The following is a 112,093-nucleotide window of genomic DNA, read 5'->3' as shown; positions in this document are numbered from 1 at the left end:
GGCCCTTTTGGTTTACTTTTTTTTGTTTTCGTTTGTTCACCTTTCGGCCACGTTGCTTTCATTTTCCTTTAACCCCCATTCCCCACGCAGCGCATGCAGGTTGGAAATGCTCCTGTTCTTCGACCCTTTTTTTGTTGTCAGTTAGTGCTCCCTTGACCGGAGTCAGCAAACCCAGACAAGCAGGTTTCGCGGTTTGCCGGAGATTGTCTGTCTGGAGTACGTTCATGCGTTCATTCGGTTGCTGTGAGGAAATCTCGATTGACTCACGTACGGGGGCGCACTGCTTTTTTATTGGGACATTCGCTTCTCCATTTTTTTTTTTTTTGCTCCATCGTGCTGCGTTAATTCTGTGGTCCCATTTCGACCCCCAGACCACCAAACGGCAAGGCTGCAAAAGAACTCCCCGGCCGGGGAAGCCTTGTGGGTTTTTCACATCATCATCATCATCATCAGCCTCACCATCATCGCACGCTATCTTTCGGAGGCCTTCGTGTGTCCTCCTCTGCAGTCTGCAGTCCAAAGGCAGGGATAGGAGCGTCTATTTGATTGGCGCCCTTCACAGCCCTTCGCAATGCCCACGGTAAGGCCCTTGTTTTACCCCTTTGCATCCCACCTGTTAGTCTACCCGTGTGAGGGTAGACCCCCGCCGGCCAAAATGAGAGCAAACACATGCATGCAATCCTTCGCTCATGCAATCTTCGCCCAAGGGAAAAAGGGCGGTCCGGGTGTGTGCGACAGGGTTGAAATAAAAACGGTGCAGAATGTTATGCTCGCAAAACAAAAACCAGTAACCCACGAAACGTGCATTAGTGGGTCACAGGATGACAAAGAACGAAGGGTTAAAAACAAAACAAAAATGAAATGAGCCTACAAAAGGGCCAGTGTGTGTGTGTATTGGTGCGCATAAAGAAGTGCACAATGCTAGGCTACAAAAAGTGCAATAACAACGCAAAAAAACGGAAACTCCCCAAATATCCTCCTGCTGGTCCTACCTCAACCTCGGCCTGTGATCTATCTCCGGTGGCAAAAAAACCCCGCCGATAGCAGCAAGAAGCCACACTAACTTTACCAACAACTCGAAACACCTGCAGTGCCATTGCGCTCGAATGAACTTTTTCGTCTATCGTCTTCCCTCGGTTTTACTATTGGCTTGGTGGGGCCTGGCTTTGGAAGTTAATAGTTTTGGGGCATGTTAAAGCTAAACGACTGTAGACCACACACTGGAGGCTGTTGTTATGCGGAGCCGTTTTTTATGCTAACAGCAACATGAACACAGCAAGCCATGATCATCAACAAGAGCTCACGAAGTTTGGTGCAAATTGTGCATGTCGTTTAAGGGAGATTGCCTAACTTCAGGCGTTTGTGAAGACGTTCGGAGTTTTTGTTATGATTTTATCTCTTAATCAGTGAAAGTTTTAATTCCGTTTTGCGATATTAAGCATGAAAATTATTCCTGTTATATTGAAATATGTGAATTTTAAACAAAAAATTACGTCTCTCAACAACGGAGGCCTTTTGGCTCTCTTATTTTATAACAACAAAAAAACAATCGCCGAAAAACAATTATCATCTAACCTTGTTGGCCCTTCTACATGGTATGCTGTCCAAAAGAAGAAAAAAAAAACAGCTACACAACCACCTCCCGAGAAAGCTATCTAATAAAACATTCATTTGTCATTTCCAAAACAAGCCACGCAAAACCTTTGCATGTTTAAGGCCATCCACAAACTCATTACGAAGTGCCCGCGACATGATAACACGCACACACACACACACGGGCGCTTAGAGTCCCTTCCGTGCGGTCTCTACGTGCTACGGTTGAACAGCATTTTCTAAGGAAAAATGTACACTTTGCCCTGTGCTCTCGTACTCTAAGTCTCTCTAAGACAAACGCATGGATGCAGCGGGCATGTTATACCATTTAAAGAGCATCCAGACGAAACACAGGTCGACTATCAAAACTAGTTTGCGTTTATTGGCCTTCCCTTCTTCTTCTTGAGTTGGGTTTCATTAAAGGTTTTGTTTCTGTGCAAACAAAGTCCTCCTGCTATATTATGCACACAGCCACACACTTGTGCAAAAGGTGATGCAAAAATGGACTCCAACTCCAATCAAATCCTGTTTTTGGAGGGTTTATGTGCCCTGTTGCTGCTCACAGCATCTCGGTCTGTCTCGGCCGTTTGCGTAGGGATTTTCGCCTCCAAACTGGGTTGGAATGTTTATTGTTTGAATGTTGAAGGGTTGCCGTTCGTTCCGTTTTCGCCAACCAACGCTTCAGAAGTGTCATTCCGGCTTCATTTGTCAGCGGTTCTTGGCAGCGGATCTACGGGAAAGGGAAAAAGGGAAGCCTTCAGTGACCTGTTACAGGACTTCATGACGGTACAGAACGCAGGGACAAGGTGAAAGAGTACAGTCATACACACACACACACACACACACACACACACACACATAAATTCAGGTGCTTAAAGTGCGTTCTGAAGGAGAGGCATTGTTCCCGTTTCCTTCGATATCGCTTCTTGCGGGGGTTTTTTTTGTGTCTCTTTAACAGGTTTTTTTTGGAGGGTAAAGGTAAAGGAACAATTTTACCAACCATTGATTGATCGTTTTGCTGAGCGTGAGTGCATGAAAATGAAATAACACCCCGGCTATGGTTGTTGTGAACTTTTCTCACACGTCACCGTCTATGAAAGGGGAAGTAACTACAGAACCAGACGAACTCTCAAACTGAAAAAGCAAAAAAAACCGACGATATTCACCTCGTTGGGAGCAGGTTTATTTGTTAAACGGTTCACCTTGCGGCAGACTCCAGATCCGGCCCCGAGCCCGGGGTGTGACAATCTCGTTGAGAAATGTTTCGCTTTAGATTAGACGAGAACAGAAGCGCCGTGTAGCTGCGAACGGAGCACCGTCCGTCGTTAAATTTAAAGCAGGCATCCATACTTCATTCTTATGCTAAAACGGAACATCATAAGCAGGTAATGCACACGGTGCTCGAGAACGAATCTTTAAATGTCGAACCCATTTCGGAACTCCCTTTTCATGTTTGGTCGCTCCAGTTGGGTCTTTCGTTTTTTGAGGATGGAAAAGTATCAGCTGATGGCCACCGACCGTATCGTCCACTCCACCCATTTATCAGCAGCCATAAATCTATGCTCGGGAAAGCGTCCACATACACACACACACAGGGACACATCATTTCCGCGCGAAGCTTTCGACCGGTCGCTGTACGGTCGCGCCAAACATTCAACGCTACCAGAATGACTAATCAGATATGGTCGGGTCGCGATGAACGGGGGAGTGTGGGGGGGAAAGGAGGTAAGTGACCGGGGAAGTTTTGATGATGGTCGGGAAGATGTCGATATATCAAGCGAGTTGAACGAACTTATGATATACTGGAAGCTTCTTCTATGTTTTGTTGCTGATTTGCATCATGATGTTAACAAATTGAGGACAATTAAATTACATAATTATACGAGACGAAAGAGAAAGATGATAGAAAACTAGGAAAAAGTATATTAAGAAGTATAACGAGGAGAGAGATAAGCAAGAAGACAATACAAAAATAAATTTAAAAAATTAAATAATGAAAAGCAAATAAAAGAATAAATCATTTCTAATTAATGCGCCGATCACCTCAAGCTCTCACAAGACAAATGCAGTATATTTTAATGTCTATATTGCCTTTATTTGGTAATAAATATTTGAAAATCAATAAACAGAAAATTAAATTCACCGAAGAAAACTTAAAAATACAGCTATCATTGTTTATGGCTTCATGTACGGCACAGAGTTTCTTCTATTTACTTTCGTTTATCGTAATATTTGCAACTTATTGCTTTCAACGCAACACGTGCCCTTAATTACTCACCCTTAAGCTCCACATTCGAAAGCTTTCAGCTTCGATTTCCTTTCATTTCCATACACAAACGTTCCGTCCCAAAACCATGCGGTAGGTCCAACGCAAACCGAAATCAAAGAGGCATATGGAATGCTGGAAATGGATCACTTTGCACGCATCATTTATAATTACCATTCCATTTCGATTTCGGGTTTTGTTGAGTTTCTCGCCACATGAAGAATACGCCGGTGTAAGAACCCGAGACACAAAAATAGCCAGAAGGCTTCTAAAGAGAACTAAGTTCTCTGTTGCTTATACGATGGAATCGTGGAGCAAAGCTTTCATAATTCTTTTGCTATGGCACGTAACCTCCAGCATGGACCTGTCTGCATAAACTTTGCTGGAAGTTATGTTCCTCGTTCCCTACCCGTTCACCAATTAGACCCCACCCCACGATCATTCTCATCGATTACTCCCGTGCCCGATTCATTTCCATTTAGAATTCGGGCTGGAATGTTTCAATCTTCCGTTCCGAATTATTCGATGCGCGTCCCACAAAAATAAACCAGAGTGCACTCGCGTCTTGATTCCTTTTGACGATTGCAACCCGCACCAATGCATTCCGGGGTGTTGAAATATTAATATCCCCTAGCATTCACCGTGCCTCGCCTTAAAGGCTGGCTGGTGGTGGACCCGAAAACGGAATCGGAAGGAACGGAAATTCAAAACGCCAGTCAGCCCATTTTTGGTGCTCTCGTTCGGTTGGTGGCGTTGTCCACCGGACTGCTACAAGGCAGGTGACGTAAGGAGAACGCGAACGCGTGAATAGCAATCGTTCTTAACTTCCTTCCTCGACGCCAACTCTTTTAGCCTATTCCAAAAAACAACTTAAACGTCACAGCACATCATTTCTTAAAAAAAACATACCTTCAAAACAGACGCCAATAAAGGAACTGGCCGAAGAGAAACGTGCACGAATTGCACAATTTGTTTGCTGCGCGGATTGCCTAATTCGAGGCGCTTCAAGCTTGTTCCTTCTCATTGCTATTGATGGTCTTCCTTCTTCTTTTATTGTATTTTTATATTTCAATCAATCCATGCCCACCCGGGTGAGTAATTTACGAACGCTGAGGTATTAGGTATTTATTTTTAATCAAAGTCATCAAAACCCGCACCACGGTAGGATTATCTGTCCCCTGGGCAGAAGGGCTTAAGGTTGGTGGGGGTTCGCTTGTGCTATCGGCCCGAAGCTACCTGTAATGCACCAAAACTCACCTGCACACAGACACACAAACACACTCCCCCCCCTCAAGAGACCTTGAGACTGGTCAGGGCGGTTGCAATGGTACAATTCTTAAATGCAATTAGCGCATGAAAATTCCACCACCTCGGTTGTCCGGTTTGGGAAATGGAAATGCGTGGCGAACCTTGAACGATTTGTTTCCACGTCCGAAAGAAGGTCCGTACCGGCGAAGGTTGGTCCGCTTGGTAGTGTGAAAATCTGGACCGGAAAACCCGAACCTGCTGAGGAGGAGCTAATGGGAAGGAAGTTTTTGAGTCTTTCATAATCGAATTCTGCGTATCGGATTTCCGAAAACTAGGTACACGTACGAACCTGAGAAGGGAGCAAACACCCCACCCCCCCCCCCGGACCAAACACGCGTGGAAAACCTCACACCCACCGTAGGACTGCGCCCCTGGAATTGCATAAGCCGACCGTGTACAAAATGCATCGAATGATGCAGGAAAAGCAGTAAGAGAGAGCGAAAGAGAGAGCAACGAAGCAACAAACAAACTTCCACCAAAGGGGGAAATAGTTGTATTGATTTTGCAGTTCTTTGCAGAGTTCCACCGATTGGTGATGCAACCCGTGGTAACCTAGGTGGAGGTGGGGTGGAAAATTGGAAAATTGAGTCGAGAAGCAGGTTAAAACATAAAGCAGCGTACATCGCCAAATACAATCTAAACGTTGTTGGGTGGTTCTCGTTTTTTCCGGGGGCGAGGACTCCCCGGTTTCTCCCACCTTTCGTCCATTTCCAATAACTTTGGTGAGATATCGGTGAGTGTAATCCTAACCATTCCGGTGCGCTATCCACTGACACATAATGAAGGTAGGAATGCGCTGTATATTGGCCCAGTTAGGCGACTAGACTTGTGGTGCATGATGGTGAGGGAAATATGCGAATAATCAAATTGATTTGTTTGAAATGGCTGGAATCACTCCAATGGGGCTTGTGATGGATTCAAGTTAAACCAAATGGGTTAAGGAATGTGCAGAAAATTATGATATGATATGTTGAGGATAAGGCCAGAGAATTTTACAGTAGGGTGAAACTGGTTCAAAGTATATGAAACTTGAGCCAGAATAACTTCATTAATTCCAAACCTACTTCATTAGGTCTACCAAAAATAATTATTCTAACAATATTGATGCGTTTGTGCAAATGTGCAACAATCGCCCCACCGTCCCTGGTGACCCTGGTTTCTTGCCCATTTCTCTTCGTGCCAATGATTGTATAATTCGTCCAGGTAATCAGACTAGCCCGGCCCAACAAAATCCGATCGCGCTTGTTGCAGAAAAAAAACAAAAACTCCCAGTCTAGTGCAATCCACGTGATGCGTTGACCAATGCGTCCGGGAATCATCAGCAAATCAAATCCGATTTGCATACGGGCAGCCCTTCTGACGCAGGCCGCCCATATGTTGCGTTTCGGTATGTTGTAATAGAACCACCTACACTTGCATCATCATTTGATTATTTGGGATCCGGGACAAAAACACACGCACATTCTATGCAGCTAATTCGCAGATGCTAGCAACATGCATCTTCGCTAGAATGATTTCTTTCGATCGAAACTTTCGATTTTCAGACTCAGAACACGCCCGAATGGTATCGAACGAGAACTGTCAAGAGAGCATTCTGGTTGCACATTGTTCTACCATAAATGGGCAACTGGCCGGTTGTTCGCATTGTCGTGGCCACCTCGAAGCTCGATTCTGCAGCTGTCCATGTAGGTGATGCATGACGATTCGGAACGATCAAGCAAGGCGGAGGTTGTCGGAGGTGTGCAAGTCCCAATATGGCAATGCGCAAAACCAAGAGGATTTTAACGCGCTCGAAGTAAAAGAAAGCAATTCTTGCAAACAGGAATTGTGTGTGCGTGCTTTTTTTTGTTCAACTGAATAATGATGACAAGTTGTTACCATTTAGGTTCTTCGTCCAGGTTCGTCTTTATGCGATTTTGACACTTATCGCATCAGCAAGGCGGGCAATAACAAAAAAAAGAGCGACCAATGAGATGAGGTGAAAAATAAATTAATTTCACTCTTTCTTTTCCACATTTTCTTATAGTTCATTTTTCTGTTCTTAAAACCGCTAAAACAGTTTTTAAAATCGATGTGAAATATTTCACATGAGCGTGAAATGTTTCACGAAGCTTCAGGCCGCAACATAAAAGCTCTCTGCCTTTGAAATTACAACGTTCACCGATTGTCAGGGATCGTCACGGGGCATCATAGAGTCTTAAGTTTAATAAATTTGAGTAAAAAGTATTTTTTACAAATTTAGCTTACTAAAGCAGCTGTTTTTCGTGAATAAAATTATGTTTCTTCTTCTTCTGTGGCACTACAACCTCGAGAGGTCTCGGCCTGCCATTTCTGGCTTTCTGTGACTTAATTTTACCCGTAGAAAAGTAGTCAGCCTTTCGTACGGGGAGGCGGTCTGGATGGGATTTGAACCCCGGCCCTGCCGTGTGAAGACCGGCGCCGCTGTCGCCTCGGCCACCGGACCGCCCCATTAAATTATGTTTAGGTCAAGTTATTTTTTTTTTTATCCATTAGAATGTAAGTCCTAGACAACATTTAGTCCGAAAAGGCTTAACAGACTGTGATATAAACACTCAAAAGGCAGCAGAGACTGTGAGTCGAAGCACATCTGAATAATACTGCGTCTATTCAAATAATAAATGAATAATACTGCGTAATAGATCTTCAAATAGCAGAACGTTGTTATAAGAAAAAAACCGACAGCCTTTATCCCTTAAGAAAATGTTTGAGTAATGAACTTGTTACTTCGCATGCCAAATGTTGATCAGTATAAAATAACAATAATACCTGAGATTTAAATATTTACTTGTCCTTTTTTTCGTGATTATTTATTCGACGCAATGTCTGATAACCAAAATTTAAACTAGCAAGGCTTGTCAAATTAATACTATAAAAATGCATAGAATATTATATATTCATAAATAATTTCTTCTCAACCAACACATTATTTTAGAATTATTTTTATTTTAATGCATTAAGAAATTCCTTAAGCTTCTTGCGCACCCTTCTGTCATGCACTGTTCGCTTAAAATTGACGCCTGCAGTCTCTCTCTCTCCCTCTCTCGCTCTCTCGAACAGACTCTCCCAACCACAATGCGGGAAACGCAAAATGATCGCATGCAATGCGGCATACTCAGCTCGTATGCGTAGAGCAACAATCAGTTCTCTTAAACCTTTCAAAGCGAACGCACACGCGTTCCGTCACCGAATAAACACAGTTTCTTCTCACCGATAGCAAAAAAAAGTTAGTATTTATACATATGCACAAAAGCTTTCTTTCCTTTTCCGTCCCCTCGAGTATCTACTACTGCGGATTAAATTTAAGAGATCCCCGAGAGCATTGTGATCGTGAATTTTCAAGTGCAAGATTGATCTGGAAAGTGAATGCTTGTGTGCATGTGCGAGTGCGTATGCTGGACGTGTGTGTGTGTGCGTGTGTGAAACTGTTTCCGATTGTTTGATTTTCAATTTTCATTCATAGCTGGTTTTCTTTTTCGACCGTTTTGCCTCTCAATCTAATCCACCACGAACCCCCTTTTTCTAACACCCTTCCCTACTGCTGCTGTCTAGCTTCCGCTGAGGTTCGGTAACGAAAAAAGCAAGAGCGTACAGTGTCAAGCAAAACATCATCAAACAGATATAGAGGTCGACCAAAAGTTACCCCCTTGCCATCGAGAGATAAGGATAAGTCGGTGAGTGATCGACGACTAGCAATTTCCGGAGTACCGCCCGGGTTTTGGCGGCTGTGTGTGTGTGTGTGCTTGTGCAAGCCAGTTAGTGTGACAAAGGCAACACGTGTAAGTGTCTGCGGTGTCCTGCGTGTGTGGTGTGGAAAGTTGCGCCGTATCGAAAGCCCGAAACCGTCGTCCCTTCTTCTCCAATTTTTGTCCCCTCCTGCGTCTACGGGCACTAAGCTGGAGGAGTTGAGCTCCCCAGAAAGGTGAGTAAACAGTGACCCAATATGTCATCACTCACTCATATCTGCCCCCGTACACACACGGAACCCGTGGCACGCATGCAACAAGTCGGCCCGCGAACCATGATTGCGCTGCGCAAGCAACTTATTTGGCCAGGTAAGGCGTGCAGGTGTGCGTGTGCGCACGTGTGCTGTCGGTGGTGATGATGATGGTGGTGCTATTGCGCTGGAGCCCACAATCGAACGCACACACACAAACCCGTCGCCGTACACGGTCGTGTAATGATCAGGGCGGTACGGACGTACTGTTGGAGGGGGTTTGGCTGGAGACGGTTGAAGCGATCGAACATTACATCCGATCATGTACGGTTCAACAACAATGGGACAGTGTCACGAGACACGTCTCTGTGTCTGTTTGAATTTGACAAATAAAACCAAAAACATTTCGTCTCGATGTTTCTCCAAAGCACAGCGGCTAAGCTTAATCTACACCAGGCTGGCTGCCCAATGCTGATGATAAATAACAGACTCACTTTCTATTATATCTACACCAGGCGGGATCGGGCAGATTTTATGATGGGTGTTATTAGAGAGAATAAAAACTCCATATACACACACACACACGCAGAGAGGCATTCGACAGAAAAACCTCAAACTTAAGGGAAAAAGTAGCTAATATCTAGTCACCCAGTGCCAGGCAGGGTGCCATAAAAACGTATCACAACTAGCGACAAATTAAAACCCCGTAAGCTTCTGCGTTGCTGATAGAGCAAAAGTACATTTCCATCTTCAGCAGAGGCGTAATCAACAGCAACTAGGGACATGTCTAGCGTAGTATGGAGTACGGAGTTGCAACACGGTAAATCGCTTATCGGAACGAACCCGTTGTTGGTGAGCGGCGTGACCGTGGTGAGAATCCATTGTAAACACCGTAGTTGCCCCATGGCGGGAAACGGGATGAATATGCATTCTAAGTCAACATTCTAACCGGGTTCTGGGGTTAGAATAGTTGTTCAACTTGCAGTTTCTTATTTGAAGGCTAGAAGCACCTCAGATGTTCAGTGAACTTCTTCGGGTTTATTCTCTGACATTTGAGGCACAGATACTCGCTCTAAAAGAGCCACAATTTAAATAATTGAATTCGATAATGTGAAAATGCCTCTTGTAAAAAAAGTCTAACAGCTTCTGACCTTTATGTTAATCTAATACGAAGAAAAGTCCTTCATAGTTCAGAAACACTCATAAGCCTCATAATGGAACCTCATAGCTTTTTAGCAGCTCATTAATAGGTGCATGGCTATTGGTCTGTAAAGTGTGCTCTACTCTAACTAACTTCTGCAAAGATGCATCAGTTTAGCTCGGCGATCAGCACTAGTGACTCGGGAAAATCACGCTTAGAAAAATATGATTTTGCGATTTGACTCAATGAAGCTGTTTAAAGGTTCTTGCGGCCGAGATGCAGCTTACAAGGCTCCCATTAGACGATCTTTAGCTTGTGCGGGGTTTAAAAGACACTTCGGGCGTTCTTAAGCGTTCTTCATATTTCAAATATATCAAACAACATTCTCAACTGCCCAATGCATCAAAATTCTTCGGCAATAAATTAACAGACACATGCAAACGCTTATTGTGACTGGCCGCAAAAGCGTTTACGGCGTTTAACAACACATATAAATATTTCTTCAGTTTGTACTTCCGCGAATTGTCAGCAAAATAAGGCAAACCCGAAACCGATTCCGTGGGTGCAGCACCGCGACACCGCAGCGATGCATCTGCCACTGATGCACCTCTTCGGCGCAGCAACGGTTGATGCGCGCCGTTGTCGCTGCGGCCATGTTGCGTGTTGTTTTGTGGTTCGTTCGTCCGTCCGACACACCAGCCAGCCACATCCCACCCACCCGGCCAGACATGCACACACACACACACAACCGGAGGAATGAAAAAGGTTTCCGTTTTCGCCAAAGGCGGCCCTTTTTATTGTTGTTTTCTTCAAGCCGCACAGCGCCGAACATGCAAGAAGGCGGCGCGCAGCAGCGAAACAGAAAAAGGTGTAGGCCGGTCGACCCCTGAGGAACGATCGTCTTCGATGCGATGATCGCACCAATACCAAGAGATCTGCCCAATGCTCTCACGACGGGTTTTGTTGGTAGTGGTGTAAAGCCACCGCCGTCCGAAGCATAAGCATAAAGCATAAGCCGATCCCATCCCGTTGCATGACGCTGTGCGCAGCATAGTTTTCTGTCCGCTTCGCAGAAGTAAATGCTGTGTGTTGCTGCTGCTTCGTTCGCTCTTCCCGCCACATCCTCCCATCCAAGCTGCCCAAAACGCTTTTCCGTTTTCTTGAGCAGCAAAGCGAAGGGATCGGCTTTTAGCGGTCTGTTATTTCGTCTTCAACCGTTCGCCTGCCATCCCTCGTTCTGGTGCATGTACAGACAGAGGACGAAGAAGCAATGAAGAATAGCTTCTAGGTAGCAAATTTTATGCTGTCTTACGAGCAACTGCTGTCTTGAGAGAAGACTGCTCTGCGTTGGGACAGTCTTGAAGGAGTATCTTCTTCTTTTCCTGCCAATTCGGAACAGGTAGAATGTCCCTTTCGCTTTGTGACTGCAACCTGCAACATCCTTAAGGGCCAGGGTGACATTATGCTGCAGTGAGTGTGGAAACTGTCAAAAGGGAATCACATTTGGCTGACGATTCGGACGCTGACCTCATTTTGTGATGTACAATGGCTGTTGTTTTTTTCTTCTCGGAGGCTGTCTTTGTTCAACTTATGCTGAAACGAATCTGAGTCACAGCACAGCCGATATCGCAAACAAAGGAGGCAACAAGGTGAGGAGATCCCTGAGGATGGATTGCTCAGGCCTGGTTATTAGGGCTTAAGGCAAGAAGTAGGACCTCAAATTACACGTTTGTCAGCGTGAAGCTGCCAATTTCACGGAGTACCGGCAACGAGAAGGATGTTTAGAAAAGGATCAGGATGTAGGTTTTTTTTTCTCTCGGGGTTTTGTTTTATTGATTTTTCCCTTCAAACAGGTATCAGGCTCTGCTTGAATTCAGAACTCGTAAAGGAACGGAATTTTCCATGTTTCGTGAATGGAGCTCAGCAATACATGTTACAAGTCCTTCATTAACACCAGGACATGAAAGGAATCGTCAAGTTATTCAAGTCTTTCTTCCTCGTCCAAAACATTCACATCTTCCTGCTGCGCTCCCAGCAGCCCACAGTTCAAAAGATTCATAAATTTTCCACTCAAGTGAACCACGATTAAAATCGTCTGGCAGTGGTGATCTTCCACCACCATCTCAAGATGCCCGCTAAAAACCACAGTCACACCGTACGTTCAGCTTTAATGTGTTTCTACTGTTTACAGCATCATTGCATGAACTGCACTCGTTGAGCTATATTAAAATAAAATATGCCTTCGATAAGTGTGCAGACAGAACGCATGATCGCAGTCATCACCATAATCGTTACGATCGGCGTTATGGCACTTTCCGATTGTACATCGTGTACTGGCTGCAGCACTCCTTCGAGCGCTCCCAGCTCCAAATGCATCCGTGAGTGATGCATTTTTTCAATTGAAAAGTACTCGAGATCACGATGCCCCTTCCGGGGGGGCGTCGTGCTGGAACGTGTGAACGCTGCGCGGGAATCATTTCTTTGAATATGGGAGCTTGACTTTTGTACTAGTTCTCATGAATTCTACCAGTATACTGACCAGTGTTAACGGTACCTACCCAACCTGCCGAGGAAACCCTTTTCAGTATCGCAGCAAACCGATCGGTGAGTTGACTTCATTAACTGTCAACTTAAAGTGGGCTGAAGAGTGTCTGTAGTGTCCTCGGCGAATCTCCACCTGTGAAGATCGACTGGCATCGTCCAACCTTTGTTCAAGGTGTGCTGCTGGTTGAATTTGACAAGAAATGCAGACACACGCACGAACACTCATTGGAACGGATGTCTGGAAATACGATACGCGAGGAAGCGTGATGGCCTTCCAGCATTCCGAATGAAGATCCAATATTTGTCACCTGCTGACGATTTGTGTACGCGACGCACCCGGTGACTTCACCCATGGCGTGCGTGAAGCGATGCTGCTGCCTGCCCCCATTGGATGATGATGAGGTGATTCAAGGTGAACCAGGTATTATCGGCCGGTCGACATCACCGTGCGCCATTTTCAATGTTCCATCCATCGGTCCATCGATGGATAAGGAAGACTGCTGCGGCAACCAGCCACAGACACACACACACCATTACGCACGCGGGCACGTAAAGATGGCGCCGCTGATCATGTCGCTGAAGAAAAAGTTGCGCGTGCTTGACACACCGCACAGGAAGCTCGCTTCGCTGGCGTATGTTTGTGCGAAAAACCGGATGAAGAAATAAAGTGCGAAATGGGATGAAATACTCCACAGCGCCGGCACCCGGCTACCGATTCTTTGATGTGAATCAAACTTTCACCCATTCCATCCCACAACCTCGGCGATCGGTTTCCGTCGGCGGTGAGTAAGCAGGGCGGGAAAAATGGCTCGGCCTGATCTCGATCAAGAAAGATGACGACCGTTTGTCGGACGAATCGTCCTGTGTGCGCCTTCCTTTCACGATCTTTATCGTTCGTTTACCCCCATTGGATTGGAGCTCGGTGCGCGTCAAAGCGATATGAAATCCGGTAGGCATCATCTGACGGAGTGTACCGGCTTCAGCTCAAGAGTCCAAAGGAAAAACTCTGCAACGCAAGAAAAAAGTTAAAGTTAACCGTCCGCTCCAAAACCACGCCAGGGAAGACATTTCGCAATGCCAGCAAGTTTTGTGTTTTGTTTGTATCGTGGCGTCACTATTTCACAACATGCGGCATGTTCCGCCGTTTAGGACACGCTCGGTTGTCCCGAAACAGCTGGCAAACGTGTGGCATGGTTTAATGGAACCGATTGTCATCGGTCCAAAGCGAACGTTCCGGAGCTTGTACTTGAACGTTTTAATGAGTGTCTTCGGTGCGTTCTGTGGAGATAATATGACTTTCATATAATTTTCTATCAAACAGTGTCATTCCAGTCAGCCAAGCCATCCGTCTGATGATCTTGAAGATATTGGAGGTACTTTTCCACAAGTTTTCCTGACAACAGCATTAAGCTGCTTATCTCACGTAGCAAATTATCGCTTTATGGAATCGTTTAAGCGAGGATAATACGCTGATTGCCTGGTTGTTGTCTACAGTGTCTGACCTGCAACCATTAGTAGATATATGGTTTAAGACCTGAAAACCCCCTAACTCCGTCCCAGTAGCAACCATTTGGACGCCTTACCGCATCAAATGGTTTTTAAAAACCATTTCTAAATGGTTGTTCAAGATGGGCGATAGGGAACCGATGCGCAGCACTCCGCCGCATTATCAACGATAAGTGTAAATGGTGTTAGCAGGACCAACGGTAAAGCCAAACAGGCTTAATCACACGTAACTTGATAAAAGATTGCTCACCCACCGTGCTGTCGTTGTTTCTGCGAGACAAAGAAAATGGTCCACTGGAAAGGGGAAATGAGTGCAGCCCCAGCTTTGGTAGGGATCTTCGGTCATTTCCCTTCGGACGGATCCCGTGTCCCCTCCTCACTAGCACCACGCCCTCTCAAGTGTGGTGTTTGAAGACGTGAGAGGAATTTTGATTGTGATTGTTGATAATTGTTTACCTACCGCATGCAACAACCATCATCACCGCTCCCCGGTCGCAAGCAAAGGGTGGTCACATTGGGGAGGGTGTCATTTATCAGGGAACGTGCATCGTGTCGGATGCATCAAACTAGTGTAGCTCGTCTTCAGAAGCTCTCACCCCTGTCCGAAAATGTGATGACGCAGGGCGAGCAAACACAATCGCGATGATTGGTGGGGTTCCTAAATTAATTTCAACCGGTCTGGATCTTACTGATTGTGCGCCAATTGATAACCCACTAAAAGGGAACAATAAAACAGGTGAAGGGCTCTGTTGCTGCTCCGTTATTAACCTAAAGCTCCAATGAGCAGATGATTAAATCCTCACAATTAACATTATCTGCAGTAGAATAGAACGAGTGCAGCAGCGCTGGCTGATAAAAGCTTTCCCTACACACGAGTGCAACCCAACGCTGAAAACACGGTGGAAAGTGATGTTAATTAACGTATTTGTTCATACTCACACACACACACACACACACACACACACACACAATAATGGAATGGTAGCAAGACATCGTGGTTCCAACGATGTAGAATTTGTACCAGAGTAAACAATTGTAAGCAGTAGCTGTCACCCGGAGCAGCAAAAATGGACTAGCGCGTGTTTGTTGGTTTAGAAAGCGCGACATTCGCGTAGATAATAGCGTGACGACTTCCTGGTTAGAGACTTACCAGTGGCCTACCGCGTGTTGGATAGCAACTAGAAGCTTTAACTCCAACGAACATAAACACATGGCGCCGACAGCCTGACAGCTCAAGAACACAAGCGTGCGCAAGAGGACGGTAATCTTCTAGAGACATTATTCAGGTGTCATTTTGTACCTCCTCCTACATGGGCAAGAATTTTCGTGAAATTGTTTCTGTTTTCATAATTATTGCGTTGATTAAGTTGTACGATGGCGTGACGGTAACTCTGGCTATTGTACTCTGAACAACACATTAAGGATCTCTGATCCTCCCAAAAACACCTTCAGACGGCGTTGAAAATGAAGCCATATGGCACCGTACGAGACAAAAGCACTCATCTCAAAAAGCTCTTCCAAACGATCCGGATCAATCTCTGCTTATGCTTTGGTTCGAGGTTTTTTTCTTCGCCTACCAACATCACCACCAAACAACGGCTGACGTACCCCTATGACAATGTGGGAGCAAAGCGCCTGTAGCAAACCGGTTTTCTGCAACGGCATAACTTCCAACCCTACACCCCAAGTGAGCAACAGTGGGCCACTCGCCGTAAGCGAGACTGAAAAGGGCTTAGGTCATGTAGCTTTACTGTGGAACTCCGCGCGGAGTCTGCTAGCTTCATATGCTAAAAAGTTTGTGGAACTACCCCACCGGTAGAGGTGATAGTGAGCGCCCCCTGTGCAGAGGTACTACTGCTGCTGATGCTGCTGCTACTACTACCACCACCACTACAGTCAGCAAGATCTTGGAGGCGGACAAAAAGCGGCACGAAACAAGAAATGACACAAAAGCGATAGAAAAGACTGTGCTCCGAGAGTGGCAGATTCAGTTTTCGGATGCGTGGGTTGACCCGTGATCCAACAGTGTGATCCAACTGCCAGGCTTCAAGATCACGAAACCGAGCGGACGGTGGTGTGTGCATATGGATATATTGGTATTCCAGACATTTCCTCCTGGTAGCTGGCAGTAGGTTGAAGTTTTTCGCTCGCTCGTAAGACCTTCCACCGGTCGTCGTGTACCAGGGGTAATGATTTGCGAACTGCAATGGAATGTCTGCTGTTCCTGTTTGCTCAGGCGCACTATGAACTACGGGCAGTGATGCAGTGTGTACATGGATTTATTTGTGGCGTTGTCCATCGAAAACCCATATCCAATGGACACAGACAACGAATAGGGCTGTCTTCGGCTGGAGAAAGAACCCCAGACAAAGGCCTGGAAATGACCTGATTTTGCGCCGCTACTGCACTGCGTAAAGAACGTCTTTGTTTTGTTTCGGTTGTCTCGGTTTCATCATTAAACGGCTTCAAATCACGTACTCTAGCGCACTCTAGCGTACAAACAGGCTTAGATCGACGGTGGAGGTTATGGGTCCAGGTTTTTTTTTTTTTGCATAACAGCAGAAAGCCTTCATGATGGATTTTAGAAACAGAATTTAAACAACAACACAGACACATAGGGAAACCTTCACGAGAACATTCTCCATGAACATAGACGCTACCCAAGCGAAAGATCAGAACTTCTTGCCCGAGACAACAACACACACCTTTTAAACATTCGCCCTCTCGATTCACCACCGTCGTCGAGAGTCATTTCCAAACCATTTCTCATCAATATTCATGACGGACGGAGGTATTCATTTTGTTCTTTGTTTCAGTACGAGGTTTTTTTCGCGTCGCGTGTCAGTGTAGGGATGAATGGTCGACGGTGCCGGTCCAGTAGTGTGCTCCGTTCCATAATGCATGCCCCCAAACCCATCCTGCAAAAGGGAATATTTGAATGTGATTTGATATGCATTACTACGCTTCTAAACGCTAATGAAATTCCGACCATGATCACCACTCCCCAAAAAGGGTTTTGGTGATCCTTTTTGGAGTTTGGCGATTTCGGTTAGCGATTATCACGATCGCAGCGTAGGAAGTTCAAACAGATCTTGAAGATAATTCTAGCTACTTACACGTGATTTGGGTATAAGTGTACGCATATATAGGGGTTGTCGGTTCAGAAAAGGGAATTATCCATATTTGTCCTATTCCACCAATTGCATTCCGGTTGGTACGCTCTATGTACTGTTTTACTATTATTGAGCTGTCAAAACACACTCACACAGACAGAGCAGACAGAGCAGAGCAGAGCAACGAGAGAATTAATTTATATCCATCCAAGCCATAAATCCTCACCATTTGCAAACGGAACGAAAATCCTTTCCATACGATTTGCCTTCCCCGAAGGCCTTCCCTTAGCCCTACACGATCGCCCGGAAAATCGTCCATATTTCCCTGCTATGGTTTCAGAATGCAGATGGAGGGAGATTCCAACCAGCGATTGAAACAACCACACAAAAAGCAGAGGAGCGAGAGAGATCGAAAAGAAAAAAAAAACAATACATCATCTCAAATTTCCATCAACTCCCGGTTCGTTCAGGACGACTCGCGGTCCCACTTTCGCCACGGTGCAGTTTCGCCTCGTAAAATAGCTTGCACCGGCATAAATATGTCAAAGATCACATAAAACCCTCCAGCCCCGTTCTCCAAATGGAACCTCTCTCCACCCGTGTTAATAATGGTCGTCCGCTCCTTAATTTGTCCAGAGCACGAAAAAGACTCTCCCGTGCTTGCATGGGATGGTGGGCTTCATCCCCATGGTGGTGGAGCTGAAGTAAATAAAAATGCAAATACTCAAACCCCCATGCGCAACGATGAAATGTGGCTCCAAAACCACAACGCGGCGACTCTTTCAGAAAAAGGTGAAACTGCATCTCCGCAACACCATTCCCTGCGTAGTAGGAGGAATGTCGACCCGTCTCACTAGAGACGTCGAGTTTTCAGTTCGAGCCGTGTACTTAGCTGTATGCATTTGAAACACCTATGGATGCGAGATGGATTAAGGAGGGTGTCCGATGGTGGTACTGCGGTGACGACAGTGATCGAGAGACCACACGTGTGTCCCGTGGACCTACCGGTGGGAGATGCAATGAATTATTTGTGGCGCTCCATTTGCCTTCCGCCCCATTTCTGCGCATGTCTAATGCCGGGTGGGTCCAGCCTGGTGGAGAAATAATAATGCATCATTCATTTTGAATGTGAGCGCCTAGGGAGAGTAGATTCTAGTAGTCTCCTGTGTGACACCGGAAGTGTTTTCGGTCGAGGACACCGCGGGTCTTGTATCTAGAATGATGTAGATCGTCGATATACGATCACGCCTTCCATTTGCCTTGAACGGTTATAGCCGAACCTCGCAGTTCCGGTAGTTAAGCAACAGTAAAATGCACTCTTGATCGGTTCGGACGCAATCCATCGCTCACTTTATCACCCACAGTTTGTTGGAAGGTTGAAGCCACCGCTTAAACGGCCAATAAATTTCCAATCCACAACGGCACCGTGACGTTTTGCGTGATTCATTACAGAGCAGTGATAGCTTTCGAAAGCCGCATATCTTGCTGAGAAGATCACAACAGCGTATTGTTGAAAAGATCTGGTGATCGCTTCTCAGTATTGCATACACACCCTTTGGCAAATATTATGAGCCCATTATTTGTAGCTCTAATTAACATGCAGCTGAAATTGACGCAAAAGCTGGGCCGATTTTCCATCCGGCGTGAATGGTACTCGTGTCCAGCTGCACAGCTGTACAGCTGATGGGGATTTCTCCAACCGTTTTGAGATGTTCCAGGAATATGTTGAGGTTGTGCCTGCATATGGTTGCATCCGCTTTTTTGGGAGATTGTCTGACATTGGAAATCGGAGATGTTGTTACTCTCGTGACTTTTAGACACAAACCCGGAACAGTGATGCTAATGGGATTCTTTATCGTGAAATGTTCTACCAGATATTGTTATTCACTAATTGAAATGATTAGAAAGACACGCGATGTTTGTACCATTCCTGGTAACCTATTCAATTCTGTGCCATGAAAATTTGCTAAATAGTATACATATGTGTTAATTGCTTGCTAAACATTACTGTTCTTTGGGCCGCATATGTCTACAACAAAAAAACATTTTAATGATCGTAGTATTTGTGACTCTCAGAGTCTTCAATATGAGGAATAGAATTAATGGGAAATATTGGCCCAGTTTCTTTTCAAATTTTCATTCAATTTTAATCAATTATCAGGCATCATTGGGCCTTCACAAAGGCTCTAAAATATCCATGCATAATAATAGTTTGATATGAGGTATAATCAAACAACACAAATTGATCGAGTTCAGTGTGCATACTTGTTTCCAGTACTGCAAATGATCTTCGTCGAAGTTGAGAACCCTTGTCATTCAACTCCACGTATTGTTGCAGGACTATTAAAAAAGGCTCAACCATCAAATCCCTTCCCCTATCAACCGGCACTGATTCGTACCACTCCAGCAGCTTATTGCTGAGCTCATGCAAATAAGCTTCGGCACCCCCAAACGGCACTGTGCTGGTAAATAGAATTACCATAAAAATGCGACACTTGATTGCAAAGCCGTCACGATCGACAACGACCATGCTCCTGCTCCGCTCGTGAACTTTAATGACGAGCGATGAGTTCTTCAAGATCATCGTGAACGTGTACACCGTAACGACAGACGTCTGTGGCATGCAAGCATTCTTCTACCAAGCTGCGCCTTCTGTCCATGTCCACTTGAGATTAGTGGTTGATGTTTTGGTGTGTGCGTAGGACTTAAAGATTTTAGCAGTTTGCTTGCTTGTTTGGAATTATAATCCGTGTGGCCTTGCGAACACCACCACTAGGAACTGGTGGTCACATAGCTACCAAACTAATACTACTCGAAGAACTCAGATTGCGGAAACTATTTTCCGGTAATCTGGTTGAGCTACGAACAGACTGACAGACGACAGCAGCCTAGATGAATGCCGTAGAAGATGCACTGTTCTCTTCGCTGCGCTGCTCGATATGAGTGGAGATACATTGCCGCAAACGCTGGCCGTCGATCGCACGCTCGGTCCACGTTGTAAAGCTGTCAGTGTTAATTACTTGTTGTACACTTGTTACACCGACCGGTAGCAACATCAGCAGCGAAATTGAACGAGCTGGATTTTCCACCCCATATGCCTATTGCAGGGGAAACCATATTCTCTCACGACTAGCTTCGGCTAGATGCGAGATGATGGGGTTAAGAAACGGGAGCACACGCTATCTATGAACCTCGCCCTCGCCGATGTGTTGTACATTAAATGTCAGCTAATTGCTCATTTGCCAACGAGGGAAAATCTCGCACGCACGTGCTACGATCAATGCCCTTCCAATATGATCCTCAGTTCATCGTGGTGGGTGCGAAACGGATATTCCAGTACTCATCCCCGGCCAACAAAGCACCTGGTTTTCCATTTGAAGTAGACTATACTTTCCTAACTAAAGAAATCCAATTTCCCGCCAATTAAGCTTGTTGTTTCGATCGGGAGGTGTTTTTTCACCGTTGTTTAACATGCCTCAACCGATTTGTAGTAATCATTTTCCTTGTGAAGCCTTGTTCGGGGAGCAAAACAGAACCGAAGTCATAAACAACTGGAGGCAGTCTTAAAGGAGGATTTAAATCACGAAAAAGCACACGCCGGGACTTTGGAACTGGAACAGAATCCAGCTTTATGCGTTTATCGTGCTATCATTTTATTGATTTCTTTAGTCTCCAACTAAGTTCAAGATCAAACGACTGGGAACACAGAGAGCTTGCGACTCGAGCGGACAGTGGTGCTGAGTCCAAAGAACGTGCGACAGACGCTGATCAAATTTATTTCCCACTTCACGCTCATAAATTATGGATTCCAAATCGTTCGAGTTTGTATGTGTGTGTGTGCGTCTAAAATCAATCGAACTTGTTTGATAGTGTGCTGCGTGTGGAGCCTGGCCCCGAGCAAGAGCTTCGATCCCCAATTTCGGTACGGCTCGATCATCATCATTCCGCAAAGGAGATAAACGGTAAATCATCGTTTCCTACGACGGACGACTCCCAAGCAGCAATTCATCCCGCAGAGTGGGCTGCGGTGGCCTCACCACCGGCCGATTCCACTGTTTGGAAATAGTTTCACGATCTAATTTACGATCGTAAAATATTGTCCGTATTCCTGCTGCCAACTCACCACCGTAGCATAGCGGAGTACGGCTGGCGAGTGGCCGGCGACGATCGATTAGACGACCGTCGATCACCGATTCTTTCCATCGACACCACGACGGTTTCCGTCCGGTGAATATGCTGCCGTTGCCGTGAAGGGGTGGCACAATTTATTACCACCGGTGTCGCCAACGTCGGCTCAAAGCAATCTCTGCGTCACCGTGCCCGCATGCATCGCATTCTAATTAAACCGTCAGCATTGCGCCGCTACGCCACAAAGGCATGGTTGCGTTAAACTAGTATTACCCACACGGTACGGGCCCACTGATCACCGCGCCAGTACTGCACACCAGTAATGCATGGTTACAACGAATCCTCGACACGATCCCACCGCACTCACGCAAGTGTTTGTACAGCTCCGTAGAATCGAACAAACTATTACGGGGCTCCACAAATTAGAGTTCATTTGCTGTCCCATAGCAAGCAGTGTGCAACTCATCTCGTGCGGCGAGACTTGCTCTAATCAGGCTGCCTCTCAGGTTCCCTCTACGTACTGCTGGCGTCCATGTTGTCGATCGGCGACTTTGAGCTTCGATTCCGATGCCACGTACGAGCCTTATGAAAGTTGGAATTTTGTCATCTATATCTATACCTTTCGTGCACCGGTCCGCTGGCAGTGGGCGAGATTGTCGGTTGATTGATATATTCTTTTACCTCGATCGCAGCTGTCAACCACCGTTTTACCATCATGATGATGAGCCGAGCGAGAGTGAGGTACGGGCGCGTGATGTATCGGATTCCTTCACCTATCAAAGATCATTCTGTAGTCTGTCGCGCCGATCCGATCGGCGGGTGTTTTTGTCCGAAGTTACCGAGGCGCCTCTCGACTATGTGGAGAAGCTTGCCGTTTGCACCTAAGCAGCTAAGATATATTGCTCTTTCGTGACAGAACCGCAAATATGGATGCGATAGATCGCATTGGGGGCCTTTGGGTCGTCGCCTAGAATGGTAACTTATCGGTAGCCAACTGGGACATCATTTATTTCCTGGAGGCGCTTACGACACATTTAGCAAACTACGACACGGAACCTACACCGTCCGTTCTGGGTGAAAAACACCAGAACATCCATTCAGCAAAGTGTTGTTTAGATTTTTGTCGATGCATTCCACAAAGAAACGTGCCAGACCGTGGTGCCAGAAAGCGATGGCAGTTCTCCACCCGCAGATTTTAGACGTGTACGATTGTTTATCCAAGGACTGGAATTTATTACCCGGTCAGCGTTTGAAACTATCGAGCACAGGATCACGTTTGAACCCCGTCAGTACAGCAGCAAACCGTTGATGTGTTCGGGGGCTGTGGATTGATCGATGGCTGATGAGCGCATGACGGATGGGAACCGGTAGAATATGAGGTTTGCCGTTTGAGGTTTACAATTATTTTTCAGATTTGTTGTGTTTTGGTTGGAAATCATCATAATTTAGGCGATAGGTGTTGGCTGTGTTTTTGGTCAGGTAAGGTTTGGAGGCCATTAGCATAGGATGATTTGATGAATACCAAGTGCTAGGGAACCGGTGGCGCACACGTTAAGGTGTGGAAATATCTTTTGCCCGAGCAGAAGGGTATAATGAGGTTCTGTCAATTTACGGGAGTATTTTACTGCTATGTAGCATTAAACTTACTAGTTTAAAGTTATTCTAGGGAGGGATATTAATTATTGGTTTAAATATTAACACCTTAAGGTATGCAACGCTTACTTTTACGAACCATAAACTCTCTTAGATGATCAGTGTCTTCTGTTCCGTTCTGTGGATCTTCCTCCATAATTGATTTCTTGTACCCAAAAAACCTGATCTCCAAAACTGAAACGACAACTAAGTTCTCGTTTAACACACCGCGAAGAATCCGTATTTCACTGCATCAAATCGGCATCGGCAGCTGCTGCGGTTACCACCCTGTTTGGCAGGTTGCAACTTCTGCCCGTACTGAGTTCTGTACGGGTCACTAACCCCATTCCGGTTGCCAGCTTTCCATCATCATCATCATTATCATCTTTGGCCGCAGCTTCCAACTGGCTTCGGCAGTTAAGTGTTGTGGTTTTGTCCAATTCTGTCCCTTATGTTCTTTGAAGCGCCTCGTTTCCGGTTTACCACATGCGCTGTGGTAGCTTCCTTCACGTTCTTAACTAACGTCCGCCGTCCGCCAAAAGGGACTGGATAAAATTTATTAATGGACGGCCCATTTCATGAACAACTCCAAAACGGCGCGGAAACGGCAACGAGCGCAAAAAATCTTCCCGAACCCGAAATCTTCCCGCACGGTGTCAGCGAATGTGATCAGATGGGATCCATCCTGCAGCACAAACTTCAACAGTTCCGAGCAACCTTTTAAACTCGCCCGAATACAGAAGTCAGCTCATGTGACGAACGGGTTGGAGAGATCGATGCGATGAAGATGATATGATGTGAGGTTTGAAAGAGAGAAGCGATCGAAAGTCGGTCCGCCGAGGGAAGGTTTCGCGGTCAAAAGAAAAAACACGCCACTGCAATTAAACAGCATGATCTGGCTTCCAACGGGGGTAGCGAGTGGGGTCGGAGGGAGGGGTGGAGAACTACCCCTCCCCAGTGGGAAGGTGCGTACGTTTTTGAACGCCTCCCCATCTCGCTAGTGTGCACAAGTCTGTGTGCGTGTGTGTGTGTGTTTGTATGGTCATGCACCAGACACAAAAGTGCATCAGTGTCTGTACCCGCATCGAAGCAACACAACTACACACGACCGTTGAAGGCAATTTTCTACTTCCAGAACGCTCCGTTGCGCGAGTCGGAAATGGCCTCGGAACCGTACACCGTGCCGGATAGCGGTTGTATGGCAATGCACAGCCGCAAGAGGTTAACCAACCGTTCTGCGATCGGATAAACGAAACATAGTGAGCAAGGCGCACCCGCAGCTAAAGAAGCAACCAGCAGCAGTAATTGTGCGTGCTTGTTCGTACCGCCTCAAGCCGCTACCAGACGGCCTGTGAGTGTGTGTGTGTTTGTGTTCTTGCGTTCGGTAAACCATCTGCGCACCATGAGACCTCCGACTCGACCACAACATAAACCGACTGTGCGATAAGAATAATTATCTTAAAGCCATCCACCACAGGTGCTGACGGGTTCCGCTCCGATCCCGGTATCAGCAGCATCTTTCATCGGAAAGTTTATTTATGAAAGAGGTACGGGTTTCATGATGGAGCCCTGGGGAGAAGATCGAGCTCAGACCTCTAGGAGCTTGCCATCGTCTCTGTCTGTCGAAGAACGTTTCCCTTCCAGCGAAAGATCAGAACAGACACGTGGGGCGGCGGGTCCATTCAACTGGCCAGACCCATTAAAGAAGTCCATCAAATCCGAGTTAATAATTCAATCACTTGTGTTTAACACTAATGTGTCATAACTATCGAGCTCAGGGAACAAGAGCAACAACAACAAAAAAAAGGCCCCCACTCCACACACCAACTAGTTGCCACGATCGTGATGATGACTCCGGTATGAAATTGTACCATCATGACGCCCCATTTGCGACAACATTAATTAATGGGTCTAACACTTCTGGCGGCGCGCCACCGTTTGCTGAACAGATCGGGCCTTTCACAAAACGCTCGCCGTACGTACAATTGTCGATCATTATCGATCGTACAGTAACGAGAGGAAGGAGATCAGATAGAACGGAAGTAGCGGCGTAACCTGTTGGGGATGGGATATTAAAAAGACATAACGAATTATTAATTGCATCGCCCAGTTTTGTGTCTCTGCTGCTGCTACCGGTGGTACATATGTTGGTCGATCTGGTCTAATTGAAGCGTAAGTGGAATTAAATAAACCATTTTTTTTCTTTTGTTCTGGTTAGGGTAGGAGGAAGCCATTTACAAGCAGCTTCTTCTTTAACTGCGTTTATTACTGTTGCCGGTATAACATAGTGGCAGCGTTTGGAACCGGGTACGTTGAAGGTCGTGAGTTCAAATCCAGTTAAGATCGTAATTGGAAGCAGCTTTTATTATCCTGGATTTATTATTTATTCATGCAATTATTTATTATTGGAAGCAGGCTTTATCCAACAAGAGTTAGAGTTCAATTGATGAAACTATAAAATATTATCATTAACAAAGATATCTTTACTACCGGTTTGTTGTGTTCCTCCCCCTCCAAGCAGTCGAGGATGTAGCGTTCAATGCACATAAAACTACATTATGTTATTAAATTTATTAGTTTATCCTCAATCATTCCGATATAAATTCTCGTTATTACTGCCCGATGCGCGCTGTCTCTAATCTACCTGTGCGCACATTAAACCGCGCCACTTTAAGACCACCCCTAGCATACATCCCATCCCCCCTGGCAGCAATCGCGCAAAGCTCGCGCGCGCTTGGCCGTAATTGATTCCGCGTATTTGCATTGCTGCTGCCCCCATCCCTGCCGTCGGGCGGCAGACGAATATTAAAATGCAATTACTCTCAGCTCAATTAGTTAACCGTTCGAATGCAGCAGCGGAAGATTAACTTTTGCCGCCGCAACATCTCCCGGATGATGGTGTCTTTGAAGTTAAAAGCTAGTACGCGGCTTGGCGATCGCTTCTTACAACGCTCTTGCTCTTGCTGCATGGGTTGCGATCCGAATGCGAGCGCTTGCAGTAGTGGTGTGGTAATTTAATATTCAGGAAAAAACGCACACACACACACCCCTTCCACCCTTTGTGCTGCAACCCTCCTGCAACTACCCGACGATCGGTCGCCATCATCCTAGAATCGTGTTTGGCGCCATATTAGGAAACTCGAACTAACTCACACACCAACTTCAGCAAGGGCAGCGCAAAGGAAGTTAACGTCCGATTGTGTTCGGTTCGATGCAGTTTACTGGTGCAGAGCTTCACTTAGTGTGGCGGATTTGTTAGATTTTATGCAAATGGTAGTGCAAAACGGTATCGGGCATTGATCAATTAGTGGTATCGCTGTAATGATTCATTCACACCGTTTATGGTGTGCTTTATGGAGTGCGCTCAGTAGGTCCACGATAGTGTTCCTGCTAGCTTCCATATAACCTTCAGGGTTCCAGCAAGATGCTACAGAAGAGTTCAGGTCACACCTTTTTCGACGAAAAGCACCAACAGAAAGTGGAAAATATTTAACGAAAAAACACTCCCGTCCGCGTGTCCCAGTGGGTTAAAGTGGCCCGTACACTTTAGCAACGGACCGTTTAGCAACTTTCGCTTAACTGACGAACGGTTTACCGTACCGGAACCTTCACCTCCAAGCCAAATAAACAATATCTCCACTCCCTTCGGAAGAAATGGAGTTCGGCCGAAAGACTCTTACGATCGAGTATTATTTCCTCCTCATTTCAACTCTGTAGATCAAAGTCGGCACGGAGCAAAGATCTGTGCCCTTTTGCTGATGAACCGATTGCGTAGCGCGATCTCTTCTTGATCGCGCGTCTGATTGCAGTGTAAGAAGAAGAAAACACACACAAATTTAGTTTAGACAGTAATGGGGCCGGAAATTGATTTTCCATATAATTTTCCCATCCAACGACACAGATTGCACTGTCAGATGTCTCAAAATATCCATTTCCTTTGCCAGTGGACGCGTTGATGGATTGGGGTCCATTACACCCATACTGTAGATGTCATGTTAATTGATCGTATCGTCTGTTTGAGTGAATCATGAAGAAAACACAGCCCCAACAGCCGAAACGATCTTGCACTCGCGTGAGCTCAGTGTCGATTGCGTAACTACTCACGGATGCATCATCTTACCATCCACGCCTATAGGACACAGGGGGAGGATCTTACAACGATGACCAGCCGTAGATGCGAAACAATGAAGCACAATCCAGTTTGGTGACTGAAGTTTTGGAACCTAATAAGCTCCGATCATCCTTTCGATCGGCTAAAAGTGAATCACAATGGGCAAAAAAAGCACAAGTCCACAATTGTCCACAAGAGTGCAAATTAGCAAAGGTAAGAGTACCTCTCACTGTTGGCTGGAGAGTCCAACAGAAGAGGGAACGCCAAATAGTTGGTGTGCCGGAACACGTGCGTCATAATCTTGGTATGGAGAAACACAATGAAATTGTTACCCCGTTTTGTTTGCGACGATGCACTTATGGTGTGTTATTAGCTGAAAAAAAACCTCTCAATGGACACGCGAAAGGTATTCACCTCTCTCTCTCTGTCTGTGATCTTTGTGGCCATTTTGAAAGATATCTTGCAAGATAGATATCCACACACAAAAAAATCCCCCCATGAGATGTGAACTAGAACGCCCCTTCGGGTTTTGCACTTAAGCCATCTGTCCATGGTTCTTCTGCAAAATGTTTCACTCCCCGGCCATTTTCAGTGCGTGGCGTAATTTTACACCACCCTTCAGGGACAGGGAGGATGAGTCGAGTTGGTGTGTGTGTGTGTGTAGCATTCCAGCTTCGACGGAGATAGCGGCAGCCATGACTATCGCGCCGGTTGTTTGCCTGCCCTGTTATCGCCACCATTTTTCAGCGCGACAGTCTCTTATCTACGTCGTCGTCGTTTGTCGTCGGGATCGTTCCGAGCTGAAGAGCTGTTTGACCTGCACCAGACACGGCAATGCGTGATACCTGGATACTAGCAACGAAAGACGTATTTAACGTTTGCCTCTTTAGTCGACGCGAGCTGAAAGTATAGCAACGTTTTCCGTCTAACCACTTGTGGACGTGGTGCGTAAGAACCTTTAAAATAATCAAATTTGGTGTGTACAATAAGGAATCCAATCTTGGGTTTGGAGGATGAGTTGAGCAGCATACCAATAAGCAGTTTAAGAGCATTTAAATTACCCTGAGGTGAGCCGCCCAGTACCGGGCCGGACGTGGAATAGCGATGTAGGCGCCAGTACCGTATTAAAGTGCCCAAAATAAATGATCGGCTTTTTTCGGTGTTTTTGAATCTGAAGCTGAAATAACAGTACCACCACCATGTGCTCGTGTCTCTGGCAGCGTTCCGTTGCCGACCGCGGTCATGTAAACACTTCATGGTCGGACCGGCATGCTCGTCGTCGTCCCAGCCATCCGGAGTGCGTTCAGTTTTGATGTGTGAAAAATAATCAACATTTCGGGGGCGATCGTCGGTCTTATGTGTAAGAGTGTGGGGGTAGTGTAATCAAAAATTTTGTTGAGATCCACCCTTGACCAGGCGCGGTACGGTTGATTCGGTGTCGAACCATAAATTGCAGTTTAATGTGGTGTACGGTGGTGCCCCCCGACGTTATGAACATATTTTTGAGATTTATTATGTCTTCAAACTACTCGCTCTTTACACGGGCTACTAGCAGCTACTTAGCCGTTAATCGTCGGTAAAATACAAACAAAGGTGCTTCCTGTGAATGGATTGACGTAAATTATTCACACTAAAAAAGATTAAGTTACTAGCAACTGCGGTTTCCAGCAACGGAAAGATTACACAAACGCTTACGATAGTGTCGAAGAATGTCGAGTGCAATCGCGAAACGATGGCGGGTTTTTGCCCGCCCGGATGCAAACGCCACCGTGGTACAATATTTGTTCTAACCTAACCGTTGCCTCTAATCTTCTTTACCCAACAGGGTTCGATTCACACCATGAGCCGCCAGTATCTACTGGTGCTCGCGGTAGCGCTCTGTGCGCTTGCCGTGCACTCCAGTCCGGCCCTCAAGCCGGACCTACCGAAGGCACAGGATCCGCTGTACAATAAAATACTGGCCGAAACGACGCGCTCGGTCATGGATGCGCACGATCGGCACTACAACAAGATGTTGCCCCAGCCGGACGAAAATCTGATCAACTCAGACATCAGTGAAGACGAGGACGGGGATGAAGATGACGCGATGGCGAACGATGATATACTACCGAAGAAAGCCGCCGACCTGAATCCGATGTATGCGCAGCGAGGCAAACAACCGGCAAAGCCGGAAGTGTCCACCGTCGGTAAGTAGCGAAGCTGGAAACCCGAAAGTGCTAGTGATTATCACACTGCTTATCAACGATGGTGCTTTATCGGTAGGTTCGGTAGCCATCAACAAGGTAAAAATCAACGAAGATATCGATAGTTACGAGGAGGTGCTGCTGAAGGGTAACGGCAAGAGCGTGGTAAGTAAATGAACTGGGTGCGATAAAATAATAGCCAGCGAGTTAATGGCAAACGTTAACTATTCCATCACTGTGACGAAGGACATTGATGATTCATATCAAGTGGAGGATCTGAGCAGTTCTGAGGTTCTTACCTTCGAGGAGGATGTAAGTCACACGCTGTTGATGTTGTGTTCAGTTCGTACTGTGATTTAATGTGTAATGTAATGTGTGTCGTCAATGTCTCTCCGTTTTGAACGTCTGATGTTCAACCCCACATCCTTACCTTCATCATGGCGCCGCTTTGTTTCTAATATCCTTCTGTACTACTTTCTTCTATTGCTGCTACCTTCTGCTATCACTACTCTCCGTTGGCCTCTGTAGAAACCTTCCAAACCTACCACCTCCAAGCCCGCCGCTAAAACGGAAGGCGAAGACGATGAATACGATGATGAATCGGACGAAAAGATCGATTTCTCCGGTGTAGACAAAGTTCTGGCTCAACCACTTGTAAGTGAAAGCGATTGAACTGGAACAAGGGCTCGATGTCCGGTTGTCAAACAGCTCCGCAAAGAAGTGTCCCACCTGTGTTTATGCACGGAGATTGATAAAATATGTCTGTCTTTTATCTACTCAAGAAACCGGTACCAGCTGAGAAGTCGGTCAAGACGTCACCGCCGAGCACAACGCTGAAACCGAAGAGTACCACCACCGGCAAGCAGAATGTGGAAATTCTTGACCAGTACGATGAAGATGCCGATATGGACTACCAGTACACCTACGATGACGATGAGGACAATGATGACGATGAGGATGACGATGATGATGATGACGATGAGGATGCGGAAGAGCTGCCTCCTCAGAAGGCTGGTAAGAACGTGAACAGCGAGGCCAAGAAGCAGACCAAGCCGGTCAAGAAGACCAAGGAGCAGAACAAAACTGCCGCCAAGGGTGTAAGTATGCTGCGCTTAATTTAACTGCGTTGCTTCTTCACTACAATCCGCACTTTGGCTTTCAGACCGATGAATCTTACTACTACGACGACGAGGATGACGATGATGATGACTACAACGTTGACTCGTCCAACAGCACCTACTGTCCACGGGGATGTATCTGCGAGCGTAACATGCACTCGTACATGGTGGCCACCTGCAGCCGTCTCGATCTGGAAACGCAAAAGTTCACCTCCGCCATCACCGATCTGCAGGTGCTGGACGTTGGGCCCAAGTACCCGATCGAGCTGGGACCGGAGTTCTTCAAAAAGATTGGCCTCAGCCACGTCGTGTCGATCAAGATCACCAACTGCACGATCGTGTACATTAGCCCGCAGGCGTTTGCCGGTCTGGACGTCCTGTACTCGGTCAACCTGACCAACTCGGGCATTGACATGATCCATCCGGACACGTTCGCGAACAACACGAAGCTCCGCTTGCTCACCCTCTCGGGTAACGATTTGAGCGCGATGCAAAGCGTAAACCACAACACCCCGTACATGGACTACATGCTGAAGGCACCGACCGTGGAGGAGCTGGACATTTCACGCTGCAAGCTGCAGGAACTGCAGCCGAACGCGTTCAACGAGCTGAAGAACATCATCTACATCAACCTGTCCGAGAACAATCTGAGCAATCTGCCGGAGGGTATTTTCGACAATGTGGAAACCATCGAAGAGCTGGACCTTTCCGCCAACAACATTGCCGAGCTGCCGAAGAACATCTTCGCCAAGACGTCGCTGGCGATCCTGCACCTGAAGCACAACAAGATCAGCAACAACGTGGACTTTGTGACGGCCGATCTGCAGAAGCTTGATGTGAGCTTCTGCCAGATACGCACGATCAACAACCAGATGTTCAAGGGCATGGAAGGACTGACCAACCTCATCCTGAAGGGTAACCACATCGAGAAGATCAAACCGATGGCGTTCATCTCGCTGAGCAGCTTGCGCCAGATCGATCTGTCGTACAACAACCTGGAGCAAATCTCGGCCCAAACGTTCATCGGCAACAAGATGCTGGATATCATCCGCATGAACAACAACCCGCGGCTGAAGCGTCTACCGAACGAAGGCTTCGAAAGCTCGTACAACGGTACGTTCAACGTGTACTTGATGGACATCTCGAACTGCGACATCTCCGAGCTGGCGGACAACACGTTCAAGACGATGCCACAGCTGACGCGGCTGAACCTGGCCTGGAACAATCTGCAGACGATCCGACCGCCGGTCATGGCGCATCTGAGCAAGCTGATGGATTTGGATCTGAGCAACAACATGATCACGGAGCTGGATGAGAAGACGTTCCAGAACAATCGCAATCTGAACTCTGTGAGTATTTCCCGCGTGTGACGTGCCTTGGGGTGATGAATTACGAATGAAAACTAATTGCCGATCGTTTTTTTTTTTTTGCAGTTGAACCTGTCCGGTAACCAAATCTCTAGCCTGGCTAGCAAGATCTTCCACCCGCTGCAGTACCTGAGCGAGCTGGACATTAGCGACTGCGATCTGCGCACCATCTGGGACGATTCGGCCGTCAAGGCGAAGCGGGAGGAAGTTCTGCCGAACCTGAAGCGTCTGAACGCATCGTACAACGAGATCTCGGAGGTGTTTGTGTCGGATCTCGCCTCGATGGCTAAACTGCGCGTACTGGACATCCGCAACAACTCGCTGAGCTGCAACGGACGTTTCCCAACGCTGATCGATTGGCTGCAACAGAAGCAGGTAAGAGAGATCACGCATCCAGCAACAGTTACAGTTCAAACTGATGGCATTTTTCGGGTGTTTCAGATCTCGATGGCCGATAACTCGCACGATCACGTAACACACGCCGAAATGAATGTTCTGCGCACGGACAACTCGGTTTCGCTGAAGCAGTGGGGACAGTTTGCCTGGGAAATTTGCCAGGGCGGTAGCGGTGATCCGGATAACACACTGTCGTACAGTGAAACGGAGGAAGACTACGACGAAGATGAGGAGGATGATTCCGAGGACGCGGATGCCGAGGTGACGGCGGACACGAACGCCAAGTCTAACAAGATTGTGGACAGCAAGAACGAGCTGGACGAATACTCGGACGAAACGGCGGACAGTGACAGTGACGACAACGACAATGCCGATGCGGACAGCGAAGACGACGAGGATGACGAGGACGCGGATGATGATGATGATGAGGATGAGGAGGAGGAGGATGATGTGCAGGAGCGTGAGAACATCCTGGACGCCGCCAACGGTATCCAGCAGATTGAGCAGGACATCCTTACCGGCAAGCTCAACAACAATGCCGATGATGATGATGACGAGTACGAGGATGACAGCGAGGGCACGAACGTGGACGACGTCGTCATACTGGAGAACGCGTCCATGTTCGCGCTGTCCACCGTTGCGCTGATGGTTAGCTGTATCGTGATCGGTAGCTTGATCATGGTGCTGCTGGTTGCAAAGATCGTCGGGCTGATCTTCAAGCGGCGCGGCGAACGCTACCGCCAGGCACTGCTTGCATCGAAGAACTCGTTCGTCTATCAGAAGCTGACGGAAGATATTGTTGCACCGAAGGTCCCGAAGGTCCATCGGTACGAACCGATCAATCAGGTGTAAATGTCAGCAAAAAGGGCAACGCGTGAAATTAGAATGTGGTGTTTCGTTGCAAACACACACACACACAACGCACACCACGCACAAAGTCAGCACTGGAACAGGACGTGGTGTGTTCCTAGATTTCGTATACATGCAGCAGTTAATACAGCAGTCTGTTATAGAGCAGTAGCAAGCAAAACAAAATGCATACTTAAACAGAACGCAACATCAGCGAGCTTCCCCCGATCTGAATGGTCAGCAGAGTGTATGTGTGTGCGTGTGTGAACGCGCGCGTGTGGCGGGAAATAGATATGATGTACTTATCGAACAGCAAGCTCCTTAACACAGATCGGGCAGCTCTAGCGATGCAGATATTTTTTTTTTTAATTTTTTATTTATTAAGGCCTTACATTCTAACCATCGAAGCAGCAGCAGCATTGATTTCAGAAAACCCTTCCTTCCCCGTTGCGGTGATCCTCAAGATGTGCAGTTCTCCATCTTGCTTTTGCAGACTCGCCACAGGGTGTAGCTTTGAATGCGATTCCAAACTTCAAACGTACCATCCGGGTGATACGATGTGGCGTCGACTTCCCGCTCTAGTAATTAAGTGCATCGTCCCGGACAGGCGGTTTCCCCGTATCCATCCGCTTAAGGAGCCTTTACTTTGGTATGCTACCACGTGCGACTACACTTCGCCGCCGGTAGATGGTTTGTGCTACTGTGTTTTTTACTAGCTTTTTGGTTCACCCTCTGAACAACATTCCTAGTTCCGCTCGCAAAAACAAACAAACAAATTACTATTTTACATGTAGCGTTGTAATCATTAGTTGGTTTGCACACACACAACGAGAACCTTAAAGCGAAAAACCATATGAATCGGTTATACGTGCGCCACACAAAACAGGCTTCCGGTTAGTGCCATTTTGGTTTTCGAAACGTATCGGGAATATAACAGACGAAAAATTGCACCGATTGCAGTCGAGATCAACCGTCTTCGATCGCCGGAAGCATTCTACTTAAAGGCCGCAGGTGCTGCGCAGCATCAATCTACCATCCATTGCAGTTGAACAGAAAACAAAGCCCCCCCTTTCAAAACAATCCCCCAGGGAATCGCGCAATACATACTTAAGTACATACGCCGTGAAGCAGCTCTCGGTATCGCAGCATATTATTCCGGCTGCCCTATTTTTTCAGAAACAAAACCCCAAACATTGTCCACAAAATCCACAGGAAATGAGTATTTTTTTTTAAATTCTGCTCTTTTTTTTAAATTATTGAGGTGTCTACCAAAATAAACCAATAAAAGGATTTGATAAAACACATGCGTTTTATCGAACCGGAAGCGAGGGTTGGGCTGATGATTATTTGCCGTGATTATATCCGAATAATATATTGCGTGCTGATGTCGTCACGGGCGACCATGCCGCCGGCAGAATGCCTGGGTTCGAGCTCCACAACAGCTCCACAAAAATGCGACTGGCACACGTTGGAGTTATTGAGCGGGACAAACGAGGAACAATAAACACATAGTTTACTATATTTAGTTGGACAATCAATAGTGCGTACTACTACGGGATAGGAAGTGGGAAGGAATCAGAGGGTGATTCCCATCTTTTTGGCGAAGCCGAACAGGATCCGCGCGTATTCGTAGTCCTTCTGATCCAGGATGGCGTGTATTGGCACCCCGGGGGACCTTCCTGATGCCCGAACGGCTGATAGTAAGCCGGGTCTTGCCGCATCGAAATCCACGCAAGACCAGAGGATGTGGTCAATGTCGTGATATCCGTTGCTACAGCTACAAACCTTGCTGTCGGCACTGCCTACACGATGGAGATGCGCGTTCGAAGGCACTGCGTTTGGCCAAGGAATCTGCCTTTTCATTACCGGAAATACCGCAATAAGCAGGCAGCCATATAAGCGATATTCTGAATGCTTTGTCGAATAGAGAGCTAAGAATATCCAATATTTTTTGGATAAAGTAATCAGAGCTCTTTAATGCCTCTACGGATTTAAGTGCTTGGACAGCGCTGATAAAATAAAGCGCTGCTGCCAGAGTTTATAAAATACTGATCCGGGAAAATTTATTTTATTTGTTTCTTAAATTTGTTTTCTTAAATTAATTCTTTTAATTCGAAAAACATCCTACATCTCATTGGTTTTTATTTAAATTTTTAAACGAGTAATTTTACTTAAAATTAGTTTTTTTTTTTATATTTTAAATTTATTTATTTATTTATTTTCGTTATTAGGGTCATGCCGTATTGTAAAAAAAAAATAAATGATACAATTAATTTTAAACTATTTTTTAACTTTACAACGAATGTCTCCAGTTCAATTTCCACAATTTCTGAACAATTCAAAAATAATTCCTTATTTAATTCAAAAATACTACCAACATTTGCACGAATCGCCCTAGTGATCACCCCCTTAGCTCGAAGTTTCGCTGCCCGCCTGCCTGCCAGTGATCTCACATCTACATGCAAACGTTCGTGCAAACAGCTGTGTTGATGAACGGTGTTGTTATTATGGTGCGCGCGATAGGGTAGCGAGATACATTTAATCTTCCGTTGATAGCGCAACCAGAATGTGGAACCGTGGAAGAATCGTCAGCCTAATGCGAACCGTGGCTAATGGCAGGTAAGTAGAGGTAATTTTTTAAACACCCGAGCCTACACAATACCGTCTTCTGGTGTAGTTGTAGCTGTCCAGCACATTCGCGCCCTGTTGTCATCAACCAGCACGCCCCGCCATCCAAGAATGATACCGCGTTTGAAGTGAGTTGTAAGAAACAGATGAATTTTATTTTGATAACAATTCTCCACTTCTCCTGCTCCTCTGCTAGATGTCCTCCTCGACCATTCGCTACGGCCCAGGGGTAACTCGCGAGCTGGGACATGATTTGCAGAACCTTAACGCGAAACGCGTTTGCGTTGTGAGCGATCGGAATGTGCTACAGTTGGGCTCGGTGAAGGTGGGACTCGATTCGTTGACCCGGGCCGGCATCGAGACGGTGCTGTTCGACCAGGTACGGGTGGAACCGACCAACGAAAGCCTCCAGACAGCGATCGACTTTGCACGAGCGCACCAGTTCGATGCGTACGTAGCGATCGGCGGTGGTTCCGTCATCGATACCTGCAAGGTAGCTAACCTGTACAGTGCCGACCGGGATGCGGAATTCCTCGACTACGTGAACGCCCCGATCGGGCAGGCAAAGGAGGTAACCGTGCCGCTGAAACCGCTGATCGCGGTACCGACCACCGCCGGCACGGGTTCGGAAACGACCGGCGTTGCCATCTTCGACCATAAACCGCTGCACGCAAAGACGGGAATTTCCAGCAAAGCGTTACGACCCATCCTAGGGCTTGTCGATCCACTGCACACACTGTCCCAGCCGGAAAAGGTAGCCGCGTACTGTGGGTTCGACGTGTTCTGTCACGCGCTGGAAAGTTTCACCGCCATCCCGTACACCGAGCGAGGTCCGGCACCGGCCAATCCAAAGCTAAGACCCCCGTACCAGGGTAGCAATCCCATCTCGGACGTTTGGGCACGGTTTGCGCTGCAGACGATCGCCAAACACTTCCGGCGCGCTGTGTTCCGCGCGGATGATCTTGAGGCACGGTCCCAGATGCACCTGGCCTCGACGATGGCGGGCGTTGGATTTGGAAATGCCGGTGTCCATCTGTGCCATGGGCTGTCGTACCCGATAGCTGGGCTGGTGAAGCAATTTATCCCACAAGGTTACACCGGCAGCCATCCGATCATCCCGCACGGACTGTCGGTGGTGATGACAGCGCCGGCTGTGTTTCGGTTTACCGGAGCAAGCTGTCCAGATCGGCATTTGGAGGCGGCCGGTATTTTGGGAGCAGATGTATCCAAGGTTTGTGCATGCTAACGATCATCCTTTAAGGGACGGAACTAAAAATCCTGCTTTACTCTCCCATAGAGCCACCGTAAGGATGCGGGAGCCATCCTTTCCGACATCGTACGCCAGTACATGCACGATCTTCACATCGAAAATGGCCTATCCGCGCTCGGGTTCAATTACTCCGACATCCCAGCGCTCGTCAAGGGAACACTGCCCCAGGAGCGTATCACCAAGCTAGCACCCCGCGGTCAATCGAAGGAAGATCTCGCCGGGCTGTTTGAACAGTCGCTTACCGTGTACTAGCGGCAGGAAGTTGCAGGTCGTCCTAACGGGAGGAACGGTGTCACGAGTTCATATTTCTTATCCCACGGTGCTGGACCCACGGTTGGTAGTCACGGCAGGCAATCGCCGTTTGAAGCTGGGTACTGTTTCACACACGACACCATGAATGATTTCTGCGCGCGATGGCACTTGCCCAGTACGTTCCCAACGGCACTGTTTACGTGAAACGTGCTCGCGTCATACCCATCGGCAACGAGCCATCACTTCACGGGTAATGATGATACATACATCAGCTAATGATCGCACATTTCTTCACCCTGCTTTTTCGGACGGCTTGGCTGTGCTGTTGTTTACTTAAGGATGCTCTTAGCGGTTTGAAAGATTTACACTTGCCCCCGCTCGGGAAAGCGCTGCTGGAAGAACTTCGGTTCGGTTTTCTTACTCTCTTGCACACGTGCGCGAGTCGCCACACTACAGGTACCTCATCATAACAACAAGTTTCTGCAACACTCAACCCAACGTGTAGGAGGAACCAGACAGATCGTTACATTAGGACAAACGAAACAAAACTAAACATCAATGCGAGGGGCTCTGTGCTTTCTGCAGTAAACTACCCGCAAACGTATTGGATTTTACGACAAAGCAACAATTCCTGGCGTAATGTTGAAGCATTTTCTCTCAAAATAGCATAGCAGCGGGAAGACTTCTTTCGATAAAGTTACATATCCAGTGGTCGCTTCATGGCACACAATTCTCCTCATGACTTAAAAATGAAAGAAACCGAATGCAAGCAATTAGAACTTCCCATACTCTAACGAACGGAACAGGTAAGACGATTGGAAAGAATGTCTGTAGCCGTATTACTTCTACCTGCTGCCCCGGGAGTAGCAGGTATCCGACCCTACGGCCCACCGAACGGGTAGTTTTGACACCTCTGACAAACTTGAAACACGCTGCCAAAGACAAACCAGTAGCGAAACAAATCTTGTCACGTTCGTTTCTGTACACTGTGTTCCTTCCTCACTAAAGTCACAGATAATCCTGAGCATCAGCCTCCTCCTTGGCAGCTGATAACTCTCCATGATGGGAGATGCATGCGTGCAAGACTCGCTCATCACTGGACCACACACTAACGTACGCCGCAGCACATCGGAGAGCACATGATGCGCACACTGCACGCACTGCGGCGGAGTATATAATCGTGCCAGGCGGAGCGGACCGATTTTGAACGATCCGTCCGTTACTGATTTAGTGTCAGTTGGAAGTGCGTCCGGTACGGTCACAAACATTCGGGACAGTTCCGAGGTACGGCTGGTGTTCGGTGGAATCGGTTCGGGGCGCTGGTGTCACGCCGCTAAATGGCTGTTTAATTAACATCAATTCGTGAACGATGGCCGTGATTGAAAAGTCCACACGTAATGTAAGTGTAGCGCACGGAAACGGAAACCCCTCTCATCGGCTCACAGTCTAGGGGAACCTGGTGAAGAGTGCGCTCTGTGTGCATGTGTGTCTCCTATCTAAAACCCCTTCTCCGGGGTATTACGGGACTCTATTTTCCCCAAAAAAAAAAAAACGGAATGATAAGACCGAACGCAAACCGAAGTGTTTCGGGTGATACAGTGTGTCGGACCATATCGGAAGCGTTTGTGTTTCATCGTAAAGATATGCTCCAGAGACAAAACCTGGACATGCTGGGCTTTTTACTCGGCAAGGTGCTTTATCGTGACTTCATAAGTTTGGGGAGCCAAAAAACGAAAGAACCGAAAACGAGTGTGAGTAATTACGAGTGCCAAATGATAGATAGCCGGTATCGTGCTCGGAATGCTACGATAAGATGCGTTTCGGGTTATATTTTCTTTCGGGGTGTAACAGGTGTGAAGGTGATCTTGCAGCAGTACAGCAGTGTCTAGTAAGCGTGTGTGGAGAGTTCTAGAAGGAACGCCATCTTCGTACATCTAATCCTGCGCCGTAAAAGCAAACCCTCAAGGAGAGACCATGTGAGCCGCCATTATGGCAGGACTTGAGAAAAGTTTGTTGCGCAGTTGTGAACTGTTCTTGTTGGGCAATATTGATTGTAAAAGTGTTTGTGTATAATCATCCGTTTCATCCTCACGAACATTGTGTTTCCGTGTGCGTCACGCCTCGCCTCAAGAGGTACGAGTGTTGGGTTTGTTGAGCGATAAGAAGAAGAGTCTTGGTGGAATTTTTATAGGGATCTTCATCCCTTTCTTTACAAGTGCGCCCATCATTCCAAAGTTCCAAAAGTCTGAGGTTAGTGTAACGATCGTCTGAGACACACGATTGAAGAGGCCCTCCCGTTCTTAAGCCGTTAAACCCACGTTATCAGGCGGTCGGTGATGGATCGATCTACGCCTCAAGCAATCTTCCTGATAGCAAGCGAATGTATTATTCCATCATCATCATCTATGCCGTTGCGGCTGGTTGTCCGTGGACAACAAAACATCATAAACCGACACGGTGGTCAGAACGCGCGTTTGTCACGTTCTCCACCCTTCTCCTCCCGTCTCCCGTCAGAATCAGTGACAACAATCTGTGAATCGTTAGACAACCACTCATACAAAACTGCATCATATTTCCACCAGACAAATGTGCTACATCCGATCGTTCGTAGACGTGCGGCTGATTGATGTACGACCATCTGTCGATCATAACTTTGCTACACTTTGCCGACGGAAGGTTAATTCGCTGACTGGCGCGGACAGGGTGTCCGGTCCCGGCCGGTCCGAAAAACAATAGAAATAGACTTCGCGTCGATGCGCAGTGCGGTAGTCGCCGTCACTAATCTCGTGAGGCGCACTGTTCCTGATGCGAACACGCGCCACCAACGCAAACAATCGACTCCCGTATTTGACTCAATTAAACGAAATTAAGTCAATTAACCGACTTGTTTTTTCTTCCGCTTGCCGCTGCTGCTCCATCGGAAAAGTCTCACACTGGCGAAGATGCTCCCCTTTTTGAGAGTGGGGTGGAGATCGAGCGAACAAACAAAAAAATACAACCATGTTGCAGTTTACGCACACCGCGAGCTGTGGTGAGAAGCAAATATTGATCTTCCTGACGTGTGACGTGACACGGGTGCGTCTGGTTTGGTGGTGAGAACCGTTCGGGAAACGCGTTCGTCTACAGTTTTTCCTGACCTTCGAACCGGCAAGTCGCGGCCAGCACTCGCGGGCCCTTCCAGCGGTTTTTGGGGGAAAGGCCTGGCTGCAAATGTGTCCAACGTTTCAAACTAAACAACGCGATCACTTCGCGCACTAATTGACCACGGCCGGACGCATTCGGGAGTTTATTATATTTATTGTTTGTGTGTGTGTTTTTTGGTACCGTCAGTGCCAGGCTGTGGTTCTGACCGACAGGCAATTGGCGTTTCCGGCGCATTTAACAGGATCGCGAATGTCAAATCACGAACGATTCTGGTCGGATAGTGTGCCGCTAGTGTGTGTGATTCGGTGCCGCGAGGTGTTACATTACTTTACGCTTGATTACACAAAAAGGGCACGCTTTTCTTTCGCGTTACAGAATAGAAATGCACGTGCTGTGAGAGAATTGTGAAAATAAAAGCATACGTTTGATGTCAGCGCTACAAAATTAGTTTTACGGCACGGCGTTTGGAGTGTGACTTAATTAGTTCAGTGCAATCAGAGCCGTAAAATGTGATCCACTCGCTTGTATGTAGTGCATCCGTAGAGTGGTTCTTGAGTGCATTCGTATGCGAGGTAAATTATCTGATAGTAACGCCCCGCGTCCCAAATCACAAAATCATATCGAAAGAGCAAATAGTTCCAGTTCCAGGTATTCTTGATAATGAAACAAATGAGTTATCTCTTTACCCTGAAGTGCAGTGCAACACCGGAATCGAGAGTGCAATATCACTTTACGGTACAAATAAGCTAATTTCCCCCGCGACAGGAAAACAAAAAATCCGTGCATCATTCAAATGTCGTTAACGACCTCCCGCAATGGAGTCCCCTGGTGCCTCACGCACAAAACTTCCGAACAATCAGCGGGACCATAAACACGCCATAAACGGCAATTGGAAACTTATCTCCCCAGTGTCACCTAATTGTGTGTGACCTCATAAATTAAATTAAAACGATGCGAATTCGTTCTACTACCTTTTTAAGGCATTCGTCACCAAGAACTCCCATTTTGTAGGGTTTAGTTTTTTTGGCTTCGCTTGATCGATCGATTGATCGAGCGGCGATTGTTTGGGCCGGGATGATTGACGGTACAATTCACCATTTGAAATCAACGCCGAGCCATTGACGGTACCGGTGATAACCACACCCAACTAGACGATCAGCGTGTCGAGCGCGCCCGGTGGCTGATCTAGAACCTGTAACTAGAAGGGGGAAAAACTCGTCTAATGCGCTAGATTTAGAGGATGAGCAGTGTGCATGAAGCTTTTGAATGATTCAGATTGCTGTTGGAAGTGTTTTTTGTAGTGTAATATTTGTTAGAGCTGGGTAAGCATAGCGATCGTTGTCAAGAAGCACTTCCGTTGCTTTCAGTACTGCTGTTATCATTTCTAACAGAAACAAATGAAATATGTTTGACTAACATTAGCAACCTAGTCAACATTGGCAAATCTAATCACAAGTCATCTAATTACGATCACAAAGGCATGATCTTGCAACCTTTTGAATAAATGACAAATCATCAGCTCAGTAATGGTCGACCAATGTCGGCCCTTACGATAAAGCTCGCTAATTAAAACTCTTTTTTGTTTTTCATCCCTTACATTTCCCTTTCCATACAGCTTTAAAACCACACCAAAACAATTGCAACACAAAAATGCATCCAACGGTAGGCAGAAACAGGGGCGTATCATCCGTCGCCACGCAAACCCTGACCCTGACGGCCATCTTTATGCTGACGCTTAGCTATGCTAACGGGTTTGCAACGTTACCGACGGAATTGGATCGACCGCAGCGCTGCCAGCTCGAGCGGACGTACAAAATGGTCGGCTACAATTGTGCGAATTTAAATCTGAAGGAGATACCACAAACGCTCAAGTCGAGTCTAGAGGTAAGATCTATGGGCCGGTGAGTGGAGGGGATAGTTCTGCACGCTGCTCCCCCAATGCGTGTCTATAATTCTGGTCAATTGGTAATCCTTCGGAAGGTCAATTGGTGTGATGGGGTGGTGTCGTAATTGTGTAAGAAATGCCAGTAGCATCCGCTGTGCTGTTTGTTTGATGTAAACCTTCAACAATCAACACAGCATTAACATTCCGATGTCTGAAGTTCGGGAAATCTCAAGGCCACGATCGGTATAGTATATCTCGGTGATCGAGTTCATCGTAAACATTCTACCGCCTACACCGGGAAACGTGATCGTCGGCCATCACCGGCAAACGCATCAAGTGTAAAATAAATCGATTTCCCTCGATTTTTCCTGCTCGTAAATTTTGACCAATATTGATGTTGATCTTCTAACACACACGAACTCTCACTGTATTCCTCACGATGTGTTTTGGTTCGTTGGGAACCTCTGATGCAGGCTGTCCAGCCGACGTTCTGTATCACATTTTGGTCCGGTTCTTCAACATCTCGACGATACAAGTCTTGCTACAAGCAAAACGGGAGCAGACTAACAAACCAATTTAAATCAATTAACCCAACCAGCGATGGTTCGCGAGCTCGCGATCAAGAAAAGTGAGAGTGAGATCGCTTTGCACCGTGGTGTGCAGCTCCGGCTCACTTGATGCATGGTTTGCTAGTTCCTGGAAGCAAACGATGCTGGTTACGCATGCTGTGTCATACACTGTTACTAATCGTGCTCCCCATTTCGTTCCAGATATTCGATCTAAGCTTCAATCGGATCCGTGATTTAAATGCTCAATCCTTTGCCCGCTACACCTCGGTCAAGTATCTGTATCTGTTCGAGAACATGCTCCACAACATCGATGAGGATACGTTCAGTTTGCTCACGAACCTAGAGGTAGGTCGGCAGAGGATCACCCTCCCCGCCCCCCGAGGACAGTTTTGAAGGTTTCGCCTTGCTCGTTCCCATTTTGCAGGCCATCGATCTTTCGTACAACGCGTTGAAGAGTATACCGCTGGAGCTGTTCCAGCTTCCCGTCCTGCGCAACCTATACGTCAGCCACAATGCACTGTACGAGCTGGAGACCTCGCTGGCGGCGCTCGAAAAACCTATCAAAGCGCCGCTGCAGGTACTCGGCCTTGCCGACTGTCGGCTGCAGCGATTGCCGGACTTCGGCGTCCTGCCTGACCTGTGGCAGCTAAACATCTCGTCCAACCCGATGAAGGAGCTCACCCTGGGACAGTTTTCGCCCATGTGCAAATTGAAAACGGTCGATCTCAACAACACACAGATTCCGATCTGCGCTTGCCAGGTGCTAACGGCGGAGCTAGTTCTCCGGCGTACCAAAATCATGTATCCGCCACTCTACTGCATCCCGCTTACATCTTCCGGTGAGTAATGAGGAAGGGCATGCTTTTTTTAAATAATCCAACGTCATATACCCCTATCGTTTCCCTTTCTCTCTCTCTATCTCTCGTCCAGAGCAAAACCTCTGCCAAGCGGAAGCGGGCCAGGAGATCCAGCCGGAACAGGTCGCTGATTTCCTCCAGTGTATGGAGATCCAAAAATCCCGCCAGCTCGACACGGAAGCCAAATCGACGTGGACCAAGATCGTCGTCGCGGTGGCCAGCTGCATAGTGCTGCTTGCCATCATACTCTTCTACCTGCATCGGCGCAACGAGAAGAAACTAAAGGCGAAGCTGAAACGTAACCTGCAGAAAGCACCGCTGAAGAACATCAGCGGTGTCATGGTGCCACAGACGCTCGGTGCGCCGGAAGAAGCACCTACGGAAAATGCCAAGTGTGATAAACTGTTGAGCGATTGTGATTAGAGTGATGCACCTGTTGTTTTTGGCGCCATTTCATAAGACTAGCAGCATGGAATGGCGTAAGAATTAGCTGGTAAGGCGAACTGTGTATATAGCCGCGCGTTTAAGCACTGTTAAAGAATACCGATTGTACACCGATTGAACGACAAACGTTGCCATGAAATAACTTAAGAGCTTAGATATCGTTAATTTAGTCGATCGTTAACTAAAAACTACATTCGTATAGTGCACATAGATAAGTGAAGTAGGTGAAAACTACGATATAAAATAAAACCGAAACGTGCCAAAACAAGCGAACCGAACCGGGAGGTTCCCGTTGCATTCGAACTGACAACTGACTGAGAAAGTTCCTGTTTTCTCAACCAGTAGCTAGAATCAATGAAATGCAAATGGAAAATTTCTTACCTTGGAAAAGCAATAGAATATAGAGATTTTATTGAAAACCTCGATTTTTAGAACCCAAAAATTATAAAAACCATGAGATGTATGACCGTCAGATAAATGAACACAACCTACTGTGCGAGTCGGGATCTCGAAATCATCAATCATCAGCCCATCGCACAGTGGTAAATCGAAGACTTAAAATAAGAGAACATTTATTTTCCTGCTTGGTAAATTCGATGAAAAATATAGATCCATATTCTGATTTTGTATACAAATATATTTTGAACATATTTGCATCTAAATAAAACAGTTTTAAGTGACTCTTTTGAATGAAAATAAATTATTTTCATGAAGAATAACAATTGCGCGTCTGATTCGATGTCCGACGAGTGTCCCTGTGTTCACCGACGATTGTCAACAAACAACTCATCACACACAAATTTTCTGATTTACGCCCAGAGATAGAAAACGTAGTGCGGCGAATAATTATCGCCGCCCCGCTTACAGCAGTGAAAATGGCCAACATATCCATGCAGGACATCGAGGCAGTGGACGACTACTGGGGGCCAACGTTTCGCACCATCCTGGAGGGAAATTCACAGGATCAAATCTCCGAACAGCTAGACTCACGCATCCGCTCCCACGATAAGGACATCGAGCGTATCTGCAATCTGTACTATCAAGGATTTATCGATTCGATCCGTGAGCTGTTGCTGGTAAAATCACAAGCCCAGGGACTGAACCAGGAAGTGCTCACGCTCAACGACGGGCTAGGGAAAGCGTCGGCCGGTGTGATCGCGAAAGGGAACGAGCTGGTAAAGGCACGCAAGGTAGAGGGTAACATTGCGGGTGCCATCGAGGGACTGTCCAGCTGTTTGCCGGTGCTGGAATGCTACAGCAAGCTGCTGAAGCAGGTGCGCGAAAAGCGTTACTATCCTGCGCTGAAAACGCTCGAGGTGCTGGAAAGCGAGTACCTCCCGAAGGTGGCCGGATACCGCTTTTCGCAGCAAATGCGCGACACCATACCGAAGCTGAAGGAGAACATAAAGAAATCGTCGGAGGAAGATTTTCGCGAGTTTTTGGAGAACATACGCAAATTTTCGCCCAAAATTGGGGAGATCGCAATGAAGCACACGAAGGAGCTGCAGAAGCGCGACCTGGAGACGATCATCGCGGAGTATAAGGCACTGACCGAGCAGGGTGGACCGGCCAGCTCGGACTTTGGCGATGACGATGAGGATGTGAATGCGCAAGATTTGATCGACTTTTCACCCATTTACCGGTGTCTGCACATCTACACGGTGCTGAATGATAAGGAGTACTTCGAGAAGGACTACCGCAAACAGCGTCGGGATCAGGCGAAGCTGGTCCTGCAAGCGCCACAAACCATGCACGATAATCTGGAAGCGTACAAAACGTACATTTACTCGATCGTAGGATTCTTCGTGGTGGAAGATCATGTCATGAACACGGGCGGGGACATTGTGACACAAACGTACCTGGACGATCTGTGGTCCTCGTCGTTATCGCGGGCAGTCAATGTGCTCAGCATGTCCTCGTCGTCCTGTACCGATCCGAACGTGCTGTTGCGCATCAAAAACTTGATTATGTTGAGCATTACGACGCTGAAAAACTACGGCTACACCGTGACGCAGCTGTGGGATCTGTTGCTCGAGATGCGTGATCACTACAACGAGGTGTTGCTGCAGCGCTGGGTGAATGAATTCCGCGACATTCTCGACAAGAGCGATTTCCTGCCGCTCGAGGCACACAATCAGGAAGAGTACGATGCGGTGCTGGAACGATTCCCGTTCCACTCGGAGCAGCTGGAAGCGCAACCCTTCCCGAAGAAGTTTCCCTTCTCGCGGATGGTTCCGGAGGTGTACCACCAGGCGATGGAGTTTATGTACGCGTGTATGAAATTTTCCGAAGAGCTTACCCTCTCACCGAACGAAATCGCGGCGATGGTACGGAAGGCGGCCAATCTGCTGCTAACGCGCAGCTTCAGCGGCTGCCTGTCGGCCGTCTTCCGCAGTCCCAGCCTAGCGCTTATGCAAGTGATTCAGATCATCATCGACACGCAGTACCTGGAGAAGGCGGGTCCGTTCCTGGATTCGTTCGTGTGCAAAATGACTGGCACCGTGCAGAGCGTCACACAGACACCGTCGGCCATGTTTCACGTGGCACGCTCGGAAGCGGAGCAGCAAGTGTCGACCAAGCTGTGCTGCAAGCTGGACGAGTTTTTCGAGGAGCTTGAAAACTACGACTGGGTGTTGCCGGAATCGTACGGGCATGCATCACCGTTCGTGACGGACATGGTTGCCTTCCTGCAGAGCACATTCCAGAGCTTCTCGTACATTCTGCCCGGGGTCGCGCAGGCCGCCTGTAAGAAGGCGTGCGAGCACATCGCTACCACCATATCGAAGCTAATCCTTTCGGAAGACATACGACAAATTTCGGGCGGGGCGCTCGATCAGATCAATCTGGATTTGATGCAGTTCGAGCTGTTTGCTTCATCCGATCCGGTGCCCGGATTGCGTGAGGGCGATCTTTCGAAATATTTTGCCGAAATTCGTCAGCTGCTGGATTTGCTGATTTCGGAGGATTGGAGTGCCTATTTGCACGATTTCGGCAAGGACGAGAATCGCTACTCGCTGGTACACCCGTCGACGATCATTGTGGTGTTGGAAAAGTTGCGCGAAGCGGACAAGAAATCGATGCTGTCGCTGATGAAGTCCAAGTCGGAGCGGGACAAGAAGAAGCTGATGGAGACGGTGCTGAGGCAGTTGAAGCAGTTGGCGGAACGGCAGAATTAATTCGGTGGACCCCCCGTAGGTGAAAAAAGAGGCCTTTTGTTCGCGGTGGAGCAAGCGTAAGAATATTGTTAGGGCTACAAGTTAAAAGAAATGGATTATCAACGTTTACTGCGATACTAATGAACTACTTATAATATGAACAAAGCGTACATACTCCCATCATCCGACTGTATTAATAAAAGCTTAAATTATTTAATCCTCAAAGCATAATTGAACAACTTTTTTAATCTTTTGCCGATGCTTTATTTCCTTTGAAATACGGTTCATTCGGTTGCAGTCTTCCCTTCGATCTTTGACAGGGTATTGAACAAGAGGCTGCCGCTATGGTGGCCATCTTCAACACGCAACTTTAGCTTGGCATTCTAGTTTATCCTGCAAAGCATGTTCAAAACGGAAAACCAGCAAGTAGGAACACACAGTATTTGAACGCGGAACACCCGGTGACGGGTTCCGTTTTTTTTTTCGTTTTATCGCTTCCATTGGCGGAACACACAGTCAGCAAAAAAGTGGATAAGGAGTTCTGCTAATAGTCGTACTATTGGCTATTCCTTTGCACAATTTACACGCTGCCGTGTGTGTGTGTGTGTGTGGATCGCATCGCAAGCGCAAGGAAAGCGTTCGCCTTACAGCAGGACCAAACTCCTCAACCCTGCTGCACACTGCCGCCAGCCACCGTTTCCTTGCCACCACTGTCCACCTCGATCGAGTTCTTTCTTCCATTCTTACGTTCACGCTGCGGCCGATCGGACGCTTTCTTCGTGAGCTTATGGCGCCGCTCTTTCGCGTCATTCTCCACCGCGGCTCCAGCCGAAGCCGAAGCGGACACGTTGTCGGACGGACGGTCGGAATCGCTCCGGCCACGATCGTCCTCACTTTTGCCCGTACCACCGCCAGACACGATCCGCTTGCGGGGCTGGTAGATCTCGATCGAGGGACGATCCTTGTTACGGATTTTGCGCGCTTCACGCAGTTCACGCTGCTTTTCGGACAGTTTTGTCTTCGGTCCCGGTGCCGCACCGTCCGGCGAAGGGGACTTTTTGCCATTGTCCGTCTGCGAGCCAGTCTGAGGCCGCTTTTCGATGGTAACCTTGGCCATCTTTTCAGTCAGAAGGTGCTCGACGGGAATGTTCGTTGCCGTCGACGCGTGCCCAGCCAGCAGGATGGTCGTCTTCTCTTTCGGTATGAACGGTGGTACATTGGCGGTGAGTATGCTTTTCTTCACCTCCACCGGCTTACTGGTGGCGGGCGGACCGGTGTCCTTGGCGTTCGAATCGGGCTCGTTCCGGGTGTCCTGCTCGGCGAGTCGTGTTTCCGCCCGGGCACGCGTTTCTTTGCGCCGCTCACTGTACTTCTTAACCTCCTTCTTGGTGGTCGTCCCATCGTTTGACGACGCGCCCGTCGATGGGTTGGCGGCTTTGGACGTGGATGGGTGCGGCTCACTGTTGCCACCGGACGGGTGACCTTCTGCCGGTGGTTTATCCTTCTTCAACTTCGATTCATTCCGCTCTCCTTTCTGTTGCTGCTGCTGCTGTTGGTTTTGCTCTCGGAAACGGGGCTCATCCTTACCCTGCTTCTCCTTCCCCTTTTTGCCACCCTTGTCGCGATCTTGCTTCCTGCTGCCGGCATTTTTATCGCCTCCGTCCGGTTTTCCGCTTTCCGGGGGCGCTTTCGTATCCTCTCCCTTCTTGTCGCGATTTCGCTCCTTCTCCTTCTTATTCTTCGACTTTTTATCCTTATCGTCCTTAAATTTTCCTCCATCTGCTCCACCTGCAGCACCACCACCACCACCTTTGCCGGAAAAGGTACCCATCGGTTTGGATGCATTTTGGGCCGGATTTAAGCGTGGCAGCACGGCTCGTTCCATAATTTCGCTCACCACCTCTTCGCAGATCGCGTCCGGTATTGACCTGGCTATCTGCGTCTTTCGCATGTGCCGTTCCTCGTCCCGCATACGACGTTTTTCCTCCTGCTTGCGACGCTTTTCGTCGCGTTTCTCTTGCTTCCGTTGTGCGATGAATTCCAGCAATGGTGTGGTCGTGGTTTTCTCCTCTGAAAATGCGAAAGTGGGGATGCGATTTATTTTAACGAAAATTCGTCCCCCACACTTGCACACACTTACCATGCTCTATCTTAAAGCTGAACTCCTGCGTTCCCCGCCCGTGCAGCGCTTCCTGCTCTTCCGCTTCCAGTGCTTCCTTAAACGCCAGGAAGTGGGTATCGGTTTCGATCGTATTACATTTGGGATCCTTCTTGCGAGATCGCGTTTTCGGTAGCTTCTGAAACGGCGCATACTCCACCACGGCCTGATGCTCCATGCCCTTGCTGTCGACGAACGTGTACCCATCGTAGCTATCGGTAAACCGGAAGATATCTTCCGGATTGGTAAAGTTTATGTACGCCCGGCAGGATGCATTGTGTCCCAGGGTCCAATCGGGCCCCACAAAGTAAAACTCGTCGTGGTTCGGCATCTTGCCGTCCGTCGAAATTTGCTCGCAAAACACCGCCTCCGTCATTGTCGGTGGCAGCCGGCGGATAACGACCCGGGTCATGGGCAGTGCAGCATCCTTCTTGTTCCTTTTGTTGCGCTTATTCGAACCGCCCGATTTGCCGCCGCCGCCGCCGCCCTTATCCTTCTTGTCCTTGCGTTTGTCCGGTTTGTCGCGACCTCCACCGCCGGATACGGTGGCGCGTGTGGCGGTGGACTTGGGCTTATCCATCTGTCCGGCCGCGACAGTACACTCGCGGCCGATGACCGCCAGGGCTGTTACGATATCCGTGAACCGTACCAGCCAAGAAATCGGTTTGTTGAGTTAAGTTTTTCTCGCACACGTATTCGCATCGAGGCTTCGGAGGCTGCAAAAAGGCAGATCGACAACGATGCGTTTTGTTATTGTTGCCTGACAGCGCGCAAATGTCATAACCTGTCAATCGGTCATCTGTCAAGTGGGGGCTGGGCGAGCAAAACATTGCGTGCTCGTGTAATTATTTTTCCACCTTTCCTGGGGAGGTTTTCTTACCATAGCCGGCATTTTAAGGTAAAAGTGCGTGAATTTCACGATGGCTCACTTACTTCGGTTCGCTAGTCAACGGTCGGTGTGTGGAGCTTTTATGCAACCAATTCGAATCGGTTCCTGCTGCAAATTCAGTACGGAAGGCACACCACCATCCTCCACAGCAGTATCTTCCGATGGTCAGACACCGGCTGAAGGTAACCAAAAAGTAGTTGGCGGATTTGCAAAAGCTTACCAAAAACACAGCGAATCACTCAGAACGGAACGGCCCAACGAACCACCAAAAACGTTCGCTGCCTTGTTGAGGAATTCAAAGTTTGTTGATGTGAGTAGAAGCGTGCTTTATTGTTCGACAAATGCTTATATCGTTTGTATCCTATTCGCTTCACAGCTTGGTGATCCAGAAGGAAAGATTGTAACTGGGAAAATATTCCATATAGTGGAAAACGACCTGTACATCGATTTTGGGTGGAAGTTTCACTGTGTTTGCACAAGGCCCACCAAGAATGGCGAGTAAGAAACAAGCAGTTAGGATTCTGGGTTTCCTCTTTTCTCACTAGCGGTTCTTTTCCGTTTTTTTCGTAGGGATTACGTGAGAGGTGCCCGGGTACGGCTACGGGTTAAGGATCTCGAACTGTCCACACGCTTTCTGGGATCGAGCAAAGATCTTACCCTGCTGGAAGCCGACTGTCAGCTGCTAGGTCTAATTTCTTCTCCCGCTACCCGTGCACAGCAATCACGAGGCACGTAAAACTCGCTCATGTAATCAGGAGTGACCAGTAACAGTACATAAGCCGTAGAAAATATTACGATCCACAACCAACAAAACAACCGCCCCCGACTGTATTTGCATTTCAAGATGACGTCCGTTACATTTTGCTTTTCCGCATCATAAACTCCATAACCGCATTCAGCGATTCCTCCGTTTGGTAGCGCTCCATTAGCGCTTCCGTTTCGTGATCGTTTGCTTCGTGCAGTTTCTCGCGCTGGAATCGATTGATCAGCATCTTGCCAGCCTTGATCGATCCGATCGGCAGCCGTCCGTACTCCAGTATCTGTGGCCATAGTTTGCTTTCGATTTCGTCCCGCTTCAACACGGTCCCGACGACGTTAAACTGTAGCGCCTCCTGTGCCGTCATCCGATGGTTTAGCAAAAGCATTTCCGACGCCTTACTACGACCCATCAGCAACGGGAACGTGTACGACGAGCATCCTTCCGCACAAAGACCTAGCTTGGTGAACGGGGTGTAGAAGTACGCCGTGTCGACCATGTACACCACATCGCACAGCAGAGCGGTGGTGGCCGCTATTCCAATGGCCGGTCCGTTGATAATGGCTATTAGCAGCTTATCGAACGAAATGAATGCGCGTACCATATCGCGCAAAATAGCATTCCCGCGGGCAAGCTTTTCTTCAATCGATCCTTCGTCCGCTACCGTCGATACCATATCGTTGCCGGAGCTGTAGTAGTCTCCGGTGCCGGTTATTACCACCACATTAATGCCATCGTCCTTGTTCGCGGCGTTTAGCGTATCGGCCAGGTCCTGGTATGCTTGCTTGTTGAGTGCATTCTTTTTGCGGGGATTGTTGATGGCCACACGCAGAACGGTGCCGAAACGTTCCAGCTTCAGATGTGCCGGCTGTGTTGCACTGGCCATGTTCACTTGTGATGCGTGTGTAGATCTTTTTGCAATCGTTCACGATCCGTGGTGTTGTCGTACTGAGTAAGGTAAAACCACGACTCACGCTGATAACGGCGAAGACACGATAACGACCTGTTGACTTTATATGCGGGAGCTGGGTTTGGACTGCGATGGGCAAGGGTCAACAGCGTTTGTTTTGCAGAAAGGGTGGAACTGGAAGCATATGCTGCTGGACCACTTTCGGTTAGATAAATGAGATGGAATACTCAAGAGGTGTGCAATATTTTGGATATTTATATTGGCAGAAGACTATACATGAAGGATCTAGAAAAAAAACAGAGCAAAATATTCAATTCAAACAAGGAAAAAAACAGAACAAATTATACAAATTAATCATTTCATATTAGGCCACAGATTATGGATTATGGAAGTTTGGACTTTCAAATGTATTTACTAAAACGAGACTTATTTTTTGTAAAAAGTACATAATTCAAACTTTGTGAGGAAATTTAAGAAAATGTGTTTCAAAATTAAAAACATACATTTTTGTGGCGCATTTTGTCCTATCGCCACAACCACGTTGATTTTCCTCGATCGCAGTCGATGAAACGAATCGATGAAGCGATGGTCGACCGTGTTCTCGACGAAAGTCAACCGAAATCGACATTAGGTCGCCATTTGACAGCGGGCGGTTAATCGATTTTACAAACTCTTTCACATCCGGTACGACGTCGGCTCGTCGAAGTGCGAGGAAAAGCAGATTTTTTCCACTACCCGTAGATTGAAACCCGTTCGCAACCAGCCAGCACCCGTGACGGCCCCACCGGGGTTGGAAACTGTTCCGGATAACTGTGTCCCATCTACCCGGCGGTTCCGGTCGGTTCCGCTAGCCCTAGGTCCGGTGGCAGTCGTGCAATCGTGCTAATGTGTGTACGGGGCGAGAGAAAAAAAGGAAGCCGACTACAGCTTTTCGTGCACAGCCAAGAAGTAGCAAGCAAGAGTGAGTGTGTGAAGTAGAAGAAGTAAGAAGAAAAGAAGTGCGCCACCCCATTTTTTCTCGGCTTCGACGGTGTTCGACGGTGATTGCTGGCCAGCACGGGGACCGTGCCGATGTGCCGGTGCGTGCGTCTGCGTGTGTGAGTGTGTGTGTGTGTGTGTGTGAAAAAGACCAAAAAAGGGGTAGCAAAAGAACATGGGAGCCTACTTTTCTGCGTTCGACCTTTACGCCGACGTTGCCTAATCGGAAAAGATCTTTCCTTGAAGGGGGTTGTGGAGGGGAGAGGGCGAGAGAGGTTTGTTGGGGGCCAGAGGTTATTTTTCGGGTGGGTGAAAAAGGGAACAAGCGAAGAGAGTTGAACCGTTTTTCTTCTTCTTTGCAGTATGTCTGCGTTCCGGTGACAACCGTGCTTCCCGTGCTCCCTGTAGGCCGCATTATTGCGAATTCGAGGGGGGTTTCATATTTCGGCTTCAGTGGGGACCCCACGGCAAGAAAGTAGAAGAGGTTCGCAGTAATGCATACATACACACACACACACACGCATTGCGAAAGTGACGGAACGGGAACATTTATTTGCTTCTAATTAGATAGCCATGCAAAGACAGCTGTCAAATAGCGATAGTGGCCCTCTTTTCCGAATGCCACAGATTACGAACGTTGCAGAAGTGTAGAGCACAGCAGAGCTTGCTTAAAATGTATCATAAAATTCATCCGGCTGTGGTTGGGCACGTCTAGGCTAGTATGCTGGAATAGGCAGAATCGGTTTCCCATTCCCTATCCAAAGCAACCCGTGAAATCATGCAATATGCTTACGTGTATGTGTGTGTGTGTTTTCAATAGCACGAAGAAGTAGTGGGGAGGAATATTTTCTAGCTGTTCTTTGCGAATTCTCCATTTTATCCCATTTTTCTTACTTCTGAAGAAATTGGCAAATGTTTTCTTATTCTTTACGCCTGTTTCTTGGGCTAGGAAAGGAAAACGCTTTCATGATGTGAGATAAACTGGAACATTTACGCATATCTAGTGTCCATGTGTGTACCGAACGTCTTCTCGAACCGAACCGGATTGTTCGCGCCGGAAGTACACCGGCAGGCAGTGTTCTTGTGGGGCAGTTGGTCCGACGTGATCTGCACAGTAAAGCAAGCAGCCAGGCCAACACTCACTCACGTTCGCAAATCTGTTTCTCTCCACAGGTTGGTGGTGTACGGTTTGGGCATAAGCAACCCCATCTCTAGTGGAAATATATTCCAATCGCAGTAATCCAATTGGTACGCGGTGCTGTACTGAAAGTTAGCATAGCAAGACACGAGAGAGAGAGCAAAGCACGGCGTCGAGATCTTCGGTTCGAAACAAATAGCAAGTGACGAAGCATTCTATTGACAAGCGGCGTGGAAGAGGAGCAAATCCATCCAACTAAACGGTGTGAAAAATTCGGCCAATTGCCACCATCGGCGCGCTGTACGCGCTGGGTGGAGACGAGTGACGTTATTTTAGTTGCTGTATTATCTGTTGTGTTTCCTTCCTTTTTCGGGAAAATTCCGGAAGGAGGTGCGGTGCATACGTGCGTGTGTGTGTCTGTCCCATAAAATCTTTCGCATATGGTGTAGGAAGAATCACCGTGTGTTCAGGATAGTGTGTGCATAAGTGTATGTGTGCGTTGCGTGCGTATAACGATAGTGTGAAGTGTGTTGTGTAGTGAAAAGAAGAAGAAGAAGTTGGCAGCACTTTTTTATTTTCCTCCAGAGCGCTCGTGCTCGACGTAACCAGATCGACCTACTCAACGGGCACAGGGCAGGGGAAAAAATTGGCCAGTAAAATTGGGTTTCCCTATTCAAAACACACACACTCCCGACACGGTAACCCTTGAGGTGTGGACGGTGGAATAATACGTATGTCCGTCGTCGTTATACTGCCCCATCAACACAGTAGTGCAACCGAGCTGATTGATACATTTTACACGCGATAGGCAGATAGTGGCAAAGACGGCTAACAGACGGGCCACAGTAATCAGGAGCCTTGAAGCACTTTTCTTCAGCAGTACAGCCGCGGTATAGTGTCAGTGTAATGTGTTGATTGAAGTGTCAAGTACGTACATAATATATGGTAGCTACTTCGATTTGCAAAACCCGCTCGCAAGTGAGAAAACCATCATCCCGGGCAACGATTGCGGTGGTGACGAATGTCTTCGTCATCGTTTTCAGCTCATCGTTCTAACCCTCGCCATCGACATCATCACCGCCAGCGCCAGCAGCAGTGCCCTGCATCGGCCGTACGGACGGCGGATGTGCTGTTTCCTACGTCTCCATGCGATGGAGCAGCAGCTTGAAACGGTAAGTCGTCATCCGGGCTGTGGAAGTGTGTGGTTATGTTTTCGTAGGTCCTAAGTAGCGAGACTAAGGAGAGAGAGCAGACGGTATCAAACGATCGAAGGTAGCGCTTAATGTGCTTTTGAAGTTCGTATTTGTTGGAACAGTTTTCGGTTCTCTCGAGGATGAATGTCCTTTGCTTTGCAACAAACATCAATGGTGATTCGATAGGCGGTTTACACAGTAGTAATAATTTATAATTTTGCGTAACTATTACCATGGTCACCTAACAAAAACTGTTCTTAGTTTTTCTATTTAACCATTTTTGTTTCCGCTCTGTAAAACCACATCCATTTGCGGTACTGGCGTGTGCGTGTGTGCGTGTGTGTGCGAAAACCGGCTTCTCGGAGCAAACCGTTCTTCTTTTGCCGGTTCTGTCAGTAGATGCCTACTATGTTTTCTTATCCGCCTCACAACATTAGCTGCCTTCGTCGTGGGGTGGCGAATCGCGGGGTGGCGCAGATGAATGGATGGATGCTGTCGTTGCGGCCCTTTGACTGATTTTTGGATCATTCTTTTTTTTTGCAATCCTCCATACCGCTACAAACACACAAACGTACACGCGGGCACTGTTCAACGAACCGGAAAGGAAAGTCATGAATTCCGGTATATTTGGATAGGAAAGTCGAATGGCAAGAAAAAAAAAACAACACACACACACCTTCACAATGGAATACTGAACGTCATCATGGCGACAGCGCATGGTGACAATCACAGATCGCCGGAAAATGACAGCAGCAAGCTGTACGGCCTGCCGCGGCTTTACTACTACCACTACTACTACTACCAAGAAACGTCGTAGGGTCTCAATGTGTCAACGGTTGTTCTTTGTGTAAGGCCTTGGGCGATTCCCTTTTTTGGGATCAGCTACCTTTTTCGGCTACCACATGACAAACAGGCCCGTCCCGGCCCTGGCAGTTCAAGCCGCGCGCACACACACACATTCGGCGGTGACGAAACTCTCACTGAATGCCGTGCCGACGACGGATGACCGACCAGACCGCCACTGTGGAACTGTTTTGTTTTCTTTCGTGATGGCGAAAACAGATGCCGCAGCATGATGAAAACCGCAGCATTCGATCGACGTCAACCGTCTTCTCTCGGGCTTTTCCGGGGTGTCTTGGCGTATTGCATGTGCGTTTGTCTGTACATTCCTCAATGCGTTTTGTCAACTACAGCAGGAAACTGCGTGTGTGTGTGGTGACATAAAAGTGGGTAGGGGAGGTTTAAAGAAGCAAAGAAGGAAAAGTTACAAAAAAAAAGATTCGCTTCGGAAACGACGGAAAGATGGATTTTATGACGTCTCTAATATACACGCTCATGGTTTGCATCAGAGGAGTTTGACTCGCGATGAGAGTGTTACAGGGAAACAGGCAAAAAATGTCACGGAAGAAAAAAAAGGCTTGTAACGATTTTCTCAAAGAATGCCTTATAAGTGCTTCCTCTTTTCTGTTGGTGAGTGGTCCCGCTTCGGGAGAAGGGCAAGATTTTTTTAAGGCAAAAATGAACGCGCAACAAACATGCTCGTGAAAAGAGTCATATTTTTAGAGCAAAATCAAAACGGGCAAATATTATCTCGTTAATCTTATTAATATCAATATTATTGAGCGTCTGGATAGGAGGAGGATATGATTGGTTTGTCTCTTCCGTTCGTCCTAAGTTCTTATCTCAGCTAAAACTTAAACACTACCCCATTCATGGGACGGCGAAAAGGACTGTCGTGTGCTGTCTTAGCTGCAAAGCAATTGAAAAGATCCAATTAAAAGGACCAAGATGTTAAACATCTCTATCAGTGAGGCATGTTTATTTTCAACAACTAAAATAACATACCCCACGTACGATTTTTGTATCCACCTTATCCATCTGTCCACCTCCTTAAACAGCAGTAATCATCTTAATTGCGTTGTTTTTTCTTTTGTATTGAAACATCATTAGCTGCAGTCTAAACATTCCGCCTCTGGATGTCCATTGTGTTCCTTGTGGAATGCTGTCGGATGTTTTGGAAACAGTGTACTGCTGTATTAACGACAATCAATTAGGCAAAATGTTCAGAGAAATCATTTGCGATCATTTATAATGAGACATACCTAGACACAAGGATTCGTAGTAAAATTGAGAAATCTCTCTTATAATCTTTGAAAGTGCAAAAAAAAGGAAATTGAAGAACGATTGAGAAGGTACGATTCAGCAAAAAATGTTTTATATCCTGTGCTCAAGCACATAGCTTTTTTTGCAGTAAATTGCACCAGCAAACCTTCAGATAATGTCCGTGTTCGTGTAAAGATATTGCCAGCAGGACATCCATCCAACTGGTGTGCAATTTGCCGGATACTTCGGAAATCTTTGTTCGCGAGATTGCTTACCCGATCTGCAATAAACCAAAATATGCTAATATAACATCGACACATCACCGTTGTGTGTGTGTGTGTGTGCGCGCGTTGGTGCATTGCATTACACCTTCGCTGCCATTTTTCTACCTCTTCTTTTATCGACATGCGCCTCCTACAAGGGGATGACCTCAATATACCCGTATGCCAAATATAGATAAGTGCATCAAAAGGGGAGGGGTAAGACAATTTGCTGCTGCCCTTTTCAATTCTCTTCCCTTTGGTGAGTGTGTAAAGTGTGAAGCTTAATGACTCTATACATCGCGCTTACCTTTCAACCACACCCCTCAAAGGGATTAAGTCTCTTAGTTTAGTAGCAGTATTTTAGTAGTTGCTTGTGGGCCTGCAAAGCTGCATAAGTGATAGCAGAGAGAAATCGTATTCATGTCCAGAAAGAGAGAGAGAGAGAAGCCGTTCCGTGTTGAATGGTAGGATAATTTCCTTCCAATTGCAAATCATTTTGCTATCTTCTTTCACATTGTACAGGTTCAATTAAAGGTCTAATACATTTGATTGTACTTCAAGAAAAATGTGAAATTTGATTTAAGGTCTAAAAGATGAATCACAGCTTGAACTAAATTTGTTATATTCATGCGTATTACGTTTCAAACCCCATCTGGACCGTTACTCCATAGTGAGGACTAACTATCCAACTACATTGGTATCATTTAGTCTATTAAGCCATGGTTGGTCGGCATGATCTCTCTAGAAGGTCAAGAAGAAGTACGACGTTTTAAATCGCATTTTATTGCTATACAATGCTTAAGAAAATGAATCTTGAGGTTTAGGCTCTTGTACAAAGAATGGAGTCTGAGAAGATATAGTACAAATCCATAGATTACCAACGTGAGGAGATTAATTTTTAAATAGCTGTTCTTGTCAGGATATTTGAAGTAGAGCGCCTTGGCACTATGTCGATTCATCTAGATTCTTACTTTGAAAAAACGCCGGCACCGAAAAACAAGCGAAAAAAAGTTTTGTAACTAAATAACTTTTTTAGGCACTTCTTGTTCTGTTTTTGTTAGCTAATAAATATCTCTATTACAATGTAATGGACATTTACTTTTAAGCGATATAATTATTTACATAGCAATATTTTCTTATTAGTGTCGCTTGTTTTTCGATGTCTGTGTGTGTGTGTGCGTGATGATCATTAATCGATGACTTTACAAAACTGTGTCCTCTTTAGTAGATGCTTATCTTGTCTAGTTTTTTTCTTCTTATCCACTAGTTCTTCATGTAAATTGTGTGTGTGTGTAATGTGTAATTTTGTATTATTTTTTTCCTTCCAACTATTCTGTTTCTCTCTCTCTCTCACTCTCTTTTCTCTTTATCTTTCTCTCTCTCTATCTCTCGTCGTGCGATTGCGAAAATAGTTGATGCAAGCAAATTAGAAACCCCCCCCTTCCTCATGTTTTACTTTATTTCCTAGCTACTACCATCAGCTTTGTGTCGCGTTAGAGATAAATAGTGCGGCGTGACCACTACTTCTACATCATTTCTACTGTTACTATTAGTACTACTACCTTCTACTACCACTACTATTCTGCTGCATGCCTTTACCCAAGTTGTCTGCATCCGCGCGCGAATCTTGTAATGTGATGATGGAATATTTCGATGGTTTTATTTGTTTTTTTGTTTACTCGACACAGCCGATGCGGTTGCTGATCGTTTTGTAATTGCGTAGCTTACACAGAAGAGAGAGCACACACACACACAGAGGGAGAGCGAGTAAGCAGTGATGTGTCGGCAGGAGTGTTTGAACGATAGATTGTGTTTTGGCTTTTGAATGTGTTTCAATGTATATGTGTGAATTGCCGACAGACGGACAGCATCGCGAATGAGTTGGAATGAAACGAATGTTCAAAGAGGACCATCATTACTAGTGCAGTGGCGTGCTGCAGCAAGCGCGAAAAGTTGATGATGCCCGCACCATCATCTAGCCCACCCAAATCCTTACGGTCCTTGCAGGGTTAGGGGTGGATCGTAAAGCACACGGCTATCACTCGAAGCGGCGATCGGGGAACCGGCTTTCGGGACCGGTGCCATCCACCGGGCCAGGGTATCGGGAAAATGAACATTCGCTGGAATCCGTCACCACCGGAACGTAACACCGCCAGCAACAGCAGCAGCCATCGTCGAGATCGTCGTGCCGTGCGTCGTTCTCACCGTGGTCGGGAAGGGTGCGAAATCACACAGCAGCGACCGAACCATCCTCCTCGGGACGGATGATGAAGCGTACCGAGGACGATACGCGCGACGGTAGCAGCTATCAGTTTCTAGACCTTACCGATGCCGGCCAGAATGAGGCGTCCGCACTGATGGGAATTCTGTACCCTGCGTCATCCGATGCTTCTTCCGTTGCCCAAGAGCCGTCATCATCCCGCGCACAACAGCGACGCGTAGCGTTCGGTGGTGGTCCTCCGATGCCTCGACCGAAGGAGGTGGTGGTTGAACAGCAGCAGCACCCGACACATGAGAAAGCTCACTTCCATGCCGTGCTTCCGCAGGAGTTGACGCAGCTGAATGGACTAAATCCAAATGCGCGCGCGTTCGACCCAGTTCCGGTAGTTTTTTTGCCCAGACCCCTGGCTGGAGCAGGCCCTAAACCACCTCGTTCGTTCGGCAAGGAGTATCCGACGGAATTGGAGAACGTGCCCGTACTAGCAACGGCACCGGGAGGACCAGGTGCAGGTGGCGCCAGCGGCGGAATGATGATTGTTCCTGTGCGCAAACATTCACTAGTTTCAGCGCCGAACCATCCGCTGCCGCTGCTAGCTCAGTCAACGCCACCGTTGTCGTTGGCCACCGCTTCGGCCGCCGGTACTGTGGGGATTGTTGCCCGATCTTCTGCGCTACTGTCGGCAGGAGGTGGTGGGAGCGGCGGCGGCAGCGTTGGTCTGCTCCGTACTGCATCGATCGTCACAACGTCAACATCAGCACCACCGCTGCCGAATTTCGGTAAGCGTTGTTGCTTAAACCCCAAAAAAACCAAATATTCGATCGAATAATATAACTTTACTGTTTTGGTTGTTGTTGTTGTTTGATTGATATGATTAATTTAGCAATTGCTTCTTTTATTTCGTTTTAAGATAACTTGTTCATTTTCTTTTCGTAACGAACGTTTACGCCTGGCTTTTTTTTTTATTTATAATTTAAGCTTATTCTATTATTTACACATTTACAGTGATTTTAATGAAACAAAAGTTTCCTACGCACAAATTAATATAGCAAACCACACATCCACTCACACACACACAGTTACAGCTCAATTATTGTTCGATTGCACCTGCTTGTTGCTAGTATTGATGTTTCTTCTCAAATTTTCTTTTGCACGACATGTTGTATTGGGTTTAAATGCTTGTACTTATAAGATTAATATGATAACTAAATTATGGCTGTCCGCTAGACTTAAATATGTCTCTTTTTACTATTTTTTTTGTTTTTTCCCCCTATATTCAACAACTAAACATTATACAATTGGCAATAGTTGTTATGAGGCTTAGGTAGAAAAATGTATCAAAAATATGTATGTTAATTTGTTATTGACACACTGTTTACTGCTTAGTAAATGGGCAAAACTATAGTAAAAATAATGAAATATTGTAACATCACTTACCTAGCAAAACCATTACTGGGTAAAGAAGAAGAAAAAAACACAAGATATACAAGAAAAAATAGAAAAGAAAAGCTGTCTTAGGATCACTGCCACCACCCGTATGTTTATTCATTTTCTTAAGGATTTATGAATTCATTTGTTTCACTTAATTTCTGTTTCTCTTCTCTCCATTGGATATACTATCCGTCCGTATTGTTAACTGGCACAACATATCAATCGTTTACGCGTGTGCGCTCATTTGTTGTACTCTACCTTCGATTAGCTTTGTACGCGAGTTGTTTTCTTTTACCTTTTAATCTTATTCTATTTTTGTTTGTGAATCTCTTCTCCTTCGGTGTGTGTGTGTCTGTTCCTTTTGGCTCCTTTGGCCCTCCACGCACCCTTTTTGAATTTTTCTTAATGTGCTTTTATTAATATTTTCCCTTTCTCTCGTTTCTATTGCAGTGAACGAAGGCAACAGTAGTTCGTTCGTCATCGATACGGAGAAGGTGCTGGGCAGTGGAGAACAGTGGATCGGCTTTTCGGTCCAGTCGACGGCCACGAGCGTCGCAGCAGGAGGAGGAGGAGGAGGAGGAGGAGGAGGTGGAGAAGTCATAGCACGGACTTCCATCGTAACGGCTGCGACTATGCCTCCGCACACCAACAATCCGCATCACCTTCAGCAGCAGCAGCAACAGCATCAGCAGCAGCTAGGTTCGGGAGCTAACAATCAACAGCAGCAAACAGGCGGACAGCAGCAGCCCGGTCAAGGTCCACCCCAACAGCAGCCCCACAATGTTGGCGGAAGAAGCGGAGGAGGAGGTAACGGAGCAGGCGGTGGTGTCACTGCTGGAGGGGATACTGCTGGTGGACGAAACGCCGATCGGGACAATGGCAATCAGCAGCAAATGCAGCAGCAGCAGCAGCAAGCCGTCTCCGTTTCGAACCCGCACCAGCAGCAGATGCTACCGCACATGTACACCCCAATACCGGCCTCGGCGTACATCCCACCGGCACCGCACGGGATGTATCCTGTGCAGATGCTGCCACCGACGGCAGCCCAGGTACCGAACAACGTGTTCGTGGGTAATTTAACGGCGAACGTGAGCGTTCACGGCTACCCGGCGATATCGCCGTACCTGGCGACGACTGCCACACCGCCGGGCGCATACATGCAGGCGGACGTTGGGGCCGGTCCTGAGATGCAGCTGATGCCACCGGCGCCGGTAACGATGTCGGGGCGCGGTACGATGCGCCGCGGTGGGCGTAACAATCGGGGAGGAAATAATTCACGATCGCGGGGAGGTTACGTGCCGCACTACATTCAGCAGCAGCAGCAGCACCAGCAACAGCAGCAACAATCGTATCACCACCAACAGCAACATGCCCAGAGCTATCATCAAAGCCTGGCGCAGCAGCAGCAACAACAGCAGGGCGTAATGCACCATCAGGGCGGGCAACCACAGATGCAGCAGCATCAGGTGCAGCAGCAACAATCGCAGCAGGGTGTTCAAGGTGGTGGAGGTCAGCAGCAAACTCCTCCCACGTCCGTCAGCGGTGGCGGCCAACAATCACAGCAACAGCCGCAACATCCGCCCCAGCAGCATACACCCGAGCTGATGCACATCGAAGGTCCACCGATGATGAGTGCCGCCGGTGCCCAATACGGTAATCTGCACGGCGGGTTCTATCTGCTGCCGCATATGCCTCAGCATGCTTCCGGCACACCGCTGTTCATGGCTGCGCCCCAGATGCAGATGTACTACAACGCGCCGCTGCACGGTTATCCGAATCTGGTGTATCCGTACATCCCGTCGGAGTATCAAATTTACGACGACGGCAAAGGTGATGACGGGAGCGGTGGTCCGCCGCACGGAGGCCAGGGCCAGGGCCACGATGATCCGGGTGTTCACCCGGGTGCGGCAATGTGGCCCCAGCCTCCACCGCACATGACGCTGGACTATCATCCCGAAACGGGTGAATATTTGCCGGTGCACGAGGACGACGGTGCAACGGCGGGAATGTTACCGCAGGGTCCACCACCACCGACGATGGGCCACCACGTGCTGGATCCAAATGTGCCCGGGTTTACGATGCAGATGGCACCGGCTCCGATTGTTTCGATGCAGCAACAACCGCCGGACGAATATGGCATGCAGCCGCAACAGCAATCACAGCAGCAACAGCCACAGGTTGAAGATTATAATGGCAATGGAAATATTCCGGTAAGCTCGAATGCTCCAGCCACCACCATGCACTCTCCGCTAGTGGTTACCTCCGTTGCACAGCACAACATCGTGGGAGGAATTCCGCAGCCGGAAGAAATGATGGTGAGCGGTGGGTATCTAGTGGGCCCGGCTGCTCCACCCCAACCGATGACGACGATGGAAGGATCGACGGAGGTGTTGATGGTGGCAGCGGAACATCAACAGCATCCAGGGCAGCCGCAGAGCGGTGTTATCGATGGTGCGCAACCGATGAACAACAATTTCATTGTCGATCCACAATACATTCAAGCCCATCCTCCACCACCACCACCACACCACGTTCCAATACAGCCAACGCCTCATCAACAGCAGTCAGCTCTGCAGCAACAGCAACAGCCGCAGCAGCAACAATATCAGCCCGTTCCAACACTGCCACAAGCAGCTGCTGTAAGCAGTAAGTATACGCCGCCTGGAATGATTCGTTGTAAAGCATTTTGGGTTTAAAAATAATGTTTTCTTCTTTTGCAATATCCTCCGCCTCCAGTGACGGACTCCTCTCCACCATCAACCACCAATCAATCCTTCCAAGTGACGCAACACACGGTAGCAGCAGCCGGAGTTGTGGCAGGCAGTCTGGTAGACGCGAATGGAAACGATACGAACAACAACAGTAGCGTGAATCGTAAAGCCGACATCGTTACCTCACCGAAGCTCGTCGATGCCGTTGTGATGACAAACCACTCATCGCCGTTGCCGTCCAGTGTGAATGCTAGCAGCACCACCACACCATCTCCCCAGCAAAATGAGCGAACGTCGCCAGCGATGACGATGCACCAGCGAGGGTCAGAGGGCAGTAGTGCTGCCAGTAAACAGGCGTCCAATGTGCCAAACCAAGGATTCCAGCAGCAGCAGCAGCAGCAGCAGCAACAACCACCAATTCTAGGTTATGCAGCAGCCGTTGCATCGCAAGCTCCGCCACGAACGCGCTCGGAACAGCAGGAATCTTCCATCAAGGGTACGCACGAAAGGATGGAGAAACTTTCGCTAAAGGATCAGGAACAAAGGCGTACCGGGGCGACGGCAGTTGCTTCCGCCGTGGTTGGTGGTGGAGTGAACCCGCAGCGGAGCAGTGCACCGCAGCCGACCGGGCGGCAAACGAACGCCGACAGTGGGTGGGTAAATAATAGCGGCGTTGGACCGAAGAAGGGAACCGCGTCGGTTTCAGTTTCAGCGATACCGAACAAGGAGTTTCCTCCCGGTGCGTCGGGTGGTCAGCATAACAAGAACAATACTTCGCCGGTACCGTTCACGACGTTAGTTGGAACCGTAGCAACGGCACCTTCATCGTCGATCACCTCGACATCGTTATCTTCCAGCAAGCAGCAGCAGCAGCAGCAGCAGCAGAAACCTTTCTCGGAGCATAACCAGCGCCCGTCGAGCGCAGTTAACGCCAGCAGTTCCTCGGCAGCCAGTGGGACAGTCAGCAGCGGAGCAGCGGTAGGTGGTGGCAGTATCGGTCCGGCTGCAGTCGTGCCTCCGCAGATGGAATCGAAGAAAGTGGAAGCGATTCCGCAGCGCACGGTTGCGGCGACAGCGGCAGCAGCATCCGCGCCCGTGACAGCGAGCTCGGTCGGTGCAGCGGACGCTACGAAACAGCAGCAGCACCACCAAGATGTGGTAATTGTGCCTAGGTCCACTACCACCACCACTACTTCAACTTCCATATCTACTAACACTAACACGGTAAAGTCTGCGACCAAAGCACCGGTTGTCATTAACCACCCACTAAACATACCGCCACCCGATCACCCATTAAACATTCCACCACCCATCATTGTGCCCCCGCCACAGATACCACCCGGTGGAGCGCCGCCGCAACCCAACAAAACCTGGGCGAGCCTGTTCCAAACGTCCTCATCGTCGTCGTCCTCGTCACCGTCGTCGTCAGCGTCATCCATGTTGTCGTCCGCTGCGTCATCGGTTTCAGCAACCCCAGCAGCAGCAGCAGCACCGCCGCCATCGACTGTCACCGTCTCTGCAGTGTCTTCAGCGTCATCGGGAACGATCGGACCGGCAGCAGCACCGAGTACCACAACACCCGCAACAGGCGCAATGGCTTCCGCAGCCTCGCAGCACCACGCATCGACTGCAGCAGCTGCATCGTCGGGAGTGAACTTTGCTGCCTCCTCGAACCGAGCTACAGCGCCGGCAGCGACCACCACCGTGTCGTCCTCGCCGACGGTTGGAAGTACTCCGTCCAGTAACGATGCTGCTGCTTCCACGGCGGGTGCGAAAAAACCGGTAGCTAAGGTGCAACCGTATGAAAGAAATTATCCACAGCCGTCAGCGACAGCCGCTCCCATGTCGTATTCATCTGCAGCGGCTTCGACGCCAACCAGCGGCACAGGAAGCTCATCGAGTCAGATGTCCGCTTCCGCCAAAGGCAAGGGTACCCAAACTGCTGCATCGAAGAAGACATCGGCTGGCGATGCGAACGCATCAGCAACAGGTTCTGGTCCGGCCATCGGAGATGTGAAGGATGATTTTTCGTTGAAATTTGGAGGTAAGTAGTGGAACGTGGACGGTAGCATAATGCGCTAATGCGTGAAGCAATTTTCCACCGCCACCATCAGGAAGGTTGAGAGTTCGAATCTCGATCGGATTGGGTGGTTGGTTCGGAAAAATTATCCTTAATCTATATAGCAAGTTAAATCTGATTGCTATCAGAGACAAAACTATACTCCATTTGGAAGTCAGCGAACTACTCTGTCATTCGTGGAGTAATATACGCGTTACACAAATGGGAGAGAATATTTACAGGTTACGTTTTCTTGAGTGGGTCACGCCGACCAATCGTTCTGATTGGTTTGTGGCTTTACTTGCTAACGGTCGACCTACCCCGTTTCTCAGAGAGTTTGCCCTCTCTATCTACTATAAATGGAAAGTGGCATTAGTGTTGAAACAAACATTTTATTATCCTTCCTTTGTGCTCTTTTGTAAAGATGGAAAAGGAAGGCACACAATAGTGATGTTTAATTTTGATTTGCTTGTTGCAGATTTTCTCAGCGGATACAGCATCGATAACGGCAGCATCAGCATAACGCCACGCGGTTTGATCAATCGGTCCAACTATTGCTACATTAACACGATCCTGCAGGCGCTGGTGGCCTGTCCACCGTTTTACCATCTGATGCGCACGATACGCAACCTTCCGGCGGCGAAAAATTCGAAACACCCGAAACCGTTCATCGATGCCATGTAAGGATGAGTAGTGTTTTTTGTTTGCTTGCTTTCCGATACGCATTTCGATGAGAAACTCTGATGTTGTTCCTGCTCTCCTCCAGGTGTTCGCTGGTGAGCGAATTCTCGCAGCTTCCGATACGATCGAAACCGGCGCGCGGCGATAAGGGCAAGAAGGACGACATACCAGAAATACAGGTCGACACACCGTTCGAGCCGACCGTCATCTACAAGATGCTGAATGGCATCCGGTCGGACATGTTCCAGATTGAGGGCCGGCAGGAAGACGCCGAAGAATTTCTCGGTTGTGTGTTGAACCGGCTTAACGATGAAATGATAGAGGCAAGTCATTCACTTTACTTCTTAATCGAAACGAAGAAAACAACTCCGTACTTTCCTATCGATGTGTTTTACAATGTAAGTGTGATAATTTTTTTATTTTTGTTTGTTATGTGCATTAACAGTTCATGAAATTCAACAAAACTGAACAAGGAAATGTGAATGGCGAGGAGTCTGCGAACGGGGAGGTGCACGGCGAAGAAGATGCTGACGATTGGATGGTAAGTTGGTTTAAAATGGTCGGTAACGTTGAAGGAACGCGATTGCAGATCGGTAGCCGTACGGCAATGTGCGTCGCTCCGGTTAGTCGATATTCTTGAAGGTGAAGGGTTCGAGTTCGGATCTCGAAGGGAGGAGTTCTTCTCGAAAAAAGAAAATAATAGATGAGCGATTTCTTTTCTTTCACTACTTCACTCCACTGTACCACATTATTAGAGTGTCAAATCCGTTTCGCTGATCTCTAAAAAGAAAATACAGTGGGGAAATTGAACCAACACTTGTGTGTAGAAATATTCCCTTTCCAAATTGGGGAAATATTTCAAGACTGTTGTTGGACATTTTTGCTTTTCATTTGTTTCATTTATAAACCATTGCTATTTCGAAAATTTCTATTCTAACTTCTTTTATACACTCTTTTATGCATTCCTATAGGTTATTTGCGGCAATCGCAATAAGGGTACGGTAACGCGTACCACCGATTTCGGACGTTCCCCGATTAGCGACATTTTCCGTGGTAAATTACGTTCCCGGGTGCAACGCGATGGCGTGCCGCCGACCTACAACATTCAGCCTTTTTTCACGCTTCCCTTGGATATTGAGGTACGTATAAAGGGGATGAACTCCGTCCGAACCAGTGCGTGACCGGCGGTATTCATGAACCCCATGTGATGAAGGTTCATCCGAGAGCGTGCGTTTTAAAAATAGAATCATTCGCATTCATTTTACCGATAGAAAATGAACATAATGGTCAAATGGGAATTTTTACGTTTATGTTTGAAAAGAATTGTGATAGCATTTTCCCAATATTTTCTTACAATTTTATTAGGTTTTCTTTTGTTTTTTCTTTAATTTCGAAGGGATTTCGAGGGATTATTATTTACAAGTGTGTCACGGTCAGTCCTTTCTTTAAATATATTTATCAGGTATATAGTCAGAGAGGAGTGAACTCTTTCGGGATTAAAAAAAGAGATTCTTGGCTTTTTTATATAACTGTAACCGTTTTTAGTTTTTTTTTTCGTGTGTGCTACGACCACTAAAGCTATATGATTACGCCCTGAAGCAGCGGGGACAATTTTATTTACGCAACCTAAAGCAATTTTTTGATAAAAAAATCATATGCCTCTCCTTCCGCAGAAAGCTGCATCCGTGAAAGAAGCCCTGGAGCAACTGGTTGGTCGCGATGAACTAGAGGGTGTAACCTGCTCGAAAACGAAGCAGGAGGTAGCCGCCTGGCAGCAAGTCACACTGGAGGAGCTGCCCGTGGTACTTATTCTCCATTTGAAGTGTTTCGACTACAAAATGGACGGCTGCACCAAGATACTGAAAACGCTGGACTTTCCGATTGAATTGAAGATCGATTCAAGTAAGAGCAAGACAAGTTACGTGTTTTGTGTCATATATTGCTAATTCGTATGCTTTTTTGGTTTTGTTTCACAGAACTAATGTCCTCGAAGGGTAAAAGCTATTCGGCCAAGCAGAAGCAGTATAAACTGTTTGCGGTGGTTTATCACGATGGCAAGGAAGCGTCCAAGGGCCACTACATTACCGATGTGTATCACTCCGGTTACGGTAGCTGGATTCGGTACGATGACAGCATTGTTAAGCCGATCCCGGAGTACAGCGTGCTGCGCCCGCGTGCTCCCCGTGTACCGTACCTTCTATACTACCGTCGAATGGATACCCAGAGCCATAGCTCCAACAGTGACCACCGTGGTGGTGGTGGCGGCGGCGGCGATGGTATTGGCGGTGGCGGAGCAAGTGGTGGAGGTGGTGGCGGACGTGGAGGATCTTCCCATTCGAACACGTCCTCCGAACGAAACGAGCGCCAAAATGTGCATCATCATCATCACCATCACCATCACGGCAACGATCATCATCATGGTCGTGGTTCGAGTGGTGGCGGTTACGGTGGCAACGGTGGATACGGAAGTGGTGGTGGTGGCCACGGTAACAGTGGCGGCAGTCATTACGGTAGTGGTGGTGGGGGACAGGGAAACAGTGGCCATTACAACAGCTCGAAGTAAAAATCGAGGAGCGAGAAACAGTAACAATATTCACTACGAAGAGACGTTCCGCCCGGTGAATGAAAATCGTGCGAAAACAACGATTCTAGAGAGCGTTTGCCGTTGTTAAACCGCGCGCGTGCGTGTGTGTGTGCTAGAAACGTTTTAAACATTTGACACCGTGTGTATGTGTGGTTGCTGCCCACACCCCATTCGCCCACATAGTGCCGTGTGTGTGTGTGTATGTGCGTGTTTGGTGTAACGACGGATCTCTAGTGCGGTGGCCAGTGCAAATCGTATGGGCCGAATCCGAATCAGTAAGAAGCAACTGTTGAGCTGGATCTTTTACCATCTGTCCCGCAGGTTCGCGATAGGGATATGTTGTTCTCCGAGTGTGTTCCAAAAGACATCTAAATGCGATCACGATAGATACTGCCACGCTCTCTACAGCCCAACCAGATGCGAAGAAGATGAGTGGTTTCAGAGAGGAAAATGACCAGCGAAATGGGCGCGTATAATCGCTCTCCTGTAGAAATGAAAAACGAAAATGCATAAATGCTATCGGCCGCCAAGGTAAGGCGTAAAATCGAATTAAAACACACCCACAAGCTGTTGTAAAAAACATTGTAGTGTAGGAAGATTGAGTAAGGTAAAGGGGGTTTTGTTTTGTTTTGGTTTGATCCGTTTTTGTTAGAAGAGGTAGTAGCTGTAAGTAATGTTCTCCTCGTTATAATTATGGGGGTACGACATGGTTGAAGGTGCAGAAAGCACACGTGTTAGGGAATAGAAAAGAATAACTCCAACAGAGCCGACGGAGTAGGCTTATCGGCGGCAAATGCGGTAAAATTCGCCGCGCCAAAAACAAAAACTGCATATAATTTACGATCAGATAAAAAAAAACGCCGCAAACAACCCAGAATTGTAATATGTTTGATGAGATGCTAGAAGAACCGGTTGCGGTCTGCTGTATGAGGTGTAGGGAAGCTCCTCTGGCGACAGTACAGGATGTAATTGCAAACGAGTCGTGCCGAGTCACTGCTGCTGTAGATAGGTTAGGGTGTAATTGTTACAAGCGGCGTAGTTTTGTTACTAGCCGACGCTCAACTAGCAGCATGAGCAGCTGTTCGATTGGGAGGAAGTAGCCTGATTTGAACTGAACTGCTGCAACACATTCATCTCGAGCTGCTTCCTCCCAAACGGTCAGAAACGTATGAATACAAGTATAAAAACACACACACATACAAACAATGGTAAATGTAGATGTAACGAGCAAAGGCACATAGCAAAACCCGACGCAACGGATATGCATCTAACGTTGTTAATAAGTGTGTTGATATTGAGTTTAAAAACAAAACACACACACACACACACACTCATTCACACAAATAAAAACAAACACAAAGAAAGCGAATACGAAAGTGCGACCAGAATTTAAATATGTTTCAATTTTCAAAAAGAATCCCTCGGTGTGGAATAAACGAACGCTGATGTGTGTGTGTGTGTGAGTGGAAGTAATGTTAGTAATGTTATATACAATATAGGGTGCTTTCATATAATGTATCTGCCTCGGGGCGGCATAGTCGGTATTTAGAAAAGCTGACTGATGTTGTAGCGTTCCTGTAAATAGCTGCAGCCTAGGTATAAACCAGTGCAGCGTAAAAACATCCTTATACTTCATCGTCGAAAAAAAACAGTCCTATCAAATCCAGTGTAAATAGATGTGTTGTAGGTGGTTGAACTAATACTAAGCTGATGTTCGTTGGGCGAGTATGGATTCATAGCAAGGAGCAACATACAAAAAGGAAAGATAATAATTAACCGTAAGCTCTGGTTTTTCACCTTCACGTATGGTTTGAGTGCTGTAAAAAACAATTCAATCAAATTCTGTTTATTATAGTATTTGGTTGTGTTTGCGAAACAGAGTACAGGCAAAATTTCAGTTCGTTTTCCAGTTATATGTTTAAGCCGAAATCAACAACTACTACAATGAGATTGTTTCTCATTCCTCCCGCACACTACCGAAGTTTTGCGACTGTGTGCCAATCGCAATGTAACTAGTATTGAAGCAGTAATACGACACAACACACTTGAATGATATGTGTAGGGTTACAAAAAAAAATCATACAGAAGCAGAAACTATGGTGTGGCCATGTCATCCTACACCAAATACACCTCTGTAGCTGCATACGAACCAGGCGATATATGTATATGTTGCAGCGAAGGCAGAGCGAAAGTAAGCAAACGCTTATAAATAGAAAGAGGGCTGTGTATAAAGTTAATCACTAACAGTAACACGATTTGTATTTTGTGAAGCCAGAAGAGCAGACGAGAACACACACACATAAAAACAACCCGCTAAAACAGATTCACAACACAGACAGTTCCAATATCCAGCCGTTAGTAAGCGAGGACGACACATAGGCAATATGGTAAGGGTTTTGCGTTTGGCTTTGGCGCATTATTCGCAGTTGGTGGCATGTATGGTTTACTTTTTAAGGGCTAGTCACATACTGCTGCCACGTCTGTCCACTGTGTGTGTGTGTACGGTTCCGGGCTGTAATTATAGTCATTTGCAAAATGAATCATCTTAACCCGACATTATGTTTCGATATTTGGCGCTTCAGCCATCATATTCAACTGTGTAATGCTGCGGATAAGGACTTTTTCATACATGTATCCCCTGGATCTAGTGACAAATCAACTTCCGGCGGAGAGCATGCGATGGCATCACTCGTGTGTTCTCCTCCTGCAACACGAATCCCATCCCAAAATGCCCAAAGCTTTTAGAATGCAATGGAAAGCAGTAGAAAATTTTTTGATGATTGCTTTAAAGGACAACAAAAATTGCCCCGATGTCATATGGTTTTGTGTGTTGAAAACTCAAAAAAAAAAAACAAAATGCAACCTTTACTAACGCACGTGTTGGTAAAGCTGATTGTTAACGACATTAAAAAAAAAAAACATCATAAACACGTGGACAGTCAAACCAGAGTCAACTGTCAACTGGCGATCGATTAATGATCGAGGTACCGGACTTGGAACAGTATGTAATAGACACAATTAGGAAGTAAGATGAGCGATGAGCGATGAATGAGAATGTGATGCCAGGGTATAGCTAAACTCCAAGTGTATACTAGCCAAATATGGGAGGAGAAATATCATCATCGTGCAGGAACCAATGGGCGGGAAAATCGTAGCTAACATGTGCCAGAGACTGCTGCTACCTCACCAGTACAGTTGATGGGATGTGTGTGTGTGTGTGATGAATATAGCAGAACGTAAACAATCACAGCACTAAAGTGTTTAAAAAGGGCAAAGTGAACAGGTCCTCTAGTAGTAGTATATTATACTTGACCTGCTTCCATAGGCGTGTACTGTTGTTAGCAGATCGAAAAGAAAGAAAAAAGAAACCCAATAAGATTACACTAGGTATAGCCTTGCCGTCGGTGTACAGCGAGAAGAGAAAGAGAGAGAGAGAGAAGTTAGTTGCGTGTGTCTAGTAAGAAACAGGGAATCGGCACTGAAAATACAACAACGCTCCTTCCAGAAGGTGGCGGTGTCCATTGCTAGGCCTCTCTACCGCTTCTACTCGTGTACACCTGCATACAGAAGACCGCCCCACAGCCCTAGTAGCACCCGAGGGGAAGTCTGAGAGAAAGTTCGGGTGTTATTAGTGTGTCGAAAGCACGAACCAAACGTGTGCGAGCGTGTACGCGATAATATATGAAACAAAAACTCTATATATTTTAGATAAGTGCACTTATTAATCGTAAAAAAAACAAAGAATTACGGAGAACAAGGGGGATGAAACGAGATATAATACCGTCTGTGAACATCGTTGTTGTGTAGGATCGTAACAGAAAACCCAAGGCGAAGAAGGACTGATGATGATGAGTTGTGTTTTTTTTTTGTTTTGCTTTTTTTGTCGGTTATAAACGGATGATCGTTGTGGTGGTTTGCGGTGCAGGTGTGGAAACAATAGGCGATCACTCGACTTCTTTATTTTGTTTACAGAAGGATAGCGTTAGTAGTAGTAGCGTGCTGTATTGAATGAATGAGCGTAAAACACGAATACAAGGCAGGAGAGTGTCGTGTGTGCGTGTGATTTCTGTGGGTTGAATGAGGGGTTTTTTTTGGTTCTAATTTGATTGATAATACGGTGGACTGGAAGGATGAGAGATGAACACAGCAAGAAAAAAGCAGAATTTTATTTGTGCGCGCGTGTGTGTGTTTGCTCTTGTTGAGCCTCCAATTTCCTATAATTTGTACCGGGGACAGCTAAAGGGCTAGGGTTATTAAACTATTAACCAATCAAGTTGCAGTTTTCTTTTATCTGCCTTACCTTTCTTTAAATATCGTTCTTTTTATTTCATTTTGCCTTAATCCGTTTGGTCCCATTGATCTAATATTGTTGTTTTTCTTTAATGGGATTGTTTGTATATAGTCATAGGCATAACAAATAAAAAAAATCCAGCAAAAGAAAGGAGAAACAAAAAAAAAACAGTCGTAAGCGCTAGAACGTCTAGAATTATGTACATGTTTCGCGAAACGTGTCTCTTCAAACTCAGGCATACGGCGTGTGACGGGCGCAATAGTTTGAATTAAAATCGCTCAAGTGTCCCGATTGGTTCGATTGGGAGCTCCTCTTCGGTCTGAACACTCGATTCGATACATCCAATCGACAGTGACACAATTGGCAGGAGATAGTGTTGATTGTGGTAGGAGTTTTTTTTCTTCTTGCTTTCTGCATCGATGCGATGATATAGAGAGAGTTACACTATCCATTATATCTTTAAAACTATTATTTATGTATTATGTTTATTTTTCCCCTTGTTTGTTTGCTTTATGCGTCATTTTGTTTTTTCATGTATCATCTAACGCTAACGTAGCAAGAGGGCGGATACGGTTATTGTGTTGTGTGTGTGTGTGTGGGGGTTGATCTACGGTTATTGTGTGACGCTTTCCGGAACGGAACGGCTTCCACCCACCGGGGACCGAACGATTATACCATTGAATGAGGAATAGTAGCGAACTAAGACACGTCTAGCCGCGGAACTGTTAAAAATGCCCGATAACTGACAAAAACGGTAACCCGCGAGAAGGAATGAGAGTTAAACTCCTGTCCTTTCTCTGTGAGATGAAAAAAAAACAACAACAAAACACTGAGCTGAGGGAAAGATATGAGTCACACAGGGAGAAGGTGAGCGCTACAAGGTAAAAAAAAAAATCCGTTAAACCCACACCCGTGTGATAAGGATTGGCGCGGCGGAGTTGGGGAAAGATAATTCCAATATGGGAAGGTAATATGATTGTCAGTTCTTCAATTATTGTTAACACAAATCTTTGGTTTCCTTTTTCGTCTTCAAAATGCGCGCGCGCCAACTTTGAGGGAAGAAACAAGTTACAACAGACTCAAGTCCGCGTTGTAATTGTTTTTGATACATTTTTTTTCGTCGAGCGGCGTTCCAAAAATGATAAGATCGGATCAATCTTTTGTATGACACACTGAACTGAAACACACACACACACACATAAAAGATGAAAAAAAGTTTAAAAATAGATATGGAGAAAATACGTTATGAATCTCCGCATCTCACAGCCGTAATAGCCGTACTAGCTAAAGAAAAAGGAATTCAGAACAACAAAAAAGCTTAGGTCAAAATTAAAGAAAGGCAGGAACAAAATTTAGGAGGAAAAAATTATATAAAAAAAACAACCGGTAACACTGTAAAAGTGTAAGGCAAAATAAAGACGTGGAGTCGAAATAGTGTGCGCAAAGAAGAAAGAAATAGGGCAAAAACAAAAAAGAAGCAAACAAAATTAAAAGAACGCATAACAAAATAAAAGAAAAGAAGTGTAAATCAGTAACGCAAACTGTGTATAATTTATAAACATCCCCGGCTAGGCAAAGGAGCTAAATAAAAACAAAACTAATTGCAAAGTGTATTGCAAACAATGTCTGGTTAGAATGCTAGTAATTAAAAATGAAACAACAAACATGAGTGCAGAAGGAGAATGAAGTAAGAAGCATGATGGGAGGGAAATGAAAGCAGCAGAACGGTATATATTCTATATATACACCATTATACAACACAAAGTAAAAGCAGAAAACAACAAAAAAAAAACAACCACACACAAGTAGTTATGGCTTTGGAAAAATAAAACTAAAGAGAAGGATTAAAAAGGAGAAGGCAACAAAAATGAAGGTGAAACGAACAAACGGCTCCTATAAGCACCTCTTTAGGATAGAGCAAAATCTGTGGATGGCCGGGGAAGATGGGAAAGGCAAAACGAAATGTAACAAAACAAAAACACTTAGAAAATATTATGAAAATAGTACACAAAAACACACACACCTCTAGTATCACTAACAAAACTATTGAAACAAGAATAAGAACTTCCCCCGCGCCCCCCGGAAATAACACATTTTGCTGCATAATGGTTTTGTGTTTCCATTCCTTGAATTATTTCAACCAAAAAAAATCAGCCAACATACTCACACAGCAGACAAATACAGGAAGAAAAAAAAAACGTCAGAACCAAACGGTGGAAAGAGCAGCATCCCCTTGCGATTTTTGTTTGTTCGAGGAAACCTTCATTTGTGGTGTGAAAATGGAAAAAATGCATTCAAAATGGTGGTGGTTGCGTTTGTGAAAGCAGGCCAGCAGCGAGCAGTGACTGGGTTGAGTGAAAAGGGAAGAAAGCGATTAGAAAGAGTCAGTAGATGGTAAAGTAGTAAACCCTGGTATAGAGCAAAAATAGAATGTTGGTGTGTGTGTGAGTAATGCGTGTGTCTGTATCTGTGTGTGTGGTTGTGTGTATGAGGTTTACGTGAGAGCTAGATAGAGAGAGAGAGAGGGAGTAATGTGCAAGCCGAACGAACACCATATGCAGGAAATGGAAAAAATGTGTGAAAAGAGAGAGTGCGTGCGAGAGAGAGAGAGAGAGAAAAAAAGAACTATTAATACAAAAAATAGTATGTTATAAAAAGCAAATGTGTTTTGTTTTACAGATATGTAAACCGCAAAGAAATATCACAAAAGTATGTGTAATGTCGATGTCGACGTGCGAGTATGCTGAAGATTCCTTGCCAGCCATTCTGTGCTTGATGTGTTGATTGATCGTATTTACCGATCGAAAATATTATCAATATAGAACTGTTTCTCTCATTTGCAGCTTATCTTTGTCGTGTTAAATATTTTTCTGTTTAAAAAGTATGGTAAAATCTCATTGAACAACCATAAGCCAGGCTGTCTCAACTAAAAACAAATACAAGATCGCTGGAGGCGCCCAGTACCTGGTACATTTTCCCGGAAAACCACGTGTTAGGAATTGCCCTAAAAACTTCGAAATTTCTTTTCAATTTTCATTTATTTAAAAAAAAATTATTTGAATTTAGTTTTAGCTTTAATTTAAAGGCAGTTCGCTGTTCATTGGTTTAATTAACTCTCCATCAAGATTTTCCATCCTTCCTTTTATTGATGCCTTTTATTGATATTAGTAAGTTATTTATCTCCACGGCGCATGATTCGTGACGAAAGCTATTAAAAGCTTGTTTGTTTAAGTGACTTGATAGCTTGAACTATGAGCTTTGTGCCATAGTAAAATAATAGGGTGTCAGCGTGATAATAGCACGCCGGAAGATCGCGATCGCAATCATGATCGTGCAAATGGTTCCGTTACCTGTCTCACGCTTCTCAATGTCTTATAACATCTTGATCACCCATCCACCTTTTCCAGCGTATCGTCTTATGTAAACAGTTTTAAATTAAGCCGACCACCGGAACAAACCGATGCGTCACACATGTCTCGATTCGATCAAACGCCCAACAACTCAACCACCTCCCGCCACATCACCTGCATGCACTTTCCGCGAGTCACTGCCGGTGAAGGTCACTGGCGGTTCATGTTCATCACATGGTTCAGCTGGGTTCCGGACAACACGAAGCATAAAAAAAACAACAAGCGCTGGAAGAAGAACGCGCCGGATAGAGCATTTGGCTTATCAGCGAACAGAAAAAAAAACAACACAGCACCCAGGAAGATAGTCATGTCGGAGCTCAACAGCTGATGATAAAGATGCCGGTAAGCTCACAGCAGCAGCGGGAGAAGACGTTCCGATGAAGGTTGACGCTGTACAGCCGAGCCGGGCCATACCGGCACCGTTATCTAAGATGGGCGGAAGGTGGAAAAATACTACCCACGGGAGGCGGGAATGCCCGGGAGGAGGGAGGAAAAGAGAGAAGAAAGGGAGATGAATAAAACGAAACCATGCTACTAGTCAATCAGTGGAACCGGGGCCGGGTGGAACATACCAGCGAAACTCCTCAAATTGTGTGTATGTGCTCTCCCAGAGATCGGCCAGCAATTAGGACAGTGTAGTGGACTGTAGTTCAAATCAATTGTCGCATTTTGAGCTGGTCGAGAAGTGTATTTTGTCCAAATAAAGTGTGTCGTGAGGGCCGAGGCCATCCCAACGGTCGGTCGGTTATCATCGCGTCTGCACGGCGCTCGTGCTCACGTTCCAATATGTTCTGTTGTTTATCGTGCTGTTGATTTTGATAATTATCGAACCAAATTTGACGCGCGTAGCGAAGAAAAGAAAAAAAAGGTTGAAAAACAAATTGATCACGCGGGTAACGGCCTCACCGGAGACTTCAGTGGACGATCTGCGTCGAGAGCAGTTGGATGGGTGGTGTTTTCTTTTCTGTGTACTCCCAGAAACCGGTGTATTGGAATTTCACGACAGGATTAGCTGCAAATTGACAAAGATTACCACCGTGTCGGCCACTGGACGAGGTATTCCTGTGAAAGCATTCCACGTGATTGGGTCTCAACTCGAAACAACTACCACTAAACGTACGGAAAAACACACAAAACACATCTTCAACAAATGTTGCGATTGTAAGTATTGCTACCAATCGAGCTTTGCTCAACTATTTCTCTGTCCCTACGTTAGCGTTAGGAGAAGTAGTACTTAGTGGACAACGGTCAGTGGTGGCGGCACCAACTTTCACTCTCGCCCAGCTCAAGTAGGGTAGACGTTGTTCAAGTGGAAATTGTCATTGTGCTCTAATAAACGCATTGGTTGGTGTGATTGAGTGACAAAATCCGTGCATCCATGGGTTCAAAGTGTTGCAACATCTTTCCGCTGTGTACCAGATCCAATGATGAACGGGACGTGGAATGGTGGTAATCAAATGATATACGGTTTCGGAAGGGATGGGTTTTATTTCGTGCCATTTAAAGTTAGAAGATGAAACGCGATAAACAGCTTGATATGTGATTAACACAACATGGGAAGTTTATATGAACAGCTACCCCTTCAAGTTAAAGCTGTTCGTTGATGATAACGTTCTGTTGCGTGGTGATCGGGATGGGAGTGTGGCAATGCTATTGAGTTACAGTGTTGAAAGCGTATTTGAATTAGTTTTTATTATAGTTTTATTTAGTTCAAAGCGGTGTAGAAATACTGATATTGTCCACCTTTTGGCATATAAAATTCGATACAAAAAGTATTTTTAACAAAATGAAGTGCATTAAAAATCGATTATTTAAAAAAAGCACCGTTACAACTCAAAGAGAGCGCAGCCTACGCAGTCGCACCACGTGCGCTAATGTGCGGGCAAACGTTCCACACGTGAAGCGCTCACCCCTGCACTATAAACGTCGCCAGCCGTGGTTGGCTGTTTACGACGGCACTGTCAAAATAAAGTTGTTTACGAAAAAGTGCTTGCACAACGTAAAGGTTAAAAAAGTTAAGATAGGGTAAAAGCGAACTCAAAACTCTCATTACGTGTGAAAGTGAAAGCCAAAACGGTAGGTTAAGGGGTCAACTGGTGAAAATTCGTTATTTAAAATCGGTGTTTATGGACGTTTCATCTCACTGTGAGCGTTTAATTTGATGGGGGGAGGTTTTCTTCTTAAAGATCCCCACACAGACAAGGCCAATCGGTTCCCGATCCGACTCGCAGTGTGTGTTTGATAGTGGCTGCAGCGAACCCTTTGCCTTTTTGCCTTCATTATCTGTATCCGGTCATTAGTTTGCTAGTGGTGTGGTCGTTGCCAGCCGGCGGAGCGCCATCGCCGCTTATCAGGCTCGTAAGGGATATGTAATAATCCTTGTGTAAAATTAAACAAAAGTGAACTGGCAGTGTGGGCAGCAGACGATGATGCGAGTGTGCAGTTAAATGTTACTGATTTCGGTTTTCTTTGCATCGCTTGCTCCACCGATCCACAGCAGCGGATCGAACTGGTTCACCAAACCACACTCCCGGCGGAAGAGTGGGAAAAAAGTGAAGGTAACCTTCTCGGACCAGCTCGATACGGCCAGTACCACCGGTAGTAACAGCAGCGTACCGACCACACCGAGCCCCTCCGTATCGTCCGCCCAGCACCGGTGGCGCTATCTGGAGCAAATCTTCGCACCATCCACAAGCGCAGCAGCAGCAGCCCCGGCCGGGAATCGATCTACGGGGTCCTCCGAGTTTGATCGCGGCAGTAGCTTCCGGCAGAGCAATACGAGCTACGGATCGGTTGGCAGCAGTGGGCCGTACAATAGACGTGCACCGCCGCAGCGCAAAGTAGGACAGAAGATGGCCGACTGCGAGAAGGAGGAAGCCCTAAATCTGGTAAGCAAGCAGAACGGCAAAGTGGATAGGATGAAGCGATGTGGAAAGGAAAAGGGAGTGGAAGTGGGTAAGAGTGGTGGCGAGGGCATACACTATCAGTATGCAAAGAGCGCGCCAGTGTGGGATGTATAAAGGGGAGGGGGCGTCACCTTGGCCGGGAGCTGGTCAATGATATGCCAATAATGTGCCGTTTACAACACCGTGCTTGTCGGTGATTATGCATAATCGCTGCGATTGCAGCCGCGCGCTATCATTGCTGGAGAGCTGCTCCAACCGTACCGACCGTATCGATTTATCGGTAGAGAGTTGCCGCCTAGTAGCTGACTCTAACCACTGCTAACTCCAAGAGGCAGCCTCCCCTTCCACCGGGCTGGGTTGGCTAGACTCGAGTGTTCTAAAATTATAGCTCAAGGCAAGGTTATTCACTCGCGTCGCGTCAACGTGGTTTATCCACGGTGTTGTGAACACATTTTTAGGCGATGTTTTGATACGGTTGGCTGGTTGCACTTGGAGGGACCAGTACAAGGGTTAGCTGATGATGGGTACGGTTTTTGGGAAGACAGTCTTTTTCCCGCCCTGATAGCGTGCAACACTAATGGAAGCGACACATTAATGTAATTGAAAAGCGATGTAGTATTGACATGGAACGTTTTTGCTCCTTCTTCTTCCGCGCCATCACTTGCTTGGTTCTGCTTTGTTTTTGCCCGGTCGGTAATCGTAACCGTCACAGCAGGTGGAATTCGAGTGGGTACTGCACGAGGAGGTCCATTCGGTGCTGAAACAGCTGCACGTTATCCTGGTGGAGTGTGCCCACCGATTTCCGGTTCCGCTGTACGGTAACGAGGGCAAGAAGCAGGACAAGTTTGTGCTAACGGCCGCCCCGGAACAGCTGAAGTGTATCGTCACGCTCACCGGCGACAGTATAACACATGCGGTAAGTGTCGTTTAAGCAAACTTTACTGTAGTGAGACCTCATTGATGAATCATTTTAAATATTCGGCCTCCCAAATGCAGGACATCAACTTCAAGGTCCAGCGCCAGCAGCAACAGATCCAGCGCACCTCCATCACCCAGGACTACCCGTGGAAGATACAGCAGGTGCAGGACGCCGCCAACCATCTGCAGCAAGCGATCAACCACATCGACAACGTGGACGGTGCGTACCACTTCAAAACGTCCGACGAGGTGCTGCACATACTGGGCAACATCTTGGGTGCGCTGCAGCGGGGCCGCACCTCGCTCGTCGTGCCGCGCAAGAAACCGATCGACGAGCTGATGAAAAGCCGCAACATGAAGGCGCTCTCGCCGAACCTGCCGGAAGATCTGGCGATCAGCTTCTACATCCAGAGCCACAAGCTCATCTTTGTCGCGTACCAGCTGACCAACTTTCAGGGCACGATGAAGTTCGACTCCTGCCAGGCGGAATGTTCGGTGCCGTGGCTGAATGAGGTGCTGGTACTGTTTACCGTGGCGCTGCAGCTGTGCCAGCAGTTGAAGGATAAGGTAAGTTCGGTGGGAGAGAGAGAGAGAAACCAGCAAAACATTCATTTCACGCCCCGATTGCGCATCGTACCGTCGCACGCTAATGGGCAGGTTCACCGTCCAATTAGACCAATTTGCACTAGATGCAAAACGTAGCTCTGGAAATGGGACAGCAGAAAAGGGAGTCAATTTGAGAGTGTTGTGGCGTTTTCGCTTCGCAACCTTGGCGGGTTTTTTTTTGTGCCGTTGTGCTGTACTGATTTATATCAAGCACAAGCTAGATGTTAGTTAGACTGATAAGCTTCCGAAGCGACCGAACGGTAGGCTCTCTACGTCTGATTGTACTCTTATCTGCCAATCGGTTTATCGCTCGCGACATTGTGCGCATCCGTCTACATCGATCGAATGACATTCCGCTACTCGGGTGGTCTAATTTTCCTCCTCTTTTTCATTCTTTTGTTTTAGATATCAGTATTCTCGCAGTATAAGGACTTTACCGTCGGTTCCCGTTCCCCGTCGGCACTGTCCTACTGATGCCGCGTCCACTCAGCCACCGGTTGCGTACCGTGCCCGTCGTAGACCGTACCCAAAAACCGTCCATCGTTTGGTCGTGTTCATGGATGGTTAGGAAGTAAAACGCAAAAAAAAGGTAGTTAAGAGCGCAGAGCATATGGGTCTGCTGCTGAATAAGACTCGCGGAAACTGTCTGCAGTCGGCGTAGTTGTTGATGCGTACTTCTACATACATTGATGTTTGTTATATTTAAAGTGCTACCCCGTTGTTATTGCATTAGGCTAAGACAGACGAAGCGATCCTCGAGTGGGGTTTGTCGAGCGGTGTATAATCGACCGCGTCTCACTTCCCTTCGAAATGCGATTCCTTGTGCCATGAGTTTGTGTGGAGGGTAGGGAAATTCGAGATCTGTGACTTGTAGCAGCATGACAGTGAAACACACACACACACACACGCAAAACAAAAGCATTCCTATTACTCGTTCTTGTAGCAGACGTATCTGTGTACTTGGCCGTGGCCGGATAGGGTGGAAAGGTGTGAATCCGCCGGGCACCTGGCAAGCACCTGGCTGGCCACATTAAACGACGGTACGGATTAGGACGAGACCGTGACGGCTATCTACATCGATCACCGCCCGCTAGCGAAAGAAGGGGACAGCCCGCACCGTTTGGTCGATGATGATGTAATTATACAACACGACAACATGTGATAATGCCAAACAAGCTAGAACAAATTGCTAGTGAAGGGTGAAAGGCACCTACGGTGTGCGCTAGCTGGTATATACAAATTATTTCATGCATCGGTTTCTAATCGACTGATGTGTTACTGGCGCCATTTGGACTAGTGTGTGAATCTCAAGCGAATGGTTTACAAAATTTGAACACGAGTTACATTATCGCTTAACGTCGCGTTAAATCAAATTGGTAGGGCTGAGCTTGTGACAAACTTTAGGGCTAGCTATAGGGTCGAACATTGGAAAAAACATTTGCTGTTGGTTTTCCAGGCTTCATTTTTTGCTTGTAGTTTAATTTCTCAGTCATTAGTTAGTAAGTGACGATGCTGAAAGCTCCGAACGGCGCATGTGGCGCTTCGTTTTTTTTTTTGTAGCCCCGTGGGGGTTTTCTTTCCGATAGCGTTTTCAGTGTTGTTACGTTCTTTTCCCTCCTCCATTCTACTACATGCAGGAATCAGGCCTTGATGATGCTCTGTTTTCTATAATTATGATTTAGATAAACGGTATTATTAAATGGTGTAGCATTTAATGGATGTATCGAGATGAGGGAAGAAATAGACAGAGGTTATTGTTTCTCGTTTTAATAAACTCCATCCTTCTTAACTACTCGGTTTGAGCGATGAGTTAAGCGCTCGTACAGCTGCCTTTCTGCTTTCTTTTTCCTTCCGTTTGTTTGTGCTTTCCGGTGTTTGTGTGAGTGTTTTGTGCCTCTGGGTGAATAAAGAGGAAAGATCTCATTACATATAAAAAATATGCTCTATACAAAAGAAACGTAATATCACGCTCGGAACATACATAAAACGATCAAAGTCTAGTCATGTTTAAGGCACAATTTAAACGTTATAAAAAGGTGGTGAATATGTTTTAAACAGCAAAAAAAAAAAACAAAAATCACCGAGGCGAGAACGATGCCGAAGTCAATTGCGTTAGAGAATTTTAATCCTTACCTGGTTAGATCCTTACTCACTTACCCTTAGCTTGAGATTTGTTAATGTTAAAGAATAATCGAATGCATACTAGCAAGCCCCCTAAACCCCTAAAATTAATTCCCCAAAGTTCTGGTTCCAGCCCTTTTGTTTTTCAAAGTGTAAACGTATATTAAATCCTGAAACAGGAATTAAAGGGGCGACAAAAAATACAAGAAACAAATTAATGCAAAAGTAATGATAAACGTAAACGTATAGCTAGGCGAGCGGAATGTATGAGTGTCCACGTAGCCATAAGTCCACAGATTCAAGTTTAGTTTAGCAAGGAAGCGAGAAAACACTCCCATTATTTGTCCCATTAGAAGGCATACCGACCGTCGGTTACCGTGGTTAGGTTTCTCTCGTATATATAGAGCAATAGCGAGGCTGTTTCACCGGCAACAGAGCTTTTCACAGTCGTGCGTTTCAAAATGTGCGAACAGTAAGGACAATAATAATCAACAAAACTGCTGACGTACTGCTGTGGTAGTAGACTGCTCTAATGCCAGTAGAGGACTATCGAGCGAGGAACATCTTAAACGCGCGAAGGAACCACGTGGTTAGGCTGGCAGACGCCCTTAAGGCGCTGGCGTTCAAAAATGTTAACAAATTGTCACACGATTGGTTAAAACTAACTTCGATAAAACAACAATTAGTAGGAAGTATAGCCAGTTCAGAAGGGAGTACCGCGTTGAAGCCGGTGGCGCCAGTGTTATAATGGCTGCCGATCTAGCAATAGCAATAGTGCATCATGATCATGATATCACAAAAGTAATAATTAATTGAACTAATAACAGGGAGAAAGAGGAGACAAAAAAAAAAAAGAAAAACAAAATGGTGGAAGCAAAATAAACTCGATACGCGAATAGGTGTTTCTGGTTGTTCGTGGGTGTGGGCTAAAAGGCACGGTGAGCCACAGGTGATCGCTGCTCGTAAGTGGTGTGCAGCGAACTTTCCGTCTGAGACGATGTTCGGAGCAATTATCCAACGCTCGGTGACCGCTGGTGCTGGCGATCAGCATGATCGTCGGAAACGGAAGTTGGATGATAAGGCCTTGTGTTGTGATAATTTGGACGGACAGGTGAAAGTGAACAATGCAATGCATTGGATGTAGCGAGACAATCGTGCATGATTATCGGATTACGCGTAAGTATGGTAGGTAATTGTGAGCGAGATAGTAATTTTGTGCTTTCTCAAGTAGCCGGGCTTGGGTTGTTCTCTTGATGAGCTATCGATCGATTGAGATAGTGCCACTTCAGCCGCTTCGACGGGGGTAGATAATGGTGCTACTGTGAGCTCCCACTGACGATGAGTGGGATTTATTGTTTGTAGCTGTATTATCATTTGTTTTCAAAATAATTGTAGTTGATGGGTTTTTATTGGTAGGTTATACAGAGCAGTTTTAGTCTCTCAACTTCACATGTCAAGATGATTAAGTTCATGGAGGGAGAACTGGGAGATATTCTGTCTGATTAGAGGTCGTTAATTCGTTAATGAAACTGTTGAAGATAATTTTTCTGAGTACATCATTTCTTCCAGACCTTCATCTAAACAAACAAAAAAACCCTTGACGAAATCCTCAACGCTACAACTAAAACTCGGCAGAGATTCTTAAGAAGAGGACATCGATTCAAACGTGAGGTCCTTAAGGTTGGATTACGGATCAATGCTTCGAAGACAAAGTACTACTAGTGCTTGCAGGAGACTCTGACTGCCAGAGAGCGCAACCTGGGTGTAGAATATTAGTTAACAGTGACGTTCTCAAGGTTGAAATGCTCGTAGCTTTGGATAACAGCGTAAGCAGAGGAATCTGGATATGGATTGTTCAGGAGAATCATGCCTTCTTACAAAGCAGTGGGACATGTGGATCGACTATAGCATGACACGAAATGTAAGATATATCGGTGGTGGTCTTCACGGGCACGTGTCCTGGACTATGATGACAGAGGACGCAAAAGCCTATCTTTGACGGTGTGTAAAAACAAGGCTTGTGGAGAAGAAGAATGAACCACGAGCCAGCTTAGCCATTTGGCGGTGCAGATATCCCGATGGCAATCAAAGTCAGAAGGATACGATAGTTGGGCCGAGAGTTGAGTTATATCGGTGGTTCTCTACGGGTACGTGTCTTGGACTATGATGACAGAGGACGCTAATGTCTATCTTTTGAGAAGGGCAATGAACTACGCTAGATAGCTGAGCTATTTGGTGGTGCAAATATCTTGTCGGTCGGTCGGTTGGCTTAGGCACGTCATGAAGCTACCGGAAGCTTTACCTTCCCTGCAAAGAGCTCATGAGAGACCTGTAGAGGAGCGTAGCAATTCTTCAAGCTGAATCAAGCGGGGTCGAATCTATCATAACCGTAAGAGGCAAAAAGATACTATATATAGCTGTACTAAGCCTCTAGTTTGGATGAAGTGATACGAAACCTTATACAAAATTTAGTAAACGATAGATGAAGTTTTGTTCTAACGAAAGGGTTTTCAGGAGAATTTATCCAAATTTTATCCGTGGACGCTAGAGTCACAGCAATTGGATGGAGCTTAAGGCATTTGGTGCTTGGTTTTAACTATCTACATCTTAATATGTTTTCCTATTAAATTAAATTTTCTTTCAAATTTTCATATTGTACATTAATTTCCCTTATCTACTTTCCCTGCAACTTTCTTTTATTTTTTTGTTATATTTATTCATTTATCATTTTATAGTTATTTCTGTTACCACACTGATCGCACTATACCGTTCTACATGTGTGTGTTTTTTTAAATAATCATAAAACAGTTATTATTTTCGTATCATCGACAACGGTTTTTACTATTTGTTCACTTAATACCAAATGGACACGCACACAACAGACCGAAAACCCAGCTCAAAGTTAATGATTGTGTACAATGGGGCAGAATACGATCAATCGGCACGATGTGCGCCAGCAAAGAGAACATCGGCAACGCAACGGTTTGTTTAAAATATTGTGGCTTCCTGAAGCATTTGTGGAGGTTTTTATTCGCGTAAGCCATCCAATGTTTCCCCCCCCCCCGCCCTTTGCATCAAAAAGGGCACCCGAACACAACGGCTCTCCCCCCCCGAGCCACTGCCACTGTGCGATGCAGAAAATTGGAGTAATGGTTTTTTGCTGCTGTGTCTGTTTTGTTTGGTTTTTACTTCGTCAGGGGAGAGGTTTTTTTTGTAATGTAAAATATCGACGCAGCATAATGCGTGTAATGGCGAACGGGAGAGGCTGGAGAACAGGCCGTGCAGGGGGGTTCTGTTTTGCAAACACACCGATTGAATGGGATTTTAAAGATACACCGAAAATCGCACTGTAATTATAATAATAATGATGTTGGCCGCGTGTATGCCGGCGCAGGTGTTAATGAAAACCAACACCCACCACCCAAGCGTGTGTGTGTCCGAGGGCTCAAGTACCGTGAAGGTTGGAGGATGTGTTTTTGTGTTCTCTCTGGGTCATTGCGTTTTACTACCGATAGAATTGAGCAGGGACGAGGGATGGTTGGGAAAATCCCTTCCATACATTCACACCCCATGCCCTCAAACGCTCGATCGGGTGATCAAATGCAGCGCCAACAAAAAAAAATCACCAAAAAGAAATCCGGTTTGGGGTCTCAAACTCAAGAGACGACGCGGCAAACGCAGCAGGCGCTGCTTCGCTCTTTACCACGGTGAGAACATGGGAAAATTGATCGAACTAAAGCTTAACTTTGGTCGCCAAGCATAACGCGTAATGGCGCCAAAGGTTTAATGCGTGTCGATAATTAAAATGCAATTTAAAATATAACAGTATGGAAAACGAGTTGTGAAAAATCCAGTACACCCAAATTGTCCGCGTTAATTCGGCGAAAGGAAAGCTGTGTGTGTGTGTGTGTGTGTGTGTGTGTGTGTGTGTGTGTGTGTGTGTGTGTGTGTGTGTGTGTGTGTGTGTGTGTGTGTGTGTGTGTGTGTGTGTGTGTGTGTGTGTGTGTGTGTGTGTGTGTGTGTGTGTGTGTGTGTGTGTGTGTGTGTGTGTGTGTGTGTGTGTGTGTGTGTGTGTGTGTGTGTGTGTGTGTGTGTGTGTGTGTGTGTGTGTGTGTGTGTGTGTGTGTGTGTGTGTGTGTGTGTGTGTGTGTGTGTGTGTGTGTGTGTGTGTGTGTGTGTGTGTGTGTGTGTGTGTGTGTGTGTGTGTGTGTGTGTGTGTGTGTGTGTGGTGTGTGTGTGTGTGTGTGTGTGTGTGTGTGTGTGTGTGTGTGTGTGTGTGTGTGTGTGTGTGTGTGTGTGTGTGTGTGTGTGTGTGTGTGTGTGTGTGTGTGTGTGTGTGTGTGTGTGTGTGTGTGTGTGTGTGTGTGTGTGTGTGTGTGTGTGTGTGTGTGTGTGTGTGTGTGTGTGTGTGTGTGTGTGTGTGTGTGTGTGTGTGTGTGTGTGTGTGTGTGTGTGTGTGTGTTGAACAGCTTGTGTGTGTATGGATTGCTTCCGATCGATTGGAGATTGAGGTACGGGATAAAGGATAAGCATTTGGCAAATAACAGCGTAATGGTAAGGAGAATGGAGATATCCGGACTGGAGAATGGAGATAAATGGACTCTCTTTTTTTTCCCTCACAATCATGTGGATATGACGATAATGGGCCGGAACTTCATGGAAACAATGAAAAAGAATTGATAGAGGTTAACTGTAGGAAAGATGCAGTTTTAACTCATTATGTATGATTGTTTTACGAATATATTTCTCGGGAAATTTTAAATTACTAATTTGAACTGAACAATGATTAAACTGACGTGGGATTGGCACTTTTATCATAATTGGGTGGAAGATGGGTCGAGCTGAAACAGTTATAAATTGTGGTTAAGTCCGGGTTATAAACGTGATTCTAAGAGCGGGCCAAGTAAGTTGATCGACAGGCAGGAATCTTCAGTTCGGAGTATGATTGTGAGTCCAGTGATTACGAGTAAAACGATTAATCCCTGTCAAGCTGTATATAGCTTTAGCAAGATGCCTTGACGAGAAGACGATAGTGGTCATTCTCAACTCCACATGGAGTATGTGGCAGAAAGAAAGACATCCACGAAGGAGCCTCTAATTGGCTCGATATTCTAATACTTATTCAGTAGGGTCCCTTTCCTTATGACCTGATGGTGATGTTAGCAAGATGGGCCATGAAACGTTCAACATCTACTGAAATCGCTATCATTGCCATCACCTATCAAAATTATAAGAGAGTGATCTCTTTAAGCTATTCGTCGAACGAGCCTAAATCGCTGCAAGCCCTCAGTTTCAGCATCTCCGATATCAAAAGTAAATCCAAAGAGAGCGAAGTTCTTGATCGCCAGACCACTTGCTACGAGAGAATCGGTGAGTGAACATCACTTATTCTGAGGCTTTCTTCATCATATTTTGGATCTAAAACCTCGAGGACTAGGCCTGACATTGCAGGCTTCTTTGCCGCGGCAGAGGATAGTCAGTTCTGAGAACGGGGAAAACGGACAGGACAAGATTCGATAACTTCTGTCTATGTCTAAAGTCTTTGCCACGGGACCTCTCTCTCATCCTTAAGTTAAATAGCTTTTCCTTTGCTAAAGCCTTAAAGCGTCTTTCTATCAACTTTGAATGCCAATTTCCAACGGTAGTGAGAAACCAAAAAACTTTGAGCAGAGGTGTATCTAGAACAAAATTAAATCGGTTGAACCCCTTATGGCCGCTTAGTCTCCTGAACTACTGGGTTTGGTTCCTTGGCCCTGGAATACTTATTATTCGACCGATGAAACCTAGTAGATCTTTCATCATCAGTAACCCTATTACTAAATGTTATAGCTCTCTTGCGTGAAAGATCGCTATTGAACTGTTCGTAGTCCTAGAAATCGAATTCGTCTCTTTATATTAGAACCTGTATATAGAAACTGACACATTTCTCTTCCATTCGTCAGGCACTGCTAAAGGCCAGTTTCCGATTAATTGATCACGTCACTGAAAAAGAAACCGATTGACCGGATCACCTATCACCCCCCTCGATAACACCAGTGTTGACCCTTCACAACAGCAGAGGACATTTGCTTTTATTTTCACAAAATCCTCCAAAACAATTAAACTTTTATTAAAGTCGCTCGTTAACCTTGCCGTATTGGTTGCCACTAGCCATTTACGGATACCTCTCCAATCATCGTTCCTCCATTTGGCGCTTTGAAGCCTCAATTTACACCACCCATTAACCGTATCCTATCCTAATAAAGTTATTAAACGTTGAGGTTAAACCCACCGAGGGCTGCAGGCGCATTTGTAACGTTCGCATCAGTAAAGCGCGACTCGCCGCACGCATCAACCATGGTCGGCGTCAGCATTTGCACCTGACAGATTGCTTTATCAATATTGGCGATACCGGTAAAGCAACCGGATGCAACGGCACCAGGCATCACCGGCGGGATGCGTTCAGTCGTATAAAATGCTGATAGTGAGTGCAAACAAAAACGGGCACAGGCGAGTGGCTTTTTTTTTGAAACGATCGCAGCGATTGGGTAGCAAAATCTGCAAAATAGTAATAAAACGACGACGAGATGCTGCGAAACGATTGCGTAGTGGAAAAAAAACTTGCACAATGGGACATATGGCGGTGCAGGGGGGAAAAACTTGGGATGGGATGGGTTGGACGAGCAACTAAAATTAATACCAAAAACCTCCTCCCAGCGAAGATTGGGAGAATCCGACAAATCGGGAGCAAACGCGAGCAATGTACGGCACAGGTTGAGCATAAATAATTACGATGAAATATGATAAAATTAATTAAAATTAGTGTTAATTGATTTCATTTGGCAAAATTATTGTCAGCATTAACATGTTTCGATTGAGTCCCCACTGATTGAGTTCGAGCGGTAGTTTAGTTTGGTCCGCGTGGGGTTAAAGCCGTGGCAAACGGTGTGCTTTTGCGCCCACCCCCTCTCACCTCCCATAGTCCCGCTGCTCGGACGGTAGATTCATCAATTCATCACTGTTTTGCATCGGTTTTTGTGAGCGGAAGTGAGCTCCGCTTTCTGCCAGCCCCCGAAAAGGTGGTCCAAATATTTTTCGAAATGAATCAATTTTACTGCATTCCGGGTTTGGGCGTTTGTGCGTGTGTGCAATGCAAATTTTCCCGAAAAATATGATGCAAAATTGGGGTTTGGATTAGCGAGCGAAATTTCCGAGACGGGCCGGCTGGATGGATGCGGTTTTTGGGGGGGTGGTGATTTATTTCGTGATAAAATTAAAGCATCGGAAACTGGAAAATGCTAATGCGAGCGTTTGTGTGTACCGAGCATAACAAATGGGATCTGCTGCTGCTGGTGCTGCTGCTGCTGCTGGGATGATTAACTCGATCATTTAGTGTGTGAAATTGATTGGGATTAGGTGGATGTGGGACACTACCTGGGGTGGGTGCTACCTAATCGCGTGCCGGGGGTTGAATTTTGGAGGGAGCAACATAAAAAGAAAGGTTCACTGAATCGTTTTACGTGTATCGATCTATATTTGAGTAATTAACATCGGTTTTCGCTACCGGTTGCACAACCACCGGTTAACCTTGCAGTTCTACTGTGGGGGGTGGGACTGGGGTGTTCATATTTTATCCACCATCGAGCCAAGCGGAGTGTAAGGATGTAAGATGGAAATTGGTTGCTTTCACGTAAAATGTAAGCATAATGGGAGCTGTTGGGTATGTTATTGCGATTATAAATTTGTACAAGGAACAACGTACAACGAGAGTGAAAGAAGAGAATGAGAGAGAGAGAGAGCGAGAGAGAGAGAGAGAGAGAGAGAGAGACACTGGTTTGCGCTTGTTCAGGTAATGTAGTTAAATGACCGTTAATTTTGTTTGTTTGTGTTTCGGCGTGAGAACTTTTGTAATTATTTTATTTTTTATTTTTGATTTTATATTTTGTTTTGTTGTTTTATTTGTCTTCATTTATTCATTGTTTCATTTGTTTTTATTTAATCATTGTTTCATTTATTTTATTCTTAATTTTTGCTTAGCTATTTTTCTTAATTTATTATTCTTATATATTTTCCTACTTTTCAATTTTTGTATTAGTTCTTCCGTTTATGGTAAAACAGTAGTTTATTTTGTTAAACTCATAATAAAAAATCCTAATTATAATAGATTTTTTAAGAAATATTTTTTTATTTATTTTGAAATGGTTTTGTAGTATTTTTCTGAGTTTTTTTTTGCTTCAGCAAGGCTTTTCATATATTTAATTGTGTTTGTTTTTTTTTTAATTTCATATTTTCTACAAAATACAAAATTACAAAATTTTAGTTTATTTGTTTTCAAATGTATATTTTTGTATGTTTTTCATTTTTTTCTTCTTATTTTGAGCTAATTTTTATTATGAATTCTAGGTTTCTTAAAATAAATTTACTGTAAAACTTAAAAATGAAGAGAAAATAGTTTGATTAATTACACAAACATAAACAATGCAATTAAAACACATCAGACCAGTACGAAACGATAAAAGACAAAAAAGAAATAAAATTGACCATGAAAAACACAGAGAACGTAAAGATGATAATGAAACAGAAACAAGACATGAAGAACACAAAAATCGATTGAGGTTTTCTGTACAAGACAATTAAATCGAAACTTTACAACAAAGCTTTTAACAGCGAAGATTAACATCCAATCAGATTCACGAGCTTCAGCTACTCTCTCTCTCGAAGCTAATTACTTATTGATGAAATGTCAGATAAAAGAACATTATACAGTGGTTAAAATTAGCTACAATTAACGGAAATCGAAAGTGAAGGCCACCCGAAAGAAGACAAAAGTAAGCCAATCATCTCAAACGAGCAAAGCAAACTCTTCCCACTTAACGGAGAGCAACGAAAACAATCATTACAACAGAACATCCGCCTTGAAAGACAGCCTCGCGAAGAGAGCGAACAGCCGATACAATGTGGTAAATCCATTAAGAAAAGTGTATCATGCAAACAACGTGGTAAAGGAAAGATGAAGAGGAAAAAAAAACAATTGGCACCCCCAAAAATTCCACCCTCCCCCCACTTCCCACACAGCGCTTCCGATCGTGCCGGCGAGCACAAAATTTGAAAATTCGGCTGGTGTTGCATAATTATTGTGGCTCGCCGGGCTCCACGTGCAGGGGGCGGCCAATATCGGAGAAGATAGTGAAAAAACAGAAAGCGAAACCAGCGGCATGTCTAGGCCTTGAAAGCCCTACATTTCTACACCGCTCAGCAGCGGAGAATTGGGAGATGATAACGTGCGTGCGCGTGAAGCATCACAAGAAGTCACATTGGGGGGTGACAATCGGTGCGTGTGTGTGTGCGCTGGGTGGCCACCCTGTCTCTCTCTCTCTCAATCTTTGGGCCGCCCGATAATATCGCACACGAACCAGACAAAGGAGAGACGGATAGCGAACATAATATGTATAACTTCTTCGCGATCGCGACCAGCGTAGGATCGCAGGTGGCGAGGTTCGCGTTCGATCAGTTGACCGGTTGACGGCCCGTAGCTTGGACGCCTTTTTCTCTACGGTGCAGATAGGCTGTAGTCCCGTTTCCAGCGCCATCAGCAAAACACGCACGCGCGCGTACGACCGGTGTATTGTTTTTTAATTTTAAAAGTTCGTTAAAAACATTTACCCTGAGCGCATCACATTTTTGATCCAGTTTTTGCCCATTCATCACAATTCATCGCCCGGGCCGAACGGGCCTCCGCTGGGTGATCGTTGGAGTTGTGTTGTGCAAGCAAAGTTTTCCCACACTCGCGCGGATTGCTGATCCTCCTGCGGTCGACTGATAGTGCTGATATCTCACCTCCCTCCACCTGAGCTCGTGTGTGTTTTGGGTTGTGTAAGCTTATTGTGAGCCGACCTGTGAAAAGCCTTCGGTGGTGAAGACGTGTCAACGAGTTATGTGATCCGATCGTTAGCCGATCGATCGTCGATGCTTTGGAGTAACAACACCCGCAATAACAGCTTCCACCTGATTGTGATTAGTGTGAATTTTGGGGAAAAAGCAAGATAACAGTGATCGTGACTTTGTTGTTGTTGTGAGTGATCATACAAAGTCAAGGAGCGGGTACGCCATTCAGAATCGTCGAAAATGGATAAGAAAGAAATAGTGCTAGTTACGGGTAGGTAGTGAACAGTATTATCTATTTTTGATTCCTTTTAAGCCTCGCATTTCCTTTACTGGAGTCGATCAGTATCAAGAAAATCCTCATGCTTGTAACGACGCGCTTGCACAACCGCCAGCGACCTATGTCAAATCTTTCACTTTTGTTATTTAAACGGCTGCTTTAGAGCGAATGATTAATGACTTCTCGTAGACGAGATCCACAGACGCATGTCACTCCAGCTCAACCGTCGATCATGTGGGGGATTAAACTCGAATCCCGTCTCTTTCCTTCCAACGTTCGCTTTCAAAGGGCTTTCATAATATTAATTTTAAACTCTCCATCAGTTCCATCCACCAAAAACCACCGAAAAACCCCCGTAGCCGATTGCCAATCTTAAAAATAGGCTCAAGACACGGCCTGTGACCTTGGGAAGCTTTTTACGCCGAGCGAGGCGAATTAAAATTTCCGATTGTTTTGTTGCGTCTTTTCTCACGTCAACTCGGGCTCAACCTTCCGCGGTGTTGTAGTAAGGGCGAAGAAGGGCCCTACTTGTGTTTGTGTTGTGAATTTTACTCCTTCGACCGTCCAAGCGTCTCGCCACTATCACCTGTTGTTAACATATTGGAGCGCGAATGGGGGAGGGGGGTGGTCTAAATTTCTCAACCGATTGTCTCACCGCGTTACAATCACCAGCACGTGGCGAACCTGAATTCCTACTTCCGCTAGCCGTGGTGCTGCCGCTCGTTTGCGTGTCTGGCGTTGCACAAAGAAACCTATTTCGGGTTTTCGGCTGGAATTTTTCTTCACTATCTTCTTTTTACGCAGCATCGAAATTGGTCATTCGATTCGAAGTTTCGGGGCGGTGTGGTTTCTTAATCGTATCGCGCTTCTTTCACTTCTTCTGCGGCAAGCCGAGTCTAGCCGGCCAGCTTCGAGCAGCTTCGACAGTGACTAGCATAAGCCTAAGCCCACCTTAGGACGGGCAGTTGTTGTTGTTTCACCTTCTTTCGGTGGCTGGTTTTGTAAAACGCTGTTACTAAACCAACAACAATGCGTTCGAGCGAGATGAATTTAACGTTTACGAAACACTAACGCGAGATAGCTGCAGCGCTGTTTTTTCTTTCATTTTATTTTATAAGTTTCAGTTTCACTAACGCGTTGGCCGTCCTGCCAAAAAAAAAATCGGCTGAATGATTTGATGGCCGTATTCGTTTAAAAGTCACCGTCCAATGTTACGTAAAGTTTGTGTCTCTTGGTATCGAGATCGGGGTTTGGTTTAGAAAGATGGTTGGTTGCAAAGGAAAGTCCGCATATTATGAGGAGATCTTGTGTAATATTCAAAAATAGGTTTCTAATACATTTTTGTGAGTGTGCAAATTTTTGGTCATAATACGAGGAAGCATACGCGAAACTTGCTTTCGCCGTAGAAAATACTGGTTTGGTAAATTAGCTTCCAATAAACCTAACCGCTTGATGATCTCATGCATTAAATTCTCACAACCGGCCAATCTTGTTTTCTCCATACATTTCCTTTACCATCTTCATGATACACACATCGGACTTATAAGGAAATATAAGGAAGCTCCTTAAAAACAAAACCGTATCTTCCGCTGCATAAAATTGCAACATACGAAAACCGTCCCGCAAAACAGGTATAGCTGAAGGTCACTTCTTGTGCGATGCTTCAGGAACTGGTTTTAACAGCTGCTGCCAGTTGTTTGGGCTCGTCTCGTTTCGGGTGTCTTTGTCTGCACGGTTCTACGTTTTGACGAATCCACCCGCTGCCAGTTGATGTCAGTCGCTTGCACGGAATAACTAATTTCTGCGCTGTCTGTTGATAACGGTGTAAGGGTGCGTGAGGCATTTGGCGTGCATTCCATGAAGTTATTAATAACTGTTAGTCGGATGAAGTATTGCCCGGTTTCTTGTTGCGGGGTTAAGAAATGGGCTTGGCAATATTTTTATTGTGAAGGTTATAAATCTTCTAGGACAAAGCAGTTTTTGAATTATTGATTGATTTCAAGCAAAATCATCAGTTTGACGTCGAGAGGCATATTGATAGACTTTGTATGGCCATATCAAACAAATAGATCTTGGAGAGCATTTCTTTGAAAGCCTTGGGATCTTGGGAAGCTGAGAAATCAAACGGTTTAGGTAGCTCCTATCTAAACATCCGATCGTAGATCAATTCCCCATGGTTATGTTTTTTTTCGGGAATTTATAATATTCAACAATTTCCAGGGTTCGTTGCTTACTGCCATGATGACGAATGGCATGATCTTTTAAAGTACTTCATTGCTCATAGGGGAGGATATAGCTGTTAAAGTAAAAACGATTTCAGCGAGTAAACGCTGTAAACGAAAATGATTTCAGCATATTTCATGTCAAGCATCCTTATTAATCCTTAAGCTCCGGTTATTACTCGAACGGCAGCTCGAACACTGCTATGATACTGATTGAGCTTTTTGAGGAAGCTTTTTTGCCGTTCGACGTTCATGATCAGGCTGATAGCTGAGATACTGCTTCAAAGACAGAATTCCAAATACGATCAAATCCTCCAGAACCTCTAGATATACCATTTCTGGCTTTTTTACTCGTAGCTCGATAGTCAGTCCTCCGTACAGAGAGGTGATCTGGATGGGATTTGAAACCCGGTCCTGCCGGTTTTTGCCTAGTCCACTGGACAGCTTCAACAGCTCGATATGTTGTCTTAAATCCTATCACGATGAGCTGTATTATGTACATAAAGATCATTAGCAGCTTATATTAGAGAAGAGCAGAAGAGAGTTTATATTAGAGATAGCCTGATCGTTCATCATTGATGCCTTTAGACGATGAATGAGAGGGTATGTTGGCAGGAGAAAGTCAAGGTCTGAAGCAACTAGGGTATGTGGTTAGTTTTAGTTGGTCGTTGCTCTTTCAACACGTACCAGGCATTATATGTACATCGAGGCGTTCATATGATGTACTCCGAATTTCCGGATTTGTACATTTTTCGGGTTCCATGTCCCGATAATGTGTCTCTACCGTGCATTTGATGCCTACTTATGCACTGCACCCATTGGCTGTCTCCACATTCCTATGAAGTACTACTAGAAATTGGATTGACAAAATAGACCTGTTTTAAGAAAAATAAGCCATATTACCAGCCTTTTGCTCGAAGATGGCATATGATCTGCGATAGCCACAGACTGATAGAACTGAGAACGAAGAACCTGTAAAATATGTTTCAAAATTACTCTAAAAACAACTAGGGACAAAACACATGCTCGCTTTCCCCACTGTACCAAGCATTTTGTGTATTATTCCTTGTAAATTAAAAAAAAACCTGCCAGCACACGTCCCTTTTGACGGGCTCCCAAAATGTGTACCACGCGCCAACGAACCATCAGCCGAAGGAATTCTAATCATTTTTCATTGTTATTGATACCAAAAAAAAAATCCCCAACGCTCCCGTACAAAAATTCAAACACACCCCTTCCCCGGTTATTGATTGATTATGTGCCGGATCAAATTTCGAGAGTCACGTAGAGGCGTCTCCAGCAAAAACCTTTTACGTTTTTTTTCACTCAAAAACTTGAAACCCCCAAGAAGCATGGATGCACGGGTACGTGGCAATATACATTGCTGACGGGAGTTCGAATTAAATTGCTAAAAATTCGCCAACTTGTGTGGTATGATTGTCAACACGGGCAGCAAAAACACGGTCTTGTGGGTTTTGATCTCTTTCCAGCTCACTTTATTCTGGAGGGAGCATGTGTTTCTGTGTGAGCCCACCTGCCTGTCTCCGTTGATCTAAAACGCACACATTACATCGTTTTCGGCGTGCAGAAGAATGCCATCACACCGGTCGGAACATTTAACACCTTCCAAGGGCTGACGTTGTCGCCGTCGAACAAATCTGATAAGTCGAAAACGTGACTGGGTGAAAATTTAATAACGAAATTCCTAATTTTTCACTCCGACCGCCCCGATTTGAAGAGGCGGGTAGCCAAGGCTTCTTGTGTTACAATTTTTAACAGCTTTTCTCAGGATGTCTCTGATGTATGGCGGCAACATGGAGCGTGTGGAGGAGTTTTTTTTGCTGTGGTACTGTTGACGGTAACATTCATTACTCATCTCGTACGCGCGAAGAATGTGTGTTCCTACACGTGCAATGAGTTAGATTGTTTGAGGTAGATAAATAGAGTGATTCAACGGAAAAGCTTCGTTATTGTCGCGTCTGAGAGAATGGGAGCGAGAGAGAGAGAGAGAGCAGGAAAAGCTGCAAAGAAAAGTTATTCACTTTCACCGGCCGTAAGCTGCGCTGAACCGTTCAGTAACGCCACTTGCCATCAAACTCACTGTGTTACACACCTGGCAAGGCAAGTAACGCCTGCGACCACTTTAATGTCTTGCCTTTTAATTCCTTTTTCCCCCCAATCCCTTACGCTTGTGGAGCCTATTTTTGGTAGCAGTGCTTTTTTGATTGACTTTTCCAGTGTGTCCGCTCCGTAGCCGACAGAATCGTACCATCTTCACCCACAGAAAAAAAAGGGCAGAAGCAACCGAAGCACCGTTTAGCTTGAATTCAATATTCAGCGAAAATCCTATTCCTGCAAGATAAACACTGGCCACCGAACTTCCATCTTTTTTCCCGGGTTTGTTGTGTCTCCCACCGTGGCCCTGCCCCGTAAGGATTTGTGCTGTCGAATGCTGATGAAAGGGAAAACAGGCCAGGCATTCCGGCAGCGGATTTGCCGGAGAAAATTTGCATTTTTCCACGGCGGGGGGGTTTTTCGCGTTCGCGGTATGATATTGAGTTTTTTTCGGGGACGCGAAAAACACTGGTGCGATACTCAAAACAAAAAAACAAAAAATCGATCAGTTCCTGGATTAAGCGTGTTGTCACCGCTGTTAATCGTCTTTCAGTTGATAAATGTGCAATCGGAATGAGTTGTTTTTGTTTTTTTGGAAAGGACATCATGGACTGGTTTGAATATAGATACATTCTGGTTTTTATTTCAATTATATATTGACCGTTTTTCAAACAAGCATTGGGAGTATTATTGTACTCTTTTCGTAGGTGATAAATAGCTTCGGCTGACAGAAATCAGAAGGAAGTGCTTTTCTATTAACTTTATCATGAAAAATGTTCGGCGTTTCAGAAGCAATAGGAAAAGATGGATGAGTGTTGAGGTGAAGATTTTTTGTGGTGGTTGTTTCATAAAAAATATTTAAAAATAAGGTTCATAGTATAATTAAGCAAAGGCTTACTGGACATTATGCTTATTATAGGTTTCTATTAATGTTCATTTAATACACGGTGTACGATGTATTTAATTTTGCGGTGGTCCGGTGGCCGAGGCAATAACGTCGCAGGTCTTCACACGGCAGGACCGGGTTTCAAATCCCATCAAGACCGCCTCCCCCGTATGTAGGGCTGACTGTTTTGCTACGGGTAAAACCAAGTCACAGAAAGCCATAAATTACAGAATGAGACCTCACGAGATTGTAGTGCCCAGGAAGAAGAAGAAGAAAGTATTCAGCCTTACGTACGGGGAAAACCCATCCTTCTAAACTTCCATCGATATGGTCCTATGTTGCCAGCAGTCCGGCCCTATGGCGTTATCACTGGAATAAGATGACAAAAAGAGACCTTATGAGCATTATCCGGAATAATTGCATTGGTAGGATCAGCTCACCGGATCCTGCTTGGTCTATAGGAATGTTGGTCTGTGGACAATGCTCAGGTCATCGTTGAAGTCCCTGTGCGAGAATCTACAGTGTCACTGCTCTTGCCCTTGGGATCATCTTCACCTAGATGTCTGTATTATTTATTTATAAACAACTTCCGGATTGGATTTGCAAATGGCTATATTAGTCTAATTTGTCTAGTTCTTGGATGTCATCTGAGCTCTGTTTTCCTCAATAATCGTTTGATGAATTATCTAGCTAACACATACACAGCGGGTAGCCTGGTGGTAGATGCCAGAGCAGCGCCGGTCTTCACACGGCAGCACCGGGGTTCAAATCTCATCAGGACCGTCCCCCCATAGTGAGGACTGACTATCCAACCTTGCGGTAACAATCAGTCTAGTAAGCCAGAAATGGCAGGCAACTGATGAAACCTTGCAATAGGATCCCAAAACCTGATAAGCTTTTAACTGCTTCTGGAATCAAGTGCCTGGTATCATCCTATTATTTGCCTGCTCACTGTCCTAGCTCACTATCATATGGTTTGAATGCTAATAGAAGATAGATAGCTTTCCCGCTTCCCGAAAACTCGTGCCACTCAGCCACTCACTCACTCGCTTAACTGTGTAGATAAATCACAAACCAACCAAACGCCACGATCAGTCAAACGAAACAATGACATTCCTTTCCACTGCACAAACGAACGAGGATGTGCATTAGCATACCGATTCGCCGGAAAACCATGGCTTGCGTTCTTAGAAACACACCGGCTTCACGCAGCTCATAGTTTCTCATTTAACGGCGTTCGGTTTTTTGGTGAAGGATTAAAGTTCCCGCACTCGTTCCCGGGGCTCGTGCTGGCAAGTGGATCGGGCTAACCTGTAACCCAGTGGTGTGTTGATTTGAGATGATAGATTTCCGGCGTGACAAACGAGGTTTTGGCGAAACGTCGTCGTGCCGGTGTACAGGTATGGCAGGGAGACTTATAGGTTTCCAGCCGAACCGACCGACCGAGCAAGGCGACAAACGTGCTGGCAAAACGACGACCGACCAGGCTTCGAGAACGCCGTCGGTCGGGCTGAGCGGGTTTATTTAAAATTCAAATTATGTGTAAATACAAAATCAAAACGAGGATGATGATTCTATCAACATAATGAATCTGTAATATTGGTGACGCGCCGTTGGGCTACGCTTTTCCTCGTCCCTCGCTCTCCTATCTCGTATCTCACCCTTCGAAACCTTTCGTACGGTGGCGGGTAGGAAAAGTGAACGCATTTTCACTACGCTTTGGCGCTTGTGTTTGTATACTTTGCCGGTTTGATGCGCCTCTGCAAAATTCTCGACAGTCGGGGATGCCCGTTCACAGCATTTTCCGCACTTCCTGCTGGCCGATGGGGGGCCGGGTGCCGATTCTGCGAACTGGTTGTGCTGCTGCTGCTGCTGTTTACTTTCACAGATAAACTGATGCTGCTGTTTGTACTTAGAAGGGAACTAGGGATGGATGGCAGTGGATGATTCGGCAAGCAACCGAATGAAAAGTTAGGTGAATAAAGTCGGATTCGTCACACACTCCATCTTTTCCGGTGAGTGCTATTGGGATGGACTTTTCGGTCACTGCCGAGCGCTGGATGCGCTTTCGAACGCACCGAAAATCAGTTTCACGAAATCGCTTTATTTGCCAATATTGGGTGGAACACGTTTATTAGTTGTGTAATGTCCTTCATCGGTAAATATCGGCCGGAAACGGAATGGCTGGCGTGTTGGTTAATTAAACCATTGCAGTGTGAGTGGCAAATTGGGCAATGATTTACCGAATTATTAGTGCTGTTTGCTGGCGGGAGCTCGGGGATCGCATTAGTCTTAATATTAACAGGGTTTCGCCGAATTTGTTTACTGCATATTCTGAATTCTTCACTTCCCAATAATTTAATCAGTTACTTTTATCCACTTCACGAAACCCTAGCACACTGAACACGTGTGCTGCTAGTTCAGCTGTGTCACCGGGATACACGGATTGTCGATGCTGTATAAGCTTCAAATTGAATTATCGAGAGATACCATCCAACATCAACGCGATGGAATATGATGATTTGGGAATATTTTTTTGTGAACATATTTTGTACGATTTTGCTTTACCGAATGGAACCGCAGCACCGAAAAAAGGGGTTTACATTTTAATTCGCGCACAGAGCGTCATCTCGCGAAGGTGCATTAAGAAGGGATTTGATTTATTTGATGGCGAGGTAGATCGGAAGCTCGCTGTTGCACTTAAAGATTTACTCTGTGTCAGGTATATAGTTGGTGTATCATTTCGGTGCGAGTGACTGATGAAAAAAATCTACATCTTGTCGGGTTCGGAGCTAACGCGGCGAGATACCGTACAAGTAAAGCTTCCAGCGTTACTGCATGAAATGATCGTTCGAAAAAGGCGGATCATACGCTTGGACTAATATAGAGTATCTGTTCGGTATTTTGGGAGCAGGAATGATTTGCAGCCGTTTTCGAGAAGGTTTGTAAACCTCGATTCGATTTATAAGAGGAAAAACTAAAAAAACCCCTCTACCCTTTCATGGTTTAAATAAAATAGTAATATTTTATGGTGAAAAATGTTGAGATAAGTTATACGTAGAATTATAAATTAACTTGCGATAAATCTGGCTTGATTAATGTTTGCCAAGTTTCTCTGACGTCATTGAGCTAATGCGAGCTCGAGGACGGGTTGATGACCACAATATATCATCAGAAGGTCATTAGAGTCCATGTTTCATAATGGACTTCTCCAGTGTGCTGAGTAGTGTTGGAAAATTCGGGATTCGTAAGGTTTGAAGATCGAATCCCTAGAAAGATTCGAATCGGATTGGATACTTAAAGACGGATTCGAATCCGATTAGGATTCGAAAAGGATCTAAAATCGATTGCGATCCGATCGGGATCCGATTGGGATTCGATTGCCATTTAATTGGAATTCTTGTGGGATTCGATTCCTAACCGAATAGATTGGGATTCGATTGTGATTTGATTGGGGTACGATTAGGAATCGAATGGGACTCGATTGGGATACGATTAGCAAGTGATTGGTAAGGTTAAGGTAGAGTTGGTCAGATGAGCAAAGCGGTGCACGAAAAATTCGAAACTCGAAATCTGGGATTCGGTTCCCTTTAAGGATTGGGATTTGAAGAATCGAATCGCCACTGAGATTCATTTTTTCCCATCACTAGTATTGTCACACCGTTGAGCTGGACACGATATTCACGCAGGGATTATAATGCTTGATCGTTCGTTCAGCCGTTGACTCAGTATCTTATAAAAATATTCAATGATGAATTGTCTCCACTTAGGCGGCTGTGAGCATTTAAGAGAGCCTTGCAACAAAGGCATGGATGAACCAAGAGATTCCATCAGTGAGAGAGAGAGATCATTAAAGTAGCTTTCTGCTTTTTAGTGATCGAGAAATTAATTCAAGCGAGAATTTTTTAATTCAATCTATACTAAGTTTAGAAATTTCTTGAACCGACTAAAAAGGTGAATCATCCAATATAATGTTATAAGGATGTTCCAAATTGGAATTGGCCTTCCAGCTCCTTTCGGGAAGCATTAATGTCACTGTATAAACTTGTAACCTCAACCTACTATAAAACTGCTGCAAATGTTACCCCCGCAAGTCACCGTTTGGGCATGTTTCCTTCATCCGTACACAACCGGAGCGATCCTTTTCCCCGTTTTCGGTTCCGTAAGCAAGTTTATTGGCAAAGCAAAAATTATACGACTCCGTTTCCATCCATTCATTGGCTGTCGCCAATGCGTGCGAGTAGCACAAACATTTTCGGGACCTGTATGTGTGTGTGTCTGCTATATTTTTTTGTTGTTCCTCGATAAATTTTCCCGGCTACGGACCTCCTCCCCACGGGAAGCCCTAAGCACTTCCGCAGGGACGAGCAGAACGAGTGAAGCACTGCGTTACGTTAAAATTGTTTACAGACGACAAACAACCCGGTGCCCACAACCGCCCGTGTGATGATGCTACACCGTGCTTGTTGCTAGATAAATTTCCCTGCAGTCAGCAATTTTTCGGTGGAAAATTGTCCCAGGAATTGAGGGATTGAGGAGGCAGAAGCAATTCTCGGGCTTTTCCTCGACCCCATTCCGGGGGGGGGGGGGGGGGGGTGTGCATCCGCCCGCACGGCACCTAAGAAAGAGGTTTACTGACCCCGTTGGAGACGTATTTCATATCGGGTTTGTGTTTGTTTGTCTGTTTGTTTGTTTGGGGCGGCCACGCCATCAGGCACGGACGGGGTGGCGCTGGGTCGGGGATTATTATTCGTCATGGTTCCGCACCCGAAAACGGGGCTCCAAAAGGCGTTGAACGCGTTGACAGTTGATTGCCGGTCAATGATTTTCGGGCGCCTAAATTTAGGCCATCAAGCACGTCTTGGCGGCAGGGGATCGCCAATCAGTAGTGAATGAAAAAAAAGGGACTGGGCAAGGTTACGGTCCACGGTTCGTGCTGCAAGCCAAAGCAGAAGATATTTGCTGGGAATGGAATCATTTTTCTTGTAGTGACAATTTTAATTACCTGAAGTATGTCAAGAATGGCAGTTAATAGACGGAGCGATTCCATCACGCTGACAACTTACCGCATTCCATGTCGGCTTAAAATGACGCTCTTTCCATCATTGCGAAGGTTGATGCATTTCTTAATTCTCTTTTTTCGCACCCTCACACACGTTTCGTTTCCTTGCAGGCGGTTCCGGGTTCTACGGACAGCACTTGATCAGAGTCCTGCAGGAGCGGGACAGCAAGGTGGGCGAAATACGGGTGGTCGACCTTAACCCCTACGAGAACCGGCTCGGTAAGTGGGAACCGTCATCGTCCCTTGCCCTTTGCCACCCAAGCCTCACCGTCAGCCCTTTCATTCTCCCCCTCCCCAAAAGGTCACACCGAGAGCAAGAAAGTTGTCTCGTACGTCGGCGATATCTGCGACGCGAAAGCGATCGAGCACGCATTCGAAAACGTTGACTGCGTGTTTCATCTGGCCGCGTACATGAACTTCGACTTTCCGCCCAACTACGGGGAGCTGCAGCGCGTCAACGTGGACGGTACGGCCCGGGTGATCGAACTGTGCCGCCGGTACAGTGTGCCCCGGCTCGTCTTTGCCAGCGACTGTCTCATCCACATGACGCCGTACCTGGGCAAGGCCAACTTTACCATCATCTGCAACCAGACGGAACCGAAGACGAAGGTCCCGGCGAAGGAGAGCGACTTCCAGGTGCCGGGCTATCCGGCCTCCAAGTGGCGGGCGGAGTGTCTCGTAATTGAGGCCAACGACACGCTGCTGGCGAACGATGGTAAGTTTGCGATCGTTCTGGGTTAAGTAAGGTTGGCAGATGGCTATGGGTGATTACCTTTCACTTTCTTTGGTGCAATTCCTGCGGTCCTGGGGTGGGAATCCGTCCGTGTTATTTGCTGTGCTATAAAGTGTGCTTTTTATGAAACAGGAGCACAGCCATTGGAAAAAATCATAATTAATGGTCGCGGTGTATGGCCGGAATGTAGCCTGAATGCGTTTAAGGTTAAAGGTATTTAACATGGGTTTTTATGTGTTTTACGGGAGGAGTTGCAAAGAAATACTTAAGTCAGCTATAATTATAGCTTGAATTCTAGTACACAGGCTTTATTTAACAATTTAACCCAAATAACTGCTTATAAATGAAAATGTAACCTCTTAAGATAGAGGTTTTTAAAGTGAATTGCTTGAAGAATAATTTTTTTTTATTGAAGCTACATAAGATATAACTAAAACTAGGCGAGTATTTTAAAGAGTTTAACTAATTGAGCCAGGAAGAATTTCAAAAAAAAGAGCTTTCCAACACTTCCAACGCGGCTAAACAAAATCTATCCCACTCGCATTTCGTATAGCTAAGCTTCTCACGAGCTATAAACAACTCTTCAACTAGTTCACCCTCGATACCACAACTTTACTAATGTTCTTATCTCTGTTTGTTCTGTTTTTTTCTTTCTTCCCTTCACCCCAAATCCTTCCCGACCATCCGACAGAGAAACTAAAAACCATCGCCATCCGACCACCGACCATGTTCGGCGAGTGTGACGAACGGTTCGTACCGTCCATCACGAAGGTGGCACTCAAGTTTAACGGCAGCATCCCGAAGCTGGCCGGCCCCGGCGGCAAGCAGCAGATCATCTACGCCGGCAACGCGGCCTGGTGCTTGGCCCGGGCGAAGGACGCGCTGGTCGAGAATGCGAAAAACATTGCCGGCTATCCGGTGTTCGTGACGGACGAGTCCGGTATCGAGGATACGACGCGCTTCTGTCAGCGCATCTCGCGTGCCAACGATACGCTCAAGTTGCGCCCGTCCAGCTACCAGATCCCGCTGTTCGTGTCCTACTTCCTGGCGTTCCTGCTCGAGCTGCTGGTGAAAGCGCTGCATCCGTTCACGAAAATCAAGCTCCCGGTACCGCCGTGCGGGATGCTGTCGTACATGTCGTCCATTATGCTGTTCAATCGGATCCGTGCCTCGATCTACCTGGACTACGAGCCAATCTACAGCGAGGAGAAGGCCATCACGAACAGTGCGCTGTGGTACGAGCGCTGGTATCAGGATTACTGCCAGTCGCACGGTCTGAAGAAGCTGAAAGTCAAATGAAGGTGTGGGGCTTTGCTGGTAAAGCATCCAAATACAGTTGGTCCAGGCAGCTTTCCTGCCAGGTGGATGGCGAATAGCGAATGGTCGTAAATAGATTCCGAGCAATGGTTTCGGGGAAATGTGAGGTTTCTTTTTTTTTCGCACCCTGATTCGCTCCCCACCATCATTGTCTCCATCCCATTGAGCACCATTAACATACCGGGTGGTAGGATTTCTTTCCCCTAAATCGTAGTCCCACCAAAAATCGGACATTACTTCTGCTGGGCTGTGTGTGTGTGACTGTGAGGATCTTCTGTTCCATTTTCCATCTGTTTTCCATTTGTAAGCACCGAGCACACACACACACACCAAACAAGGACCAAAACATACCCCAAATCGTTTCTCGGAAGCGGCCCCTAATGAAGCCGAAGCTCTCGCGTGTCTTTTGCAAAACCATTTAATTAAAATTAACTTCACGATTATTAGGTGCCCTGGTACGGTTCCTCATCACGACCGGATCTCCCGACCGCTGCACGATGAAATCGATCGTACAGAAATTAATTAAACTTGTTTTGGCACGACCGGAGTGTGCGTGCGTGTGTGTGTGGGGGGCCTCGAGGGCCTCCCTGCTGACACGATACCGTTCAAAATCTAATTACCTTCTTCAATAATCACGATAATCTTTGACAATCGCACACGGACGGGCTGGCCGCCGGGGCTGCCCGGTTTGCTTATGCTAATGTACATTTTATTTATTTCTCCCCTCTCCCGCCCCATCATCTGGGGCTCGGTGCTCTTTGCCGGGAAGGAATGAAAATGGTTTTCCCTTTTTTATTTACGAGTTTTTGTTCTGCAAAAGGAATTCGCTAGTTCTTTACAGTGAAATTAAATAAAACATTCCGCACCCTATTAGAAGGACTCAGATTCTAGGTTAAGGGTTTAGATAGTACTAATTAAGACACAATATTCAGGTGTGTGGCAATAGCGCTTAGGTCCTGAATAGCTGGAGTGGTCCTGGAGAATGCAGTGCAGAGTAGCAGTAGCTCGTAATAAAATCTATCTGGTCTGTGGTATTTCTTTCGGTGTACGGGCCAAACTTATGAAAGTGGGAAAGAAATTCCGGAAAATCTGGACGGAAAACCCTTTTGGTAAGGATGGCGATATTTTGTTTAATTATATCATTGCAAAATTTAATTTCTAAGCATCATTATACAAAATAACCAATCAGCTCTAAGCTGCTCCGGTGGGAGGATGAAAGAAAGACGGAGCTGTTTTTGTTATTGCATACCGATTTATTTAGGAAATGATGAGTTCTTTACCCAGCGTGTAGCTGGCGCTCATCGCCCAGCTTCTTCGCGCCAACGAAAACAAGCGCTCGCGGAGCTGCTGAGACAGCAAAGATTACGAGCGGGAATTAAAATTTCCAGCACCAAATCTTGCTCCTAAATAGATGAAGCAATAATAGATCCGTCCACCGTTACCCACCCTCTTCTCAATACCATTCCCCGTCCACCACGAGTCGAGTGGCAAAGAAGCGCTTCGAGAATGGGACTTTCGCTCCCGTGAGGTTGGGGCGGTGGGGCTGTGACAGCGGCTGGCGGAAAATAATCAACGTAGCTGAAAAGCAATAAATCTTTCCTTGCTGCTCGCAGGAGCAAACCGAGGGAAACTTCCTTTCAAGGGTAGGTCCTTGAGGCATCCGCGGCATCGGAAGCCAATCGAACGAAGTAATCCTATCGTCGTGGATCGTTGACGTGACAGCAAGTGTGTTGGGCTGGGAATAGAATAGAACCGAGAAGCATACCAGAGACTTGTAGCGGGAAAGGGGGACCAACTGGGGGGGGAGGGTGGTAGAAAAACTGTCTGCAAAGGAGCCGATTTTCTCGGGCGAGCTCCTTCGCTCGAGTGCGGAATTGGAAATAAATATACGCTCGTAAATATTTAAGAATAGATTGGCCCCGGTTCGGAGATGCAGTGTGGAGGAGCTATCGACAAATTAAGATTTTCAGACGCCTAGAAAGTGTGATTCTGGTGCAACGGGTTAGTGAAAACGCGTGGAGCGCGGGACAAGCAGTTTTCTCCAAACCCGGGCCCAGTGACAAAACCAAACCGCCCGTGGGGTTTTGGAAAAACAAGCACCGATTTGCTGTGCCATTCGGTTCCCTGTGCCTGCCCGTCGGTACTTGGAAAGCTGTAAAACCGTTCCTGATCGGCGTCATTGCACGCGTCCTCCCGAACCGGGGACGGCAATCTCCAGAGCGGTAGTAATACCACCAGGGTATTGGTGTTGGCGATGGGAAAACAATGTGGCCCCAAGTGGCGGGAAGCGCAAAGCCAGCAGTAACCGCGACCGAGACAGTACCGTGGCCAACTTCGGTGCTTTCGCAAGTGTGGCTGAGTGTTGGGAAAAACAAATAAACAACCAACCAACCAGGCCTTCTGCCTTCCATCCTTCGGGCGAAGTTTTCAAGCGTCAAGCTCATCACACTCCTGCCACTGTCTAATGGTTCTTCGGGCTGCTCATAGGTGGCGCCACCACCGCTGCTGCTGTCGAACGATTGTGTCCTTCTCGTAGAGTAGGTAAGATCCGCTTTCTCAAGCGGATTGCCTCTAGAGTGGACTGATTTGTGTGTTGATGGTGGTTGATGATAAACACGGTTGCGAGCAAAATACTCGTGGCTTAGCTTTAATATTAGCCATCTTCCCCACCCATTCCCACAGGTTTCTGCGAGGCGCCTCAATAATGGAAATGAAACCAATATAGAGTGACGGAGTGCGAGAGAGAGAGCGAGATGGAGAGGGCCGATTCTCATCTTCTTCGCTGAATCATCAACAAATCAAATGGATTGCAATGGACCAAAACAACAATCGGTGTGGTGTTTTCGACGGACTGAGACGGCAAGATAAGGCGCGAGGCGGAAAGAGTAAAGCCTCGCCATCGTAATCGAAAGATATCGCATCACAATAGTAACGATTCCCAGCCTGGGCGCTCGGGGAGTTTGAGTGGATTTGCCACCGTTCCTCGTAGGCCCTCTAGCGGTGAGTCGCCCAACTTTTCGGCAAGGTGACGAAGGCTCCCCCTCAATAAACTGGACCGGTTGCTTGGATGACTGACTATAATTGCCGGAGCATTAAGATGTAACGAAAGATGAAGCCGGTTGATAAATAATTTATCAAATTAATTTGGAATTAAGTTTCCCGATTATGATAAACTTCTCCTGGCCCCTGGCCCCCAGCGGGGTTTTCTCTCGCGGCGACGGACGGAACCGGTACCGAATCGGTGACCAAAAACCAAAGGAGCCTTTTTGCACAGTTTGGAATGAATGCGAGCGCGCACGAGGTGGGCCCGTCGGTGGCTGATGAGGATAATGAGATTTCGAGCCAGCGAAAGAGTGCTTCCTGCCCTGGGTCCTCTGCGGCATGCGTAGCGTGGTTTTTGTGATTTGAATTTATTATTATCACGTGCGGTACCGCTGTTGGTGGAGTGACAGTTTCTACAAGCTGGGAGAGATAGATGTTGAGCATTTAGGATGAGAGTCCGTAGCCGGTCCAGTAGTCCAGGGCTTTTTCTTGGGAGTCGCACACAAACACCGGTTGTGTGTACGGTCCGGGCTGCGATAATGATGTCACGAAGTTACCTGGGAGATGAATTAGTACCTCATCTTTGCGTTGACGCGTAGGTAGGAGCGAAAATGGGCGTTGGATGTGGTTAATATTGGAAAATTTCACGCACCGCAAGGCCGCTTACTAACCACTTACTAGTGATTCGATTCGGTAGGGGGTGGGGCTTTTAGTACACCGCGCTCGACGGTGGAAGGTGTTTGGAGCTTGTGGTTTTAACAAGAAAGCCTTCTTCCTTGTCCACGACACATTTGGTCCAGGTGGTGAACGAACTTTGAAGCTACTCCAGCGCGCCACACGTTGCTGCATGATAATTATCCTCTTGGATCTTGGACCGGACGCGGTCGGGAAAACAATTATGAACCACGAACCCAATGGTAAATGAGCATTATAATTGAGTCACTTCATTTGTGACTGGTGGTTTATAATATTAATTTGCATTCTAATTCTTGCCCGCGCCGGTCCGATTGGTCCTGGGAGTGAACGCGATTCGGTGCGAAGGATGGGCGAAGGATGATTGATGGATGACGCCCTGGTGGAGGCTTTAAATTTTGGGCCAAAGCAATCCATTGACTGCTGATGATAAGAAATGATGGGTTTATTGTATCGTTTATACACTTAGAGGTTAAAAAAACGAATGGGAGGATCTGCCCCACCGCTAAGCAGCGATTAATGAGCTTTAAAGCTGACTGTGAGCTGGATTATTTGTGTGCTTGGCATGTGGTGGATGTTTTTTAGTTGACAGTAAGGCAATTGTAAGTAGAATCCTCATCTCAAAGTTATTGTTCTAGCGATGAATGAAATTCTAATAACCAGATCGTTACTGTAGTATCTTCTGCTCCACACCCCAGTCCGCTCTACGCACTCGGGCCGTGAATGAAGGCGCGCGGAAATCAATCTCGTTTTTTGGTTCGGAAAATATGCAAAACTATGCGAAGGTTGCTCTATCGTTCTATTTCCGGAGGTGGAACGAAAAAAAAAACATGGAGGAAGAAGCAAGAAAAATGGCAAACATTCCGATGCTCTATTCAAATGTTCGAAACGCAGTCCGTCCATTCACAATTCGATCGCATTACAAACCGGTGTAGACGAGCCGGGACCACTATGATTGTATGCATGCTTGGTGCAGGTACTGCACCACTGCATTTATCTGCCGTCCCAGGGGTAGGCGGATTGGTGAGGTGCCATTTTCGTTCCGCGTATGTAGGTGACACCGATTTTCCACACCACGCCGACAGCCAGAGAGCATAGAGTGTGGCACGTTTCGTTCGCCGAACAGGATTGAATGAGGTTAGTTTGGAATGGTGATGACCTGCTGCGTACGAAGGAAACATAAATCGTATCAACACGATCATAAAAGAATGGAAAAAAATACTGGGAATAAGAGTGATAGCTTTAATGTAAAGTATCTTTAGGGATTAAAAATATTAACAAAAAAACGGTATAAAATGAAGAGAACCATGAAATGAGAAATTATGGCACTTTGCACGCCATATTTAAATTAAATTATTAATCAACTCAATTGTGTGCGTATAGCTTACACGTGCCCTTCAATTGGCTGGTCAAATTTCACCCGCCCAATCGTGATGGATGCATGGACGCTTCCCGGTGAGTGGAGCAAAAATTATCACCACTGACCATGCTTGGTAAATAATAATTTAATCATTTGAAATTAAATCATCGGTCAGCGGATGTGCGATAGTGCAGATCGATCGGTTTAAAAATTACGTGTACGTCGTGTGAGGTTAGAAAGGTCGCCGGTGAATGAACCGGGGGGGAAACGTAATTAGTGAAATGGAATTAGTCCTCCGGTCCTAGTGCACGTGGTAGGATGAGATAGGTGTGAGTGGGGAGCATGGGCAAAAGCTATAATGTGTTGCAAATTGTTTTCCCATAGAAATGTGTTTTTTTGTTGTTGCCTCCTCGCCAATCGGTACCACTATCATGCGGTGTAATTTTTACAACCTACCGAGGTAGCATAATCAGATGATTTAATTCGTTGAATTTAATATTGCGGACTAATTCACTGCACCGCGTAATAAATAGGAAAGTGTGTGCTTATTTAATCAGATACTGGCTATTGGAAGTTATTAAAGCAAAAAAAAAGACACACAAAAGCTGCTGTGAAAGTTGTATTTTAATGTGTAAAAAGAGCGATTAAAAACTGATGTACTAAATTTCCTCGTAGTTTGTACTAAACACACCAGAACATCGCACGTTGGACCGCGATGATTTTTTTGTGGCGTTGCTCACGTGCTCAACATCGGGAAGTTAGAATGGCGCCATTGCAGCTCCA

The 112,093-nt window shown here is 46.2% G+C and overlaps 10 protein-coding genes across 46 annotated transcripts; 8 read left to right on the top strand and 2 right to left on the bottom strand.

The window, feature by feature from the left end:
• The first annotated feature begins 8,283 nt into the window (after nt 1–8,283).
• LOC118514328 lies at nt 8,284–34,534 on the top strand. 13 transcript variants are annotated; one of them, XM_036061113.1, is made up of 10 exons: nt 8,286–8,411; nt 8,738–8,859; nt 29,123–29,483; nt 29,560–29,645; nt 29,727–29,792; nt 30,009–30,134; nt 30,263–30,577; nt 30,643–31,947; nt 32,032–32,340; nt 32,407–34,534. In XM_036061113.1, exons 3-10 carry the CDS (start codon nt 29,138–29,140, stop codon nt 33,211–33,213), a joined length of 3,360 nt encoding a protein of 1,119 aa, XP_035917006.1. In that variant the 5' UTR covers nt 8,286–8,411; nt 8,738–8,859; nt 29,123–29,137; the 3' UTR covers nt 33,214–34,534. The 13 variants fall into 13 exon arrangements, with proteins under 13 accessions (XP_035917007.1, XP_035917014.1, XP_035917018.1 ...); XM_036061115.1 differs by having other exon boundaries at nt 8,328–8,415; XM_036061118.1 differs by lacking the exon at nt 8,738–8,859 and adding an exon at nt 11,337–11,338 and having other exon boundaries at nt 8,341–8,411.
• A 964-nt stretch (nt 34,535–35,498) lies between these two features.
• LOC118509243 (probable hydroxyacid-oxoacid transhydrogenase, mitochondrial) lies at nt 35,499–38,085 on the top strand. The gene is made up of 4 exons (XM_036049557.1): nt 35,499–35,829; nt 35,888–35,966; nt 36,035–37,069; nt 37,136–38,085. Exons 1-4 carry the CDS (start codon nt 35,777–35,779, stop codon nt 37,358–37,360), a joined length of 1,392 nt encoding a protein of 463 aa, XP_035905450.1. The 5' UTR covers nt 35,499–35,776; the 3' UTR covers nt 37,361–38,085.
• Nucleotides 38,086–38,435: 350 nt separating this feature from the next.
• On the top strand, nt 38,436–44,867 carry LOC118509246 (tsukushin-like). 13 transcript variants are annotated; one of them, XM_036049575.1, is made up of 5 exons: nt 38,436–38,644; nt 42,120–42,388; nt 43,160–43,303; nt 43,383–43,797; nt 43,889–44,867. In XM_036049575.1, the coding sequence occupies exons 2-5, from the start codon at nt 42,155–42,157 to the stop codon at nt 44,236–44,238; spliced, it is 1,143 nt and encodes a 380-aa protein (XP_035905468.1). In that variant the 5' UTR covers nt 38,436–38,644; nt 42,120–42,154; the 3' UTR covers nt 44,239–44,867. The 13 variants fall into 13 exon arrangements, with proteins under 13 accessions (XP_035905468.1, XP_035905464.1, XP_035905463.1 ...); XM_036049571.1 differs by having other exon boundaries at nt 38,436–39,051; XM_036049570.1 differs by having other exon boundaries at nt 38,438–38,759.
• A 151-nt stretch (nt 44,868–45,018) lies between these two features.
• On the top strand, nt 45,019–47,639 carry LOC118509241 (exocyst complex component 6). The gene has a single exon (XM_036049555.1). It carries the CDS (start codon nt 45,135–45,137, stop codon nt 47,433–47,435), a length of 2,301 nt encoding a protein of 766 aa, XP_035905448.1. The 5' UTR covers nt 45,019–45,134; the 3' UTR covers nt 47,436–47,639.
• Nucleotides 47,640–47,651: 12 nt separating this feature from the next.
• Nucleotides 47,652–50,345, bottom strand: LOC118509242 (regulator of nonsense transcripts 3B-like). Its single transcript, XM_036049556.1, has 2 exons — nt 49,555–50,345; nt 47,652–49,484 (listed from the first exon to the last, which is right to left on the bottom strand). Exons 1-2 carry the CDS (start codon nt 50,150–50,152, stop codon nt 48,079–48,081), a joined length of 2,004 nt encoding a protein of 667 aa, XP_035905449.1. The 5' UTR covers nt 50,153–50,345; the 3' UTR covers nt 47,652–48,078.
• An 11-nt stretch (nt 50,346–50,356) lies between these two features.
• Nucleotides 50,357–51,277, top strand: LOC118509248 (28S ribosomal protein S28, mitochondrial). The gene is made up of 3 exons (XM_036049582.1): nt 50,357–50,771; nt 50,838–50,959; nt 51,032–51,277. The coding sequence occupies exons 1-3, from the start codon at nt 50,493–50,495 to the stop codon at nt 51,195–51,197; spliced, it is 567 nt and encodes a 188-aa protein (XP_035905475.1). The 5' UTR covers nt 50,357–50,492; the 3' UTR covers nt 51,198–51,277.
• On the bottom strand, nt 51,253–52,372 carry LOC118509247 (enoyl-CoA delta isomerase 2). The gene has a single exon (XM_036049581.1). The coding sequence runs from the start codon at nt 52,102–52,104 to the stop codon at nt 51,316–51,318; it is 789 nt and encodes a 262-aa protein (XP_035905474.1). The 5' UTR covers nt 52,105–52,372; the 3' UTR covers nt 51,253–51,315.
• A 411-nt stretch (nt 52,373–52,783) lies between these two features.
• On the top strand, nt 52,784–75,923 carry LOC118509240 (trithorax group protein osa). 5 transcript variants are annotated; one of them, XM_036049548.1, is made up of 12 exons: nt 52,784–53,089; nt 54,280–55,416; nt 59,492–60,800; nt 61,903–64,098; nt 64,189–65,387; nt 65,496–66,207; nt 66,701–66,902; nt 66,989–67,226; nt 67,349–67,444; nt 67,875–68,042; nt 68,577–68,805; nt 68,880–75,923. In XM_036049548.1, exons 3-12 carry the CDS (start codon nt 60,068–60,070, stop codon nt 69,464–69,466), a joined length of 6,360 nt encoding a protein of 2,119 aa, XP_035905441.1. In that variant the 5' UTR covers nt 52,784–53,089; nt 54,280–55,416; nt 59,492–60,067; the 3' UTR covers nt 69,467–75,923. The 5 variants fall into 5 exon arrangements, with proteins under 5 accessions (XP_035905441.1, XP_035905444.1, XP_035905443.1 ...); XM_036049551.1 differs by having other exon boundaries at nt 52,784–53,111; XM_036049550.1 differs by having other exon boundaries at nt 52,784–53,225.
• Nucleotides 75,924–77,668: 1,745 nt separating this feature from the next.
• Nucleotides 77,669–83,689, top strand: LOC118509244 (protein rogdi). 9 transcript variants are annotated; one of them, XM_036049562.1, is made up of 5 exons: nt 77,669–78,349; nt 79,689–80,076; nt 80,807–81,010; nt 81,091–81,579; nt 82,024–83,689. In XM_036049562.1, exons 1-5 carry the CDS (start codon nt 78,339–78,341, stop codon nt 82,090–82,092), a joined length of 1,161 nt encoding a protein of 386 aa, XP_035905455.1. In that variant the 5' UTR covers nt 77,669–78,338; the 3' UTR covers nt 82,093–83,689. The 9 variants fall into 9 exon arrangements, with proteins under 9 accessions (XP_035905455.1, XP_035905454.1, XP_035905452.1 ...); XM_036049561.1 differs by having other exon boundaries at nt 77,670–78,349; nt 79,686–80,076; XM_036049559.1 differs by lacking the exon at nt 77,669–78,349 and adding an exon at nt 78,422–78,634 and having other exon boundaries at nt 79,686–80,076.
• A 9,525-nt stretch (nt 83,690–93,214) lies between these two features.
• LOC118514455 (3 beta-hydroxysteroid dehydrogenase/Delta 5-->4-isomerase) lies at nt 93,215–107,257 on the top strand. The gene is made up of 4 exons (XM_036061372.1): nt 93,215–93,874; nt 104,277–104,384; nt 104,467–104,880; nt 105,590–107,257. The coding sequence occupies exons 1-4, from the start codon at nt 93,844–93,846 to the stop codon at nt 106,195–106,197; spliced, it is 1,161 nt and encodes a 386-aa protein (XP_035917265.1). The 5' UTR covers nt 93,215–93,843; the 3' UTR covers nt 106,198–107,257.
• Nucleotides 107,258–112,093: the final 4,836 nt, after the last annotated feature.

Source organism: Anopheles stephensi, chromosome 3 (genome assembly GCF_013141755.1).
Source record: "Anopheles stephensi strain Indian chromosome 3, UCI_ANSTEP_V1.0, whole genome shotgun sequence".
Taxonomy (NCBI): domain Eukaryota; kingdom Metazoa; phylum Arthropoda; class Insecta; order Diptera; family Culicidae; genus Anopheles; species Anopheles stephensi.
Note: the sequence above shows the minus strand (reverse complement) of the source record. Positions and strands in the feature narration are given on the sequence as shown.

Coding starts and splice junctions, on each gene's coding strand:
- LOC118509248 (XM_036049582.1), top strand. CDS start 50,493: ATGGCTCACTTACTTCGGTTCGCTAGTCAACGGTCGGTGTGTGGAGCT. Junction 50,772..50,837: donor GGAATTCAAAGTTTGTTGAT/GTGAGTAGAAGC, acceptor TTCGCTTCACAG/CTTGGTGATCCAGAAGGAAA. Junction 50,960..51,031: donor AGGCCCACCAAGAATGGCGA/GTAAGAAACAAG, acceptor TTTTTTTCGTAG/GGATTACGTGAGAGGTGCCC.
- LOC118514328 (XM_036061114.1), top strand. CDS start 29,138: ATGAGCCGCCAGTATCTACTGGTGCTCGCGGTAGCGCTCTGTGCGCTT. Junction 29,646..29,726: donor AGGGTAACGGCAAGAGCGTG/GTAAGTAAATGA, acceptor ACTGTGACGAAG/GACATTGATGATTCATATCA. Junction 32,341..32,406: donor ATTGGCTGCAACAGAAGCAG/GTAAGAGAGATC, acceptor CGGGTGTTTCAG/ATCTCGATGGCCGATAACTC.
- LOC118509247 (XM_036049581.1), bottom strand. CDS start 52,104: ATGGCCAGTGCAACACAGCCGGCACATCTGAAGCTGGAACGTTTCGGC.
- LOC118509246 (XM_036049568.1), top strand. Junction 42,389..43,159: donor CGCTCAAGTCGAGTCTAGAG/GTAAGATCTATG, acceptor ATTTCGTTCCAG/ATATTCGATCTAAGCTTCAA. Junction 43,798..43,888: donor CATCCCGCTTACATCTTCCG/GTGAGTAATGAG, acceptor TCTCTCGTCCAG/AGCAAAACCTCTGCCAAGCG.
- LOC118509242 (XM_036049556.1), bottom strand. CDS start 50,152: ATGGATAAGCCCAAGTCCACCGCCACACGCGCCACCGTATCCGGCGGT. Junction 49,485..49,554: donor CAGCTTTAAGATAGAGCATG/GTAAGTGTGTGC, acceptor TCGCATTTTCAG/AGGAGAAAACCACGACCACA.
- LOC118509243 (XM_036049557.1), top strand. CDS start 35,777: ATGTGGAACCGTGGAAGAATCGTCAGCCTAATGCGAACCGTGGCTAAT. Junction 35,830..35,887: donor CGAACCGTGGCTAATGGCAG/GTAAGTAGAGGT, acceptor CTTCTGGTGTAG/TTGTAGCTGTCCAGCACATT. Junction 37,070..37,135: donor TGGGAGCAGATGTATCCAAG/GTTTGTGCATGC, acceptor ACTCTCCCATAG/AGCCACCGTAAGGATGCGGG.
- LOC118509241 (XM_036049555.1), top strand. CDS start 45,135: ATGGCCAACATATCCATGCAGGACATCGAGGCAGTGGACGACTACTGG.
- LOC118509240 (XM_036049548.1), top strand. CDS start 60,068: ATGATGAAGCGTACCGAGGACGATACGCGCGACGGTAGCAGCTATCAG. Junction 65,388..65,495: donor TATCTACTAACACTAACACG/GTAAAGTCTGCG, acceptor CCCCCGCCACAG/ATACCACCCGGTGGAGCGCC. Junction 66,208..66,700: donor TTTTTCGTTGAAATTTGGAG/GTAAGTAGTGGA, acceptor TGCTTGTTGCAG/ATTTTCTCAGCGGATACAGC.
- LOC118509244 (XM_036049558.1), top strand. CDS start 78,567: ATGGGTTCAAAGTGTTGCAACATCTTTCCGCTGTGTACCAGATCCAAT. Junction 80,077..80,806: donor AGGAGGAAGCCCTAAATCTG/GTAAGCAAGCAG, acceptor TAACCGTCACAG/CAGGTGGAATTCGAGTGGGT. Junction 81,011..81,090: donor GCGACAGTATAACACATGCG/GTAAGTGTCGTT, acceptor TCCCAAATGCAG/GACATCAACTTCAAGGTCCA.
- LOC118514455 (XM_036061372.1), top strand. CDS start 93,844: ATGGATAAGAAAGAAATAGTGCTAGTTACGG. Junction 104,385..104,466: donor CCCCTACGAGAACCGGCTCG/GTAAGTGGGAAC, acceptor CCTCCCCAAAAG/GTCACACCGAGAGCAAGAAA. Junction 104,881..105,589: donor CACGCTGCTGGCGAACGATG/GTAAGTTTGCGA, acceptor ACCATCCGACAG/AGAAACTAAAAACCATCGCC.